General features: G+C 38.8%; 9 protein-coding genes across 15 annotated transcripts in view; 4 read left to right on the top strand and 5 right to left on the bottom strand.

Annotated features, from left to right (window-relative positions):
* LOC126380314 (uncharacterized) overlaps positions 1-8,115 on the bottom strand; it is a 10,742-nt gene extending 2,627 nt beyond the window's left edge. The window contains exons 1-9 of the mRNA XM_050029645.1: positions 7,966-8,115; positions 7,061-7,225; positions 6,142-6,309; positions 4,120-4,290; positions 2,933-3,112; positions 2,262-2,383; positions 1,766-1,852; positions 1,028-1,215; positions 196-309 (exon numbers count right to left, since the gene is read on the bottom strand). Of these exons, the coding sequence (XP_049885602.1) occupies positions 196-309; positions 1,028-1,215; positions 1,766-1,852; positions 2,262-2,383; positions 2,933-3,112; positions 4,120-4,290; positions 6,142-6,309; positions 7,061-7,225; positions 7,966-7,999 (1,229 nt within the window). The 5' untranslated portion in view covers positions 8,000-8,115. The remainder of the gene's footprint in view (positions 1-195; positions 310-1,027; positions 1,216-1,765; positions 1,853-2,261; positions 2,384-2,932; positions 3,113-4,119; positions 4,291-6,141; positions 6,310-7,060; positions 7,226-7,965) is intronic.
* Positions 8,116-28,716: 20,601 nt separating this feature from the next.
* Positions 28,717-34,951, bottom strand: LOC126380402 (uncharacterized). 6 transcript variants are annotated; one of them, XR_007568463.1, is made up of 4 exons: positions 34,778-34,951; positions 34,184-34,348; positions 33,041-33,527; positions 28,717-32,953 (listed from the first exon to the last, which is right to left on the bottom strand). XR_007568463.1 is itself a non-coding variant. In XM_050029795.1 (3 exons), the coding sequence occupies exons 1-3, from the start codon at positions 34,835-34,837 to the stop codon at positions 33,513-33,515; spliced, it is 240 nt and encodes a 79-aa protein (XP_049885752.1). In that variant the 5' UTR covers positions 34,838-34,951; the 3' UTR covers positions 28,717-33,512. The 6 variants fall into 6 exon arrangements, 1 of the variants encoding a protein (XP_049885752.1); XR_007568464.1 differs by having other exon boundaries at positions 28,717-32,910; XR_007568462.1 differs by having other exon boundaries at positions 28,717-33,083; positions 33,214-33,527.
* A 268-nt stretch (positions 34,952-35,219) lies between these two features.
* On the top strand, positions 35,220-38,432 carry LOC126380375 (ATP synthase subunit b, mitochondrial). The gene is made up of 5 exons (XM_050029759.1): positions 35,220-35,375; positions 35,931-36,072; positions 37,168-37,366; positions 37,645-37,833; positions 38,183-38,432. Exons 1-5 carry the CDS (start codon positions 35,348-35,350, stop codon positions 38,357-38,359), a joined length of 735 nt encoding a protein of 244 aa, XP_049885716.1. The 5' UTR covers positions 35,220-35,347; the 3' UTR covers positions 38,360-38,432.
* Positions 38,433-38,841: 409 nt separating this feature from the next.
* On the top strand, positions 38,842-40,025 carry LOC126380394 (protein lin-52 homolog). The gene is made up of 4 exons (XM_050029787.1): positions 38,842-38,910; positions 39,043-39,159; positions 39,367-39,465; positions 39,788-40,025. Exons 1-4 carry the CDS (start codon positions 38,877-38,879, stop codon positions 39,925-39,927), a joined length of 390 nt encoding a protein of 129 aa, XP_049885744.1. The 5' UTR covers positions 38,842-38,876; the 3' UTR covers positions 39,928-40,025.
* An 825-nt stretch (positions 40,026-40,850) lies between these two features.
* Positions 40,851-50,647, top strand: LOC126380353 (DNA-directed RNA polymerase III subunit RPC4-like). Of its 2 annotated transcripts, XM_050029728.1 has the most exons (9): positions 40,851-41,115; positions 41,287-41,414; positions 41,766-41,875; positions 42,439-42,571; positions 43,568-43,654; positions 45,493-45,617; positions 46,186-46,308; positions 48,477-48,584; positions 49,411-50,647. In XM_050029728.1, the coding sequence occupies exons 1-9, from the start codon at positions 40,946-40,948 to the stop codon at positions 49,573-49,575; spliced, it is 1,149 nt and encodes a 382-aa protein (XP_049885685.1). In that variant the 5' UTR covers positions 40,851-40,945; the 3' UTR covers positions 49,576-50,647. The 2 variants fall into 2 exon arrangements, with proteins under 2 accessions (XP_049885685.1, XP_049885686.1); XM_050029729.1 differs by lacking the exon at positions 43,568-43,654.
* On the bottom strand, positions 50,638-51,803 carry LOC126380385 (probable 28S ribosomal protein S26, mitochondrial). The gene is made up of 2 exons (XM_050029776.1): positions 51,245-51,803; positions 50,638-50,877 (listed from the first exon to the last, which is right to left on the bottom strand). Exons 1-2 carry the CDS (start codon positions 51,710-51,712, stop codon positions 50,701-50,703), a joined length of 645 nt encoding a protein of 214 aa, XP_049885733.1. The 5' UTR covers positions 51,713-51,803; the 3' UTR covers positions 50,638-50,700.
* A 330-nt stretch (positions 51,804-52,133) lies between these two features.
* Positions 52,134-58,631, top strand: LOC126380282 (calcineurin-binding protein cabin-1-like). The gene has a single exon (XM_050029570.1). It carries the CDS (start codon positions 52,259-52,261, stop codon positions 58,388-58,390), a length of 6,132 nt encoding a protein of 2,043 aa, XP_049885527.1. The 5' UTR covers positions 52,134-52,258; the 3' UTR covers positions 58,391-58,631.
* A 121-nt stretch (positions 58,632-58,752) lies between these two features.
* On the bottom strand, positions 58,753-77,479 carry LOC126380371 (protein unc-50 homolog). The gene is made up of 6 exons (XM_050029756.1): positions 77,049-77,479; positions 76,688-76,753; positions 72,409-72,529; positions 71,282-71,418; positions 66,807-66,908; positions 58,753-62,100 (listed from the first exon to the last, which is right to left on the bottom strand). Exons 1-6 carry the CDS (start codon positions 77,281-77,283, stop codon positions 61,964-61,966), a joined length of 798 nt encoding a protein of 265 aa, XP_049885713.1. The 5' UTR covers positions 77,284-77,479; the 3' UTR covers positions 58,753-61,963.
* Positions 77,480-77,940: 461 nt separating this feature from the next.
* On the bottom strand, positions 77,941-113,586 carry LOC126380317 (proclotting enzyme-like). The gene is made up of 8 exons (XM_050029649.1): positions 113,569-113,586; positions 91,233-91,286; positions 90,170-91,147; positions 89,009-89,201; positions 86,956-87,116; positions 85,009-85,120; positions 79,354-79,498; positions 77,941-78,684 (listed from the first exon to the last, which is right to left on the bottom strand). The coding sequence occupies exons 3-8, from the start codon at positions 91,137-91,139 to the stop codon at positions 78,529-78,531; spliced, it is 1,737 nt and encodes a 578-aa protein (XP_049885606.1). The 5' UTR covers positions 91,140-91,147; positions 91,233-91,286; positions 113,569-113,586; the 3' UTR covers positions 77,941-78,528.
* Between the last annotated feature and the right edge of the window lie 30,593 nt (positions 113,587-144,179).

The following is a 144,179-nucleotide window of genomic DNA, read 5'->3' as shown; positions in this document are numbered from 1 at the left end:
ATCCATCCATAGGGAAGGCCCGTGCCCCAGCAGTGGGGACGTTAATGGGCTGATGATGACGATGATGTACTACCTATATGCCTAGTTTTTACCATCCTAACGTGTAATTGGGATAGTTTCCTTTCAGCAGTAGTTGCTGTAAAAACGGGATATGTAGACGCTAGGGAGATGACGTCAGAACCTTATAATACTCACGTGACCCCAGCAATAGTGTCGATGCCCTCACAGCCTGCGTGACACGGAGACATGTATGTCGTGAGGTTGTCCAGCACACAGATGGGTTTGAACTCACTCCATGGAGACTGACAGCTGGAAACAAGGTTCCTCTCATGCTGAATGTGGCTAACAACATTAAGTTAACGCATCCTTTAAGGTGGCATACTAGCGATACGTTGAAATCTACATGTAGGTATCTAACTTTTGCTTTGTAACGTGACTTATTGTTGATTTGCCGCAATCACTACTTGGCGGCACAAATGGGGAGTGCTGGGGGCTCTCATCCGGTAAATAAATAAGGCAGGTCTGAGGGTGCCCAGTTGGACGCCAAGCTCTTAGTCTGAGAGGATTATGTCTATAAAAGAATTAATCGATCCTAGTGGGCCGCCAGCGATAACCGGTGGGGAAATATCGCAAAAATCACTTTTTGAGCCCTGGTTTTGTTAGGACATTGCAGACTGATCACTAGGATGTTAGAAAATAAAATCCGCGCTTCGAAAGGCACGTTAAGTCCCGATAAGGCAGGATGTAAGTACGTAATTGTAATGAGTCATAGGCCAGGCCAGAGGCCTTTGACGACTCAATAATACTCCAGGCACCAGGGTTGATGGGGTTAGTAATCCAGAGGTAATCCACCTCATAACCCACACGATAGAAGAATACTTATAGCGTGCAGTTCATTTAAAAAGCAATATTTCAATTTTACATTTGCGCATATAAAAGCAAGTGCAAACAAATGTCAAATAGCAATATTGCTTTTTGAGATGAATTGCTTTAACGTGGCCTTTTTAGGCCCCCAGTTCTTACTTACTTGCAGTGCCTGCTGCAATTCGGCTGCACGTAGTGACTGTCCAGACCCGCGACTTGCCCGCGGTCGCATGACACGGTCAGGGTGGCCAGGCAGTACGATATCACCAGCAAGATGGATGATAGTGTTGCCAGCTTAGCGCCAGACACCTTGTTGAACACCTCCGGTAGAGAGTAGACCAGCCCGTACAGCTGTTGGCGTGAAAATCATTGCCAGGTGTACCAATTAGTCAAATACGATACTTTTTATAAAACGTCAAAACGAACCTTTTTCAAAATAGTATTTGTATGAAATAACTATAGTACGAGAGTATTCTACACAAAACGCTCCAGGAGTAATGTAAAAAGGAGGTAACCCTATATTTTTAGAAGACCTTTTCAATCAGTGACAACTATAAACTGGTCCCATCGTGGTTGTCGATGACGTAGGGTTTGTTACTTTCCGCTCTCGTACCACTACTGCCATAAGAAAAAAAAATAGTTGAGAACTTTCTTCTTGATCCAGTCAACTACCAAAACTAGAAATTACTATTTACTTTGAAAACGCGACCTAGCGTACAAACCAGCAACGATCGTGTCGACGACGTCATCGTAATCAACGCACGTAGTTTGGTAGAATTTCCAAACTTCCACCTCCGTTTTAGGGAAGTGAGGGGATGGAAAGAGACAAAAAGTAGCCTTTGTCACATCATAGAAAGACGTGTAAAAATATCGAACTTTTTCTAGAAAGTTGTGTACTCACAGATACTGTTGTGAAGATGGCCAGCGTAGGCAACAGATACAGCTGACTCGCCAAAAAGTCGCCTGGCTCCAACACGAGATATTTCGCCTGCAACAATAATAGGATATATACCTTCATTTTGTAGACTATATTATATAGAAATGAATTTACTGTTCGTTAGTCAAATTCAAATTCAAAAATATCTTCATTCAGTAGGTAAAGTTACTCTTTGAATCGACAATATGTTACGTAACGAACGTCCCATCTGCCTAAAACTACTGCAGCTTCTCTCAGCCTGTATAGCCGGGAAAAATAAGCTGCAAGAAAAACCTTCGCACAGAGCCGACACGTTATCGAAAGTCGACAACGGGTTAAACGATTTGGCTAATTTTAGTCTAGAAATTTTCATGGAACTCCAGAAAAGGTTTAAACGTTGAGAAAATTATGGAAAACAATGTTCACGGGTCATCCAATAGTAAAGATATTCGTTTAAAAAACGAAATATTACTCATAATACCTTAACTATCTCGTCCTGATTCCATCCAAATCCCCAGATGGATCCGCAAAGAAGAGAAATACCAATAATCTGACCCATGATCATCTTCGACGTGAAGATGCGGTACGCACTCGATGATATACCTGCAAATTATCACTTATGTACCTACTTATTTATTATCTAAAGGGACTTGCTTGCTTGATATATATAAACAATACACTTATATTACTACTACTACACTTAGAATTCTGTCTAGCATCATCAACACTAATTTAAGAGCCACGCTCTTGTCGGTGCAGCATTCTCCATTCTTGTCTATCAAAGGCCAATTCCTTCACCTCCTTATAAGACACGACGTTTACCTTCTCTATGATCTGTTCCATGTAAGCTCTACTTGGTTTTCCCCTTCCTCTCTTTGCTAGCTTTCTAGCATATACGTACATATATGACACAAAAACAATCTCTTTTCTTTATAAATAACAGTCTGTAAATCACAGTTTTAAATTATTATGATAATTAAATACTAGTTTTAATAGTAGGGTTTCACGCGAACGAAGTCACGGGTTAGTTAGAAGCTGGTTAAATTATATTAGTAAGTACTTGTCAAAAAATTCACGAGTCCACAATTTCGGATTCAAATATTCTAGTGTCGTCCAAAACATTTCAATATTTCCTCATCATAATTAACTTACTCGTGTCACTTGGACATTTCTCAAGAGCCTGCGAAGACTCCGGCATCCTCCAGAACTGCAAAGCGTTGATAATCAGAGGAACCGCTATGGCCAAAACCGCCAGGATGCCAACCTCGAACTCACTACCCAGCAGCTTCGGTAAGAGAATGTACCCGATGACACGGATCATCACTATTACACCTGAAAAAAGAAAAACGTAACATAACACTCCAGTTTGTTCTCTCCACCTCTGTCTACCCTTTCGGGTATACAATACACCCACTCCAGCCCGCTATGTTTAAGTCCCATGTAATAAGGGGCCACAAATTCTGGTACCCACGTGATCCAAACATGAATTAAAACTCGTAAAGTTGAATTCAGTAGTGAATTGTCACGACATAGTATAAAACAAAGTCGCTTTTTCTTTTCGCTGTCCCTATATCCCTATGTACGCTTAAATCTTTAAAACTACGCAACGGCTTTTGATGCGGTTTTTTTAATAGATAGAGTGATTCAAGAGGAAAGTTTATGTGTATAATAACATCCATTAAACAGTGGAGAAATACTGTTATTGTTGAGGTTTTTAATGTGATGTCGTAAATAATTTCATTTTTCCTGAGCATTGCACCCGAGCGAAGCCGGGGCGGGTCGTAGTATATTATAATTATATTAAAAACTATACCACTAAAGAAGTCTGATTTTGATTTGACCGAAAAACATCTAAATACGGAGCTGCTAGGACTGGCCACCTTTGCCTACCCAGGATGGATGACAGAAAACATTATAATAGAATACGGTAGATATTCTACACGAGTGGCACGAATTCGTCAAACCGATATTTCTAGGAATTAAAATACATTAAAAACATGACGTCAAAAATAAATATCGTCTCCATATAGAATAGTCACTAACTACTAGCAATGAGTGTGATCTGTTATATACTTAATTAAGGCAATCGTATATTGTGCTAGTTAAATAATTAATGATTAATTTTAAATATGTATAAATAAGTCCCCAACTCTGTCGCATTAGGTTATCCTGTAAAGATAGTTGTTGTGAGTGAAATAAATAAATAAATAAATACTCTATATGCTTACCGGTCGCGGGAAGCCGCTGGATGCAGGCAGCGCAGGACCGATCGTCGTGGAGATCCTTGGGGGGGCCTATGCCCAGCAGTGGGCGTCGTACGGCTGATGATGATTGCTTACCGTAGTTCAAGGTGGAGTACTTGGGCTTGTGCTCATCGAACAGCAGGATGGAGTGACACCAGATGCCGGCGCGGCAGAAGGTGGTGGCCACTGCTACCATCACCAGCAGAAACAGCTGCAGCACCAGCTGCGAGCTATCGCCACGAACACCCGCGGTCGGCGAACAGTATTCTGTAGACATTTTTTTTGACGTGACTTATTGTAGGTTTGCCGCAAATGGCATTAACTATGTGGCCGGACAAATGGGGAGCGCTGAGGGCTCTCACCCAATGCAAAATTTGAGATAACACGCCTGAGGGTGCCAAGTAAACCTCGGGATTCTGTAGACAAAAACCAAAGAAAGTAAATACCTAAACATCCATTCTATGAGCTGTTGTCAAATGGCGATTGTTGGTGTGCGTCAAGCTAGCGGCCTCAAAAAAAAAATGGGCACGAAAAAATAATTTGACCATACCAAAAAATAGTACTCTTATTGAAAAAAATAGTACCTGTTGTAAAAAAATTAGTACCATCACGGTTCTGGATTTATAGCCATGTTTTATTGCACTTGCTAGCTTGACGGTGAGCGAAATTTGGCGAGAGTTAACGACAAGGTCTTTCGCTTTGATTTAAACGCCAAAAAATAGTATCGAAATAGTACTCACCCCCTGCAAAATACCGAAAGTAGTACTTCAACGGTTCCAAAGTTATAAAGGTAGTTCTTTGATCCCGCTAGCTTGACGTTTTGAAAATACCTATTATCTGGGGAATGCTTGCATACTTCAGTTTGTAACTAATGTCAATAAACTCGTATTAAATAGTACTCCCTACCATCATAATTTGGACCTGATTCTCTTTGTAGAAATATGTCAAAAAGTCATTATAACCTATGTCATACATTTATCAAGACGAGTACAGTCGCGAACAAAATTATTACACATGGTCAAGAATGTTGTCAGATTTCAGTATTTTTCCCCATTTTTGGGTAAAAATTGGTGAAGTGCCAGGGTTGTTAGATGAAAGTAATATCATTGTTGAAACTCTTTGAGTTATTCTACAAATACTGCAAATTGTTTATTAACAAACACTTCGATCCGTAACAAATTCAACATGAAGGTATAAATTATAAAATAAAACAGCAGATTAAAAATGTATTATGATGTATTAAAATCACAGATTGTTTTCGATAAGAACTAGACCCATGCAGCCATTTTCTATTAAAATTAGTGCATATGGGTGTATGCAATAGGAATTTTTTGTAATAGCAGCACTGAAGTGCAAAGAAATGGTAGGGTAGACCTCCAAAATGGCAATACTTACGAATAAATTGTGAGGTTATGTAATTGTCTACGTGACTGTATCAACAACAAATGTATGGCATAGGTTATGATGATTTTTTAACATTTCTACAAAGAGAATCGGATCAAAATTATGATGGTAGGGAGTACTATTTCATACGAGTTTATTGACATTAGTTACATACTGAAGTATGCAAGCGTTCCCCAGATAATAGGTATTTTCAAAACGTCAAGCTAGCGGGATCAAAGAACTGCCTTTATAACTTTGGAACCGTTGAAGTACTACTTTCGGTATTTTGCAGGGGGTGAGTACTATTTCGGTACTATTTTTTGGCGTTTAAATCAAAGCGAAAGGCCTTGTCGTTAACTCTCGCCAAATTTCGCTCACCGTCAAGCTAGCAAGTGCAATAAAACATGGCTATAAATCCAGAACCGTGATGGTACTAATTTTTTTACAACAGGTACTATTTTTTTCAATAAGAGTACTATTTTTTGGTATGGTCAAATTATTTTTTCGTGCCCATTTTTTTTTGAGGCCGCTAGCTTGACGCACACGATTGTTGGAAATAATAAATTGTACAAAACAATTTTATGCCAATGACATTCAACCAAATGAAACAAACGATTATAGCCTGGCCATAACACACACGCCTCATATACATAGATGCGTAAAGGCACAGCACTTTAAATATCGGCGTGTAAGCATTCATAATCCGCTATATGTTTAAAGGACTCCTGATCCCACCTGATCCAACCCCCTCGTCGACGCTAGGTATGAACATCAGCAGGAAGGCAGTGATCCCTGATACCAGGGTGCACAGCATGATCACGCGCCGTCTCCTGGTCGGCCACAGCAGCGCCCACATGGGTGTGATCACTGCCTCGAGGACCGCCAAAGATGCGATCAGGATATCTGTGAGAACATGTGTTTATTGATGAGAAAAATGTTCTGTTTTTATTTGGTTGCGTGAGTGCTTGATGGAGGATACAAGAATAAATAAAGGGCCTGTCCATACTAAACTGCCATTTTTTTAAAATGGCTGTGGAGTCCGATCCAGGAGCGACTGTATCGACCGCACAATTGGCATTTTAGTGAAGAGTAGTAGTGTAATGCCTCTTCTTCACAATCTGGAGTACAGACGAGCACATTCGATGGTTTACTAGGAGTTAGAATCTTACTGGCCCAGCTCGGTCTATAATCGCCGATATTAAAGGAGACATCATGTCGAAACCCACATTCCCAAGAAATGCATTTTCGGAGGTATGTGACCTAACCTGGCTGGTTTTTCCTTCCCGGGTCGGAAGGTCAGACAGGCAGTCGCTTCTGTAAAAAATCAGACCTGTCAAATCTTCTGGTTAGGTAAACGGACCCTGTTCCATTCTATATCTATTCTATTCTATTGTAATCCTATCACGGGCCCGGATTCAACGATTCATATTTGGATCATAAATGATGGTCACTCTGAGCGAAAAATGTGTTTCCTTAGTTACGATGTTTCCTTTTCCGTGAAAAACGGGATAATGCTAGGGAGATGATGAGTAGATAAGGCATGCCAGCTGGTAAATTGACAAGTGCGTAATTCCTAGGAGCATGTGCGAAACACGAGAGTAGAATTTCGTGATCTCTGCATCTGTGGAAAATTGTCGTGTTCTTCTGAACCTACCGGCAACGTACGGCGGCATCAAGCCAAGCCGGATGATCTGCCAGAGGATCCAGTAGGCACAGAAGTCGATCATCATGATTGTAAAGACTGCTGACGCGGTGACACCGCGCAGGTCCCCAGACTTGATCTTCCCGAGGAAGAAGCAGGAACGCATGCGCCGCGGTACTGTGGAGAAGGAACATTCTTTAAACAACAGCCTCCGTGGTTTAGCGGTTAGAGCGTTCGGCTCTCTATCTGAAGGTCCCAGGTTTGATTCCCGGTAGGGGAATATCACTAAAATCCCTGGTTTAGTCAGGACATTCGGGTTGATCTCAGGTTGTCCAGATAGCAATATTCATTACCTGAAAGTAAGATATTGCCGTGCATCAGAAGGCATGTTACGTCGTTGGTCCAGACTACTATTTACTTAAGTATAACATTACATAAACTGCCTATTCACGGCCCACTGCTGGGCTCAGACCTCCCCTCAATCAACTGGAGGGGGTATGGATGTCCATCACGCTGATCAATTGCGGGTTGGTGGGTGTTTTTACAGGCTAATAGCCGGGACCAACGGCTTATTTTATCAGACAATCATGTGATTCAAGCCTGTAAAGCCATTAACTAACAAAAGACAGTCTCACAAAATGATTTCGACAATGTCCCCATCGGGAATCGAACCCGGACCTCCAGATCGTGAACATAACGTTCTAACCACTAAAACACGGAGGTTGCTGTGTGTGAACAAAAAAACACAAACTCTTATTTAGTAGTTTAGTAGTAACATAAACATAAACTGCCTATATACGTCCCACTGCTGGGCACAGGCCTCCCCTCAATCAACCGGAGGGGGTATGGAGCATACTCCACCACGCTGCTCCAATGCGGGTTGGTGGAGAGTTTAGTAGTAGATAAAACTAACTCACATGTATTCCCCCTAATAAAACTTTGCGCCTCCATTTTTGCCCAAAAAAACACTACTTAATCACTTTTTCATGAACTTATTTCTACCGTGCTTTCGCTCCACAACTTTGCTATTTGAATGCTATCTATAAACTATAAGTTTCGTATTTCAAATTGCGTCCATAGTGATATCTATAAAATATTAGTCATAAGTACCTATTATCACAACACACTATATAGAGATAGTAAGTTTGTTTGTTTGTTTAAGAGTCCACTTTCACGATTAAGCGGCTGAACGGCCAGGGCTTTAGCTAACTCGCGACAACAAACACTTCAGGTTACCGACCCCGCGGGCGTGGTGGGCGATTTCCCCCATTCAGCGCTTATCACTCGCTAGGTTCAATCTTCTTCTATCGTGTTGTGAGGTGGATAACCAACTCCATCAACCTTGGTGTCAAGGTTACTATTGAACCGCCAAAGGCCCCTGACATGGCTCGTGTAACGACTACTAACTTGCATCAGTAAGTAGTTACCAGGACCAACGGCGTAACGTGTCTTCCGAAGCACGGACAATCAGGTGATCAGCCTGTAATGTCCTAACAATGATAAACGATGCATATTTATGTCTGTTATCTATGAAATTATAAGACAAGTATGTACAGCGCCATCTAAATTTTTATTTGGAACGTAGCCTAGAAAGTCTGTCATTGCAGGGACGGACTAAGTCGGTAGGCGGTTCACGGACCTACATATTTTTGTGCAGGCCGGTGAGATGTCGGTGAGTGGCTTCTCGTTTCCCCGGTGTCTAACAGGGGTGTACTCAATTTTATTTTTTTTATATTATACTTACCTCCTATTATCATTTCTAACATAGTGTGTAAGATTTTCTTTTGTACTAACCATCTATGGACTTTTTTGTCTGCAAATAAATGTTGTTTTTTTTTTAAGTGCGCGATATAACCGTAGTCTACAGACGACGTCACGTGCGAGTGTTAGCACAAAATAAAGAAACAACCATAATACATTGACTTTACAGTATTACTCATTGTTTGTAATCTCATTTCACAAAGTGTTTTGTCATGTTCTTATCCTTACATATATTAAAATTTAGGGTTCCTTAACCATAATAAGTATAAGAAAAACTTGGGTGTCATACACTGATAAACCATAACCAACAGACTCACATACGGTAAGGAGGTTTTTCTAAAAAAGACTCCATACCATGTTATAAATACGTATACATTAATTTACATAGACGCCATCTAATTTTATTTTAAGTTATACCTGTCATTTTCTTATCTGCTGAAAAAGAAAGGGACACGTAATCGACAGGCATAAAATTTATGGAACAATTGTCAATTTTAAACACATACCTATAATAAATACATTGGCTTATAACCCGACAGAATTAAATTGACAGCACACGTCAAACGGTTTGCATACCAACGAGATACCTTTTTTCATTAACTCATTCTTGCTAAAATTAAGAGCTTCGTTCCTTCAAATTAAGATGTTATGGCTGTACAAATAAAGTATAATGTCGGTTGTTCAGTGTCCTTACACGCTGTCGCTTGTGATTAGATGCACTTTTTTACATAGATTGGTTGTCTAAATGGTGTCCTAGCAATACCGTAAGAAAACGCACGCAGACCTTGGATGAACCCTAGTTTATCTTATCTGTCTTAGGACCATAGGGCGTCACAGGCCAATACCGTGCCCTCTAGATATGTTTCTAGTACAGACTTGTATCGTTTGAATTTTATTGATAATACATTAATTTTAAATAAACTAATTTTAATTTTTTTTTAAATTATAATAAACGTTTCTTTCTTTCTTTCTGTACTGGAAACTTCAAACCAAATCAAATCGCAAACTAAACCTCTATGACGGCAGCGTTTATTTTGGTCTTAGAGCGATTCTTTTCTTCTTCTATCGTGTAAGTTGTAAGATAGATTACCAACCTCAACCTGGTGTCAGGGTTATTATTCAACCGCCAAGACCCCTGACTCATGGCTCATGTAACGACTACTTACTTCTTTAAGTAGTAACCAGGAGCATCGGCTTAACGTGCTTTCCGTAGCACGTCACCTTACTTTCAGGTAATCTGGTAATCAGCCTGCATATTACTTTTTGTGTGATTCAGCCTGCAATGTCCTAGCCGATGTGCGTCGCTGGTATTGAATGTGAATAAAAACACATGCTTGAATATTTAGAATGGACTGTATTAATTAAATTTTACAAAAAGTGGAAAAATGCAACACCCATCGCCATGATTCCGTCTGGCAAAGTGATTTCTGTAATATCCGCATCAGGAATCGAAGCTGGACCTCCAGATCGTAAGCCCAATGCTCTAACCCTGGCCCATGGAGGATGTCAAGTGGTTTATAGAACATCAAAATAAAAAGTAAGAACCTACGGAACTCTATCTGCACAGTTCCGCGACGATCTTACTCGTATACTTTTTGCTTATCCTAATAATAGGAAATATATAAAGATATTAGACTTCATATTATTTCTTCATATTTTTTCTTTTTTTTAAAGTAGCATGGAAAATGCTGCATCGACAAGAGCGTGGCTCTTAAATTGATGATGATGATGATTATTTCTTATTACTAAATATTGTTTTTTTCTGATGAATACTCGGGAAATACTCTATTTGTCCATTCGCTTATTATCATACTGATTGGAACATATTAGCAATGATACAATATAGACTATTGCTAAACGTGTTTTGATACATAACACAACAAAGCATCACGCCTGTATCCCCAAAGAGGTAGGCAGAGGTGTGTACAGTCATGAACAATATCATGTACCCACTTTAGAACCCTGTCGCATTATCATATTTGTCATTAAATGAGACTTACAGTTCAATTTGTCAAAATAGTTAATGTGACATGGTTTCAAAGTGTATACATATTAGTAATAAGTACAGATTGTTTCCTTGCAATTATTAGGAAGAGGTGTGCATCGCTATTGAGGCGCTTACGTTCCAGCTCAAACGGCATTCTGAGCGTGTTGACTGATAGGTGGGACTCCCCACTGCTGGGCCACTGGATGCGCTTACATACTGAAGTGGACTTGCAGATACCGGTGACCAGGCGGTGGGAACCTGCTTATTAGTAATGTGTTGTGTTAATGTGTACGTTTTCTTGTTGTTTATAATTGTCGAGCCGTGTCGTGTGTAAATGTTATTTTATTTTTATCGTTCTATTACTAACACTAGATTAAGTTGTTTATTGCTTGTTACTAACCACTATGGAACATGTCCGAAATAAACTCTTTTTATTTTATTTTTTATTTTTTTATTAGTGCTCGTGACCGTACCTACATCAATGACTGAAATGAACAGTTTGATATTAAGATTCTCACTTACTAATCTTCTCTTCTTCTATCGTGTGGTGTCAGGGTTACTATTGAGCAGCCAAAGGCCCCTGACTCATGTAACGACTACGTAAGTATTAGTAAGTAGTACACGGGACCAACGGCTTAACGTGCCTTCCGAAGCACGGATCGTCTTACTTTTGGACAGTCAGTTGATCAGCCTGTAATGTCCTGACCAAACTAGGGTAAACCAGACTAAAGTGTTTTTTGTGATATGTCCCCACCGGGATTCGAACCCAAGACCTCCGGATCGTGAACCCAACGCTGGGCCACGGAGGCCGTTACTTACTAATGAAAACATATTCGAATTTTTGCTAACAAAACCTCGCAATAAACTCACTAGGGGCAGTTCAGGTAAAAAATTGTGGTCTCAAATTTTTACCCGAAATGAAAATAATTAATTAAATTAAGTTTTTAAACTTTCGCAAAGGCCGGTCATAGGATGGGTGACCACAAACAAAAAAAAAAGTTTTCATCTCGAGCTCCTCCGTGCTTCGGAAGGCACGTTAAGCCGTTGGTCCCGGCTGCATTAGCAGTCGTTAATAACCATCAATCCGCACTGGGCCCGCGTGATGGTTTAAGGCCCGTTCTCCCTATCCATCCATAGGGAAGGCCCGTGCCCCAGCAGTGGGGACGTTAATGGGCTGATGATGATGATGATGATGATGAAGATTTTAAATTAAATTCTCATTACAATGTGATTTTTCAATATATGCCGACGATATGTTCGTGGTCCGTTTGAAAGATGAAGATATATATTATAGAGGTAACTCCAATTCCACTACGAATTCAAAATTCGAAATTACCACTAGTGGGTCCGCACAAAGTAAGTAGGTCGGCGGTCCGGATTTGAAATTCGAACGTCCGCCATTTGGACCACAGATACAGAGTTATTTATGCCTTATCGGCAAGCATTTTTCCTAAATCCGGCATTCTAACATGTTAACTTGCTCGACAACTTAATACGTCACCAAAATAAAAATAGAATCAAAAAACCAGATGTGATTAAAATACAATGAATTATGTGTAGGAAAATGTTTCTAGAATAAGTATAATAAATTATTAAGTTCATATTATTATGTTGATTTCTCAAGTTTAGTTTGTTAGATGAATGGCAATTTTAAATTTGCATGCCAATTCTTGGCTGAATGTGCTGAGACCGATGACAACACTGTAATATCTTGTAACACGCAACATTCACAAATAAATATATTTGTATTTGTAAAACACATAATGCGCCTTTTCATCCTCTTTCTTCTATTCCGTGATCCTGACACATTCATTCAAGAGCTAGTATGAGCCATTGGACGATTGTTGGGAGACCTAGGTCAATGCGCAGATTTTCATTGCGAAGGAACCACGGAACTCCATGTAATGTTAACATTTACCCCCCAAATTTCGTTCGCGTTTTCTTGTCGCTTCCCAGCTCAGCTCTGTGTGCATAGCTAAGATCTTTAGATTTTAAAACGAAAGACAAGTGTAGGCAGTAGGCGGGCAATTGATATAAATAGCACAATTACCCGGACCCCTCTTGGAACGACTTCACCAGAAACGACGCGGGAACACTGCTCATGTCATGACCTCAACTTCCTAACGATTATCCAATGTACTTATTTAGACTTTTTTGAAGAGCTTCTGGTTTCGTGGTCTAGGTCAATAGTCATAGGTACTTACACGTAGGAACTGTCGAGCACCTAATGACCCTCGTTCGTTCATCATGTGTATTTAGGTTGTAAGTACAATAAAATTCCGAAGTCATTTACATGTATGAATATGAACAAATTCAGAGCAATTCATCAATAAGAAAGTAATGTTGCATTTGCGTATATAAAAGTAAGTGCGCAATGCAAACAAATGTCAAATAGCAATATTTATATATTTATTTACTTATATTGCTAATTATATTTCTTATTTATATTGCTTATATATCGCTTTCTTAGATGAATTGCTTCGATGTGGCTATTTTAACCCCCTCTTGCTTGCACAAAAAAGTTTTTATGACGTCAAAGAATTTTCGAATGAAAACAAATAATCATTTTATAGACCTATATATACTTATTCAATAGATTTTTGTTCTTTTTTCGCTCATTCTTCACTAAAAAGATCTCAGAATAAATTCTTAATTTTACTTTCATTATCGTAGATCATAAAAAAGTTATTATTACATTACTTGTACATTTAAAGTTATTTAATTGCCTGTGTGAAATGTGTATATAACTGCAAAGGGCAAATTTCTCTCTCTCTCTCTCTCTCTCTCTCTCTCTCTGTTTAAGAGCTGCGCTCTTGTCGGTGGAGTAACCGCCATTCCTCTCTTCTTCCCGCCAAAACCTCACCTTCACCTCTCGATACGACACGACCTGCACCTTCTCTTTTATTTGTTTCATAAATGTTATCCTAGGTCTACCCCTTCCTCTCTTCCCTTCAATTTTTCCTTCGTGTCGTATCAGGTGGCCAATCATATTTCCTCTCCGGTTCTCTATAGTCTTCAATATGGTTCTCTTTTCTTCAACTCTTTCCAGCACTTTTTCATTTGACACCATTTCAGTCCAGCTTATACCCTCCATCCTCCGCCAACACCACATCTCAAACGCTTCCAACCTCTCTCTGTCTCTCTGTGTCATAGTCCACGTTTCACTTCCATAGAGTGCAATGCTCCAAATATATGATTTAATAAACCGTAAAAAAAGGGCAAATTTAGTGAGACGGAATTTACATAGAACTTTAACTGCAACATTTATTTATAACTGCACTGTACCTAAATTTATACACAATTCAAATCTTTATCTTTTATCTTTCTTTAATGTTTAAAATAAGTGCATCAGTATCAGTGTTAGAAAGAAAATAGGTACTTACTAATAAAAAAGGAGTTACACTACGTCCCGTAACGTAATAACTTATTATTATTCTTAACCTCACTACTACAATTACTTATTACTTCTAATTACCCCATTGGGACAGCCTCCGTGGTCTAGTGGTAAGAGCGTTAGGCTCACGATCTGGAGGTCCGGGTTCGATTCCCGATGGGGACATTGTCGAAATCACTTTGTGAGACTGTCCTTTGTTTGGTAAGTGTCATATTTTACGTCATGCAACACTGACAGCTAATGTCATTGTCAAATGTCATTCCTCTCTCTCTCTATTGTCAACTGCACTAGGCATGGCACATTAATTTTCTATTGTTTTTTGCAATCAAAATAAATCCGTGTAATCATGTGAAATTGAGTATATAAACAATGTTAACAATGACAGGGATAAACAGTTTTTCATTACAGTGCATATGGACAGTAATCCCATACAAATGGAATTTGACAGCGGTTCTGCAGTTTCAATTGTTAATGAACAAACTTACAAAAAATATTTTAAAGCTTTGCCCTTATATACAAGTGATGTGAAATTGTGTACCTATTCTAATGATTTTCTAAATGTTTTAGGATTCTGCTACATAAAATCCATTATCATTGGAACTGAGGTCAAGAACAATTTGAAGCTTTACATAGTAACTGGGAACAAGACACCTCTCCTGGGCCGTGAGTGGATTAGAGTTTTCACATGGAGTAATTTATCTTCAGTCATACATAATGTCAATTATGTAACAGGTACCACCTCTAATATTTCTCACTCCTCCTTGAAATCTTTATTTACAAAGTATAGTTCATTGTTTGATGACAAAAATGTAGGAGAGATCAAGGGTGATCCCGTTGCACTTCATTTAAAACCAGATTCTAAGCCAATATTTTTCCGGGCTAGGCCTGTGCCTTTCGCTATAAAGGACAGGGTAGAACAGGAGATAGATAACCTAGTTAAAGATGGGGTTTTAGTTAAAGTAGATTACAGTGAATATGCTACTCCAGTTGTACCTGTAGTTAAGGCCAATGGGAAAATTAGGTTATGTGGGGACTACAAAATAACTGTCAACCAACAGTTAATAGTTGATGAACATCCTTTACCTACTTCTGAAGAATTATTCAATGGTTTAGCTGGAGGTAATACATTTACTAAGATTGACTTGCGCAATGCTTATTTAAATTGGAAAGTTAGAGAAGAGGATCAGCACCTCTTGACCTTGAATACTCATAAGGGACTTTATAAATGTACACGTCTTATGTTTGGATTAAATTGTGCTCCAGCTAAATGGCAAAGAAAGATCGAAAACATTTTAAAAGGAATACCTGGTGTTCATTGTTTTATTGACGACATTAGAGTGACTGCACCTACAGATGAGGAGCATTTGGAACGCCTAGATTTGGTTTTTGCTAGGTTGTCTGACTATGGCTTGAAAGTCAACTTAGAAAAAAGCGAATTTATGAAAAATGAGATTGAATACTGTGGGTATAAAATTAGTAAAAAAGGAATTCATAAAAGTGACTCTAAAATAAAGGCAGTTACAGACGCTCTTCAACCAACTAATGTCAGTGAGTTACAATCACTCTTAGGGATGGTTAACTATTACGGTAGGTTTTTCCCTAATCTTAGTGATACTCTAGAGCCATTACATGAGTTATTACGTACCGGTGCCAAATGGCAATGGTCTGTTAAATGTGAAAAAGCCTTACAAACAATTAAAAGGCAAATGGCTTCGGATACAATACTTACTCATTACTCACCTGACTTACCATTAGTTCTAGCAACCGATGCATCGCCGACTGGGGTTGGAGCAATCCTATCTCATGTCATGCCGGATGGTACTGAGAGACCCATACATTATGCATCTCAGACGTTGAATCTTACTCAACGTAAGTGGGCTCAAATTGACAAGGAGGCTTATGCTATAGTTTTCGGGGTCAAACGTTTTTTCCAGTATTTATATGGAAGGAAGTTTTTGCTTTTTACAGACCACAAGCCTCTTGTTCAGATTTTCTCTCCATCCAAGGCATTGCCTCAACTGTCAGCTGCACGTATGCAACATTACGCCATATTTTTACAAGGATTTAATTATAATATTATTAAATATAAGGATTCAAAGTCTAACGCGAATGCTGATGCACTGTCGCGTTTACCTCTTCAAGAAGAAGAACCTTGCCAACTGGAGGAAGCAGATGTTTTCCAGATCCAGCAGATGAGTACTTTGCCTGTGGGAGCTGAGCAGATAGCAGTGGCTACACAGCAAGATGAGACTTTGAAACCCTTATTGCTTGGTTTACGTGACGGTAAATATTTATCGCATGCTGACAGATTTGGCATTGACCAGTCAGAATTCTCTCTGCAAGATAATTGTATTATGAGGGGTTCCAGGGTGCTAATACCTACTAAATACAGAGAACAAATCTTAAATGATTTACATGATGCACATTTTGGTATTACTAGAATGTTATCTTTAGCTAGAAGCTATTGTTGGTGGCCAGGGATTGACAAACAAATTAAGAATTTAGTTTCTAATTGTGTTCAATGTAGTGTCAATCAGAGAAATCCTACTAGAGTTGCTCCACAGCACAGCTGGGAATATCCTTCAAAACCTTTTGAGCGGGTTCACATAGATTTTGCTGGTAAATTTATGGGGGTTTATTTTCTAATATTAGTTGATGCATTTTCAAAATGGCCAGAAATTCATATTCTTAACAGAATTGATACAGATAACACTATTGACTTACTAGAGAAAATATTTACTACATTTGGCTATCCACATGTGCTGGTTAGTGACAATGGTCCTCAATTTGTGAATCATAAATTTCAAAATTATTTACAACTACATAATATCAAACATAAACGTTCTGCGCCCTACAATCCTGCGACTAATGGTCAGGCAGAGAGGTATGTTCAAACTTTAAAAACTAAATTAAAGTGTTTACAGGGAAATAAGAAATCTCTACAAGAAAATCTTAATAACATTCTATTCCAATTTAGAATTACACCTCATTCAGTCACTGGGAAGGCTCCTACAGACTTAGTTTTCAATTATAAAGCTACATCTAAGTTTTCAAATTTATCTCCCAATACAAATGTTTCAAGGGACGGAGTGAGAGTGTTACAGGTGGGGGATAGAGTCATTGCTAGAAACTACATGGGCCAGGAGAAGTGGAAGTTTGGTACTGTTTCAAAGGTTTTGGGTTTATTACATTACGAGTTACAAATGGATAATGGTCTAGTTTGGCGTAGACATATTGATCAAATTAAACATGTAGGTGATAATATTGATGTTCAAATTGATGTTGATACTTTTGTTCACAGTGATATTCCTAAAGTTACTGGCGGTTCACAGGAGACTTCAGATTTAGTTCCTAACTTAGATAATTCCATTAATGTTGCTGCATCTCCTGAGAACCAAAGGCAAAGTATTTTAGTTAGTGATACTAATGTTAAGGATACAGGTGGTGATTATAACTCTAATACTGTTACTGTGCCTGATTCTAATGTAAGTTTAGATACTAGTGTTAATGTTCCTCTACGAAGAAGTGTTAGAGTAAGAAAACCTGTTGTTAAGTTAGATTTATAAGACTTATTGTTTTTGTTTATAGTTCCTCACTTTGCCTGTTTTGCTATATTACTGTATACTTACTTGTATTTCTTTAAAAGGGGGAGGAACTGTCATATTTTACGTCATGCAACACTGACAGCTAATGTCATTGTCAAATGTCATTCCTCTCTCTCTCTATTGTCAACTGCACTAGGCATGGCACATTAATTTTCTATTGTTTTTTGCAATCAAAATAAATCCGTGTAATCATGTGAAATTACGTTTCCATTATAACGCTCCCTCCCTGCGGCTTCACCGCCCTACACAACTACAACAATTGTAAGGACTTTTCAGGCTTGAATCACCTGATTGTCCGAAAAAGTAAGTTGATTCCGTGCTTCGGGGGGCACGTTAAGCCGTTGGTCCCGGCTATTAGCCGTAAAAACACATCCACCAACCCGCAGTGGAGCAGCGTGGTGGAGTATGCTCCATACCATCTCCGGTTGATTGAGAGGAGGCCTGTGCCCAGCAGTGGGACGTATATAGGCTATTTATGTTACCCCATTGGGATATACTCGTGAGCTTATATTATGCTACTTATTAACATAATATAAATGCGGAAAGTAAGTTTGTAAGCTTTTTTCACACATTTTGTGTGCTTAGGAATTGCAGGAACTGATTCCACCTGCATCTTTCCACCATCGGACGACGCGGAGAGGGATTCCATCCATAGGTGCTCAATGTTCCTCCTCCTTCCTCCTTTCATTATGCGCACTGCTATCATCATCATCAGGCCATAAACGTCCCCACTGCTGGGGCACGGGCCTTTCCTATGGATGGATAGGGAGATCGGGCCTTAAACCACCACGCGGGCCCAGTGCGGATTGGTGGTTATTAACGACTGCTAATGCAGCCGGGACCAACGGCTTAACGTGCCTTCCGAAGCACGGAGGAGCTCGAGATGAAAACTTTTTTTTTATGGTCACCCATCCTATGACCGACCTTTGCGAAAGTTGCTTAACTTCAACAATCGCAGACCGAGCGCGTTTACCGCTGCGCCACCGAGCTCCTCACACCTCCTGTGTCATTGTTCCCCGATTGTTACATAATTATGTATTGTATAATTTGGAGATTTTCAAGGCAAGAGTGACTAGCACTATTTGAGTTTGCGTGCTCCACCTAAGATCATCACATCGCTGCTAAGGACCAGCCTGGACCGTGATCAAACGCACTCAAATCTTTAAAAAGATACTTGTCACGAATTACTCTACGGATCATGACGAAAATTTTGCATAACTATGTACATGTTGGTAGGGGTACCAGGAGACGGGGGTTAAAATGGCCACATCGAAGCAATTCATCTAAGAAAGCAATGTTGCAATTTGACATTAGCGCATATAAAAGTAAGTGCGCAATGCACACAAATGTCAAATAGCAATATTGATTTCATAGATGAATTGCTTCGATGTTAGCACAGTCGACACGACATTTTTTGTCGCTGTACCCGGATCTGGGAGATTGATTCGGCTATTGAAACAAGTTCGTTTATTCATGCGAAATAAATGGATAATACAAAACAAATCGTGGCCCGGGAAACTGACTAAAAACAAGACAAGTATTGACCTCAACAAAAAAGTTATTTAATCTTCGCAGATTGTTATTTTTGTTATATCGTAGATTAAAATGATAGTAACCATTGCGCGTTAAAACTGCGATAACGTTGTACCGGCTGAGAGCCTTCAGTGCTCCCCATTTGTCCGGCCAAGTGGTTAATAATAATAATAATGCCATCTGCGGCAAATCTACAATAAGTTACGTCAAAAAAAAAGTTATATCACGGGTTCGAATCGCGGTTCGGGCTCTAAACCATTTAATTTGACTTACTTATTGAGTTTGAATTTACATTTGCATCATAGATTCAAATTCAAAAATATCTTTATTCAGTCATCCAAATTGGAGATGTCCTTAGAAAAGGTTTAACACGATCTACTCTGAACCGGCGTGCGTGTATGAAGCGATTGATGAATGTGGAGGAAGCAAGAGAAGTGTGTCAGGATCGAAGCAAATGGAATTCTATAGTCTCTGCTTACCCCGGTGGAAAATAGGCGTGAGTTTATGTATGTATATATGTATCTTTATTCAGTAGGTAACATAGTTACACTTTGAATCGTCAATTTTTCATAACGAACGTCTCATGCGCCTATAACTACTGCAGCTTCGCACAACACAGCACAGCACAGCGAAAAGAATCTGCAAGAAATACCTCGGCACAGGGCCCTAGACGTTCTTTTAAAAGAAAAATAAACATAAAATATTGTTATACAATTGAGTAATTTAGCTGCCTAATATCAGTTCTCAGACAGTTAATCCCATCCATTCATATCTTCTAAGTAATCACTAACCTTGATATTAATAATTGATATCACAACATGGTTTCCATAATTCGTACTCGGTTAAATGCGCAATGGGCTTAACCCCCTATTACCATGGACAGTAACATAGTTCACGGAGAGTGGTTGTTATACACGTCTGCGTACCCCTTTGCAGATACAGACGTTAAGCTGTATATATAAGCATGTGCAGTAACCGAAACATAATATCCGTGATGAGGTAACGCTGGACGCCGACTGGGAAATTTTAGAGGTCAATTTAACTGTTCTTTGAACCTTGACCGTTGAGTTTATTATCTGATCGCGTTATTATTATTAAGTCACTGTGGTCCAGTGGTGGTGGTACAGAGGATAGCTTCTCAAACGGAGAGCACCGGTTCCAATCCCAATATCGACTTGCACCGATCACCCCCTAGCATTATGCCGGTCACAAGGTCCGCTTAACCTGAAGATTTAACAAGTCCGAACTCGCAGTTTTGACTAACACAGTTAAATCGACCATTGTAGACGGGATATTATAAAAACTATACTTTCAAATCTTGAGGTTTTAAAAAAAAAAGAACGTCTAGGGCCCTGTGCCGAGGTTTTTCTTGCTGCTTCTTTTCCCCGGCTATACAGGTTGTGAGAAGCTGCAGTAGTTTTAGGCGGATGAGAAGTTCGTTATGTAAAATTGACGATTCAAAGTATAACTATGTTACCTTCTGAATAAAGATATTTTTGAATTAGAATTTGAGGATTTATAGCATTAAGTATCCCCTTTTTTCACAGGGTCCCGTTGTCCTGAGACCCAACTGGGTACCTCCTTGAGTTATACTTTTTTTTTACGCTGCTTTCCAAAGAAAACTTAGTTAAGTATTTAGTTAGTAATATTAAAGAATAAAGGTATATGTTTTCTGTCAAAAAATATTTTGTTTTAATTAACCTCACTATCACAAACAAACAGTTTTCATTGTTTTCAGCCATCCTAACTTTTCAGTTTTTTTATGAACTAGACGAGATCCCGAAAATTTCGGGATGTCGCGAGATTGATATTTCCAATCCCGCGGGATCTCGAATTTGCGATCTCGAGTCGGAATTGCATTCCCTAGTTGATAGTACACTAGTGGACAAGAAAATCGAATCTAATTATGTTACTGACTTTTTAATGACTAATTATAAGTACGGTATAAGGTATAAGTACGTATCATTTAAAGGGGAAGGTACCGTTTTCTTTTTAACTTATTGTAGATTTGCCGCAGATGGCATTAACTATTTGGCCGTATAAATGAGGAGCGCTGAAGGCTCTCACCCGGTACAACGTTTAAGACAACAGACCTGAGGGTGCCCACTTGGGAGGAAGGTATCCGGAGTCAGAAAATAATATGACAAGATTTGCGGAGAGCAGAGTATTTTTCGAAATGCTCGGTAACAAAATATGAGTCGAATATTTTGATACCGGGCATTTCGAAAAGTACTCTGTCTCCGCCAGTGTATTAGATTTAGTCACAGGACCTATTATCATATTGCGTAACCGCTTACCTTACACTATAAAACATAATTTTACATAATATTTTATACAAAAGGAAACAATAGACGTTTTCAAAACACGGCTTCCCTGAATTTCGAAAAGTGATACAAATTACGTCTCTGCTTTAAAAACGCACAACGCAGACCTAAATAGTTCCATGGAATACACGCCTGTAACGCCTGTAGGGGTAGACGAGAGAGAGCGAGGAAATGTGTTTTATATCACTATTGTCTTTTGTTTTTTCTTCTCCCCTAATTTTTCGGAAAATTGCGCTTAGTGTCGCGAACAGAATGAAAAATAATTTCTTGTTTTTCTACATAATTATAAGTAAGTGCCAACGTACGTAACAAAAAATGGCATGTTATCCTCTGTGTACCATCTCCCCCTTGGCCCGTTTATTATTAATTTTACGAAATATAACTCTGCTAATTCCTTAAAAACTTACATAAATAGGTCAAATCAAATCAAATCAAATATACTTTAATGCACAAAACTAAAAAAAATAGTACTAAAATAACTACTATAATTAACCACTAACCACTTTTTATTATACTACTATAATTATGCATAAAAATACTACTTATAAATAAAATAAATTCTTACTTGATTTTAAATTCACCATCGTACACAACACAGTTAAGGTAAAATTTTGACAAAAGAATACTCTTCGTCCTGATTCACGTCACTATTTTCAACGATAGTCCTTTTTTTAAATATAGAAAGTTCTTTTTTCTCACATTTATTTTTATTTTTTAAATTAGTATTTTCAGCGTACTCGTTGCAGGCTCCTCACGGTACGTTTATCGTGTTTATATTAGGTCCCAAGGATGATAACTGACTGAGCCTGACTTCGTTGGCATATACACACGCGACTGAATTCATAATAACTACGTAATGTCCTAACCTACCAGACGAGTCGTAGTGGTTTAGTGGTTAGAACGTTCACGATCCGAAAGTCCCAGGTTCGATTCCCGATGGGGATATGTCAAACAATGTCACTTTGTGAGAGTGCGTTTTATTCGGAAAATAAGATGATTCCGTGCTTCGGAAGGCACGTTAAACGGTTCATTTCGACTGAAGTAAGTACGTAGTGGTTCGACAAGTCACGTCAGGGGCCTTTGGCGGCTCATCATAAACTCACTACAAGATTGCCGAGATCGGTTACTTACAACCCTCACGAAAGAAGAAGACGTGTCTCGGCGCTCAACATTTGTCCGACCAAGTAGTTGCATAAACTTGTACTACATATAGAGGTGATACATTTGTACATATTATTTGTCGAATACCGATCATTGAAAATAAGTACAAAGGCCTTTCTTGGCAATCGTTGGCCACATGTGTTAGTGACGTCCCCGCCAATTGCTTCTAGAATAGAATAGAAATTGTTTATTATAAGAACACCACAACAAGAACAAGACAATAACATCATTTAAAATAGGCATGTATTTAACTCGATATCTGCATATTCCCTTTTTCGATCAAATTATTTGAACGTTCCACCAAAAATACTAACTTGCACACTAATTTTGCACACTAAATAATGCGAATTGCATATACTATTTAAAGTTTATTTACTTAGTTAGTTTATTTTGTTTATTTGCAAAACTGTTTTACTGAACGGATAACAATTATTAAAATAATTAAGTATCTAATAATTCCTGAATTCAACAAACACAGTACAACTTTCTAAAGGAAAACCATCATCTAATTTACTTTTAGGGACATCGTTTATTCTAAATAAAACCCAATTTAATCTGTCATGTTCAAAAAGTTAGGTGAAAAGTATGTTAGTTGCACGATAAGTCAATTTGTAGACGTTTGTTGATAATAGAAATTTATTTTATTGTGGTGCACTTTTTAGATATCGGTTTTAGAAATTATATTGTAAGATTGTACAATTTAGTGTGCAAGTTAGTATTTTTGATAAACAATCCGATTTTTTGTTTCACAAATAATATATCCGATGTACGAACAATATTTTTGGTGTGAATCCTGTTAAAAATATCATCTCGTTTTGTATGATGTTTAAGTTTTTTTTGTGTGACATGTTCAGTTAATCAATTGCTTTGTTTGCACAGCATTCAGTTTTCTGGTATGCATTCAGTTAAATAGTGGAATTACCCAGTGTGCTGAAAAGTTATACAGATGTGCATTTAATAATATCCCTTTAAAATATTCACAAAATGACAATGACGATGTAAATAAAACAAAAAATATAACATAACATGCTCACGACTATCGCAAATGGGGTAGTCAGAAGTACATCCACCGCAAGATTAACTAAGTACCCATAGCTCACCGAGCTTTAACAACAAGAACAAACCAGTTAAAACGCATGATACCGGGTTCTTACCGCGTTAATCAGGGATATGAGACTCCTGATATTTCAACACTGTTGCAAGTGCCATGATCACGGGACGACTGATGAGATTGGAGTGGAGTAAGTAGATCTTTATTTTTTTGGAACAAACCAGTTGTTCCTCGAAATGATCATGAGGTTGTGGTGGACGTCCTGAATAAAAGGGCCTCACTTAGCACAAGCCGCAGCTCGTGTCTCGGCCCTGGTATTCCGTGGACTCTGCTGCACACGGACTTTATATAGGTCTGGGGTAGACAAAAAACAAAGAAAGCATTCAGCTGCTTCTTCCCGACCAAGTCGTAAAATCCGTTATATCAGAAATCAGAAACATTTATTCAACTTAATTATCATGGAAAAAAATATTGAAGGTCAATGTAACATATTTGAATTTTGAATTTACGTCATTTCGCAAGGTGTTATGGCTGAGGAGATGAAATGACAAGAAACTGCAACAGCAACAGATCGTTTAAATCAATGTAGGTATACAAGTTATTTAATAACTAGAGGAACACATTTAATACCAGACAATTGTACATAGTTTAGGTAATCATTAATATTGTTAATAAGCTTTTTTACATAAAGTAAGCGTTACGAGTGCTGGGTTCAAACCTGCGACCTCTAAGTGAGAGGCAAGCGCTCTACCAACTTTTCTACCACGGCTCTTTAAGAATATTTATTTACTATTGTGCATTTGTACTTAGTTTGCACCCGAAATCTTTTAATTTTTACATATTTCCTCACGTTATAGCTGCCTGGAACAAATCGCTTTAAGCGATAAAGGCGCCATTTGTTATGTACCTAGTTAAGTCTCTTGTGAAACTATTCTTTTTTTATTTTGGTGCAATACAGTAGGTAAGTATTTGTAGTTGTAAAGACCATCATAATATTGGCAAGTTTGGAGGATACATAATTATGTGTCGATCGATACGCCCTTTTACGACCTGCCTAAAACATAAGGGCGTTTTTATGCACGTAAAATACACACATTACGAGTTACGAGAGATAATATTAATTAGTCATTACGACGTTACATGCTAAACTTATGATAAACAATGCGTATATTTGACGATTATACGGTTTTTTTTTGACGTGACTTATTGTAGATTTGCCACGGATGGCATTAACTACTTAGCCGGACAAATGGGGAGCGCTGAAAGCTTTCACCCGGTACAACGTTTAAGACATCAGGCCTGAGGGTGCCCAGTAGGGCGCGAATCTCGGCTCAGGGAGTTGTCTGAGAGGAATAATATTTGAAAGAATTAATGGACCCTAGTGGGTCGATAGCGATAAGCGCTGATTGAGGGAAATCGTCGACCATGCCGGCGGGGTCGGTATCGGGGTCCTGAAGTTTGGTGTCGCCAGCTGATTTGCTGGCTCTATGACTAGAGACGATTATACGACAGAGAAACAAAATGTAGGTATACGTACCTATATTTTGTTTCTGAACGTCTACCTAGATAGGTAGACATTCAAACTACCTCTCTATCTATAGGTTAGTATTCTATGAGACTATAAATCCGAAATCATTTAAACATAACATAAGCTCACGGCTATATCGCAATTGGGGTAGTCAGAGGAACGATGACAGAGCTAGAGTCCGTCGCAAGATGAACTAAGTACGGTCACGAGTACTAATATGTATACAATTTGAAACCATGTCACATTAACTTTTTTGACAAATTAAACCGTAAGTCTCATTAAAGGTCAAATATGATAGTGCGACAGGGTTCTAAAATGGGTACCTGATATTGCTCATGACTGTACCCACGCTTCACAGCGAGAGTCAAGCGTTCTTCCGCGCCAAAGTAGTGAGTGGAAAAGGAAACTACGATCATCATCGTCATCTTCCTAGCATTATCCCGTTTTTCACAAGGTCCGCCTACCTAACCTGAAGATTTGACAGGTCCGGTTTTTACAGAAGCGACTGCCTGTCTGACCATCCAACCCGCGAAGTGAAAACCAGCCCAATACAGGTTAGGTCGCATACCTCTAAAAATGCAATTCTCGGGAATGTCCTATTCCACAAGATATTTTCCATCACCGCTGAGCGTGTGATAATCATTGACGATCCAAATATGAATTCAAAAACAAATTCGATAATCATTGGTTAGGCCTGTTCTGGATTCGAAGCTGTGACCTCAAAGTGAGAGGCAAACGTTCTACCAACTGGGCAAACACGAAAGGAAACTGCGGTAAGTACTTAAAATTAGATGTACTACATAAATGTTGTCCGCTTTTAGTTTCTTGAGAAATAAAAATAAAACAGTTAGTGTGTCCAGCCATGCAATACATGTTTCAGCAAAAACAGCATCTTTGCATACAAAATGTATGTGTGTATGACGATGATTCGCTGATTTTTTAACACAATCTTCATACAACTACATGTTATATTTTTTGCTTATCACTAATACAGCACTAATGGCCTGTACTTGCAGGAAACTGACGTGAAGACACACTCATTACTTGGATAATAGTACCTCGAAATATGGTTGTGATTTTTTTAGAAAAAAAATACATTTTCGCTAATAGATTGTTTTTTTGTAATGTCGTCACTTATTTAAGAACCAAGCTCCTGTTGGTGCAGCATTCTCCATTCTTGTCTATCAAATGCCAATTCTTTCACTTGCTTATAAGAGATGACGTTTGTAATCTTCTTCTTCTATCTTGTGGGTTGTGAGGTGGAGTACCAACCTCATCAATCTTGGTGTCAGGGTTACTATTGAGCCGCCAAAGACGCCTGACATGACTCATGTAACGACTACGTACTAACATAAGTATAAGTGGTAACCGGGACCAACGGCTTAACGTACCTGGCTCATGTAACGACTACTTAACGTTCCTTCCGAAGCACGAATCATCTTAATTTTAGGGACCACAAAGTAATTTTTGTGATGTGTCCCCACCGGGAATCAAACCCGGGACCTCCGGATCCTGAATCCAGTGCTCAACCATTGTATCACGGGGGTCGTTGACGCTTGTAATGTAATAACCATTACAGAAGGCACGTTAAACTGTTGGTCCCGGACAGCTTACCCAAACAACTGCACCGACCCGCAGTGGAGTGGCGTGGTACCATGGAGTATGCTCCATATAATATGCCCCAACAGTGGGAATTATGTAGGCTATATAATGTATGTATGTAAATATGAAGAAATTTATATTCATATTAAAGTGTATGTGAATTGAATACATCTAAGTTCCGGCCGAAACGGAGAAGCCTCACCATCGCTGCTGCTTATCAGCCATCCCAATTAGGTGTGTGTCCTAGTGGCAAATAAAAAACAAGACGCGTTCAGCTAGGTAACATAATTATATGGTAATTCCATCGGATAAAAATCCGCCTTCGAATTTCGAACGGTTTCAAAAGTGGCTGAAAGTGGAGTTGGTCACAACTCATGAGTGCATTGGTGGATCGGTACGACTCGCCGCTGCTGAACCGCTGGGTGCGATTACACGCTGTAACATAGCTGCCCGCGGCTTCGGTGATTCGAGCCGGCCTCATGTACTTAGTTTATTTTCATATTGTCGTCTTTCGAATCTGTTACAAATACTAGGTTAAGCTTTTTGTTACTAACTAAATATGGACTAGTTTCCGAAATAAATATTTTGAATTTGAATTTTGTCTTCAGATAAGGTTATGGCTAAGGTTAAGGATATGCCTACCCCATTATGGGTGTGAGATAAATGTAAGAACAGGCGGCCAGCGTTTATATGCTTATTTAAGTAAGTTAGTATTACCCCCGCTCCGGCGGGTCTTACTTGGCTCAGAGGTTGTCCGTGGCAATCCAGCGCGGTAACGCTGCTGTGTCATGGGCACTTTTGGGCCGAGTTTGACACGGAGTGGGTTCTAGGTTAAGTAATTTTAAGTTAGATTATTTGACCACTTTTGATGAGTTAGTATTAGGTATACTTACATTTTGTTCATGTTTACAAAACTTCCGTCTTTGTTTAGGTTTTATTATGTTGTTTTTATATCAATTAGCATTCAATGTAGATACAATTACTAACAATAGATGGTACATACTGACTTTGACTTTGCCATTTTAAGATTTCCCACGAGGCTAATCATTTTGCTTTGTAAACAACACTGTTCATACAAACTTAAAGCAAAAATCATGCAAGCGCCTTTGTGAAAAATCAAGTGCGGACATGAGTTTTGTTACAAAAACATCACAACATACAAGCTACTTTCTCCAAAAACAATATAGATGGCGTTCTACAGATTTGAATTATTCAAAAATAGTTGAGCTTTGGACTCACGATCCGGACGCCCCGGGTTCGAATCCCGGTGGGGACATATCGCAAAAATCACTTTGTGATCCCTAATTTGGTTAGGGCATTACAGGCTCATCACCTGATTGTCCGAAAGTAAGATGATCCGTGCTTCGGAAGGCACGTTAAGCCGTTGGTCCTGGTTACTGTTTACTGATGTAAGTGAGTAATCGTTACATGAGCCATGTCAGGGGCCTTTGGCGGCTCAATCATAACCCTGACACCAGGGTTGATGAGGCTGGTATTCCACCTCACAACCCACACGATAAGAAGAAGCCAAACACAGCTGGCCCGACCATTATAGACGTCGATAAGACCCAACTATTCTCAGTAGTTCCTACCACCCATCACCTTGGCCTAACATAAAGATCGGTGATGTGTGGATACTTGATTCATCTTGCGATGGATCTATCTGGCTAACACATTAGGATATAGTCGCTTATATTGTGTTGTTGAAAATAATACAAAAAATCACATTCCTTGGAAAACATATATTTATAATTATAATACGTTTACAAATACAAAAATCACTTACCTACCTATTCAGTGCCAAATTCAGTGCAACCGTGATATTTTATAGTATTATTTATTTACTTAATCATACAATACGGGCGTACTCTAGAAGCCGCGCAGATCCGACCAACTTATGCTGGATAAATCAACAAACCCCCTTTGTGGATGATATTAATAAACTAATCTCAGCTGAGACTGCCCTCAAGATCATGCTCAAGTCCCTGTTTTATATAAGAACTGTCACAATGACATGATCTTGAGGGCAGTCTCGAAGCTGAGATTAGTAAACTACCCTATGTGGGAAGACCTTAAGGCTACCTGTTTGAAGCGGAGCGAAGCAACGGAACGGAGATAAATTAATCCATACTTCGTGCTGATCAAGAGAAGTGCGACCTGCCCTTCAACCTCGATTGCTCGCAGAGGCCTAAGCTCCGCTAGTATATGAACTTAAGCTCTACGGAGCATAATTATATAGAGTCGCGTAATCTATGCATCAAAAAATATTAGGACCTTCGTAGGAAGAAAATAAGTGCTTGTTCCATGATCCATTTTAAACCAACTTAGAAAATAATTGATCTGTTAAATTCGAGTTGCGAACTAGTTTACGCAATCCTATCTGTTAATATTCTCCTGTTTCTCCGCTCTGCTGCCGGTGAACAGGCAGCCTTATCTAAGATATAATGTTATTAAGGGGAAATGAAGGACTTCCTAGGCCACGTTCCTTAAAAACAACATAGATTGGTGAAACAACAACGTTGTACAGATTTAACCTAATAATTACCTATTTTCTCTTTGCGCGGGTACATATTATAGGCAGAGGCATGTTTTTCTTGCAGCTTCTTTTCCCCGGCTATACAGGTTGTGAGAAACTGCAGTAGTTTTAAGGCTGATAAGACGTTCATTATGTAAAAAAATACGATTAAAAGTGTAACTATGTTACCTACTGAATAAATATATTTTTGAATTTCAATTTCAATTTGAATATAAAAATAATTGTTGCTTTATATTTGGATCAGATATGATATAGAATTATGTTGCTACCTACAGCTTCTCTTTATTGTGATCAGAATAATTAGGGTTGCCATCTCTAAAATTTGGAAAACAGGACAACACGCGTGAAACCCCGGATTTTAGAGTCCGAAAACCGGACATGTCAACAAGATCTTTTAAACATATTCAATGTAATAAAAAACATTTTTTTATTCATTCATTATTTTAACAAAACAGAATCATATTACAATTTGTTACAAATTGTTTATATAATTTAGCTTTTTAATTTTAGAAATAATAAAACAAAACATTATTAAAATATTAAACAAAAACATATAAATATACTTTATTTTTATTTATTAATTTTTTAAAACCCGGTTTACAAATGAAACCTTCCCCGGACGTTCCCCGGATGCCCTCTAAACTAGGACAAATCCGGGGAAACCCGGACGGATGGCAACCCTAAGAATAATAATGGGTGGAAGATGTGTTGTGCTTGGGTGTAACAAGGGTCATCACTTATATCCAAAAACAAAGATAAAAGATGCATAAGTCTGTTATTCATGAAATTAGAAGATTATAAGAAGCGAACTCTGTACAGCGCCATCTATTTTTTCGGGGAACGTTGCCTGGAAAGTTTCTAAAGTAATTATTCCCTTTAACAGTACTTAATTAAGGTAGTGTGTTCCCTTATACAGCTTTCAAGGCAATATATTTGGTTAAAACATATATATTTATACTCGTAAATACCTCATAAAAATTGTTTATTTCTGAATATTTTTTTACATAGCTTACAACAATTTGTTAGTGTTTATTTTTGTGAATAATGATCCAATGAGACTGTTACTTATTTATTTTGAAGATGTTTTAGCTGTACATCATTTATAAAGTAATTTCGGTGAAGCTACAGAGCGCCTAGCCAAGTTGCAAATGTTTCTTTTTCTACAGTCGCTAACGTTTAAACTCGTGCGAATCATCAACCACCGTGGTCCAGTGGATGAGCGTTGGGCTCACGATCCGAAGGTCCCGGGTTAGAATCCCGGTGGGGACATATCACAAAAATTACTTTCTGGACCATGGTTTAGTTACGATAATACCTCCTAGTAAGTAAGATTATCTGTTCTTCGGAAGGCACGCTAAGCCGCTGGTCCCGGTTACTACTTACTGGTTAATACTAACATTTTATTTTCTGTACGGTGTCAGTAACACCCTGTATACATATACACACACGCAACTTGGCTAAGCCAGCGAGGGTCCTAAGCCCGCTTTAGTATATAAATACCCACTGTTCTGTTAGTAAAATAAATTTTAAATAATTAACATTAAGTCGGACAGTCTTTTAAATCGATGACTTGTTATTTATTACATAATATGATATGGAATTATTATTAAAAATATATATACCATCATGTATATGCCAAGGTGTTGGTTGACATACGCATGCAAATATAAATTGGTATTCAATCGGTTTAAAATAATATAAGGGTCTGCGCAGACCAAGAGCATCGAAGAGGCGATCACTTACTGTTGGCACTGAACAAAATAACTTTATTACCATTCTGATGAAATGCAATATTATCCGACAAAGACAAGTAGCTTGCGCCAGCTCAAGGTGTCTCGACGTGATATTTGGTAGAGAGAACAGAGTACTTAATGACAATGTTAATAAAGTTATTATTCAATATTTTCAGAAAGTGCTTGCCTCCCCGCTGCTATTGGTATACAATAACCCGAAATAAATATCCAATTAACGTGTAACGTGCTTGAAATTATCAAAAAAGACAAATGCCATGCTATCTCAAATCCATCCAGAGTATTAAATGACAATTATTTTATGCGACTTAAAATTAAGATAACAAATGTACTAAATATTCTTTATAATTTTGTCACTCCTCTTACCCAGACGTTGAATAAAGGTACGCGTCCACTTACCCAGGAGCCTCAGCTAAGTTGCAAACGATTATGACAGACAGTGATAAAGACATACATGACAGATAGAATAGAAATAAGAGTGAAAATGATTAACACTTTCAAGGACAGAACGTCTAAAGACGTTATGATTCCAAGGTGTCATATTACCTATTATAAACAATCAAACACTAAGTAGTGTTTCAGAGTCAGTGATAGATGGGATTGACAACCATCTGGTGGGATGGGGTTGCAACGAATCATAATAACGCGTAGTTCTTCTCACGTCTGGGTATGGGAAGCCCTTTAACAAATTTTATTGATATTCTGCAACAAATTATTAGAGATTGAGGAACGCTTCAACCGACGTTACCCAAACACGATAGATGGTGTTGTTAAGTTTACAAGAACACCGGGGGCCTTAATTTGAATCGCTCGCCTTCAACTAGCGTGCTTAAATGTATACCTGTATCATACGAACGTGAGATGAAAGCAAGCGATTCAAAAATAAGGCTCCAGTAAGGAAGAAATACGCCAGTGGCGTTGTGAAGACGAAAAGAAGACGTGCATAGGATATAAATAAGAGTCAAAATTATTAACATTTTCAAGGACAGAACGTCTAATGACGTTCCGATTCCAAGGTGTCATATTACCTATTATGAACCGTCAATGACCCATGGTCTCTGTCCGTGAAAGGGTTAATTATTATTCTTTGCACGGTGTAAGGTGTGTGATACACCACGAAAACTTAGTTTTAGGGTTGGGTAGGGTTTGTCAAAGAGGAACGGGCGCAAAGTTGAATTCGTTTAGCGCAACTGTCAAAATATATACAGATAGTAGAAAAAAATCTAAATGTTACAAAACAGTCTCACAGTATCTATTGTTGATTTATATTTTATTAGACCTCAGTCTTGACTTGGCAATTTTATCTAGCCATATGACTCAATCACCATATGTAAAAATGATACAAATCACTATTATTAATGTCGTTATTACTTGCCAAAGTGACCTTAAACAACGCACATTACATCTAAGTAGTATAAGAGCACAATTTGGTTTATTCTTTATAAAATGTTGTGACCACTCCGCAGTTGTTTACATGCATTATAGGCAATCAGCATGTAACCTGTTATTGCTTCACATTAAAGGACCTAGGCTTAGTATTCGAACATGCGCGAACTATTATCGATAAGAAAAGCAGATTAGGAAATAGTTCCCATTCTTAGTTCTCGAATGGTATAAGTGGTTATTATACTATACCATTCGAGAACTAAGAATGGTATAAGTGGTTATTATACTATACCATTCCAGAACTAAGAATGGTATAGGTGGTTATTATACTATACCATTCCAGAACTAAGAATGATATAGGTGGTTATTATACTTATACCATTCGAGAACTAAGAATGGTATAAGTGGTTATTATACTATACCATTCGAGAACTAAGAATGGTATAAGTGGTTATTATACTATACCATTCCAGAACTAAGAATGGTATAGGTGGTTATTATACTATACCATTCGAGAACTAAGAATGGTATAAGTGGTTATTATACTTATACCATTCGAGAACTAAGAATGGTGTAAGTGGTTATTATACTTATACTATTCGAGAACTAAGTAAGTAGCCGATTGGCAGTTTAATTATCAAAATTTTAAGTAAAAAGGTTTGTAATTATATAGCTCTATATTATTGTCACTTGCTGCCAAGTCATTACTATGAAACAAAGCCTAAGTTGTTACTTGATAAGTGACCGTGTGATATGAAAATATTGCATTTTGTCGATGCATGTGACTTGCGTTTATCTCATGTCTCACCCATGATTATTTGGGGTTTTCCAAGCAGGCCAGCACTTCAGTTTGATGTCCACTGTAAAATAGAATATCTACATTAGATTTATAATATATCTACCTTTTTATAACTACATACACATGCTTCTCAGACTAGAGTAAAGAAGACACATAGAATATGATCAACTGAGCATATTCTATGTTTATGCTTTTTAAACATACTCTTATTCAAACTCTACATTCTACACAGTGAATCATTGATTAATACATTTTTGGTGGATGTCTCATCTGCCTAAAAGCACTGCAGCTTCTCAACTTGAACAGCCGAGGATAAATAGCTGCAAGAAAAACCTCAGCACAGGGTCTTAGACATTTCAATTCATTTCAATCAATTTCAATTAGTGGTTATTCCTTAGCATATTCACTAACATAAAATCTATTTGTGCCCATATTAAAAAAGGCTGCAATACAAATCATTACAGGAAAGGCAAAATTCCATAAGTGACAAATTATCCTAATATACAGTCCATGTTGTGTATAATATCTATTGCCAGACATAGAAAACTAAAAAACAATGTAATCTTATGTTGACATCATCTAGTTGAAATAAATGGGCAAAAAGTTATGATAAAAAACGAAAAAATATTAAATGCCCTTTTGGCGCTTATTTAACTTTTTGCCTTTGTGTGTGTGTATGTAACTTTTTGCCTTTTTAGTGACAAAAAAGAAACCCACCCTGAGTGCAGCCCCGCCTTCCTTCTCCAGTTGTTTCTCCCGTTTCTCCATTTCTTCACTGCGCGCCATCATGCGCTTGACTTTGGTGGGATCTTTTACTCCACGAGCCTCTTCTTCCAACCGCCTCTTCTCAGCTGCTTCTACCAGTTGCCGCCGTCTGGTCTCCTGGTGGGATAACATTTAACAAATTAAGTATAGTTATTAAATAAAAGGTATTTTCCTCATTAACCTCATTTTATGAAACTTAAGTTACCACTGCAATTTACAAAAGTCGAAAGGAGGTAGGAACCAAATTCAATACTAACACAACTGTAAGTTGCCTAACAAGTATTTTACTTAAGGGAAAGTGTATTTGCTGTACTGAGTTGCTATGTTTTCCTTGTAACTATTTACGTCTAATAAACATTTAAAATGTTACACAAATTGGTCATGGCTTGGTAAACATAGTATTTTGTTTTCTTGATGCTTCAAATTATTTACAAATAAGTTTTGACATATCCCAGATATTTTATATCGTTTTGGGCTGGTAATTGAGGAAATATAAAAACAAAGGCGAGTTCTTTGTACAATTTTATAAGTTTTTCAGCTACTTACTGCATCAGGAGTCATCACATCGGAGGCCGAAGGTCTACAACAAGACGTAATCAACCCCATTTTGTAACCAGTGCAGTTTTTTGATAGCCTCTCGCATAAATAACTTTCAATTAAATTGTTTGTAAAAGGCTGAACTTGCAGAAATTCTATTATCCTACGTCCTTATCAATTACGTCAACAAATGTGACAGTTGAGTAAACGTTCAGAAATTCATTATCAATTTTTAAACATGCAAAGGTATTAAATATCAAACCACCACATACGAAGCAATACAAAAATCCATTATATTTTTGATAAGTAAAAACTAATCTTTATATATTCAAGGAAAAGTAAACATGCAATGCACACTTTATTATGTCATCTTAAAAATTCATTGAAAATCGAAACGAAAGTAATTACTACTATTAATCAATAAAAAATCGTATCGTGCATGCCGCGCCTAAGAACCGGTATTTCCTATAGAGACATAGAGTAGAAATAACTGTCGTATGGGTCGGAGCATCACTAACGCAAAGGCGATTTTTAGGGGACTGTCGAAAATTCTAAAATAAAATATAATTCCGCTAAAATATGCTATCACGCGTAGCTTTGCGTTCAGGTAAGTGTACTGTACATGTAATTCTGTTTTATTCTTGTAATTGTTTCCAGAAAAAATAACATAACCTTTGTGTCGTAGGTAGAGGTTTATGTAATCACCTTGACAAGACTGGAAAAATTATGAACCGCATTTTTTTTGAAGAATTATTTGCGTTTAACTACGATAATTGCTTTTGAATCTTATAATTTACATAATTAGGTTAAACATAATGCTCAAAATAAGATTCCTAACTTATCATTTGATCACACCCATTCATATAACCCTGTTGGATATTGATAAGAATCTTTAGGTCAGGACGATTTCTTGTACTGTTTCATTTATTAATAAAAAATTGTATAGCTTATTCATGTACAAATGTCACCATGGAACACTGTTTGGCTCTTAGACTTCCAAGGACATTGAAGTTAAGGATGTTACACTCATTATTCGAAAGGAACAGCTTGTGTTTGGTATTGGTACCTTCTATTTACTGTAATATAATTCTTATAACCTATTTTTAGGGCCAATCAGCCATTATTATTTGCAAATTCAGCCAAATTTCTATTATATTCCCAGCTGCGGCCCGACAGTCCGCCACTACAGCCTTGGTGGCGCGGGGCTCCGCCACCGACTCCGGCTTGAGGGATGAGACAAACTTCCCACGTCCTGTCCGAGGTGAACCTGGCAAGGTCCGCCTTGGCTTCATCCCTGAAGAATGGTATGATGCCCTAATATGATAAGCTGAAGCGAATTCTTGAACTATATTATAAGATAATGCAAATTAATGTGAAAGATATATTATTTCTATGTTGTATTGTTTTTGAATCGATAAAAAACTAGAATAAGTTATAGGATAGTACTAAAGTACAGTCTTGACTAAAAGACTAATAAAAAATGTAGGAATTCACTGATATTTCTACATATTTTTTATTACTTGGTTCTCTAATGTTCTTAAATAGGGAATGAAAGATTTTTAATATGGTTTTATAATATATTTACAAAAGTATAATTTATGATCCACCCACACTGCAAAATTCTGCCCTCTGATTGCTATTTCTTATTTCCTCTTTTTCTGCTATGTTTATAGTTTTTAAACAAAATCAAATACTTTCTCTTCTTATAAAAGTGTTACTGTGTATATGGTTGTAAGGCCCAAAGTCCTTTTAAAATCCAAATCCCATTGTTTAACTATTGTGTCTGGAAATCCGGGCCTTACAAGGATATGCCTACCTGGAGTCTAATATGATATCTGCTAAAGTTTATAAAGTACCTGTAAGATAGGACATTTTCATGAAAACATTTGTGAACTAGTTGATGTATGTACTTCTCTAATCACCTACATCTTTAAACAAATTATTACAGAATTTTAATCATAATACATTAAATAAATGCCCCCTATTCCTGCAGACACCTAATTTTATTTTACGTTACACCTGTCATTTTCTTATCTGCTGAAAAGGAGAGGGATGGGTAATTTACAGGCATAAAATTTATAGAATACACAACAATTTTTAAATAAAATTACATGGTGTGTACTGGAATCAAAACCACTGTACATAAAATGAAAACTTACACAATCAGCAAGTTATAATTGGGAATTGTCCATTCAATTCATGTGGCATTTTAGTGTGATCTTAAACAAACAACATTGGCAGTAATAGTTATCTCTATGGCGACCGGTTGCCATACAACCATAAAGTTGAAGTTAAATCAAAGCACTATTTACTCATAGCTCAAAGTCCAGCTGTTGAATTTATTGTTTAAGGCATAATTTAAGTCTAGTTGTTTAGTTCTAGTTTTAACTCTTCTCCAGGTTCCAAATGTTCCACTCCAAGACGGGTGTGACCGGCCCGTACGCATTTGGTGTTGGTTTGACCACATATCTCTTCAGCAAGGAGATATATGTATTGGAGCACGAATACTACACTGGTCTGTCTCTGCTCATCATGTGTGTATTTGCCACCAAGAAGTTTGGCCCCGCTATTGCCAAGTGGCTGGACAAGGAAGTTGATGTAAGTCATCACATTGATGTTATTAGATTATAGGTAATTAGAGCACACTGTTGGAAGGGATTAACCATTCACAACCATATTTTAAGCAGCAATGCACAACTTTAGAACATGCTACAAAATAATTTATTACTTTGACAACATTTAGTACTAGAAACATTACATAACATATAACATATATATAATAATATTTAAGACTTGTATAGAAACAGAAAGAATAATGAGAAAGTGTATGTATAAATTGTGTTATTTAACTAACTCAATACAATTTTCTTTCCTAGGCCGTAGAAGAAAGCTGGAACGAAGGTCGCAAGCAGACCATCCAGACCCTGGAAGAATCCATCAAGGAGGAGAAGACCTCGCAGTGGCGCGCCCAGGGCCAGGAGCTGCTCATCGAAGCCAAGAAGGAGAACATCATGCTCCAACTCGAGGCCGCTTACAGAGAGCGTCTCATGAATGTTTACAGTGAGGTGAGGAGAACATGTGAAATAACTGAAGTTAAGCTCAGTTATTGAATTTTCTGTTCCAACTGCAATAATGCAATGAATACCCTCGACTAATAGACGCGAAGTTAGTCGCAAGTCCGGTTTAGTTATCGCATCACTGTGCACTAGATAGCATGCACTGTGCAACACGCGATAAAACAACTAGCGCTGCGAGTGCAAGTTGTTTTGTACAAAGTCACAATAAGTAAACTTTTAATATGAAGTCTGTTTGCTTATTGGTGTTTTGTTCAAAACTTTTGGAGACACCTCTCAAGTGGTGATAGATTGTAGTAGGAAAGGATGATAATCATTTTTGTATCTTTGTGGTCTTTAGGTGAAACGTCGTTTGGACTACCAGTTGGAGAAGTCGAAGGTGGAGCGCCGGCTCGCACAGAAGGCGCTGGTGGACTGGGTGGTGCTCAATGTGACCAAGGCCATCACCCCCGACCAGCAGAAGAAGCACCTGAACGCGTGCATCGCCGATCTGGCTGCTCTCGCCGCCAGGAAGTGAACGTAGACGCTTCTAGTAGTTATTTATATCCGTATCTGTTATTATGTAATAAAGTGAATCAGTGATATGATAACCGGACTTTTCTTTTACTTCTTTGTTGAATGGTTCCGTGGTTTCGTAAGTACAGGCACCAAATGGTCAGTAAGAATACAAAGTAGGTACTGTACACTACTACTCAATGCCCTATGTCCTAGGATGCCACATGATAAGATATATGGCTCTCGTGTAATGAATGGGTTTAGTAATGAGCAAAATCAATATAAATGTTTTTGTTTGTCTTTGAGGAATGTAGCCGGAAAGTCCCTCGTTAAATAATTAAATTACATAAAATAGATTAAATATGTTTGTGTTCGAAATCGAGAACAACATTATCACCATAGAGAACCTATTGAACTGGTTCATTGAATCGCGATCACGTTTTTCTTATGCTGTATGGCTGTGCTTCTTTGCCTGTCCCATCTCTGGACAAAAATATAAAAAGTCTGTGGTCACTCAGTTGTCAATCGATAATTGGAAAATGGCCGCGAAACAAAATTCTACTGTTCAAGAAGGTAATACTTTTCAATCACATGCAAATTACCTACCTGTTGCCAATAATTCATGTGTAAAACAATGCAAATAATGCGTGAATTGAAGTAAATATGAGTAAAATGCGTTGCTTTAATAAGAATTTGATGTTGTAGCCCAACCTAGTACAAGTACTAGTACGTCGGATGATATTCCGATGACATCCTTGGAAGAAAGTCTTCTCAGCTTGGAGAAACTAGATCGTGCTTCTCCGGAAATATGGCCCGAATCGAGTGAGCTTGAATTTATTTTATAACATCGTAACCTCAAAATTTTCGTTTTTTATTACGTAGGTATTCAAAAAATCGCGGGACTTGCGTTCCATTTCATATTGTCAAAATTAAATAGGTCGATAATTAGGATTTGATTTTCCATTTATGTAGTTAACCGTTTTTATTGATATAGTTATTAAACCCCTGATAAGCCGACTTCCTTCGCAGTTCCAGGATTGTCGGAGTACGCGCCGCTACCCAATGCAAAGCAATCACCACCTCCATGGAACAGAGGACTTACTAGAGAGGACATCAATTATGTGCACCGTAAGTACCCATAGAGATAAGCATAGGATTACCACATTACTTGACTGTTTCCATCATTCAATACCACATAGGTACCTACCACTGTTTTTTTTTATCATTGAGTACAAACCACTTGACTGTTTTCATAGTTTATAAGATCCTCTATAATTTTTGTTGGTAAGTAATTTGGTATATTATAATATTCACGCCAGTATACCTATCGGGGTAGACATAACCAGTAGCCATCAATAAAACAACCTGCAGGGGCCGGAGGATGCAGTTGGTTTACTCATGTTTCTTATTCCAAAATAGATTTTTGTTAAACCCTAATAATTTGTTACAGAACTAGGACTCCTATCAGCAAGTGGATTAATATTAGAAGTGAAGAAACTCCATGATCTCGCTTACCAACTGGGGCTTGAGGAAGCTAAAGAAATGACCAGGGGCAAATACCTCAACATATTCTCAAAAAGGCAACGGTAGATTGTTATGATACCTATATCTTGCCTTTATGTATATTTTTGTTTTTAAGTTTTGCATTGTAGTAAGTACTTAGATATTAAAATAAAAATTAAATTATATTGGTGTTCTTTAGTTCTTTTCAGCACACCCCTTTTTCCTACCCAAAGAAGCAATAAATATTTGACATTTATTAGTATTTCGTTTGATTTTTAGCAGCGTGTGTAGTACGCTACGAGAGCCCGCCCCTAAATTAACAGTATCAGTACACTATCCTATTTTATTACCCTGACTTGTATTAAAAGTATATGTCGATTGCTTGAGAATAAACGCATTTTCGGCCTTTACGTACCCATAGTGCCTTTTGTATTGTTATAAAAAAAGTTTTAAGTAACTGTTTTTATTTATCTTGTAATTTCGTAAAGATATAAAATTAATTTTACACAAAAATACCAGATATTTTAAATTTGTCAGAAAATAAATTTAAAGCTCATGTGAAGCTCACTTTATGTAAAAAAGCTTATTATAAGATTAATGACTACCTAAATGATAAAAATGTCTGGTATTGAATGTGTTCCTCTAGTTATTAAATAACTTGTAACTCTAGTTATTAAATACCCTCATTGGTTTTTAAAAGATGTGTTGCTGTTGCAGTTTCTTGTCATTTCTCCTCAGCCATAACACCATGCGAAATAACGTAAATTAAAAAATGTTACATTGACCTTCAACAAGTTTATCAATGATAATTACGTTGAATAAATGATTCTGATTTCTAATAATTTATGACTATTAAGTATTAAGATTATATTTTAACACGATTTATTTTTGTTTTTAGTGTCGATATATCATATCGATTCTTATTCTGGATTGTTTATGGTTAAGAATTCATTATGCTTACTTCTAGCTGAATCGATAACTGTCATGAGTTAAAAAAAACACCACACACATTTTGAGGTCGTTAGTCTACTTGGTCTGTGGTCGTGGTGTTTACATTTTACAACTTAAGGCAATGTGCATGTGAAGAATTTCGTCTTTATTAAAAATGTCGAATTCAGAAGAAAAGAAAATGCCTAAAACAAATGGCGCAGGGATCGACATGTCGGAACGCCTCGCTACTTTCAAACCCCCGCGTGATTACACTTTAGGTGGTGTAAAAACGAACAGAAAAGTATTTACGCCGAATCTTAACGTATCTAGAAACAAAACTAAAGGGTAAGGACATTAATTAGCAAAATTTAATTTAATTACTTTTGACTCATAAATGTACAGAGAAATCGCAGTTTTTCACTAGCGGCTTCTTGATTCTTTATAGGTAATTAATTATGTTGAAACATAAGATGTATTTGGGATGAGTTTTACATTCGCTCCAAACCCTGTTTCCAGGCCGTCAGCTGGAAATAAAGAGCAGAAGAAAGAAGAAAAAGGCAAACGGGACCGTAACAAAAACGAACGAAATAAGAACTTTAGAAATGGAGCCAACATTATTAAGTCCGGTGGAGTATTTTCTGAAGGTACATCGTCTTTATATGCTCGTTTGTCTTTCTATATTACATGAACAGGGTATGTATGTCCCTCTGCTGGGCCCAGACTTCTCATTGTATCCTTATGCCTTGAAGGGGGTACAGCACAGAACATACTCCATTATGCTGCTCCACTTTGGCTGTGCCCAGCTAAAACATATACATGGGTACTCATGCTTGTATCCATATTTGATATTTGTGCCAAGGTACAAACATACCCTAATTTTATTTTAAATAAACCATTTCTGCCATAGTAACCAATTTACCATTCTCTTGAAGGTAAAGCAGCTACAATTAAAAACAAGATTAATGTATGATGTGCTTATTATGTTTCGATTTAAGGTTTGGGAGGTGGACAGCGGCAAGCATCTCGTGGCTCATACAACAGGGACAGTGAGTCGACTACTCCAGTACTGCAGCGACCTACAATCCGAGTCAAGGATGTTGTTAAGGTCAGTACCGTCTATACATATATGTGTAGTTGTAGTGGTAGCAAGAAAATTATAATTGGGAAAGATAGACAACAAACTATGCTTTCTCAGTCATAGACCATCTAAATATAGTGACAGACCATGGTCATCCGTAGTCATACTATAAGTTTTTTTCTGATTTTTGCAACATAATATGCTATCGGTTAAGAGACCATAAACAGCTAATATGACTTTGATTTTAGATGGTGTGGCTGGCCCCCTCTTTACTGGGTTGCCTTCATTGAGGTGACACGTCTGACACTTACAAATTATTCTTTTAATAATGTTATTATATATTATATATTTTTTTATATATAAATTAGGCATTAGATATAGATATTATCCCATGTGTATTTTCTTTTTGAGGCATAAGGCAGGCATAAGAAGTAGCACCTTTACAAAATGCAACTAACGAATTATGACAGCCCACATGTATTTGTCCGTCTAATAAACACATCTTTTGAGAAATCAATACAAGGCAGGAAATTCTTAACACTAATTTGTGACGCGCGAGACCGAATATAACCAAACTTATTTTATAACAGATTGATAAAGAACTGGAGGAACAGAAAATAAAAGCAGTTATGTCTCGGGGAACCTTCAGTGACGACGACAGTGAAGACTTCAAAGACGTTGTTAACAAGAACGCTCCAATCAAATTGCCCATGGATGATGGAGGTAAAATAAACAGGCGGTTTGCATAGGATAACAGACATTTTTTCTTAAATTTAATCAGTATTAAAAAAGTATTATAAAATAGATAATCCACTAACTTGCACTTGCGACATGGCTAGCGCGACGCGACATAAATCGCGAGCTTCTAGTCTTTAACCGATAGACGCAGCGCATGCTTTCCACGTAGATAACGTCGGATCTATATTGATGATAGCACAGTATTTGTAGCGTCGTGTGTGTGACAGTTATACTATATAGGTATATTCGAGTTTTTTTAAACCGTACGCGCCCCGAATGAAGATCCGCGGAATGTAATCGAACTAATTGATAAATCATAATATTAAATGCAGATACAATGCCACTAGTGCCGTGGTCGCAAGACTTGTAAATTAATATCTAGTCATATCTCCCATTAAAGGTACCCTCATGATTATATCTACAGATATCAAACTTTCTTTCCATTCATTACTCACCAATGACGTACTTTCCAGGCCATATTCCCCAAAAAAAATACAGATGGCGCTACTCCAACGATTATTAACTATTTTATATAACTATACAAAAAAATAATAATATTATTTTTTTGTATAGTTATATAAAATAGTTAATAAATAGCAGAGGCTATACTGCTTGTCTTTATTTTGATCAGAATAAGGTTGGAAGATATGTTGTACCTGGGTGTAATAAACATTTGTCATCATTTTACACCCAAAAAGAAAGGTAATGCAAATGTCTGAAATCCATGAAATTAGAAGGTTACATGTAGACAGCATCGGACAGAGCCATCTATACTTTTATTAAGGAACGTGGCCCGTAGGCTCTGCACGACAACAGCGCCGCGCGCGGCGCGAATTATATCGAAGCCTTCGACCAATACGACCAATACGACGTTCATCTTCGTAGATAGCATTTGTATCGTTTATTGGTCGAAGCGCCGCGCGCGCGATTTATCATTTTCTTTGCCAGTTTGACGAATGAATGGTAAACGTCAATTTCTAGGCCAGTCGGTTAAACAAGCCAAGAAGCAGATTCAGGTGAAGAAGGAGGTGATTGTGAAGATTGAACCTGAGGACCCGGACGCTCGTTGTAAGACTAATGCTATTCTTTTCTCAGCAGCCAAGGATTCGCCTGGTGGACTGTTCCACCACGGCTACCAACCGGCTTCTACATCCGTAACTCTTTAAGCCCGTCATAAACAATGAATATACTTAACAACACGGAATAGGAGAAAAAGGTTGGGAGGGCCAAGTGAACGCGAAACGCGCGCCATACATATCATACAACAAACAAATATATGAACAAATAGTTCATACTTTAATCAATCATTCTTTATTGTACAAAGACATAAGTATAGGACTAGTACAAACGAATAAAATAAGCACAAAAGCATACTTTTACTATACACTCCAGTCGTCCGCAAACTATACGACGCACGGAGCTCCGCGATAGTATATTAAACGGTTGTCTTATGCACTATCAGCAAAGCAAAAAATCAAATATGGAAAGCTAAAATACTTAGTACGATCTGGTTATTTATCAAAAAAATATCCTGTAATCTTTTGTCTTTATGCAAATATCCTTTTTTTATTTTTTTTTTATTAACTTATGTATGTTGCCAACTTATGTATTTTCTAATTGGATATTTGCACCAGACGTGTTCGAACCACCAATTTGTCGATTTAGCATGTTCACTGTTTGTGATGGGTATCACTTTGGTTTCACTAATTGTGTCACCGAGTGATTTTTTTATTGGTATTTTGTATGTTATTTAAATTGTCACTACGGTCAATGACAATGTCATTCTCAGATTGCGGTGACATTGAAATTTACTCCTCCGTAGGTACCTTCTCGGGTGTGTGAGGTCAGTGACCGACTTCACCTACTACCACCAGGGTTACATAGCTTACGTACTTAAGTATTAGTACCTTTATTGCGTCCCCGAACTATGCTTTAATTACCCCGTACCTAGCGACATAAAGTTAATGTACAGCTCTGACAGCTGTCAATTTAGTCCAACTATAATGAATGGAGCATAAATATTTTTTTCTAAGCTTCTTAGTATATCGTTACCTTTTAGATAAAAGTCTTATACACGTATTTTTTAAAATCATATTACAATGTGATTTTCTTCAACAAAACCTCGATTTCATTCAACTAATTGGATCGTGTACTAGGTTCAAGATAAATTATCAAATTCTGGTTACTAAATAAAGATAGATCTAAAACTAATAAAAAACATTTTCTTTTTTTATTTAATTTATTTATGAATTTTAATCAATACAAACGTTATAATCAGTCCGACATTTTATCACGTTTTCCTATGAGGTAACTGCGTTTTTTTATGCAAATTCCATAGTATTTTCGTGTTTTAAGGTTTAGTAATCTCAGACGACGCTTTGAGCAGAGGTTCGCGCCCAACTGGGCACCCTCAAACCTGTTGTCTTAAACGTTGTAAAAGGCTCTCACCCGAGCCTTCAGCGCTCCCCATTTGTCCGGCCAAGTACGGTCACGAGCATTAATATGTATACACTTTGGTACCATGTCACATTAACTTTTTTGACAAATTGAACTGTAAGTCTCACTAAATGTCAAATATGTTAGTGCGACAGAGTCCCAAAGTAGGTACATTATATTGCTCATGACTGTACCTAGTTAATGCCATCTGCGGTAAATCTACAATAAGTCACGTCAAAAAAAAGGTATAGTAAAAAGTAATGGATTTGACTAATTGAAAACTAGCCTATTTCATTCTGGTTGAAAATTGAGATTACAAATTTTTGAAAAAGGTTTTGTTCACGATAATTATATTTCGAATGTGATTTTTCAAAAAGGCGCTTATAAGGTTTTCATTATGGTGACGATATGTACCCGTGGCATGATAGTTACTCCTCCATTTCTCAGCCTGATGTCGGTTTTATCTACAGCGCCACCAGACACCAAGCCGGTAGTGGAGATGAAGCCAAAAGTGACTGTGAAGAAGGAAGTGCTGGATAACTCGGACCTGGTGGACCTACTCAGGAGCGACCAGTCCACACTGATGCTGGTGAAGGTATAGTTTGTTTTTTAGTCCCCTTGTAAGCTTGAGGACTATCATGTCGGAGAAATAAAAGATGATACCGGTCTTGACTATTGTATTTATTGTCTAAGTAACAGCCTCCGTGGTCTAGTGGTTATAGCGTTGGGTTCACGAATCTAGAAGTCCGCGTTCGATTTCGTTCGACTTTCGGACAATCAGGTGATCAGCCTGTAATGTCCTAACGAAACTAATACCCAGTTTATGGGATTTTTGTGATAGCTTCCCAGCGGGAATCGAACCCAGGACTTCCGGATCGTGAGCCCAACGCTCAACCACAATTGAAGATGAAGATTGGTGATGATGATCGCCTACGTCGCCGCTTCTTATTGTTATCATTTTTATGATTTTGGTTTGTTTTTCTTTATTTTTGTTAATGAGTTTTGATCTTGGTTTTCTTTTTGTTTTGTTTTTTGTTTCTTTTTTTTCTGTGTATTGATTTCCGTGTGGTTTCTGTCTGTCTGTGTCTGTGGTGTCCGGAAGTAAAAAATGTTTTTTTCTTCGAGACTGAAGAGCGAAAAAAAAAAAAAAATTGTCGTTTTAGTTACCAGACACCCTGCCGGGTCGCGGCCCCGGCGGGGACGACAGTCCTCCACATCGCAAATCCAGGGATCAGCTGACTACCACGCCCGCCGCACCTTCCGACCCGGATGATGAGTCTATACCAGTAAGTAGCTAACACACCCATACATACACACATAAAGCCTATTTCCCACCCAGCTTTCTGTTAGACCAGTGGTTCCTAACCTGGGGGTAATTACCCCCTCAGGGGTAAAACGGAGATTCTACGGGGATAACACGGGATGGCACGAAATAGTATTAAAATAGCAATAAACAAAATAATAGCGAATGCAAAGCAATTTCAAACTCCGAGATTTATATATTACTTTACTAGTTCCCTAAACGTGCATTTTCTTACTTACATAATAAACATACACTTCTCATCAAAAAAATCGAAACACTTCCGTTTTCATTGTTTCTGTCCGAATTTAACACAAAAAAGAATTCATACGATGAAAAAAAAATACATAAATGTATAGCTGGCAGTTTGGCCATTACAGTAATAAGCGAAAATTCTAAATTCAAAATTAGAATTTCATTTGTTTATCTTATAAACGAAATGAATCACTGTTTTGAGACAAATGTGTGTTTAGGGTTGGAGTACATTTAGCGTTTAAAAACTAAAAATTGGCGCCTATCCTTAAACTTTTTGTTTTTTATTTCAATACTGTGACTTTGGGACGTCTGAAAAAAGGTTTTTTTTCTAAAACGTATGGATACTTCGCCCACAGAAGCCGCCCAAGTTGTGGCATTGCTGGATTCTGGCCTTAGTCAGCGTGTTGTGGCTGCAAGACTGCATCTAAGCCTGTCATCTGTTCATAGAGTCTATAAACGTTATCGGGAGACTGGTTTGTTCACGCGCCGTTCAGGATCAGGCAGGAATCGGGTCACTTCTGAGCGAGATGATCGATTTATTGTATGTAACAACTTCTTTAAGAAATCGACGCCTTAACGCTTTTCAACTGCAGCAGCGGCTTCGTGTTGTACGAAGGGTGGCTGTAAGTGACTCTACAATTAGAAGAAGGTTGAAGGATCGTGGACTGGTACCGCATAAGCCAGCAAATGGGCCGAAATTAACTGCAGACCATCGAAGAGCGCGCCTTAACTTTGCACGTGAGCACCTAAATTGGTCATACCTTACAGTGGAGCAAAGTTCTTTTTTCTGATGAGTGTAAAATTATGCTGTATGGTAACGACTGAAGGAACAAGGTCTACAGAAGAGACGGAGAACGCTATGCACAATGCTGCATTGAAGAAAAGGTCAGCTATGGTGGCGGTTCGTGGACGGTTTGGGGAGGAATCAGCGCCGACGGTAAGACAGAGCTTGCTTTCGTGTCTGGGCCACGTCTGCCTGCACTAAACTGTCATCGGTACGTCGAAGAGTGTCTCGAGCCTCATGTGATGCCCTATGCACATTTTATTGGCAACGGCTTCATATTCATGCACGACAATGCTAGGGCTCACACCGCGGGCGTCGTACGAGATTATCTTAACGAAGTCGATATCTCTATTATGGAATGGCCAGCAAGAAGCCCGGACATGAATCCCATTGAACATCTGTGGGATGAATTAAAGAGACGAATTCGAGCAAGAGATCCTGCCCCAGAAACACTTAGCCAGCTGCAAGATGCAATCCAAGAGGAATGGGACAATATACCACAGCATGTGATCGTGACTCTCATCCGATCGATGAAGAACCGTATGGAAGCAGTAATTAGAGGTCGGGGAGGGAATACAAGTTATTAAATAAACGTTTTTTAGCTTTTTTTTTCATTTACGTGTGTTGTTTTATCCATTTCCTTTATACTCCATACGGAATAAAAATGACTCATTTAACAAAATACGAAACCTATGAAAAATTCATTTAAATTTAGAACATTAACATTAAGATTTGATAAGCTCATATTACTCACTATTAAACGACATTTAACATTTATTGCTAAATGTACACATTTTTCTGATAATCCTGACAAAACGTAAACTTGCAAGGTGTTTCGATTTTTTTGATGAGAAGTGTATATTCGTTCGAATTTGTGTGGTTTTAATTATTTTAAATTAAGGGTAAACTCATTTTCCATATTTGTTCACAGGGGTAGTGACATTAAAAAGGTTAGGAACCACTGCGTTAGACCAATGTGAGTGAGTGACTGGTGAGCCGTATCGCCGGCTATAATGGTCGAGACAACTTGTGTTAGTGAAAAATGCACTTAGAACAAAATAAATTAGTAACTTGCGGCAAGTCAAGGGCAAGTAATTATTATATATTATTTACAGGCGGACATCAGGTGTAGGTTGAAGGATTTGGAGGAAGGCCAGATCGGCAAGTTGCGGATACACCACTCCGGGCGTGTCACCATGGCACTTGGCAAAACCATCTTTGAGGTAACTTTTTTTTCTTTTATTCTACTAACATGCGATCGGTCCCTCGACCATAAGCAGCTATGTTGTATTGCCAGTGGGCAACTACTGAGGTAACTACAGAAATAAAAACACTTTTCTAAACTGGGGGCTTCGCGATCCTTATTACCCGAAATTCAATGGTATACAGATGGAAGTATACATAAATACTAATAAATAGCCTATTATACGTCCCACTGCTGGGCACAGGCCTCCCCTCAATCAACCGGAGGGGGTATGGAGCATACTCCACCACGCTGCCCCACGGCGGGTTGGTGGAGGGAAGACAGATGGAAGTAGGTATTGCTTTTAGTATACAGCACATTTAGTCATATTGTGACATACAATAAGGGTACTCCAGGGTATTCCAGGTTACGTTTTTGAGGACAAATACAATATAGTTGACGCTGTAGAGATTTTCCTTCGTTCAACCTTCTAATTTCATTAATAACAGACATGCATATTTTATAACCCTTTTTATTACACCCAGCCACAATTACATCTTCTACCCATTATGATTCAGATCAAAATAAAGCCAAGCTTTATAGGTAGCAACAATTCTATATAAAGATCAAACAACAAATATTTTTATATACTTCTGCCATTACATTTGCTTCTATAAAGACATTAGACAGATCTTAATTATGTACCCGAATGTCAACACGTTAAATGGCTAACGTAACCTGGAGTGTCCCCAAGAATAATTAGATTAGGTACTAATAAATAATTACTCTTTGAATTAATTGAATGTTAGAATTTCTTGTCTTTCAAAATAGTGTTAAATAGACGAATGTGATTTATTGTTGTCCAGGTGAGCCTTGGCACGAAGTCGGCGTTCCACCAGGAGGTGGTGTCCATGGCGGTGGACGAGGCCAGCAGGTCTGCGACCCTCGTATCCCTGGGCGCGGTGCAGCACAAACTGAACATTGTCCCGGACTGGGAGGCACTGTTCCAGGAAGCAGGAGGACGATTGTGAGGGCGTGGAGGACCTGAAGAGCTGAGGACTTCAGGCGAGTTAAAAGGGCCACTTCATAGTAATTCATCTACAAAAGCAATATTGCTATTTGACATTTGTTTGCATTGCCTTACTTTAATATGCGCAAATGTCAAATTGCAATATTGGTTTTTAGAAGAGTTGTTTCGATTGGGCCTTTTTAACCCCCCTTTGACTAGCGCAACGTGTGATGAAATTGGATCAACAATATATTTTTCTGATGAGTCTTTGGTAGGCTGTACATTAGTGTTGCCTATCGACAGAGCACTGATGATGGTTGAAAAAAATCTATAGTATCAATAGTAAAAATAACGAGTTTGATACTCCTTGTAATATTCAGAAGCAATGCTATCAATAGTTCTCGCTGTATGATGATTGTATTGATCTAAATAAGCTTATATTTACTGTCCTAACGATAGATGATTTTCAACGTTAACTATCTATAGTCAAACTATGGATGGTTCGGCAACACTACTTTTCATGACTGTACTGTACATCCTTGTGTGAGTGTACCACTGCCAAATTCGAATGTAACAACATGAGACAGAACAAATATTTTGTATGTCGTCCTTTTCTTTATGTGAGGTTTGTTGAAATAAAAAGTATTTCAACAAGTAGAAAATAAGTAAGTTAATTGTGTGTTACTTAGTCAGAAGATGTATTTCCGAAGTATGCTGCCAATGGCCAGGAAAGCATTATTGTACTTTTGTATAATACCATTTCAGAAATCTATTAATATAATGTAGATTTTGTATTCTTGTATAATCTGATAGGTGCCAATTCCGGCAGACAACTCCGTAGTCATAATGGTCATTTTCTTATCCATTAAGAAAGGGATGGATGATGCCAGTTGTTAATTTTATCTGGTTTCTAAATCACTTCTGTGAAAACCTATATTTCCTAGCTATTGCTGGCAGCAAAGACTAACATGACATGATGGTGAGAGCAAATGCTGGATCATTTGTTATTAAGCATAAGTAAAACATAGTGAGACTGTTATATTCGCAATATTCTCATGTGATTATGAATGTGTAATTAAACAGCTTGTGATTAACAGACGTTTTTTATTTATAACTACAATTTTATTTACACATACATTTATTAGAACTAAGATTGGGCTGTGGCTGGTTTCGGCTCATCCTTTGGTGCTGTGATCGGGGTTTCTCGTCCAGGGTATTGTGTGCCCTTCAAGTCAATAGCAAAGTTGAAGTCTAAGGGGTTGGCGAGTGCATGGTCAATAGCTTCATCTAATGTCTCAGGGGTAATGAATGTTGCACTCAGCTCCTGTAATAAGTAAAAAGTAAAATTAGTATTAATAAAAAATACATTTCAAAATTGAAATTAGTGGATATACCTTTACGTCAACAACAAACAAACATAAACAACCTATAGTATAATGTCCCACTGTGGCACAGGCGTCTTACTCAGCTGGAGGGTGTAAAGAGCAAGTATGCTCCACCGTGTCTGGAGCACCACCAAGCTACTCCACTGTGGGTCACATAGGTTTCAATAATTTTATTTGTTCAAAAACCTTTCATCAAGCAGGGACTAGCATGTGTTGACCAACACACTATGTATTTTTATTATTTTCATAATGATTTTACTAATCATTTTCAGTACTAAACCTTGTATAATAGATAATTGCACATACCTTCTGCAACTTAATCTCAGCGGAAGCCTTAGCGGCCCTAGCCGATTGTTCTGCGTCCTTGGCATCCATGCGCTTCAGGGCGTACTTCTCCAATGCAGCCAGCTCTTGCACGCGCCGCTGCTCGCGCTCCGCTGCCACCTGCTCGTTCCAACGCGCGTTCACCGCCACGCACCGCTCCCACTCCTCGGCCTCAATCCGCTGTGACATCTCAGAACTTGTGCTCTCCAGCGTAGACTTCTCCTTAATCATCTCCTCGTGAAAGAACCGTCGGATCGCCCGCATCTGTGTCTTATAGTTATTGTTTATCCGTAACAACTCCAACCGTTCCTCTTCGGAGACTTCAGGCCGTTTTGGAATACGATAAATCTTGGTCCTCGCCACTGGCAACCAACGTGGCTTCCTGTGAGCTTGCGCGCTTTGTACCACCATTGGACTTGTGCGTTTTAGTAATGATTTGAAGGACATCATATTTTAGAGATTATAAGTAAACGGCTACAATAGATATTATTTTTTAGGTTCGACTTCGATCGAACCACATAACCTTTAAATTTGTTTTGACAGTGGCAGAAAGAGAAGGCAATATTTTTTCCTTTTGCCCATTTATGGGACAGGCTAAAATCGTAAAACCATGCTGCCTAAGAGAAGGCTTCGACTTAATTAAATGTTTGAGAATCTTAAAGGAAAAAAATATTTATCTGATTTTTACTAGAAAAGATATATTTTTGTAAGTATATATAACCCAGGTACAGCAGATAAAGTAAGTAAATTACTTTTTGATTATTCGATACAACTCGAGCATAACAAAACATCGATTCGTCCTAAATCTAAATTAGCATTGCAGAATTAGCGACTGTTGCGAATATAAAAAAAAAATATTTTTCGTTTATGGATTGGTGGCATATTAGTGTAGAGATAAGGTAATTTACTAAAGAAAAATGATTGACCGGCGGCTCTCTAGAGAATTTCTTTTCGTTAATTTATGACTATCATTTACGAAATCAGAGCGGATTTTTTATGACAATGATCAAACTCGCGGCTTTGAACAAGGAGTCTGAAGATGAAAGTCGCTCTGAAGAGGAAGTCACTAAGGAAGCGTTGGAGCAGATTGCCTTACAGCAGTACTCAAAGGCCCTCGAGTTACAAAGAAAAGAAAACCTTGCGGACGCTACCAAACTTCTCAGAGATTTGTTGGATACCGAACTACTAGATGGAGTCAAAAAGCCGGCGCCTGGCGAGAAAACTTCCGGGCCTTTATTCAATTTGAAGTATTTATGTTACAAAAATCTTGCGTCGATGCTGAACGCAGCTAATGACATCGATGCCGCCATAGAAGCGTATGCTGCCGCCGCCGATTTAGATGACAGCGACATCACCCTGTGGCACAGGTTTGGGCTCACATGTTTGCGCGGTTCCCGATACGAAATGGCTCTCCATGCCTTTCAACGGGGAGTCGAGCGAAACCCTAATCATTGGCCTTGCCTGGACAAAATTGTCACTTTGTTGATGGGTTTAGATTTCAAAGAAGAATGTATTTCTACCATCTATGATGCACTGCTACTTGATCCAGGATATATGAGAGGTCTTGTGTACCGTCAGCATATTTACACCAAATACCCATACATTCGTTGTTTTATGGAATACATGAACCCAATATACAAATGGGATGAGAAAGATGAAGATCCAGTGGATGAAGAGAAAGCAGAGAAACTACTTAAGGAGGCTGCACAAATACAAGAGGATTATTTACGACAACAAGCTGCAGGTCGGTTTAAATATGTTCTACCTAAATTGAAACTGATAAAACCGGTATCAAGACTGACTTGGAAAGCTGTTGGGGATTCACTTGTGCATATGCATAGCTATATGGCCGAGAATTATTATAGTCATGCCTGTCAATTACAAATGGTATTTGAGATAGAAGAAAAGGACCCTTCTACAGATGATAGCAAAGGAGTGAATGAAGTACAAATGACAGAAAGCAAGCTAGAAGAAAATTCAGTAATAGATGAAGATAAAGATAAAACTACAGAAACAACATCAGAGGATAAAACAAGTGAAAATAATGATTTGTCAGATAAAGGGACCACTGAAGTAGAAAAAGTCGAAAGTGATACTGAAATAACACCTCCCGATTCTGAGAAAGCTGAAAATAATCCACCAGAGCCTAAGAAAAAAGCTCCAACACGACGACGAGGCAGTGCTTTAAGTTTTTTGGAACAATGGGAGTGGTGTAATAAAAGAAGATCTAGACGCAGGACAACAGTGAACAAACAAGATCGCCTTGATAACAATATCTATGACACTCTTCGAAGGATGATACCCAATTATTTAAATCCAGATACTGTCCACACAGAACAAAATGGTGTAAGTAATGGTGAAGAAGCGAATGTAACTCTGAATGAAAAAGGCGACAGAGAAACAAAGGAAACGGAAAATTATTTTGGGTCAGAAAATGAACAAAATGATGTAAAACAGTTCATTGAAAGATATAGTGAAGGCAAAGGAGATATTATCGAAATTTTGCAGGAATATTTGGTGTTCTTAGCTAAAAAGTGGAAAGTGCAATGGCCAGAAGGTCTGTCTAATGTTTTTATAGAGGCAAATAAATGTTACAACTCGCACATAAGCCCTCCATCGACTTTCGATAATGATATATTACAATATGTCGCAATTAACTTGTTGGTTGAAGAATTTTCTGTTAATTCTAAATTAGCATTGTCAACTGAAGAAAAAGAAAATCAAATTTATGATTTGAGTGTGATTGAATCTATAGGAAGACTGCTGAATTTAAAACCACACATTTTCTGTAGTACAGATATCCTTGAGTACATGTTGAGACAGCTTTGGGTTAAACTACATATTCACATGGTGAACAAATGTCAAGAACTCGCCCTTGATTGCTTATATCAACTCACACATCAATTTGAAGCACTGGTGGATGAGGATGGAGTGAATTCGTACAGTCTGTCACTTGTGAATTTTTCATATCAACCTGTCATAAATCAGAATATGATATCAACATACATCAAATATTTTGAAAGAAATAACAAACTTTCAACTGTTGTGGATCTCTATGAAAGAAGTGAGTATGATAAAGTTTTGGAAATCCTAACAGATTCATTTACACATTGTAAAGACATGGATAGGAAGCAAGAGGAAGAAATGCCCTTAGATTTTGCTGTTCAACTGTCTTTAATATTGGATTCTTATTGGGCACTGGATAACACTAGTGAATGTTTCCTGTGGGCTTTGAAATGCCTACACGAGGCATTGAAACACTACTTTCGTTTAACCTCAGGAGCATCAGATTATGAGAAATGGACTTTAACTGTTGTCAAAATTCTCAGTTCAATGGAACATATTCTGACAACTGAAGGGTTATCATGTTTGGAGTCGGTTCCAGGTAAAATAAAAAGTCAAGGACTAGAAGATCTCATTAGAATTATAGGCCACCAAGTAGAGACTAATGCTGCTGAAATGCCATTTGGAACAGTAGCCCCTTGGATCATAATGCATTTTATTTTACAAAGGGAAGAAGATTCGCTTATTACTTTGCCATCAACTGAAGGAGGAGAAGAAGTGCCTAACCCATTAATGGTTCTCTTTATTGCTCATGAGCAATTGGGAAATAGGGGCTGGTGCTGTAAAAATGAAGGTAAACTCCTTTACTTCATATTAGATACAGTGGTACCACGTTTGTGGTCACCTGCATTATCTAAATATTCTGAGCAAGTGTTCCAGTATATGGAACAGTGTGTTTACTGTCTGTTTGGTCATCCTGCCAGGAAAAACAAAGTTAAGTACTTGTCTGATCACAATGTCTCTCCTCATACTCTAGACTGGAAAAGAGCTCAACAATTGTACGAGATATTTAGACCGCCTACATTACCAGCTTTGGAAGGAAAAATATCTGGTTTGACAGCAGACACAGAGAATCTTTTTCACCGTATTCTTGCTCTGTTGCCTGCTGACTGTGACCCACAAAAGTATGTTCCTGAAGTGGAAAAGTATATAAAAGGGGTAGAAACCAAATTACCAACGATACCTCCATTGATGCCTTACAAAATGAAAGATATTTACTTTCTTTTGGGTGACTATTATTTTAAAAAAGAAGAGGGAAAAATGGCCATAAAATATAACTTATTAGACGTCATCGTTAATAGAGATCGATTAGAGTCGTGGGCAGAAATATCTTTAGCTAAAGCTGTGAATTTAGAAAGAATATTGAATTCTTGTAAGAACTTGAACAACGAAAGAGAATATTTAAATCCAGCTAAAGCAACAATAAGGTGTTTCAAAAGAGCTTTAGAACTGGACCCCACGCATTGCAACATATGGATTGAGTATGGAATGTTTGTGTACACAGTTCACTCATTTTGTTCAAGACTATTAAAGCAAGCAAGTGAATCATTGAGTATGGAAGATTTTGAGGCCTTAGAAAAGCAAAAAGAAGATATGTTAGATACTACTCTTAAATGTTTTACAAGTGTTTTGAATGATTTAAACAGTAGTAATGATTCTGAGAAAGCCAATGAGGATTTGTGGCTCCATTACTACATGTTAGGAAAAGTTGCCGAGAAGCGTAACAGACCTCCATCGGAGTACTTAAATTATTACTTGCAAGGCGTAAAAAGCTTGCAAGAAACAGATGCCACATATCCCCTTAAAATTAATTATAATTCTCCGACGCATCTGTGTATTGAAGTGTTGGAGTTACATTATAGAATTCATGCATCGATACTTAAATTCATAGAGCAGCATGAAAATAAACCTATACCAACATCAGTGGGAAAAGTATTTGCAACTTGCATAGAAGAGTGGAGAAATGGTCCGTTTGCCAAAAAATCAAAGAAAGATTGCAACGATGTGGAAGTTGACCAGAAAGCGATTGAACCTGTTCATGCTGCCAATATCCTCAAACGCTCAATTAGTGACGCGGGCGAGGAAGTAACTTATGAAGCTAAAAGACTGAAGATGGAATCTGCCGCAGCAAAAGTTAAAAGATCGGCCTCGTATGACACCGAGAGAGTTAATAAAGATGCTCAAGCGCCAAAGTCTATGAAGCCTGTAGAAAAAACAAGTAACGGTGAGGTGACTGTACAGTCAAAGAAAGTAGAAGATTCAATTCAAGAAGTAGAAACAGATACTAGTATTAACAACACTGTACAAAATAACGTCAAGACTATACAAAATAATGTCAACAGTATAGAAAATAATGGTATTAAAGAAATAAGGGATGGAGAACAACCTATGGAAGGTGTAGAGGATAAGACGAAGGAGCCTGTAGTAGAGAGTAAGAAAGAGAGCTCTAGTAGCAGTTCATCATCTTCGTCGTCGGGATCCAGTTCCAGCGAAGATACTACAGACAGCAGCAGCAGTGACAGTAAAGATAGCAACAATTCTGCGAATCCTGCAAATGATAAACCGCTACCAGATGAGGAAATAATGAAAATTGTTTCAGCGTGTCTTGATGCCCTTGAAGACTGTGCAAGTAGATTCCCTCCACATTACAAAGCTATTTACCGTTTGGCTCACTATCATTTTTATTACAAACGGGGAAAAGACATTGAAAGATGTAGAGACCTTATGCTATCAAACTTTATGTCAAGATCGGGACAGAAACTGGCAGGTCTCTTCAATGAAAGAAAACATTCGAATTTCTTTAACAATATCTGGAAAATTCCGTTGAACGAAGTAGATCGGGCGGGCGGTTTCCCTTTCCATATGAGTCGCTCCGTATTGCTTACCATGGAGATCTTAAAAGAAATAGATGATCACAAAACATTGTTGGATTTAAGTTTACACCTTCAAAGAATCCCAGAACCGGACAAGAAGTACTTAAGAGACTCGGACCGCGAAGAACTTGCTCAACAAGCGTTCTCTCTCTGTGTACAGTCACTTAAAGGGCAGCTGTTAAAGTTCAGCCAGCAAGCAGACTTGAAGAGCAATGATGTAGAAAGACAAGCGCTAAAGAGTTTGATGTTGGATATTTACAGGGCCTATCAAAGGGCTCAAAAGCAACCGAATTCGAAACAATTTACTAATTTATTGATAGACGCTTATAAACTTGTAAGCACGGTGCCAATTCCTGAAAACACGAATTTAGTGGATGCTAGTATGAAGTTCTGCCAGTCACTAATTCAAACGTTAAAGCAGCAGGCTACACAAGCTAGCCTTGATAGGAGTCAAAACTCACACAAACGACAAACGGCGCGGACAGCGGTGGAAACTACAAAAGTGGCTACCACTGCAAGTCAGACCAAGAATGACGTCAAAGCGCCGATGGCATCCACGTCGACTCCTGCCTCCAGTCTTCCAAAGATGTCTGCCCACGAGATAGCTTCAGCTTTTCTTCCACCACTAACCGATCCAGTATTAACACAACAAACTGCCGTTGCACTTTCTTATTTGAACAATATCAGTGCGCTAGCGGGGTACCCGGCTGTTCAAAACATGATACATTCATCGCTAAATTCTTTTCAAGCTGAATTCTATCGTCAATTTATATCGAAAAACTTAGCACCGTATAATATATCGCCGCCGAAAAGCAAGCAGAAAAGAGGACCTAAACCGGGGAACCCATCACGAGCAAATACAACTGTGAACTCGCATCCGAAAACGTCGAAATTAAGTAATAATAATCCGCCAACTACGTCTATCAACAAGCCAACATCGAGCTCCGGTGTGACTGGCCTTCAAAAATCGGTGTCTGCGCCTTTGGCTCCTAGTATGGGGACTGTGCTACCATCGTTACCTGCATCGATGGCTGCGAACTTGTCTTCGTTCGGGGCGCCTCCGGGTATTTCACACACCAGTAGTCATAACGGTCCGAGTCAGGCACATACTAATATGGTAAATAACTCAATACTCAACAGCGCCATTCACAATAAGCCGCCACTGCCCCATGTGCCATCTACCTCGGGAAAAACGCTGCAGGAGAAGTTGGCTGAGCGCTTGAAGAGTTTGCCGTCATTAGCACTGAGCAAGCTACCGTCTTCCATAACTGTAACCAAGAGTTCCGTACCAAAGCAACCTCTGGCTTTACACAAGAAGTCTGATGGCAAGAAGATCACATCGTCCGGTGACAGCGGAACTCGACCAAAACCCATTTCGTCTGACGAGGTCATTGTTCTCGACGACGATTGATTAAAGCAATTTCAGTTGTGATATTATAAGAACATAGAAATAGAACAGACTGCCTTATAGTGTTTTGGTTTGTGGGATTTGTAATACACGAAATACATACAATTAGTGGCGGCTTTTATAGGTCTATATAATATTTATGTACTCAGAAGTTTTCAAGATGTAGAGATAATCAAATAGCAATAATTTTTTACACGCCTTTTGTAAGATGTGACAGTAAGTTAATAAACATGATTACAATCAATTTGAGGTGGTTTTATTACGAAAACAAAGTATTCTTCTATCTAAAATTTATTTATATTAAAAATAATAAAGTTACAATTATTTCATATATTACAATATACCTTATTATTGTGCAACTAGAAAAAAAGCGAAATTTTATTGCTTGTGTTTATTTCGAGTTAAATTTATAAGGATTGGTGTAAAATACCAAATAATAACCTATATACCTTCTAAGCGAGGGTATTTATATAATAACAATGTCGTTGTTAGCAAAGGCAACATTTAATTCTAAAAACGGTTACCTACTGTATGAGATAACCAGTAACATTCTGATATTTTACACCATTCCCTGAACACCTTATCTGATCTTATTTTCATATTGTCACTTAGAAATACGAATTATAATATACATTATCCGCATTTAATGTTAATCTTTTGACGCCACACTACAAAAAACGTTAGAGAAAAAGCAAGTTGGTAATATATTTTAGAAAATGAGCATCATATTTACATTTTTTTTTAAGTAACAATGAATGTGGCATTCAAAAGGATTAATTTATTTTCAACAAAAATATTGCATTTTTGAACTGATTTTCAAATAGTTTACAATAAGGAAGGCAGGCTGGTAGCCTTAGAGAGGTAGCTTACCAATAATAATATAATTATTACAAATAATTTAAAAGTACTTAGTAGATCCATGACCGTGCACAAGGTCATCATCGTTTCGTGTGAGTCATTGACCTTCCCCATTGGTCCGGCCAAGTAGTCAATGCCAGTTGAGGCAAATCTACAATAAGTCAAGTCAAAGCAAGGTAGTTGGCAGACCTTAGCAGCATTAACTAGTGTAATGTCCGTAAGCTCAATGAAAAGTTAAAACGCGTTATTGATTATGACTTAGAATCCAACCATAAACCATTCATTATGCAAGTCAAATAGTTTTTATATCTCTAATGGAATTTTGTTTAATTTCCCAAGCCTTCTGCACTTCCATGGAAATAACTAATAGTAAAATTACATTTAGCAGTCGAATAGCAGTTCACTTACGGTTTCCTAAGATGGCGGAGTCTCTGTTGACGTGAAATGGCCGACCTTAAACGCTTATGCGCTATGTTCAGTGGCGTCCATAGCAAAATATTTTAGGTGGTGCAAGACTTGAAAAGACAGTTTTTTCGATTAGTTTACGGCCACCGAAATATACTTAATTAATTCTTTTAAAAATGTCGTTTACGTCGCCATCCATTAAATGTACGAGTTTTATGTGGCCGCTAAGAGGTATAATGCACAGGGCAGGTGTGCCCAATCCAGTTACTCCCTGGTGGATCCGGGGCTGCCGGCCAGAGTGGTCCCGTCTTGGTTGATTTTAACGCCCCCTCTAAAACGGCGCCCTAGGACTGCCACTGGCTATGTCATCACCAATGGTCACCTATTTACTCTTTATTCTATGGTTTAAGTAACCATGTTACTTATTAAATAAAGATAGTTTTGGCTTTGCGACCTAAGGTGGCACATAACCTAGCAATCGTGTCATCTACCTAATTCTCTCTAGCCTTAAAATAATTTCAAGACCAATAAAACTTATCAGTGGGCTAAAAAGCCACAACTAAAAAGCAATGTTGCTATTTGACAATTGGGTAGTTTCCTGGGTCAAAGGTAAATTATGAAAACCTGGTGGGTTAAAATGGCCACATCGAAGCAATTCATCTAAGAAAGCAATATTGCAATTTGACATTTGCGCATATAAAAGTGCGCAATGCAAACAAATGTCAAATTTCAATATTGCTTTCTTAGATGAATTGTTTCGATGTGGCCATTTGAACCCCCCTGGTTGCTAAATAAAGACAGATCTAAAGGTGAAAAAAAACTTTTCTTTTTTTTATATGACGTCACGTGAGGAGCTCGGTGGCGCAGCGGTAAACGCGCACGGTCTGCGATTGTTGAAGTTAAGCAACTTTCGCAAAGGCCGGTCATAGGATGGGTGACCACAATAAAAAAAGTTTTCATCTCGAGCTCCTCCGTGCTTCGGAAGGCACGTTAAGCCGTTGGTCCCGGCTGCATTAGCAGTCGTTAATAACCACCAATCCGTATTGGGCCCGCGTGGTGGTTTAAGGCCCGTTCTCCCTATCCATCCATAGGGAAGGCCCGTGCCCCAGCAGTGGGGACGTTAATGGGCTGATGATGATATGACGTCACAGGTTGCTTTTCTTATAAATGCCATAGTATTGTTTTAAGTTTACGCGGTTATTATCATAATTAAAGCATATAATAACGGGTTCTTACCGCGTTTAAATGGGGATATGAGACTCCCGATATTTCGACACTGTTGCAAGTGCCATGATCACGGGATGACTGATGAGATTGGAGTAGAGTAGGTAGATCCATAATCCAATATCGGGAGTCTCATATCCCCATTTAAACGCGGTAAGAACCCGTTATTATGTGCTTTAATAATGCCATAGTAGTTTAGTGTTTTGACTATTAGTAAAAAGTAACTGATTTGACTAGTTGGAAACTACCCTATTGTTGACATTGGCGCCGATTCCTGCAGATACCTAATTTTATTTCATACCTGTCATTTTCTTTTCCGCTGGAAAGGAAAGGGACGGATGATTGATCACATTGCATACGCATCTGGCTGGTATGCAATCTGTTTGACATGTAATGTCGCCTTTATTTTGTGTCTTAATTTCCATAAATTGTATACCTGTCGGTTACCTGTCCTTTTCCTTTTCGACGGATACGAAAATGACAGGGGGGAGGGGGTTGGTTAATAAGGCCACATGGAAGCAATTCATCTAAAAAAAGCAATATTGCAATTTGACGTTTGTTTGCAATGGGCACTTACTTTTATATACGCAAATGTCAAATTGCAATATTGCTTTTTTTAGATGAATTGCTTCCATGTGGCTTTTTTAACCCCCCTGGTGTGACTTATAGCGATATTGTTTTTCACATGAATGAGAGTTTTTCCAATCGACGTTCCCCAAACACACGATAGATGGCGTTGTTCACTATTAACGTGATAGTTACCTATTTTCTCATTGTTGGGGTACACAATTAGCAATTAGGATGTTGCTACTTACATTGCTTATCTTTTTTTATGACCAGAATAATAACGGGTGGAAGTTGTAATTGTACCTTGGTGTAATAAAAAGGGTCATCATTTATACCCAAAAACAAAGATAAAAGATGCATAAGTATGTCTGTTATCCATGAAATTAGAAGTTTAAATGAAGGGAGAACTTAACACCGCCATCTATCGTGTTTTTGGGGAACGTCGATTGGGAAAGTCCCTAGTTGCTTCGATGTGGTGTTTTTAGCCTCCGAGATGTAGATCAAGGTGAGTTATTGTTGTAGCTATAGCACCCGGTAGTGGTAGAAGTTGATGAGCATGTGGCTCAGGTTCCACCCGGCGCCCAGGGTGGCCAGGTAGACCAGGAACAGGGCAGGCAGAGGCAGCAGGAACACCCGCGTATTGCGCAGTACTGGCAAATCTGAAACCAGAAATAACGTAACAAACTCTTTATTGGCCCCGATTCCTGCAGACACCTCCTAATTTTACTTTAAGTTATACATGTCATTTTCTTATCCGCCGAAAAGGTAAGGGACGGATGATTGACGGTTCTTAATTTTAGGAAGAATGAGTAAATTAATCGATTACCCGGGCGAATCAAAAAGGTGTCTCGCTGGTATGCAAACCATTTCACGTGTGCTGTCAACATAACTATTATTACTAAAATCTGACAACATTCTTGAGCATGTGTAATAATTTTGTTCGCGACTGTACTTGTCTTGATAAATGTATGGCATAGGTTATGATGATTTTTTAACATATTTCTACAAAAGAATCGGATCAAAATTATGATGGTAGGGAGTACTATTTCATACGAGTTTATTGACATTAGTTACATACTGAAGTATGCAAGCGTTCCCCAGATAATAGGTATTTTCAAAACGTCAAGCCAGCGGGATCAAAGAACTGCCTTTATAACCGTTGAAGTACTAATTTCGGTATTTTGCAGGGGGTGAGTACTATTTCGGTACTATTTTTTGGCGTTTAAATCAAAGCGAAAGACCTTGTCGTTAACTCTCGCCAAATTTCGCTCACCGTCAAGCTAGCAAGTGCAATAAAACATGGCTATAAATCCAGAACCGTGATGGTACTAATTTTTTTACAACAGGTACTATTTTTTTCAATAAGAGTACTAATTTTTGGTATGGTCAAATTATTTTTTCGTGCCCATTTTTTTTGAGGCCGCTAGCTTGACGCACACATGGAACTTAAATATAGCTGACGAGGAGTGTGTGTGCGTTTAGCGTCATCCCTGCCTACCCCTTCGGGGATACAGGCATGATGCTATGTTATGTTATCGTATGTAACCTTAACAATCAAAAGTCTTATCAATAAAACATTGTGACACTAACTTAATTTTAAGTTTTAGCAGTCAGATCAACTCCAGTCTCATCAAGGATATGGGCTATTGAACGGAGGGGGTATGGAACATACTCCACAATGTTGCTCTAAAGCGGATTAGAGGAAGTAAACGGAAAAGAAACTTTGATCTAGAAAGAGGTTGGAAAGGCCCTAACGCGCATTTTGTATAAGAACCGCTGTCGCCGGTTCTACCCCACACTCTTTTACTACTCCTGCAAACAGATAAATACGATAGCTCTACTGCTTCTCAAATTCCATAGCCACTTTACCAGCTGTATTTTTATGCTAAAAAAACCGGTCATATTAAAGTGTTAGCTTTCCTGTGATTAGGAGGGATCTTTTTGCTTGATATTTGATTTTTTGCACTGCAGGTTATAATGCAGAGCTCCGTGCGTCGCAGATTTTGCGGACGAGTGGAGTGCAAAGTTGAAGTATGAACTATTTGCTCATACTTGTATGGCGCGCGTTTCGGGCTCACTTGGACCCCCCAATCTAAAAAAAAATACAGACCCTAGCAATCAAAACGACTGACTTTAGTGACTGGAGATCTCAACCAACAAAAATAGAACACTAGAAAGAACTACTGTGCCCAAAAAAATGCCCAAATTGTTTATAAGTATATTGGCCCCGATTCCTGCAGACACCGCCTAATTTTATTTTAAGTTATATCCGTCATTTTCATATCCGTCGAAAAGGAAAGGGACGGATGATTCACAGCTCTTAATATTAGGAAGAATGAGTAAATGAATAAATAACCCGGGCGAATCAAAAAGATACGTCGCTGGTATGCAATCCGTTTGACGTACTGTCTACTTAGCTGTGTCGGGTTATTGACTGATGTAAAATTTTTAGACGGTTGGTTTAGATATGTGCTTAAAATTGACGTGTGTTCCATAAATTTTATGCTTGTCGATTACCCGTCCCTTTCCTTTTCGGCGGATAAGAAAATGACAGATATAACTTCAAATAAAATTAGATGGTATTTACAGGAATTAGCACCATTGTTCGTATTGTTACTTACCTAATCCATAAATAAAATTCTGTGCCCACTGATAGTTGAAAGAAAACTAATAGTATCGATAGGCAGGGATAGATAGATGCTATCGATAGTTCAAAACTATAGATCAGAAGAATTTATTAATAACGCAATGTAAATATTTCAAGAACATGTTAGAGACAATCTGAAGCTGAAAATAGGCGCAGTGGTTCCCAATTTGTAGTACGCGTATTCCTGAAGGGTAAGTAACGTTGCATGAAGGGGTACGTGGAATTTAAAATGCCTACCCTGCGGTAAGGACCGATGTTTTGATGCGTTTCTTAGAATGTGATTATTATCGATATACCTACGCGAATTTGAACTAATTATTTGAACGATATATTTAGAAATCCAATTGGCAACCACTGAAGAAACACCCTGCTATAATAGAGTTATGAATATATAAAGATACCGGTTATTATAATCTACAATACCCCACAATTCTACGGAATAATAAAACTTACCACTTTCTATCACTTTTCCATAATCTGAAAGTTAATAGATCTGTTCAATTTTATTTAGGTAAAACCTTTTTGTTGTGCAAGGCTGGAGCCTGAGATTCTTTAGCCCGTGAAATTAAAAAAAAAAAACAGATCAAGTGCAGGTCTGACTCGCACATCGAGGGTTCCATCCAAAATGTCGTAAATTACCAAAGTTACTAAGGGAACCTTTGACTTTGCCGTTATAAAAACTATTGTCTCCATCTCCATACATCGACATATGTCGCGATTAATTTACCAACTGAAAATAAACTTGTAATCCCAATTATTTTTGTGATAGAACAAGAAAGTATCGATATTCGGATTTTTCCTTTTACTTGTGCTGTAAGACCTTCTTCGACAAACATGATTTTAGGTCTATGGGAACTACCCCATAGGTTTTGATTCCCCACGAATATGTTTTCGGGGTACCGAACAGAGCATAGTACCCCGCTAGCCACAAGTTAGTGTGACTAGGGATCGACGATCCAACGGTGTTATGTTGGAAGTTGTATATATGCGTGTTGCTGTGTAAACTTCAATATCGCGTTTCACGACTGCTTTAAGACTGCATTATTGAATGTGGCGCCATCTGTTGCATGTGGGCGAAACCAGCTGGCCAACTAGTTGGGTCCGCCACATAAGTATTAGATGTTAATTTCAACTTGATACCTCCACGCGTTCCTGAGAGAAAGAGTCCTTACAGTCAGACGGACGAACAACAACATACCTACAAGGGTTCTAATTTTCCTTTCGAGGTTCGCAACTTCAAATTCAAAAGTATCTTTATTCAATAGGTAACATAGTTACACTTTGAATCGTCAATTTTACATAACGAACGTCTCATCCGCCTAAAACTACTGCAGCTTCTCACAACCTGTATAGCCGGGGAAAAGAAGCTGCAAGAAAAACCTCGGCACAGGGCCCTAGACGTTCCTTTAAAAAAAAAATATTGGTATACAATTGAGTAATTTAGCTGCCTAATATCAGTTCTCAGATAGTTAATCCCATGCATTCATATCTTCTAAATAATCACTAACTTTATAATAACCTTTTTTGTTTAACTACTGTCTTAAAACAGTTGAAAGGCAAATTCTGAATGTCAATGGGAATCTTATTGTAAAAACGTATACATTGCCCCATAAAAGATTTAGTAATCTTATGTAATCGACTGACTTGTAAAGCAAGTTTATTTTTATTCCGGGTATTAACAATGTGCCGATCGCTATTTTTTGCAAATAATCCTATATCCAACCCTAATAATATTATCTTCTACATTTAATGGATGCTTTTGCTTCATAACTAAGACCAATGAACCCTGCAGCGGAATATGCTCCATACACCCACTGGGTAATTTAAAAAACGCAATGAGGATAAAAAAGCTCAAATGTAGGTGGCAGCACTGTTGAGTGTTCCTAAATTTTGACAGTTCTCCATACTGTCTAGTTGAAATTCGTGATAAACTGTTACGAAATGTGGAGCAACTTGGCGTGTATCCCGTCTGAAGGATGAGTTATAAAAAAGGAGAGCAGCCAGTAGGAAAAGGCAGTTTTGATTGAAAGTAAACTTTTCTAAGTTTTCTTCTCTCCAATCTTTAGGGTATAAATACGTATAAGATGATTTTGCATTTAATCGCTGCGCAAAGGGTTGTAGTGTAAAAATATAACCAAAACAATATGTTTGTTTACTCAAATAGTACAGTCATGACTAGTCATGAGCAATATAATGTACCCACTTTAAGACTCTGTCGCACTAACATATTTGACATTTATTGAGACTGACAGTTCAATTTGTCAAAAAAGTTAATGTGACATGGTACCAAAGTGTATACATATTAGTGCTCGTGACCGTACGAGGAACTGTAAGATTCATTTGATTACTATATAAAAATAGCTCTAAAACTGACGAAAAAGATTTTCTTTTTTCTATTTAAGTTATTTATATAGTCAAGAAAAAATTAATAATAAGAACGACATTTTATCACGTTTTTCTATGACATCGTAGTGTGTAGGTGAATATTTTACTAAAGGTTCAGAATTGCTTGCAAAATAAATTAAAAACATTAGTCGTGGGTAATTTACGTTTTACAAAATGGCATCGGAGGGTGAGGTGACGTCAGCGCGGCCTTGAAATGTTAGCTGTCACTTTTGAGCATACCTTGTTTTATTATACCATGCTGGTACATGGGTACCAATATGGAATCCCCTTAGGAGGACCGCATCCCCTTGGTCCAAATGGAAACATACTCACTGCTGTATCCAAGAAAGGTGATGTACAGGTAATAGACTACTGACGCCAGCCAAAACGTGTTGGACACGAAGCATGACAGGAAGCCCTTGTGGATCAGCAGGTCTGAAACACGTATAGCACCATGATTACTACAAGTTGATGATACAGCAGTGCAGTCTGATGGCGGGAAGCTTGGTGACACCGAGATGTCTGCTAATTTATGTTGTTAAATCAAAATAAAATCATTTTTGTCAAACAGCGGGCCTAGCACCGTAAGCACGCGACTCTTTCTCGCCGCGACAGAGATCGTCTGTCTCTTTCTATGCAGTACTGTGAGAGAGTGACGGGTGACGTATGTCGGGGAGAGGACTCGCGCGCTTACGGTGTTGCCCGCAGTTGGTAGGTTTTGTAGCAGAGTACAAACTCTGCACATACTGGCCTTTCCTTCTTACCGTCAATCATTTTAAATTTCGAAATTCTCATTCCATTTCAGAATTCCTTTTATTCGGTGACTCATTGCATCCCCGACCTTGATAAGAGCAACATCTATACTGCTTAGCTCTGGCCGTGCCCACTAACTTTAATTGTGATCATAAATACTTGTGAACCCTACTTTAAGAGGCTGAACCTGTTAACTCTACCTAGTTTATATATTCTAGAAGTTTCTATATTTGTAAAAACTAACCTTGACATGTTCGAAAAAGTCAGAAGTAAACGTTATGAAGGTAAAATCCATATTTCACATCTTAGCAAAAGTGCTCTATTCAGTAAAAGTATATTAAATATGTGTGCTAAGATTTATAATCATCTGCCTTTAAGTATACATAAAATTGATAATATAATACTTTTAAAACGGAAATTGTATGAACATTTGGTAAATAAATGTTATTATAGCATTAATTCATATTTAGATGACAGATACTGAATTGGAGATTGAATATATTTCTACTATTGTTATTCTAATCTTTGACATTATTATTATTGACTTATTACTACTTTGTTGACGTTGCTTTGTTTAATATTAATATTTTATAAATGTGTTTCCGATTTATTTTAATGTATTTTATTATTATTGATATTTTTTATAAGCATCTAAATAGACAATTTTGTGTTAAATATTTGTATGCCAACCAGGCTGGACATGTTGAAACTCAAAATATAAATTGTAAGATCATTGTTATGTTACACATGTTTCACAAATTAATGATTATGATTATGAAATTCTTCATCGTATTTTATATAGCATCTAATTTCGTTAAGTTCTTGTTTGTGAAGTGCTAATTAATAAACTGTGTATTCCTGTTGGTGTTTACTGTTTCCTTCGCTATTACTACTCCTCCTACTCCCCTGCTACTACTCAGCACGTCGGGACTCCATCGCCACCCATCGTGCTGCTGTTTTATGGTCTAATTATCACACGATCCGCTAGATATAAGCATGCGAAGATTTAGGTGGTAAATAGGTACTTAATTAAGTAATTTATAAATCTACTTACTAACTTAACTAACCTAATATAAATCTAATAAAAAATAACAAACTTACAATAATTAACAAAAATAAATATACAATCTCAAAACTCTCGAATTCTAAACATTATTAAGTATGTATCAATAATTATTTAAGTAAATATTTTCTACTTCTAAACTATATCGCAAGGCCATGACTTGAAGCCCATATTTGAGTCACATTTTTATTAGTCAGCTGGTAGCAGTCTTGTAAGTGAGCTACTCAGCCTGCTGGCTTACCCACTGCTGGGTATAGGCCTCCTCTCTTTCACACCATCCTTTCCGATCCTGAGCAAGTCCCATCCATTGCTTTCCGAAATACCTCACAATGTCAACCGACCATTGGGTTGGTGGTTTGCCTCGATATCGCATACCATACCTTAGCCACCATTGAATAACAGCTTTTGACCATTGTTGCCTTCCCGTCCTGGCTATCTCCATTCAACCCTAGCCTCTCGTCTACTTACAACTTCGACTTTATACCATTACGTATACCATTTACAAGAACACCAGAGAACGCTTGCCTCTCACTCTGAGGTCGCAGGTTCGAATACAGCACAGGCCTAAACCAATGATTGTCGAATTTGTTTTCGAATTTGTATTTGGATCATAAATGATTATCACGTGCTCAGCGGTGAAGGAAAACATCGTGAGGAAACCCACATTCCCGAGAAATGCATTCTCGGAGGTATGTGACCTAACCTGTACTGGGTTGGTTTTCCTTTCGCGGGTTGGAAGGTTAGACAGGCAGTCGGTTCTGTAAAAAACCGGACCTGTCCAATCTTCAGGTTAGGTAAGCGGACCTTGTGAAAACGGGATAATGCTAGGGAGATGATGATGGTGGTATACGATCCACCACGTGGATGCTTAACATGACGCGCTCTAGAGCCTGTTGTGCCACTCTAATTGTATGTGCTCTTTCGGCCATGTTTCATAAGATAACGACCATAAGATCGACCTTTGTATGAATTGACACTTTAATATTTTAAATTTTATAAATTTTGCATGATTATATAATTTAAATGCACGGTAAACTCTATTTTTTTGTAACATCTGTCACACTGCATTTATGGAAAATAAAGAACCTTATCTTATCTTCAGCGCCATAAGTGTGTATGGGCAGCACACATTGGTGCTAATTCCTGTAAATACCATCCAATTTTATTTTAAGTTATATCTGTCATTTTCTTATCCGCCGAAAAGGAAAGGGACGGGTAATCGACAAGCATAAAATTTATGGAACACACGTCAATTTTAAGCACAAATCTAAACCAACCGTCTAAAAATTTTACATCAGTCAATAACCCGACACGTTCATTTACTCATTCTTCCTAAAATTAAGAGCTGTGAATCATCCGTCCCTATCCTTTTCGACGGATATGAAAATGACAGATATAACTTAAAATAAAATTAGACGGTCTCTCCAGGAATCGGGGCCATTGGTTGACACGCTGTTGAGGAGCAGGATAGTGTTGAAACCTTCTAATGAGGAGCTTGTCTGCGCGCCACTTAAAACCAAGTCACAATAACTGCTTATGGTCAGGCGAATATAACGACTATGGTCAAGTCTGTCATATGTCAAATTGGTAATTCTTCAAATAGATGTATTGATTTGTTTGAAACAGCTGTGTTGGGTATGAATATAAATGTAAAGGTTAATTGCTTAAAGTTTTAAAAAATAAAATATTTATTTATCTTTATTGATTGTGCATACAATATTTACTTTTTATTTTTTTTTTATTTATTTTCTTTATATCCTTAATATAAATACATAGTTTGAATGATGCCGTTAAACCACAGAGGTTTGTCTCGGCACCTATTCGTCGCATTAAAACAGTGCACTATCGTACCGAGTAGGCATAAATGCCAATCAATGCGGCGTACCTCGTATACGAGATTCCCTCTAAAACCAGTTTGTCGCTTACTCGATGCTTCCTATACATCATGTTCTATTAATTGATTGCCTATTGTAACGTGGCATCACGCCCACTTTATCTAGCGGGGTAGGCAGTAGTGACTATGTTATTTGTCTTATATACATATACACACATATGTACCTAAATATATACAGGGTGTTAGTGACATCGTAACGAAAACTTTGAGGGGTGATTGAGGCCATGATTCTGAAATGATATCAAGTGGAATTTTCCGTCGCAAAAGTATGGAACTGAAAATAATTAAAAAAAACACAAAAATTTTCATGACTATGCAGACTGCAAATTCCACTTGATATCAACTCAGAATCATGATCTGAACCATCCCCCTCAGTATTTGTTACGGTGTCACTAACACCCATACCTACTTGTATGGCTACCGTATGTACTTGTGCGGGGTGTAAGTGACATCGTAACGAATACTGAGGGGGATGATTCAGCTGATTATGCTGAGTTAATATCAAGTGGAATTTTCCATCGCAAAAGTATAGAATTGAAAATAATTTTAAAAAACTAAAAAAAAATCATGAATTTTGCGACGAAAAATTCCACCTGATATTAACTCAGAATCATGGTCCGAATCATCCCCCTGAGTATTCGTTACGATGTCACTAACACCCTGTATAAAAGAAGCACATAAATAGTTATACTACACTACATATTTTAATTTATAATACAGTAATGTTATAATACATAGCATTACATACATATTATATAATTATATCAGTATATTATACGTTAGGCATTTTGCTTATATTTAAGAAATAATGTTTTAATATCTTTTTTATGTTTTTGGAATGTATTTTATTTATTAATTCAATTGGCAAACTATTATTTTACGCATGTAAAGACAATAAACTAGTGTACTTCTATTGTTAATGAATGACCGTACTTGATTAAGTTGACGACGTTAGCGTGTTTGGCAAATACCATAACTTGTCGAAAAAAAGACTTGACGAATTACCAATTTGACATATGACAGACTTGACCATAGTCGTGAAATTCGGTCAGGCAACCGATCGTATGTTTGGGTCCAGAAGGGAAAAAGGAAACTTACTGTTGAACAGCAGTATCTGGAAGCAGTGCAGCAGCGACAGCGGGGGGAAGAACGCGTTGATGTGCACGTCGAAGGCGTAGCCCCACTCCACATCACCCGCCTCGCTGTCGCGTTGCAAGTACTTGTTGCAGATGTACCTGCAATAACCAGTGTTACGTCACATCACCTTGTAACGGCCTCTTGCTCCAGTTGTTGACCGTTGTGCTCAGGATCCACAGGACGATTGGTTACGACATTACAGGCTGATCACCTGACTGTCTAAAGGTAAGACGATCCGCACGTGAAGCCACTGGTCCTGTTTACTACTTACTGATATAAGTAAGAGCAAAAACTCGCGCTGAGCTATGACCGATTTGCGCTGCTGCAGCACACATACATACCTGGCGTGTTTAATACAGAGCTTCGTCTCTGTTGATTGCTTGTCTGTATCTAATCTTTTTCTGTTTGTATGCATGTGTGTTTGTAGACCAAATAAATGTTTTTATCTATCTATCTTTATCTAGGTAAGTAGTCGTTACACGAGTCATGTCAGAGGCCTTTGGCGGCTCAATATTAGCCCTGACACCAGGGCTGGTGAGGTTGGTAATCTACCTGACGACCCATACGATAGAAGATCATCTTATATAACAAAGAACTAGTACATCATAATATTATGAAACTAATCATCAATTAATTACCAGTGGAATGATTAAAAAATATGCAGGGAGTTAATGACAGCGTACCGAATACTCATGATTCTGAGTTACATATGTAAAGTGGAATTTTACGTCGCAAAATTTACATCTGTTTTATTTTTATTTTGGTTGTTTTCAATTCCATACTTTTGTGATGGAAAATGCCACTTGATATTAAGTCAGAATCATGAGCGGAATCATCCCCCTCATTCGTTACGATGTCACTTACACCCCGTACAAGTACGTACAGGTAGCCGTACAAGTACTTATACGGTAGGTAACACCGTACCGAAAAAATCCACTTGATACTAACTCAGAATCAAGGTTTGCATCCCCCTCAGTATTCGTTACGGTGTCACTAACACACTGTATTTGTAAACATTCTGTATTGTATGACCATGTTCTAGTAATTAAACGTATTGGGCATGAATTTGCCACAGTGACCACGCGTACCAGAAGAATGTGGACACGAGGATGGCCATGCCGATGAAGTCCACGAACACCACGAAGAGCACGAACAGCAACACCTTCTGCCAGCCCAGCCCCATCGCCAGCGCGAAGCATATCGACGACACTGGAAATGACCACGTTCACAGTCTCTAAATATAGAATAGATTTACCTATTTTCGCAACATTATAGAATGAAAGACCTTCATTCTATAACAATATAGATGGCGCTGTACAGTTGTCCCTTTCTAATTTCATGGATAACAGATCTTTTATCTTTGTTTTCGGGTGTAAATGATCACCGTTTTTATTACACCCAGCCACAATTACATTTTCCATTAAATGATCAAAATAACGAGAAGCAATAATACAGTATAATTCTATACGTAATATGAGCCAAATATCAAGCAACAATTATTTTTATATATGCTTCTGCAAGTCAGTGTTAGCAGTCGTTAATAACCATCAATCCGCACTCGGCCCGCGTGATGGTTTAAGGCCCGATCTCCCTATCCATCCATAGGGAAGGCCCGTGCCCCAGAAGTGGGGTCGTTAATGGGCTGATGATGATGATGATGCTTCTGCTATTGCACTGTATTTTGCAATAATTATGTACTCGAGTGATGAGAAAATAGGTAATTATCACGTTTAAGCTGTACAACGCCATCTATATTGTTTTTTGTGAACGTAGCCTGGAAAATCCTTCATTGCCGAAATCGTTAGTTACAGATGGCGCCACTGGCATCATGCCATGCTCCTTCAATTGTAAAAATATCGGACACAATTTTATTTGTAATTAGTCGACCCGGCAGACGTCCTTTAACCTCGTATAACTGAGATTTCCAGACACAATAGTAATATAACGGGGTTTGGAGGTTAAATGAACATTCGGTCTTACGACTATAATTTGTCCTACCCACAGATATTAGAACTCCTACTCGGTCACAAATCTTGGTCCGATTGAGAAGGTAATAGGCTAATATCTAACTAGTCAAATCAGGGGGGTTAAAATGCCCACATCGAAGCAATTCATCTAAGAAAGCAATATGGCTATTTGAAATTGGTTTGCATTGCGCACTTACTTTTATATGCGCAAATGTCAAATTGCAATGTTGATTTCTTAGATGAATTGCTTCGATGTGCCTATTTTAACCCACAGTTACTTTTTACTAATCGACAAAACACGAAATTACTAAGGAATTTGTATGAAAACGCACACTGCGACGTCATAGAAAAAGAGGACCTTGAGGTCGTCTCAATTGAGGACGGAGGAAGGAAGGCTCATGAACATCTTAGAATACAAGGGTAAGTTCCACAAAAAAGTCACAATCGCGTAGCGCAATTTTCACATCACGGCATAAAATAAGGAATACGTAATCACGGCAAAATTCACTAGAGCTGCCTGGCTGCTAGCCATTAATGCGTTCGAGGATGATGATATACATATTTACAATGATTACCAATCAGCAAGAGTAATGGTACTATTACACTACACGATTTCAAGGGCCCTAATTAGTGCAGCAATTACAGTATGACTCAATCTGGTGATAGGTGATCTCATATCCTTCGTTTATTAATTAATAATTCGTTTTATACGATTTGCCCGGGAAGATAAGCAATTAAATGTATTCTGTTTTATTCGCACAGCAAAAAATACACAACCAATGAGACCACATGCTCTTCAACGATATAATATACTGTAAAACGTATTTATTTAATATTTGGGAGACCAACAGCTCTTAACAACTATAGCAAAAATATCATACTTAAAAACTAAGCCAATAACAGCACCTATATAACAAATATATTATACGTATACGTATTAACATGTAAGTACGTTTACACCACTGCTGGGCACACGCTTCCCTTCAATCAACAGGAGGTATACTCCACCACGCTGCTCCACTGTGGGTTAGTGTTCGTGACTTCTGAAGCACGGAATCATCATAGAAATCATAATCATATCATTTATTGCGTTCCACATGGTAGGAGGTTGGTAATATAAGGTATGTAACACATATGGACCCGGATTGGGCACAGCAATTTAAAAGAGAGTTAAAGCATATTTTTTAGGCTTAAACAAAATAAATAATAACAAGTATACATAATTGAGACGTAAAACTAAAGTACTTAAACAACTAATCATTAAAAAAAACTCATTAAAAAAAACTAATCATTAAAAAACTCCTGCAGAGTATAAAAACTTTCACGAGTATAATCACTTTTTGATACCGTCCTTTGGTAAGGACATTGCAGGCTTGAATCACCTGATTGTCCGAAAAAGTAAAACATATTATGTTTACGATTTATTTTACTAAAATCTCAATTCGCAAAGAACATTGCAAATAAACACAATATTATACAAGAGCCCCTTGCTAATTTAAACACTTCTTTCGTGCACTAACCATTCCTTCGCCTGTTTCAGACATTTGTATATGATTCTTCGGTCCATTTCTTGTACATCGTATGCAAAAGCAGTAGAGAAATTATATAAATAGATTAAAAAAAAAATAACTTCAGCTTATTGTGCATAGAATAAAGAATAATAACGCATATAGAACGGTAACTTTCCGCCCCGCACTAATTCGTATCGAGCGCCGAGCTAGGTTTACCTCACCCCCTCTGGGTCTTTACTTTAAATGGCTATAAACCACTAAAGAGTAAGGGGGAGCGCGCGCGCATTTTCTGCCTCGCTCGCACTTACGCTGGCCCTATTTTCCGTAAAGCAGCACACAAGAATGAGAATTTTAATATGGAGTGTCTGAGGTGTCCTATAACCTAAAAGTCAAGGGTAGCATTTTACAGCACTATTATTCCTTAATGTTACACCAAAATTTTTACTTAATGTTAAGTATAATTGGTGCTGTAACAATCAAATGGGCACCTAATATACAGGGCCTTTGTAACAAAATCTTTGGGGGAAGATTCAGCCCACAATTAAAAATATTTATTTACTCTCACAAAAAAAGTAATGCCATTGTAATATAACAATACATAAGTACATAAACTGCCTATATACGTCCCACTGCTGGGCACAGGCCTCCCCTCAATCAACCGGAGGGGGTATGGAGCATACTCCACCACGCTGCTCCACTGGGGGTTGGTGGAGGTCTTTTTACGGCTAATAGCCGGGACCAACGGCTTAACGTGCCCTCCGAAGTACGGAATCATCTTACTTTTTCGGACGATCAGGTGATTCAAGCCTGAAAAGTCCTTACCAAACAAAAGAAAAGTCTCACAAAATGATTTCGACAATGTCCCCATCGGGAATCGAACCCGGACCTCCAGATCGTGAGCCTAACGCTCTAACCACTAGACCACGAAGGCTGTTATATAATATAACAATACATTTTGTGAGAATCTGGTGCCTGAGCTATGTATGACCCTGTGTTCTCGGTCACCAGGTTTTCACTCCTGGTGGTCACATATACATGAAATTGGCAAAGAGTATAAGAAAAAGAAGACTTATACAATTATTGAAAAATCGGTGTGATTCCCAGTACAGTGTCACTAACACCCTGTTTCAAACAGTATACTTCAATAATTCAGGACCCAATTACAGATTAGCAGAACAATAAAAATAATATAATTAAAAATGTTTACATTTCATTTCGCATTGGCACTTGTTGTTTTTATTTTTGGTTATTTTGTCCATAGGACAGGCAAAGGGATCATAGCCCATACAGCCAAGTCATGTGTTATATTTATTTGTTTATTTTTAGTTATAAAATTCATAGATGGCCTAAACCACATCTGGCGTAATTTAAGGCACTTGTTGTTGAATGAAAATGTATAAAGCCTAAGAAATTACTGTTTTAGTTAAAGTTCTATATCTTGTGTTCTACTAGGAGTTCTAATTTCAAATTCATTTCTTACTGAAGCTTAAATAAAAACGGTATATTCATTTGTTTTTCCAGTTTATTTTTAGGAACATCAATGAGGCAATTTTTAACCCCTTAAAAAGTTTTACAGGTTCTTTTCCTGATTCTATAGCATTAATGAACTCCCAATAAAACAACAAAACCATAAAAATATAATGGCTAGTACATGGTTAAGAAAATAAAAAGTTTTCATATGAATACTTTCTTATCTATCAGTAAAAAACAGCAGTTTCATAGGTAAAGATCTAATAAAACCTGGATTCATACATTGTGTATTGTTCAAAGTAAATGAATTGGAAAGCTGAATGACGGGAATGAAACCAAATCCATCATCTTATGTGTGTTACTTTTAAAAGCTGTAGTTTAATTAAAAGATCACTAACTATATATCAAAGAATACTTACAAAATAACCAAATACACAGCAACACTAGAAATGCTGGGTCATCCCTCGCAAACTGTGATTTTGTATCTGCAATGTAAGAATTTTATTTTGTTTAACATAGAATATTATATTTTTGTTTTGATTTCATTAGTTTTAGACCTGTAAAGGGGACTATATTGAATTAAGGTTGACACCACATAGCTTATAAACAGCGTACAATCAAGGCACTTCTAGTAACACCTCATTTGTTATATTCTGTTAAGTGATTTGGAAATTAGGAGAGAACAGACATATAACCATACATACATAGCAGACAATCACATAACTCTCCTTTTGCTTGGCTATAGTCGGCAAAAAAATAAAAATCCTCTATAACACTTACGTTTTCTATAATTAAAATTCCGGAAGACTTTTTGTGGTGCAACGAACAAGTAAACCATTTGCCAGGCCGCAAACTCGAAGTCCATTTGATTGAATTTGAAGAGCCTCCTGAGATATTTGTACCGCTTGACGGCCGCGCTGGCGACTGTGGGCTGGTAATTAGCTGGTGCGGGCAGCGGGCTGGTGCTGCGAGGGTAATTATTCAGACTTGGAGTCGGCGAAGTCGAATACTTCATCTTTGTATCAACTTTTCAACAACTACTGTGCCTATGATATCCACAATTTCGATGCAGCCTAACAGTAAAGACTTCAACAATCTCTGTATTTGTAAATACTATAGTTTGAACACAAAATTATTTATTTAATTAAAGTATAAACTCAAGTAGGAATGACGAATTTCTCCAATCGTGACGTATTCTCGAGCGATCAAGGGAGGGCGGTCGTTTTGACATTGACATGTGTCAAGTGAACGTCAAAATGTTTTTTTGTTGTTGCTAGCAATGGATTCTAAATAATTAAGCCTTCTACATTCATTATGTAAGTTCTTTGAGTAACGCAGAAAAAGCAGGATTTCGTAATCGTAGATTCTGTCTTCTTACAGAATAGTATAACTGGTTCGGTTCACCCATTTATAAGAGAAACAAAGTGATACAACTGCTGCCACCTATCATCCACAGTTGTACAACAATGGTTTATCCACAATACGCTAGAGGGCGGCGCGCGGGTAAAAAGGGAGGCAAAATATTTTTATTGAAATAATACACTCGTATAATACTCAGGTATTTATTTTATTTACATGCAGCTATACTTATGTGTAAATACCATTTAACTTTAAAATCTAATTAAAATCTTATTTTTTATCACATTATTTAATAAATTACATCCAGTCCCTTGAGCGTGAGTTAATAAATAAGCAATTAAATAATATCATGCTTATATACCATAGAATAGGTAAGTCATTTAATGCCACAAATTATGAATTTGTTACAATTTTAAAATGAATATATTATGGCAGTCAATCTTAATACTAGTTTATTAGATAAGTCTATTTTTATTATTGATACGATTTATTTTGGTAACTGGAAAATTATTAACTTAACTTATTGTTATGTTAACCATAACGGGCCTGTTTTTCTTTGGATAAAAAATATGTTTTGCCAAAATTATTAAAATAATTGTATTGTCTTATTTTTATAAGTAGGTACCTTGTAAACTCAGACATATAATTTTAAGTAAATATCAGACTTACTTTTATACCTACTTCATTTCACAGAAAACTTATGGTATAGCCTGGTATAGCAATATCACTGGTTTCTAAGGAAAAAATATGTTTTTAATTTACCTAGTTAGCGTCGGTATTTATTATTCCGCAAAAAGTTTTGATTAAATATTCAAAGTCATTTTTCTATAGCCTCTGCAGATTATTTTATAAATTCGTGTTCTTTTTAAAGTATTTTTCTGGCCAGTTCGATTCGATTATTTTAGACCATGTTTTGTTGGAGCCACGTAAGATAATGCGTGACGCGGGTGTAGACCCCAGGGTATCCGGGCTCCCCACATTTGTTGCCGAAGGATACGACGCCAATCTGTGTCCAGCGCCCGTTCGCTTGTAGCATGAGAGGTCCTCCACTGTCACCCTGTTGACAAATTAATGGACAGAATAAACTAATAAGTAAGTACTTTAGAATTGACAATCTCTGCGCCGCACCGGTACAAACAAGCTTGATTTACTTCACCGACCCGATGGGAGTCCTCTCTTAAGGAGTAAGGGAGCGCGCACGGTTATCTATCTCGCTCGCAAGAGCGGCGGCGCAAGGCGGCACACAGTACTTAATTTATTATTCTTTTATTCTCGTATCTTCTGCGGTTGATTAACGTGAGATCTGTATCCAATATTGGCACGGTGTTATTCCTTATTCTAGAACGGCGTAGTAGGCTATTTATGTTTTCATTAATGTACCTCAATAGACGGCGATTCGGTTTATCCCTATCACACTGGTCTAACAGAATTACAGAAAGCTCGGTGAGCTAGGGTAATTAGTTCATCTTGCGATGGATGTGCCTCTCTACCCCAATTGGGATACAGTCGAGAGCTTATTGCTGGCAACCTCAACATTAAATTTATATTTTTATTACTATGACAACATTTATTTGTCTCTTCACTTCCGATTTCCTTGTACTCCATTGAACTAATTTATCCTACTGTTTGTACGAATTTAAATTAATTTCAGTGAGTTTTTGCACTCTGGAGGTTTTAGCCTCATCCTAAGAAAACCAGCCAATCCTAACACTCATAATTATGTTACCTGACAAGCGTCGACGCCACCGCGTGCGTACCCGGCGCACAGGAAGGTATCGGTGATGGGCTGGAAGTAGGCGCGGTCGCAGTCTTCGTTCCTCCATACTGGCAGCTTGGCTTCCAGCTGCCGTGAGCTCTCGCCGCCGCCATATCTGTACCAGGGAAATAATACACTATTAACACCACTAAGTATGTTTGTGTTTTTCTTTTTGGCGCGAAGGTGGATTCGGATTTGTCGTTATGGCGGATTGGCGCGATAAGCGAGAGTAATAAAGTATTATGTGTTTTCCTAAAACACACAGCGTTTAGGTGAAGAAGCAGTCTGTGAATAGCCTTGAAACCATAAATAATTTAAGAAAACATACCTGAATCTCTATGGTTTACCGTAAGTTTCTTTCTACTGTCACCAGAGGGCGCCAGTTTCTATGCGATTGGGACGTCATCTATGACGTACTTCATAGCGTTTGTGAATTTTGCCGGTAACAGAACGTCAAAAGTTTTCTCGTAAGAAAAAGGCAAAATTAAAGTTTATTCTCATAGATTTTTATGTTAAAAAACGTAAAAGTGAGTGATAGTATCACGTAAAAGTGGTTACGAATGTAATATGGATCAACCAGTGGATAATTCGGATCCGGAGCATTATGGCGATGCAAACCAGGCGGGTCCTTCTGCTGCTCCTGAGGGAGAGCAGAATAGGACCTCGAGCGATACTGATAGCAGTTCTTCGTCTTCGGAAGATGAGGAAAGTATCGTATCGCCGCCGCCTAATAAGAGACCAAAACGTAAGTCCAAACATGTTACGACGTGTTCCGACCCTCGTGTCGAAACTTTAATTAATCATGTAAGTTGTTTATCTGAGTATGTGTCACAAATACCGCAATATTTGCAATCTTTAAACACTAATACAAATGTAGATAACATTGCTCAGCCAGGCCCATCAACTTTTTTACAAAATCCGTGTCTGCCGGTTTCTAACTGTGTCAGTTTAGGTGAGTTAGGTTTGGAATTTGACCAAAGAAACATTGTGCCATTAGCGGACAAGGACAGACTAGAAGAATTAAAAAGACTGCAACAGTTTGATAGTCCAGCTTGGAAAAATATCCGCTATAAAAAAGCACTGCAAACTCTTTCAGCAACACCTGGTTTTGTGGGGTTGAAAGTTAATGAGGAATTTTGTCATTTTAACAAGAACAAGGATTATTTGGCATCAACAGAGAATCTGTTAGCTGGTTTGTCAAATGCTGTTTTACAACAAAGGGAACTTTTAAAGACAGGTTTACAAAACTTGGTAGATTGGGCATCGGCCAACCCCAAAGACTTGAACCCTAATTCTTTATTTGAAAAGGTTTCATCTACATTTGGTCCCGGTTCCCCAAGCTATAACATGTCTGAAACAACGATGCAAATAATCTGTGGTAAGAGATCAGAATGCATCGAGGTACGTCGGGACCGTATCCTTAAGGAAATAAAGAACCCGAATGTTAAGACAACCTTAATGAATATTCCTCCAAGTGCAGAGCACCTGTTTAGCCGAGGTAGTTTGCTGCCACTTATTAACTCTCTGGGGGGAGTGCAGTCTTGGCTGAACACACCTAATTATTTAAAAGAAAAAAGGTTTTCAGAGCAACATACAAATAAAAAAGTCCAGAAGCAACCAAGCAAATTTAATAAGACAGAACAGAAAAAACAGACTCATAATAACAAGAAAAACCACACCTTTCGCCGAAACAGTGGAACAGACTCCAATACTAAGTCAAAATGACTATCTGTTGAGGGCATTCAGAGGGGGTTGCCTGAGGGAACATTTAGCAGACTGGGAACAATTAGGTGCCCAACAATACATCCTGACAACCATTGCGCGGTGTCGGATACCTTTCAAAGACGAGCCCCCTCTACATTACCCTCACAGAAAAATTATAAAAAATTTTTCAACAAAAATATCCCCGGAGATGACATCAATGATAAACGATCTGAAGGAGAAGGGGGTATTAGAACAACCACCCATTCTAAATTCCGGGTTTCATTCGAGGATGTTTTTAGTCAAAAAGTCAGATGGAGGCACTCGGCCAATATTCGACCTCAGGGGTCTCAATGCCCACATATATACAAAACATTTCCACCTAATAATGCAAACAGATGTGAGAGACTTTTTACAGACCGGAGACTGGTTAACAAAGATAGACCTTCAAAATGCATATTTTCATATACCAATCTCGGAATCGCACAGGCGCTTCCTACGAGTCATTTACAACCAGGAAGTACTCCAATTAACTTCTCTACCGTTTGGCCTGTCATCGGCCCCCCGCACTTTTGCGGCCGTTACAAATTGGGTTGCGGAGATTCTTCGTGCCCGTGGCATCCGTCTGTTGGTGTATCTAGACGACTTCCTGTTAGTACACCAAGACCGCTCCAAATTAGTCTGTCAGGTTGCGGAAACACTGAAGACTTTGCAAGCACTGGGCTGGCATGTCAATTACCAAAAATCTGTTCTCGAACCCACCCAGGAGTTAGAGTACCTGGGGCTCTTATGGAACACCCAATTAAATACCCTGTCACTACCCTCAAAGAAAGTTACGAAGCTAAGGGAGTGCATCTCGATGCTCCTAAGCAGAAGAAGGTGTTCTCTGCGGGAAGCTCAATGCCTTTTGGGATTACTAAATTTCGCAAATTATGCCATTCCCAAGGGACGCCTACGTTGTCGCAAAACCCAAATTTTCTTGAGAAAATTCAACAAGAACAGACCCAGACAAAAAAGAGAATTGCCCCCTCATGTACTCCAAGATTTAAGTTGGTGGCTAGCTGCAATCAATCACAGCTCAACGCTACTGCACAAGCCAAAAGTAACCCACTTTCTAACCACCGACGCAGCGGATGCGGGGTGGGGAGCACATTTAAACGAACTCTTCCTGACGGGGAAGTGGACTTCAGATCAAATAAAATGGCACTCCAACATGAAGGAAATGTACGCAGTGTATGGTGCCATAGAACACCAACGTGCAATCCTTCAGAATGCTCATGTCCTGATTCAATCGGACAATCGGACGTTAGTAGCCTACATAAGAAACGAGGGGGGCACGCACTCACAGGGGATGCTGGATCTAACTACCAGGCTCCTGGAGCTAACCGAGCAGCTGAATCTGACGCTGTCGGCTTCCTACCTCCCGGGGAGGTTAAACGGAATAGCGGACCGCCTGTCAAGGGGTCGACCATTACCGGAATGGCACCTACTACGCCCGGCCGCGGAGGCCATATTCAAAAAGTGGGGCGTCCCAGACGTCGACTTCTTCGCGTCCAGAGAAACCGCCGTAGTAAAAAAATATGTGTCCCTAGACTCGAGAGATGGCTCGGCAATTTTTTGCGATGCCTTCAGTCAAGAATGGGTCGTCCAGCTGGGCTGGCTGTTTCCACCACCCAATCTCATACCGCGGGTGCTAGCTCATCTCAACAATGCGAGCGGGACGTTCATCCTGATAGCCCCGAATTGGAATCAATGCTTTTGGCTACCGGACCTTCAGGCGAGAGCCCTAGAAGAGCCAATTCCTATACCGAACCTGCGGAAGGTTCTGATAGACTGGACTACAAAAACTGTTCCACCACAAATAGACAAGTTATGTCTGCAGGCGTGGAAAATTGGGGGTGGGCTGATTGGATCGCGCATTGGAGCCACGAAGAACAACAGCTCTTGAGAAGTAGTTGGCGGACATCTACTCTTACTACTTACAGCGCTCCTATTAAGAGATGGATTTCGTGGTGTGAATCTAATAGCATTAATCACAGGATTCCACATGGAAATGACATTGCAAGATTCTTAGCCAACCTTTACATAAAGGAAAACTTGGCTTATAGTACCATATTGCTACATAAATCTGCAATTTTGACATATTGTGCATCATCCGGAGAACATCTGACAAAAAATTTTCTAGTTCACCAAGTGTTAAAAGCCATATCACAAGCGAAACCAAGACCCCAAAAACCACCAATATGGGATACAAAATTGTTATTTGATTGGTTAAGAACAACTCCGAGTACAGGTTCATTTTTTGACATTTCCAGAAGAACAGCATTGATTCTTCTATTAGCATCAGGACGTAGATTACATGATTTGACACTTCTTCAAGTCACTGATGAGAGTTGTATTCAACAAGATGATGAAATCATTTTGTGGCCAATGTTTGGTTCCAAAACAGATTCAGCTTCTCATCGTCAGTCAGGTTGGCGACTATATGCACACACTGATGTGAAGGTTTGTCCTGTAAGACATATTAAACAACTTATCCAAGCCTCTAACTCTAGACGTTCAAAAGGAGGAAATCCTTTAAGTCTATTTATCTCGGTTACTGGTGTAGTAAAACCAGCTACTAGGACCATAATAGCAGGATGGATACGGACCATTTTTAGAGAGGCTCATATAGATGCTTCACCTGGAAGTATAAGATCAGCTGTAGCTTCAAGAGGCTGGTTAGAGAATAGACCCGTAGAAGAAATTCTCCGCAGAGGGAATTGGAAGAGTATTGAAACTTTCAGTAAATATTATTGTAGGCAGATTGAAAAAACTGAAGTTAAAAGTGCTGATTTGTTGGTTTCTAATTTTACAAATGCCTAAGAATTTTTTGATTTAATTTTTAAATAACTTAGGAAGAATTTTAGTTACTTTTCGTTTTTTATTTGTTTAATATTGATTGTTTATTTTGAATATTTTTAAGACATGCTTCTTAAATGTTTATTTTCATACATTTTCATGATATGTAAATGTTTATTTTCTTAACATAAAGTTTCTGATTATGTTAAAGTGTATTTTCTTATAGATCACATAGCGTTTGTTTTAATCACCAGCAGATAACAAACAGGTCTTCACCTAAACGCTGTGTGTTTTAGGAAAACACATAATATAAATGTTTTGCATTACAACAAAACAGTTATTATGTGTTGAATAAAACACACAGCGTTGCATCAAGGTACTTGCTGGTGGCGAAGACACTATGAAGTACGTCATAGATGACGTCCCAATCGCATAGAAACTGGCACCCTCTGGTGACAGTAGAAAGAAACTTACGGTAAACCATAGAGATTCAGGTATGTTTTCTTAAATTATTTATGGTTTCAAGGCTATTCACAGACTGCTTCTTCACCTAAACGCTGTGTGTTTTATTCAACACATAATAACTGTTTTGTTGTAATGCAAAACATTTATATTTTATAGTTGGTACAGGGGTGTGCCGATTTGTCAATACCACATGAAAAATATAGAATTAGAAATTTAGCTTTTGTTCGGAATAACTGGAATATTATACCACTCTTCACATTGTGTGTCCTTACCTTTATATTTGTTTATGATTAATAAATTAGGGTTGTTAAAATAAACATATAAATTGATTTTATAATGAAATAATAAATAGTAAGATTAGAATATACACATAGTTTTTATATACCTAATTATACAGAATAGAACGACGCCCAAGACAGGGAGAGTTGGAAAGAGAAGGGGAGGCCTTTGCCCAGCAGAGGGACATGAATTAGGCTACAGAAATAAAGTAGAATTAACTAATATTATTGTGAAATTGCAAAGAATAATTATTTGGCTATGTACAAAATCAGTTTACAAACGGTCTGTTTCTTTCAGAATGATTGAAGAACTTTACCTATTAATTAATACGATAATTACCTGGTTGTTCCCCAACCCACGACAGTTGCCACGGCCCCGTCAAACTGCTGCCGTGCCAGCTCGCCACTTGGCAGGCAAATGGGGATCACGTACTTAGATTTCTGGACGTTCTCTGAAATAATACGATGTTATGATGTCATCATCATCATCAGCCCATTAACGTCCCCACTGCTGGGGCACGGGCCTTCCCTATGGATGGATAGGGAGATCGGGCCTTAAACCACCACGCGGGCCCAATACGTATTGATGGTTATTAACGACTGCTAATGCAGCCGGGACCAACGGCTTAACGTGCCTTCCGAAGCACGGAGGAGCTCGAGATGAAAACTTTTTGTTTTTTAATTTTGTGGTCACCCATCCTATGACCGGCCTTTGCGAAAGTTGCTTAACTTCAACAATCACAGACCGAGCGCGTTTACCGCTGTGCCACCGAGCTCCTCAGTACTCATTATGATGTACGTAGGTACTAAACTAGAAACGTCATATTATGTATGAGTTTCATCACAATCGTAATGTCAACTTCTGATGTTCGTTCTAAGATGGACACATGTCATGATGTACCACAGCCTTAGAGGAAGACCACAGCACTATCACTTAAATGGATATACAGGGTGTTAGTGACATCGTATCAAATACTGAGGGGGATGATTCAGATCATGATTCTGAGTTGATATAAAGTGGATTTTTTTCATGTTTTTAAAATTATTTTCAATTAAATAATATACTTACTTTTGCGATGGAAAATTCCACTTGATATTAACTCAGAAAAATAAGCTGAATCACCCCCTTCAGTATTCGTTACGATGTCACTTACACCCCGTAGTACTTACAGGTAGACATACAAGTGCGTATGGGTATTAATGCGTATGGGGATGATTCAGACCATGATTCTGAGTTGATATCAAGTGGAATTTTCTGTCTGATAATTCTCCAAAATTTTAGTGTCTTTTAACTAGTTTCAGTTCCATACTTTAGCGATGGAAAAAAAATATTAACTCATAATCATGGTCTAAATCACCCAGCAAAGTTTTCGTTACGATGTCACTAACACACTATACAGGGTGTTAGTGACATCGTAACGAATACTGAGGGGGATGATTCAGACCATGATTCTGAGTTGATATCAAGTGGAATTTTCAGTCGGAAAATTCATGAAAATTTTTGTTTTTCTTTTTATTATTTTCTGTTCCATACTTTTGCGACGGAAAATTCCACTTCATATCATCTCAGAATCATGGTCTCAATCATCCCTCAAAGTTTTCGTTACGACGTCACTAACACCCTGTATGTGGAAACCTGGATAATTGAGATCTTAAGGGACCAAATAGTTTGTCTTACCTTAGAACAATAACATATTATACATCGATGCCATAAAATAACGACTAAGTTACGTTTATATAACAGACAGTTTCATTCGTTAGTAACAATATAAAAAATAAATAGTAACAATCACGTTACAACTCAGTAGGGTTGTTATATTTCTAGTGAACGAAAGCCAATGAACTTAAAATGTAAGATTTGTTTATTTAAAGTCTCCGAGATATTATTTTCCCTATTCCTATCATTAGTAGTTCAATAAACTGAAAGATAAATAGGACTTAGTTGTAGTAACTTTGTAAAAAAAAGGTGACCTAATCGTACAGTCAACAAAAAAGTTATTCAAGTGTGTCAAAAGCATTGCTTAAAAGAGATACACACAAGTAACACCTATTCCGAAAGTTGTTTTTTACGTTGGCATTTTGGATTGACGTGTAGTAGTAACATACTATACAACAAAGTGTAAAATTCTTCGTCACATTGCCGGCACGCCACGCTCAATGTCAAGCGCCCGCAGTGTGACATTTCACGCGGAATCACGCCGGCTGTGTGACGAGTCGTCGTTTCTCGAGCAATAACACGCCGGATGTATGTCGAGAGCTGCACGTTAAGGAGATAGCGTGTATTTACCAGCGAGAACCAGAATAGCGATGTCATTGTAGAAGCCCACGCGTGAGAACTGGTCGTGAGCGCGGACTGCTGTCACCCGCAGTGTGACGGGGCGGGAGGGCTCGTCGTCTCGGGCTAGGTCCACGTCGCCAAGACGGACGCTGAACTGACGGGCTGGGAACCTGTCGACAACGTAAAAGGAATAAATTTAAAAACCTTTTTTTCTTAGGACTTTCCTGATCAAATCTCCTTGTACTTTTGTTGTATCAGCATTTGTATTATGATCTGTATAGCAAATTGTTGTGACTCGTAATATGAGTAGTTTTCTTTGTCGTGACTTATTGTACTTATTTGACGCGTATGGCCGGATTTGCCGCATATAGAATTAACTTACGAATTGGTAGATGTCTATGAAAAGGCGTAAAATGGCGTACCGTAGGCGTTTTTGAGGTACCTACCTACGCAACCGTCGCAGTACTGCGTCTGTGTGTGTGGATAGCCTAGTCTTAATTGATTTTTATAAGCAGGTTTTCTGTTATTTTTAACATTTTCAAACCAAATATCTACAGGTAGAACATAATAAGAGATAAGTTGTGAGCACTGTCTCAACAAGTCCTTGAAAATTGTTTTAGTCTGTCTAAGTACCTAGCCGTACTTATTTCAATAAAATAAGTGTTGTTCATATATTTTGTAATAAGCTTTAATTAAATAGTACCTATCTACTTCAGTATACTAGTAGCTACATTTTTGTAAACAGTACTTCAGTGTTTACTTTAGATGAATTACAGAATAATAGGAATTTTACTGGGAGATACCCTTAGGTGAGGGAAATTCATTGTAGTTACCTACTTATTAAACACAGCTAAATACTCAACTCATCGGCTAAAGTCAGTGAACCTTTCATTCATTGCATAGACATTATTTTTCCCTCGCTAATTATTACGGGAAGTAGAAACTCTATCATCAACTACTAATATATAAGTGAAACTCTGTCTGTTACGCTTTCATGCAAAACTACTTACTTACTTACATTTTACATTACATTATGTGTTATTATGTTAGTGACACCGTAACGAAAACATTGGAAGGACATCCAGACCATGATTCTGAGTTGATATCAAGCGGAATTTCCTGTCGGGAAATTCATGTTTTTTTTTAGGATTTTAATTTATTTTCAATCCTATATTGTGCTTTAAGCTGCATAGAACTCAAAATAAAATAAAGATGATACATTAGGTACTAAAAACCATAAATGTACATTGCGGCGCAGCAAGAACTTAAAATCCAATAAGAAAAGCAATTAGTACAATCAAGTACTTAGACGTTCTAATTTTTTTTCATAGCGGTGTCACTAACACCCTGTAGGTATGTATACATTTTTACATCGGTAAAGTATGAGTAGTAAATGCCAACACTCCGCTCCCCACCAGCGGCTGAGCTAGGTTTACCTCACCCCCTCGGTCTTACTTTAGTCTTCAAATCGAATCGGTGTCAGACGTCTAAGGGCTAAAACTGTAGACTTATATTGAAGTGTTCTCGATGGCAGCGGCGCGGGGGGCGGGGTACGAGCGGTGCGCTTTAGTCGAGCGGTGTCTCTGCGTTTGAAACTCGCCTTTTTGTTTCCTTTGTACATTATAGGGATTCAGATCTTCTTTTGTCCATAATAAATCGTACGAAACAAAAGAACTACAATCGAAAATGCGTTGTTGCTGTTTCAATATCGCGTTCATTTGACACACAACTCTATACCGCCGCAACACAGATGTGGCATTTCGCTATTGTTCTAGTTAAATAATAATAATTGTTATGTCTTATATGTGTTTGTTTCAGTCGAATTGGTTTTTACTGTAATGGCTGAATGTAAAACTGTAAAAATAAATAAATAAATAAAAACACCGCGCGATCTGGCCGCTGGCATCGAGAACGGAGCAGCGGCCGCCGCGCCGCTTCCCGCGCCGCTATCGCCGCCGCGCCGCTGCCGCTGTCATCCAGTTTGAGGCTTAACGCACTGATGCGCGTGTACGATATTCTTTTTCGAGTCCGTCTGGTTCATTAAATAGCAAATCAAACATACGGTCTCTGCTTGGAGTCCCTGGTGCAGTGAGCGGCGGTGAGCACGTGCCGGCGGCCGACCAGCGTGCCCCCGCACCAGAACTCGCGGCGCTTGCTGCCGTGCAGGTAGATGGCAGCCATCCACGGCCACGCGCCGGGCGCCGCTTCCGTACCTCCGACAATGCGCCCACCCTCGTCTTCTCTTTGACCACACTCTGGAAATACAAACGGTGTAAGTATGCACGTTTCAAAGAAAACTTCTTAACTTCTTTGGGAGGTGGCCGACCGACCGACCTATTAGTATTACCGTGCTATTACCGACCTATAATCGACCTATTACTGAACCTATTATCGGTCCTCGCGGTGCAGTGGCTGAGCGTTAGGCTCACCATACGGAGGTCCCGGGTTCGGATCCCGGTGGAGAAATATCACAAAAATCAGTTTCTGAGGTCTGGATTATTGCCTAATGTAAAATATTTCCCCTCGTTCTATTAGATTTCTGCTCAAAATGAACGTCCCTTTCCTTTTCGGCGCATAAGAAAATGACAGGTAAGTATACCAAACTATTTAAAAATATAATAATAAGATGTTGTAAACTAACGTGAAAAATAAATATACACTACACTACCTGAACGTATCAATTTGTTATTTTCACGTGGGTATGAAATGCAGTGGATTTATGTGCTGGGTTGCGTGTTAGCAAACACTGGCCGGGTCAGGAATGTTACTAAGTGATCATTTTCATTGAATTTCCCTTGAAACTGTTCAAGCTATGTATTTACCTACACCGTTTAATATCGGTAATAACGGCCTCCGTGGTCCAGTGGATGAGCGGTGGGGTCTCCGGAGGTCCTGGGTTCGAATCCCGGTGGGGACATAAGACAAAAATCACTTTGTGATTCCTAGTTTGGTTAGGACATTACAGGCTGATCACTGATTGTCCGAAAGTAAGACGATCTGTGCTTCGAACGGCACTTTAAGCCGTTGGTCCATGTTACTACGTATTTACTGATGTGAGCACCTACGTAGTCGTTACATGAGTCATGTCAGGGGCCTTTGGCAGCTGAATAGTAACCTTGGCACCAGAGTTGATGAGGTTGGTAGTCCACCTCACAACCCACACGATGGAAGAAGAAGATATCGGTAGTTTATTTAGAAAGATGAATAGTAAAATGAATGTTACCGTTCACATCAACGATGTTAGAGTAATTCCCGATGATTGGTGGAGGGACGGTAAAGAATGTGGAGGTTTGTGTGGGGCGCGACGTGGTGGTGGGTGGTGTGGTCACAGGCCTGGACGACGTCACCGCCGGCTTCGGTCGCTTCGTAGTCAGTACCAAGATCGCTGATGGCTTCTTCGTCGTCGCCGGCTTCTGAACAGGCTTCTGAGAAGTCACAGGAACTAAATACGTCGGCTTAGTCGTCGTCGTTATCACTGGCTTCTCCTCAGCTGGCGTTGACAGCACAATAGCGTTCTTCGGACAGCACACTCCAGGCACAAACAAATCTTTGAAGCAAAGAGACTCTCTTAGGTTGACTAGATTCAGCAACAACTGTGGACAGTTGCTCAGGTCTTCGCAAATTCCTTCTTCTCCTTCGGGAGTGGTGCAAGCCTTGGCATCTTCTGGGTCACCACCGGTCGCTATCTTCGTGATTGGTGCATCAGGAAGGACCTTGGGCAACGCTTTTTTGACTATAGGAGCTATTTTGTCAGTGACGTTTCTGCCGAGTACGTTTTTGCTGATTGTGTACAGAGCTTGCGGCAGTTGCTGCAGGTTCGGGTCTGATTCGTTTCTTTCGTTCTCGTTGACCATGTCCACGAGGAGGTGCCCCACTGTGTTTATGGCTCCGAGTGTCTCGGATATCTTCGTGAAGGCTGAGTCAGAAAGCAGCCTTCCATCGTTAGGACTGTCTCTTGTTTCTGAATGAACGAGGTCGAAGGACGATCTGCTGTCGTAGTGGGGCATGGATTGGTAATTCGGCAATCCTGAGTGGATGAAGGGTTGATTGTAGGAGAACGGTTGGTTGTGTTGAGGGGCATTGTAGTAAGTGATTTGCATTGAATCGGGGGATCTTTTCCTCGGAGCTGAGAACTGCCAGGGCGGGTTTCTGGGCTGGCCGTGAGGACTGGGCCAGTTACCCGGCGTCTGCATGAAGCCGACTGTAACAGAAACACGGTTTATGTCTATTGTACTACAATAGGATAGCTAAAGAATCTGTGGTGAGAAGAATTGATGCATACCTACCCGGGTGGTGAGCTGGCAGTTGACATTTTATTTGTGACGTCACAAGGAGAAGACCTGGAAAAATACATTGGTTTTATAGCAGCAGCAGGAAATTCTAGATACGCAGTGCAATTAAAAGTAATAAAATAAAAACCAACCAACTGTTTACCTACCCATGCAGCCTTAAATTCATGCATAAAAATGTCTACAGCTTTCGATTCGGCTAATAAGCACAAGTTTAAGGAGTTATTTACATTTTGTGTTGATGTCATTTATAGTAAGTAGGTTTGCTTAAGTATTTGGCCGTATATCTACTCGTAAGGAGTGAAATCTACACAAATTAGAGAGAAACTTGGGTTATTTTTGTTTCATCCACTTGTCCAATAAGGACATGGATATTGGCACTACTACAAAAAATACGAAATTAAGTACATTCTCTACAATTTTATTCATTAGATGACAAATTACGTTTACTTGATCAGTTTTTGTTTGAAATCTATCTGTATAAATATAAGAAAGAAAGAAAGAAAGTTTATTCAGCACTTACAACAAATAAGTAACAATTATAAATAAGGCCCTGCCTCCTAAACTAGTATAACTGTATTTCAGGAGTCAGTGTCTTCCCAAATTGACATACTTCATTATTATTTGAGGTACAATAATATTGTAGACAGAAGACATATTAAGTAGGCGTCAGAAAATACTTAAATTTACTTGGCCTCACGAGTTTCGTTAGTACCTACAACTTACCATGATTACGATTACTTAGAGTACGATTTTTGTGCCATGTGCGTGCCCTCCATATCAGAACTTTGCGGTTCTGAGTGCATCAAGTTAAAGTTCTCAAACCAACGTAAATCCATCCTAAAATTTTGTAAGAGTCGACATTTAAAAGGTTGTCCCTCACACGAGTATGCTAAACGGTATACGGAATCGATTTTTAGGTAGAAAATACAATCTCAAACGTCAATAAATCGATTAAATACGAATATAAATTAACAAAACACGTCAAATGAAATTCGCTTATATAATGCCCCAAGGAAGTATCCATAGGGTTCATTCCCTTAAGTGTGATGAATATAAATACGTATAGAGACCGAGTGTTAGCCTTACAGAACTATCGATATGACCTCGAATACTATTAACTATCGATATGACCTAAAATAGATACGGTATTTCTTACTATTCGATATTACCGCGACGTGATACTCGTAATACGCATATTATTACACATGAAACTATCGATAGTATTGTCATTATCATTTCAAGAATACACTGTAAGAGAGTGATTTTATCGACAATTTATTAATTTCCATCGTAATTCTTTCTACAACCAACATCTCCTAGAAAAGTCGGGGAACAAGTCAAACCCCGTTCTTCATTTGTTTCGTTCACCGCGTAATTCTCACTTCCGTTCCCGCCTTTTCTGTTTACTTACTTTTTAAATTAATTAATCATCAGTACAAATACACAACAGTTAATATAACTTTTTATAGGCTAGTGCTGGTGTTTGCACCAATACGTATACAGACGTGCCCAACTTGTTTAATTAAAATGCATGTAGAATTTGGAATAGGTAGTTAAAGAACAAAAAAGGACTAACAAAATGAATTAAAAGTTACAGCCAGGCAACACAACAACAAAAAATAGATACAAGATTTTTTTAATGGGAGCCAGGGAAATTATCAAATCAAATTAACAAAGGTAAGTTAATTAATTCTATCTATTTATTTATTTTTTATTTGTTATTTATTCTATCTATCTATCTATCTATCTATCTATCTATCTATTATCGATAGCGGGTTGTTACTATCAATAAACAACACTAGTACTAGGTAAATATTGGATGTATACAGAACATAAAAGGAAATACGCGCCGGTCGAGTGTGGTGTGTGGTGTGAGGCAACCGAGTGACCAGTGAGTCACCGCGAAAGTGGAGTGAACGTTGCATAACCTCATAACTTAATGCTTTTAATATTTTTGTAAGACGTTTGTTTGAGGATATCAAATAACTTTTACTGTACGGAATAGTAAATGGCTGCTCGTACTCTTGAGTTCGTTTGGTATTCTTCTTCTCTCGTGCGGGTTGTAATTTAGAGCCGCACCACCCAAATCCCGTGGTAGTTGCGGCTTCCGAATACATCCCGCTTAGGGACGGTACTGAAAAGTATCAGCGTCCAAAGGACGTAATATACGATCCCAACGAGCCTATTACTCTAGCCATAGAGGAAGCCAATCAGCTCGCGACACCAAACACTTCAGGACCCCGATACCGACCCCGCCGGCGTGGTCGACGATTTCCCTCAATCAGCGCTTATCCCTATCGACCCACTAGGGTCGACTAATTCGTTCAAATATTTTTCCTCTCAGACAACGCCCTGAGCCGACACCTGAGCCCAACTGGGCAACCTCAGGCCTGTTGTCTTAAACGTTGTACCGGGTGAGAGCCGTCAGCGCTCCCCATTTGTCTGGCCAAGTAGTCATTGCCATCTGCGGCAAATCTACAATAAGTCACGTCTAAAAAAAGAATAAAAAAAAAATGGTTCTTTTGGCATTATTCTTCTCCCGTGCGGGTTGTAATCTATAGCTGACCTCATCAACCTTCAGGGTTATAATTTAGCCGCTAATAGCCCCTGACATGGACAAGTAACGACTAAAATACTTACCCGGGACCGACAGTTTAACATGCGCAATTTTTTTGACATGTGCCCTTTTACTGCCAACCCTGGTATAGAGTCTAAGATCTTCTTTAGACTAGAGAAAGAGATTTATAAATTTCCTACTTGACCGTGAAGTAATTGAGATTTTATTTATTATTTTCCTTCAGTACTTATCTTCTTTATAGTTTTCTTTTCAACAAAAGGGCTTTGATGCACAGAGCCGCATTTAGGGTATGTGGACCATAGACTAAATCTGTGGAGGCCCCGTTTATTGGTCGTAAATAATAATTTAACTTTTATACATTTAACTATTTTTAAACGAAGAATCTAGAGTAATACGGCAAACATACATACATAAAACTCATGTCTGTTTCCCACCGGGGTAAGCAGAAATTATGGAATTCTATTTGCTTCGATTCTGATACACTTCACCTCCACATTCATCAATCGTTTCATACACGCACGCTGGTTCAGACTAGATCGTACCAAACCTTTTCTAATGACATCTCCAATTTGGTCAATGTACATTATTCTAGGTCTTCTGCTGCCAGGCCTATCAACAACATTCGTCTTATATATTAATGCTTTTAGCCCACATTGGTACAAAACTAAGTTGTCACTTTTCCATCTACCTACCTACAAAATTTTATTACCAATTGTAGCTATTAGTGGCGGAGCCCGGAGGCCCACGCCCTATGCAGCCTATATAACTGGACACAGACCTGTTGTCTTAAATTGTGTACCCTCTGCGCTCCTCGCTAGTCCGGCCAAGTAGTCTAAGCAAAAAATCAAGTCTCGTTAAAAACTGTAAAAATAAATATGTGGCCGATTGTGGCTTACGCCTAAATGCGGAGCTGTTAGTTAAAGAGCTTACGATATATCCGCCTTCGGGGAAAAAAAATAAGTTAGATAATCGTTCTAGAAATTTCCACATACAGGTCTGTACAATAAAGGTCTAGGTTCAAGGTTGAGTTCTAGGTAAGTAGTCCTCGATATTATTTTCTGTTCCGCGTAACGGATATTTTTCTTGTTAATATTCTTTATATTTCATTTTCTTTTTAAGAGACCACGGTGCGGAAATGAAATGGAAAGGTTATACGGCTTTATCTCACTAGGACACCGTGCAGCAGTGGTGGCGCCACCAACCCATAAGCCAAACTGACTAAGCCAATATGACTTATGCAGTTGTATAAAGGGTACCTCACCCTTACCCAAAGAGCAACACAGGAGGGCGGGAGTAAACCAGGGGGGTTAAAATGGCCATATCAAAGCAATATTGCAATTTGACATTTGCGCATATGAAAGTAAGTGCGCAATGCGAACAAATGTCAAATAGCAATATTGCTTTCTTAGATGAATTGCTTCGATGTAGTTCTATAAAAACTACTTGCAGTCGGCCTGCGCACTAGACTGAATGTAGGTCGCTTTACAGCTGCGCAGCTGTAACGACGTCATTCAAAAATGCCTAATTCTTTGGTATTTTGTTACTGAATTTATAATAAAGATGCCGTTGGCTCCATATTTTATTAATGTTATAGCACATTATTAAGTACCATTTAATTTTCATAAAACTTAAAAATATAGATTATAATCGTTCTTTTGTTTACGGATTTGTTGACCAATATGCGTCATACATTATGCGGATCAGTCAAGCGACTATAAGCGATTGTTTTCTAATTGTCATGGAGATCATAGTTGTCACTTTTATAGAAGGATAGTTATTTACCGGTTTCTAGATAGTTAAAACACATAATAACGGGTTCTTACCGCGTTTAAATGGGGATATGAGACTCCCGATATTTCGACACTGTTGCAAGTGCCATGATCACGGGATGACTGATGAGATTGGAGTGGAGTAGGTAGACGGTAGGTAGGTGGTAGGTCCACCTACCTACCGTCCTACCTAGAGGGTATATTATGATAATAACCGCGTAAACTTAAAACAATGTTCTAGATAGTTATCGATAGAAATATCAAAGACAAAGGAATCTATATATCATCGCCTCATTAAAACCACGAAAGCGCTTTTTAATAAAATCATATATAAGTATGATTCTTGTTAATAAAACCTCGCAAGAGACAAGATCGTTTCAATCTAGATAATAAGTGGTCCCAATTTTTACATGGATTATGTATGCCAATTTCAATTGCTTCCTTCCACTGGGGTCGAAAGATGTAGTTGCCCATGGCGACTTTGAATTTAGAGTCGTAGCTAAAAGTTAATGCAAAATATCGTAGTCCTGGCGAATATTTGTATTATCGATAAGTAATCCTTTTATCGACAATTGGTACAACCGTGACGTGTCACACCTTTTGTTGTATTGACAACTAAACGCTATGGGTACTCCACTCCGGTCCGCATAGGTCCGTGTTACTCTATGCCCTTACCTGATTGAAGAGAAAGAAAAAATATATTCTGCAAAACATCAATTAACCTTACTTAGATTATGGTTGCGCAACCAATTTGTTGCCGACAACCAAATCTCAAATAATTTTTAGCTGGTGGCGCAACCATGGTGTCCTAGTGAGCAACCTATCATACCTATTTCCGAATAAGAGATTTCGGTTTTTCAATATTCTTTAAACGATTCCGTACATTTAGTAATTTCCTTATGTATACGTTTGTGATTGTTACTTTCCTTGTGTTTTTTGTGCAATAACAGCCTTCGTGGTCAAGTGAGCGTTAGGCTTACGATCTGGAGGTCCGGGTTCGATTCCCGATGAGGATATTGTCGAAATCACTTTGTGAGTCTGTCCTTTGTTTGGTAAGGACTTTGCAGGCTTGAATATCTAAATGTCTGAAAAAGTAAGATGATTCCCTGCTTCGGTTTCGGAGGGCGCACGTTATTAATTTATTAGCATATTTTTTTGACGTGACTTATTGTAGATTTGCCGCAGATGGCGTTAACTACTTGGCCGGATAAATGGGGAGCGCTGAAGGCTCTCACCCGGTACAACGTTTAAGACAACAGGCCCGAGGGTGCCAAGTTGGGCGCGAACCTCGGCTCAGGGCGTCGTCTGAGAGGAAAAATATTTGAAAGAATTAATCGACCCTAGCGGGTCGATAGCGATAAGCGCTGATTGAGGGAAGTCGTCGACCACGCCGGCGGGGTCGGTATCGGGGTCCTGAAGTGTTTGGTGTCGCGAGCTGATTGGCTGCCTCTATGGTTAGAGTAATCGGGTCGTCGGGATCGTATATTACGTCCTTCGGATACATAGCAAGAAGGTATCTATTGCATACTAAATAGGGTCGTTGTGGCGTCGACACCTACACCCGATGAATCGCGTAAATAGGGCCTTATACTCTTTGGAAAAGACTCATTAAATAACCAACTTCACTTAATAATAGTCGATCACGTTAACCTGAACAACGTGAAAAAAATCTAAAGCTCCGTGTCGAATGGTGACGTAAATCGCGCAAAACATTTTTATTTTTAAGTTTAAACCTCTCTTGCGCGGCGGCGCAGCGCGGCGCGAGAAAATATTCTTTTTCCGGTTTTTCTTATGAAATGAAATACACTACGCGGCGCACTGGGACCAAATTGCTCCCCTATAGAATATTTAACTTGGTTGCCCCGCATCGCGCCGCGCAAGTGTGGTTCGAGTTTTACCCTTTTGCAAAACAAATCGCTCAATATAAGTCACGTGGGAAATCGTATAAATGCGACAAACACATAATTATTTTCAAACGCAGGCACTTTCCGAATTGCGACAATGACGCCTACCAAAACTTTGTGCTTTTCTACCTTATTGTTTCTAAGTTATTATTAATTTAAGCGACACGCGCCTGCTTCATGGCGGAATATCTTCTTCAACATGATTTACATGATGTAGTAGTTATGGGTGATGGATTTGAATTTTTCACAGTCTCACATTAAAGTTCTTCTGTCGTGCTGGTTGTGAGGTGGAATACCAACCCCAACAACGCCAAAGGCCTGACATGGCTCATATAACGACTACTTACATCAGTAAGTAGTAACCGGGACAAACGGCTTAACGTGCCTCCCGAAGCACGGATCATCTTACTTTCGGACAATCAGGTGATCAGCCTGTAATGTCCTAACCAAACTAGGGTTCACAAAATGATTTTTGTGATATGTCCCCATCGGGATATGAACCCGGGACCTCCGGATCGTGAGCTGAACACTCAAACCACTGGACTACGGAGGCCGGTAGTCACATGAAAGTCGAAACACGGGCGCATAAGCGGTAAATTAGGCTTTAGGAGTAAAGCGTTTAGCGTAACCACGGGAAGTCGCACCATTACCTACATAAATTGGGTTTAAAGGACGCGCCATGCTCACTGGTAAGTGGAGGCGAGATCTGGGGTGTTAAAATGGCCACATCGAAGCAATTCATCTAAGAAAGCAATATTGCAATTTGACATTTGCGCATATAAAAGTAAGTGCGCAATGCAAACAAATGTCAGATAGCAATATTGCTTTCTTAGATGAATTGCTTCGATGTGGCCATTTTAACCCGACTGTATGTAAGTACGAAACGAAATGACATAACACCCTTGTCGCGACTCCGCCGCGGTGGTACCGCTGCGACTGTTGATCATGTGAGCGACGCGCCTTATTCAATGTTAAGTTCTAACTTTACAAATACAGAAAATATAAAAAAAAACCAAAGCTGTTATGGGTTTGAGCCATCCCTGTTTCTCTCTAAATTCTTTCGGCTATTTAATATGTTACTAACACCATATTATTGTCGATCCAAAGTATCTGTAACAAACTATTGGAATTGAATTCATTCTTGAATAAAAAAACCAGTAAGTATTTAGTACTTACGTTACGACTATTTAAAGTCGTAAGACCGAATGTTCTTTTAAAATCCAAAACCCATTGTTTAACTATTGTGTCTGGAAATCTCGGCGTTAAGAAGTTAAAGATATTTTCAGTTCCGCTCAAACATTTTATTACTACAAAGGGGAAGTTGTTTCAGTAGATGGTCTGTTTTCAGCAGTCAACGGGCCATGACCTGCCCAGACGCGGCCAGGTGTAAAATTCGTGGGATTTACGCAATTATATAGAACATCTAGTAATTTACATTCCTTACTGTTTGTAATGTAACACAAGCTATGATGCGTTACATAGTGAAAACATAACATTGTTGAATTAGCCGATCCACCAGGCATATCCCTATCCCCACGCAAACGCCACACCTCGGACACTTCGTACAAAAAACCTCGTTTTACACAGACACTACACATTAAAGTTATCGTACACAGATTGAAGACTGAAAACCCCCGATGGGGAAGGGGGGGAGATAAATCTAGCTTGTGGTGGGGAGCGGAGAGTTGCCTTTCTATACGTAGTATTATTCCTTATTCTATGCCTACGCAACAGTTCTTTATTAGAAAATACATATTATATAAAAATACAGTTATTATTACTTGTTGTACTCGTAGTGCTTCTATGCTGTTCTGGGAGCATATAAAAACATAGAACACGTTCAGCTGCTTCTCTTCCCGGGCATGTCGTAAAAACCGACAGAGGGATTGTGTCCTCTAACATGATGGACTAATGTTATGGGCGATAGGCTGATCCCTTATCACCATAAGGTTCATCATATCCATCTTTGGACTTCGTATCAACAGTGGCTGCAAGTTGTCTTTGATTACTTGTGGCTCTGCCCACCCCATTAGGGATTACGGGCGTGAGTTTATGTATGTATGTATGTATGTACTCGTAGTTTTTTTTTGACGTGACTTATTTTAGATTTGCCGCAGATGGCATTAACTACTTGGCCGGACAAATGGGGAGCGCTGAAGGCTCTCACCCGGTACAACGTTTAAGACAACAGGCCTGAGGGTGCCCAGTTGGGTGCGAACCTCGGGTCAGGGCGTCGTCTGAGAGGAAAAATATTTGAAAGAATTAATCGACCCTAGTGGGTCGATAGCAATAAGCGCTGAATGAGGGAAATCGTCGACCACGCCGGCGGGGTCGGTATGTACTCGTAGTCTTCACTGCCTGATATAATAAATTTATTTATTTTCATAAACTGCCACAATTATAACTGTTGATACATTGTTGTTATTGGAATGAATTGATTCTCTGGCCCCCGAACTATGTATACCTGTGTCTTGGGGGTCAGTCATATCTCTCATGTTCATGCCATTTTTTTTTATCTTTCAGACGGTACCTAAGGAAAGGTGTGTCCTACATTAGTTCACGTTTACCTAGTTTGGGGAAGCAGTGGGGCGCTGTACGTTATCGGGCCAGTATCGAGTGCTGTGGTCGGCACAGCACAGCTACAAGTAATCAGACGAAAACTTGCAGCCATTTTTTTAGCTGCAGCATGCTAGAGACTGGCACTGCCCATGTCAAAACGGCTTACGGGCGTGATTTTACCAGCTTGTTGCTCCTGTGCCGCTATTTCTGAACGCAGGGGTTGTTGAGACCTCTTGAGTATGGCTCGCTCTTGAATGGAGGACTTTTCAAACGGCTTTTTATAGTCAAGGCTTTTAATGAAGTTTCCTGTAATACTCGACAGCATAGGTACTACGTACAAACTCAAGTCTATGAACGCTAATTGGGTGGACAGGGCTCTGTATACTGGGTCTTTGTGGATTATCTCAAATAATCCATATTTCTTAACTTCTCTCATGTAGGTCTTCTACCCTGGTGTCACAATTACTATTGAGTAGCCAAAGGACCTGACATGGCTCATGTACTTACATTATTAGTAAGTAGTAACTGGTACCAACGGCGGCTACGGATCATCTTACTTTCGGGTATTCAGGTGATCAGCCTGTAATGTCCGAGCCAAAACTAAAGACAACTAGTGATTTTTGACATATATTCCTACAGGGATTCGAACTTGGGACCTCCTCGTGAGCCCAACGCTCGACCACTGGACCACGGAGGTGTTTTCTCTACTAATACTTAAGCTTGTTGCATACATAGTACTCGTAATCGGAAAACTTCCGGTTTCCTTCGTGCGTGTGAGCCTTTTTAAATAAATAACAACATAAGATTTCATTTTTCTTTTTCACACAGAAATCCGCCACGAAGCAACGTGGTTTCCTACTTACAAAAAAATCTCTGGGTTACTATTACTAGGTATTCAGAGCACAAAAAATGTTCACATAAGTATTTCTGTATATAGATACTTCGTTCCTTCGGCGTAAATATCAATAGTTCGTTAACTAGGTAAGTAGTTCCACTTCAGGAAGATAATTTCAAACCCCAGGTCTCCTTAGGTATTTGATTACATCCAATTTGCTTTCATCCCCGCAATTTCAACCAGAATTTCAATAACATCTACTTATATACTTAAATTAAAATTACCTTCATAGAAAAGGTTTCCAATGTTACATTTTCCTCTTCTTGTAAAATGAGTAAGACTATTTATTACAAGTGCCTACGCGAGTTTCTATACGAATGATTATTATTTATGTATTTGCATGAAAATTGCTCTCGGCACGTGTATTGATTTTTGTTATGTATTGACCTGACTTGCAGGTTTGCCTCAGATGACATTACTCACTTGGTCGGACAAAAATAGGAGCGGGTGGGGGACATCGCACTAAGGGACTGGGGAGGATGGGTCGAAACATCATCAAAGTAATTTATGAACGGCCCTTGTAATTATTTGCGGGTCTGCTATATTTTTAATAATCCTGCCAAACGTCCTTGATTTATTTTTTGTTTTGGTTTTCCCCGAAGGGTAAGGCAAAGGGAACTATGCCCATACAGCCATGTCATACGTATTTTTTTTCTTGATGATTGATGAAATGATGAAAGATGATGATGATGAAACCTAAGCCCCCACCCTCTGAGCAGACTCCTACTCCGAACCCCAAACGAATTAATTCAAAAGTCCGCATAAACTTTTGAGTTATGAAGCGGCTTCCTGACACGAAGCGAAAATAGGCAGAAACACTTTGTTTATTGAATACTCCGATATAATAACACTCGCGAATGTCTTCCGACTAACTTAATGCGATCATTAACCACAAAACACCACTTCGTATTAATTATTTAGATTATTCAATGAAGAAAGCAACTGTCCCGTTCCCGTTTCCCGCCAAAAAGCCCAAACGTCCTTGAAACCACGCCGAAAATTTCAAAAAAGAAAACTGTCATCACAGCTGTCACAGTGACATTTGACATTCCCGCGTAAGTGAACACAATGGCGGATCCGTGTTACGTAAAGGCACGCGTGCAATGACATCACCGGACTTTCACTAGCGGCGCGCGAACAAAAGAAAGAGGATTAGTGTTCCAAGCTGTGAGCCAGTTGTTTCTTTTGTTGACGTTTTAAGACTTGTTTAATATTTGTTAATCGTTGAGCGTTGGGCAAACGATTCGGAGATCCTGCGTTCGATTCCCGGTGGGGACACGTCTAACAAAAAAAACACTTTGTGGTTCTGTCTTGGTTTGCTCAGGACATTCCAGACTGAAATCAGCTGATTGTTCGAAAACATAAAACTACGACAGACCTTTAGCAGTAGGTATTTCGTTTGTATTAACTTGTTAAAAAAATGAAGACAAATTATTCACATATATAAACAACACATTGAGATTTTTTATAACAAAAACAAAAAGATTTCCGGCCAAGTAGTTAATGCCATCTGCGGCAAATTTACAATAAGTCACGTCAAAAAAAAGGCGAAAAGTATATAGGTAATCGCTACATTATATTACAAATTAACCGATTTGACGTTTCGAATTATTATCTTTGATTATATTTGTTGCCTATTCCCGTGTCGTTTCTACGTTCCTAGTGATTACATTCTCTTTGCGTGTTCTACGACATACACGGGAATTAAGCAACTTCTATGTTTTTCGTTCGCTCCCGTCCAGTATTTAGAAGAAAAGCTAAAAGAAACAGTCAGTTGCCAAGTCATTCCTAGCATATTTCACATGATTCCTTGCACGTAAGCAGATTACAACGTGTAAGAAAGTGCTATTAGAGTATCAGAGAAGCGTTGCAGAATGTTGCCAACTACTTAAATAATTTAACATTTTTCAGATGCCATTTCTTAGAAAGGGAAAATATTGATTTGGGCATAAATATAGCAGCTCTATACAGGCGTCGTCGATACCCTGGAAGGGGTACAGCCAGAGGTGTATCCCCTAACTCGTCCCTGGGCCCAGTTTAAGACTGGGACGAGATGTCCCCTAAGCCTATATTACATATACACCCACTCCTCGCCAGCTATGTTTAAGTTCCGTGTAATAGCAGACGAATCTAATGCCATTAACCGGGCACAAATAATGGAATCCATGTGAAACAAATTATTCGTAATCTACACGAATTCAAAGTCATAAAGTCGAATTCGGTTTAGTGCCATACCGACCCCGACGGCGTAGTCGAGGATTTCCCTCAATCAGCGCTTATCGCTATCGACCCACTAGGGTCGATAAAGTCTTTCAAATATTTTTCCTCTCAGGGGACGCACTGAGCCGAGGTTCGCGCTAAAACTGTTGTCTTAAACGTTGTATCGGGTGAGAGCCTTCAGCGCTCCCCAGTCCGGCCAAGTAGTTAATGCCATCTGCGGCAAATATACAAAAAGTCACGTCGAAAAAAAAGGTTTAGTTCCTGAGCCGGTATTCGATCCCACGACACTACGATGTAGCTAAGTCATGCGTTCTCTAAACACGGATTTATAATAAATTATACTTTTTTAGCCCCCTGTCTGTAGCCTTTTTTTTACCCCCTCCGGTTGATTGAGGGGAGGCCTGTGCCCAGCAGTGGGACGTATATAGGCTGTTTATGTTATGTGTGTTGTGTGTTATACTTTTTTAGAAAAGACCGTTTCCAAAATTGACTCGACAGGGAATCTATCCCGGGAATTTTTGTTTTACGGTCTGGGAGGTTAGCCATTGCGCCACAAAGGTTGTATAATGTGTAGAAAACCCCGACGGCCGTAGTGTCCTTAAAGTATTACAAAACAGTATTGGGTACATACGGATGTCGTGTGATGTTGTAATGTAATGACGAATGTTAAAAATGTTATATTACTGGCCATGTTAGGCCTGTTATATAACGTTTAGTGAACAATGTTATATAACAGGTGATTGTGCATTATAAACTGCAGACCAAAAAACATATATCTACCATCACATGCAAGAAAATCCCTCCTTATCACAGGAACTCATTTCCTTAGTATAATCGGCTATTTATCAAAAACAAACTATCTCACGAAAAGTAATGATAAAATTGCAGCCTATCACATACACAAAATATACATTGCCGATAAAAATGCTATGGAATTTGAGAAGCAGTAGAGCTATCCTAGTTATCTGGGGGGTTAAAATGGCCACATCAAAGAAATTCATCTAAGAAATCAATATTGCAATTTGACATTTGCGCATATGAAAGTAAGTGTGCAATGCAAATAACTGTCAAAATGCAATATTGTTTTTTTTTAATGAATGCTTCGATGTGGTCATTTTAACCCCTGTTTGCAGGAGTAATAAATAGTAAAAGAGAGTGTGGTGAACAGGCGACAGCGGTTCCCATACAAAATGCGCGTTAGGGCATTTCCAACCTCTCTCTTCTATTCCGTGTCCAAAACCAATCAGTTCAAAGAAAACAATGTATACTTATTTAAAACTTTGTCGTCGCTATCAAATTGGACATAAATTAAAATAAATGAATATGACTGTTTCAAAAACGAGCACAGCATGCAGTGCTTTAGTCGGTCGGAAACATGTTTTTAAAACGCGAGGTGCATTTAATTTATTAAATACACTAAAACAAAAAACATGCTGAATACGACATTTTTTAATTAAAAAAAATCAACTTTATTTATTTTTCAAAATTGGCTTACAAAGTTAGTACGTCACAAATTAAATTACATATTGGTGCTAATTCCTGTAAATACCATCTAATTTTATTTTAAGTTATATCTGTCATTTTCTTATCCGCCGAAAAAGAAAGGGACGGGTAATCGACAAGCATAAAATTTATGGAACACACGTCAATTTTAAGCACAAATCTAAACCAACCGTCTAAAAATTTTACATCCGTCAATAACCCGACACAGTTAAGTAGACAGCACGTCAAACGGATTGCATACCAGCGACGTACCTTTTGATTCGCCCGGGTTATTCATTCATTTAATCATTCTTCCTAAAATTAAGAGCTGTGAATCAGCCCATTAACGTCCCCACTGCTGGGGCACGGGCCTTCCCTATGGATGGATAGGGAGATCGGGCCTTAAACCATCACGCGGGCCCAGTGCGGATTGATGGTTATTAACGACTGCTAATGCAGCCGGGACCAACAGCTTAACGTACCTTCCGAAGCACGGAGAAGCTCGAGATGAAAACTTTTTTTTTGTGGTCACCCATCCTATGACCGGCCTTTGCGAAAGTTGCTTTACTTCAACTATCGCAGACCGAGCGCGTTTACCGCTGTGCCACCGAGCTCCTCAGTTTCAATCATAATGAACGCCTAATAACCACTCGTTCACTTTAGGCAAACATCATAAAGGATAAAATGACTACGTTCTTAAACTGATTCTTAGATTAATACTAGCGGCCGCCCGCGACTTCGTCCGCGTGGATTTCGGTTTCCGCGGTAAGAATATCTTATTTTTTAAAATTGTTAAAGCCTGTGTGTTATCTACATTATTGTAAATCCATTTAGTAGTTTTTGCGTGAAAGAGTAACAAACATCCAAACATCCATACTCACAAACTTTTACATGTAATAAGATTTGAATAAGATATGAAATGCCAATATTAAAACGAGCCGTGGCGTCAGCGGGTGTGCCATGCGTTCTGGAGCCGCCAGGGTTGTCCCATTCTGACGGTAAGCAGCCGGACGGTCTCACGTTGATTCCATGGAAAAAAGGGCGATGTCTTGTGTGGGACGCCACATGCGTTAGCACGTATGCGGCTTCTCATATAAGAGGAACCAAACGTGTTGCTGGCTCAGCAGCCGAGGCAGCGGCCGGTCTCAAGCACGGTAAGTACGCCAACCTGGAATCGACGTATGACTTTATGCCATTTGCCGTCGAAACGGCGGGGACTTGGGGTTCTGAAGCGAAGCGCTTTATCAGAGAGGTGGGTAAGTGGCTAAGGGAGCAAGGTGGCGACTCCCGGTCCGGGCATTACTTAGCGCAACATATTTCTCTCGCACATTCGGTCGAGAGGTGATAAAAGGAAGCATCTTTAATTGAGCTTTTTAATTTAGTTTTAGTAGTATAGTTTTAATTATTTGTATTTTTTATGCCTAAAGTAAGTTATTTTAAGTTATGTAGAGATAAGATAAGATTTTTTGTTGTGAAGTTTCCACTAGTAGTTCTGTGTTTGCAATCACTTTGCGAGTGATCAGTTCAGTACATAAGGCGTTACTAACTAGTAGCGGCGTATGCTAGCTTGTATGGAGAGCGGTGACGGAAAAGAAACTATATGACTTGAGTTAGTCTTAACTAGTTTCTTTTGAGTTTCTCCGTGTGGGACGGGGTTAACTTTATTAAAAAAAACCTCGACAACGGAATGCTCCCGCTGTAATATTTTAAGCTTTGGTTGCTTCGATTTAGTTGTCATATTGTAATATAACTGAGCCGTTAAAAAAACACAATCCGACATTGTTTCTGCGAAAGTAAAATCATAATAAAACATTAGCGATTACGCGTCACGCCATCTTTGGCACTCGCCTCTTGGTCATTTAAATCATATGATATTTTATTTCGTTTTTTAAAAGTTACTGCGGTAAAACTAATGTAACATACGGTCGAGTATTACGTGCTACTTTATGTAAGTATATTATTTAAGGTATAAAAAATTCGCACAGCAAATAATAGCGCTTAGCACATGATAATAAAGGAAAGCATTCACTTGCGGTTTTTTAAAGTACTAGCATAGAGTAAAGAATAAGTAGGCAATTACTACATAGTGTATACTCGCATTGGTCTGTGAGTGATTGCTGAAACTCACCCCCGTAATGCCTACAGGAGCAGGTAGAAACATAAGAGCTTTGCAACCATGGTCCTTTGCCAAGTTGCAAACAATTGGGACAATCGAGACAGTGGTAAAAATATGCCTTATATCAATCTCATACATTTTTATTACAGACTGTAATAATCGTTTGCAACTTGGCTATTCCTATAACTAGTATTCACGATCACATTATCATCTTGGGTGTAGTAAAGTCAATGACCGACTTTACCAAACTGCTGTCAAACCAAAGGCCCCTAATGGAAGTCTTGGAAGCAAGAACAGGATGGTTTCATCTGTTTATCAAGAGTTATTAAATACACATTTATATATATTTATTATATATACATATAATATTATTGTGAGTGTGTTATACAGAACAAGTAGTTGCGCTGGTACAAGTCCACTCTCTCCTCCACAACCTCCTCATATAGTATAGTGTAGTGTAGTGTAGTATAGTGTGTATAGTGTAAGAAGGGATTAAACACACAGTATACTACACTATACTCACGCCTATTTCCCACCGGGGTAAGCAGAAACTATGGAATTCCATTTCTTTTGCAGGAGATATTATCCTCCACAGCATCATAAACTACTATTTCTTGGTTAATCACGATAACTTAGGCTTTCTTTTTTCGTGTGGGTTGTGAAATGAATGCCCAACCTTGTCAGTCCTGTATGCAACAGGAAAAGCGTTTGCGAATTACAAGATTTTACAGTAACGCGCGTTTGTTCTGAGGTGAAGATATGTTCCAAACAGCTGCGTTCGCGCTGCCGACAGTGGATTGATGGCGGTTCAGTGAAACTTATGTATAATTAGACAGTGTAGTTTCTAAATAGCACTCTTGTTTTCCATCCAACTTACTGTTTCTTTAGTGAGACAAACAATGGGACGAACCGTGGCTTTTGTAGTGACTTATTGTACCTAGATTTCCCGCAATCGACGTTAACTATTTGGATTTAAGGCAAGTAAGTACTTTTCTTCTTTCGTGTGGGTTGTGAGGCGGATTTCCAACCCCATCAACCCTGGTGTCAGGGTTACTATTGAGCCGCCAAAGGCCCCTAACATGACTCATGCAACGACTATTAACTTACATCAGTAAGTAGTAACCGGGACCAACGGCTTAACGTGCCTTTCGAAGCACGGATCATCTTTCTTTCGGACAGTCAGGTGATCAGCCTGTAATGTCCTAACTAAACTAGGGATCACAAAATTATTTTTTGTGATATTTTCCCTCCGGAGTTCGAACCCGGGACCTCCGGGTCGTGAGCCTAACGCTCTACCACTGGACCACGGAGGTCGTTGTTAATGCCTAAGGCCACAATTAAAACAATAAGTTACTTATGCCAAAAACTAGGCTAAATACCTACAGTACAACTTAGTCGTTACATGAGCCATAAAACTGTGGTTAACCTTGAAATCAGGGTTGAGGAGGTAGGCCATTGACCTTACAACCCACACAAGAAGAGAAGTCGGGTCAACATCCTCGTCAAACTCAAAATTTAAAACTTATGCGCTCGCGCATCGCATGATCGGTTATGAGCATTAACAAAACGCACCTAACTATGTAACATGCGTAAATCGATTACTGTAATAGCTTAATTGTGATGCGTTTCGTTTCGTGTTTGTGTGGAATAACACACAATCACAATCTTATCTTTTGTTAAACGATGATGCGGCTTAAGGCGAAACACGCTAACTTAGTATAATTCAGATCACTCTAGCTTACAGGCAGGGGGTGGGTGTAGTGGGGTGAATCCCAAATAAGATAGGCAGTAGACAATTTACGGCACTTTTGATTCGAAATCCTAAGAAGAATATGATGACGAAATGTCAATGAAAAGATGAAAAATGCCACATTGCTTTGGCCTACAAAGCATTTTGACATTTGCGGGTATTTTTTTTTATTAAAGGATTTCAGTGCGTTTAACAACGGCCTCCGTGGTGCAGTGATTTGAGCGTTGGGCTCACGATCCGGAGGTCCCGGGTTCGCATCCCGGTGGGGACACAACACGAAAATCATTTTGTGATCCCTAGTTTGGTTATAGGACATTAGAGGCTGATCACCTGATTTTCCGAAAGAAAGATGATCTGTGCTTCGGAAGGCATGTTAAGCCGTTGGTCCTGGTTACTACTTACTGATGTAAGTTAGTAGTCGTTACATGAACCATGGCTAGGGCCTTTGGCGGCTCAATAGTAACCCTGACACCAGGGTTGATGGGGTTGGTAATCCACCTCACAACCCACACGATAGAAGAAGAATGGAAATATGAGCTTGGATTACAGTCTTTTAGCTTAAATTGAAGTGGATTTGACGAAGGATTCAACGCGAAAAGTATGCGTGTTGACAAATAAAAAAGATGTTTTTTTTTTTACAAAATATAAACGTGACGGTAATTTCATTGAGCGTGACACGTATTTAAGAAAATGACAAAATTATCGATTTCGACCAAACTTATCGACTCGATCGATAATTTTATCACGTTGCGCGTGATGGAAGGGCAAGATAGCATAGATATTAACAGGTTGTATCGATGAATCTACTCCATTTCCACGTCGGTAAAAGTGGTGTATTCAGTGCCCTACATTTGTGTTTACCACATTTAAACTGTCGCCCCATTGTCTCTTTCTTACTTAATTGTTCGTCGTTACTTTCACTGGACGTTTTTATTTTTAGAAAGAACCAGTTGCGCTTGCGCTGATAGCGCGGAATTAAGGCGGTTCTCACACGACACCGCGCGTCGACGCGGTTGGCGGTGAAGCGGTTTATAGGTCTTGTGTGTAGTCTGTTGATTCTTGACACACGAATATTTCACGACAAACTGTACTGTACTTATACAGGGTGTGAGTGACAACGTTCCGGCCAAGTAGGTAATACCAACTGCGGCAAATCTACAATAATACACGTCAAAAATTTTTTGTGACAACGTAGCGAAAACTTTGAGCCATGCTTCCGACCGTGTTTCTGAGCTGATATCAAGCGGAATTCGAATTTTTCGTCGCAACAGATTTGAACGGATAATAATATAAAAACAAAAGAAAATTGTCATGATTTTGCCGACAGGAAATTTCACTTGATATCAACTCAGAATCATGGTCTTAATAATCTCCCCAGCGCTATCCCGTTTCTAACGGGGTCCGCTTACCTAATCTGCGGATTTGACAGATCCGGTTTTTTTACAGACGCAACTGCCTGTCTGACCTTCCAACTCGCGAACTTCGAAACACAGTTTCGAAACGGAGATTCGAACCTGCAACCTCACAGTGAGAGCCAAGCGGTCTTCGAACTGGGCTACCACGGCTCTCGGTATGCATAAAGTATACTCTCTTATCGTGTGGGTTTGAGGTGAATTACCAACCTCATCAACCCTGGTGTCAGGGTTATTATTGAGCCGTCATAGGCCCCTGACATGGCTCATGTAATGACTACTTACTTACATCAGAAAGTAGTAACCGGGACCAACGGTTTAACGTGCCTGCCTAAGCAACCAGGTGATCAGCCTGTAATGTCCTAACCAGACTAGGGATCACAAAACTATTTTTGTGATAAGTCTCCACCGGGATTTGAACCCGGGACCTCCGGATCGGGAGCTCAACGCTCAAACCACTGGACCACGGAGGACGTATATAATATAAAGTATACTGATTGATGATCATCCGCGCGATACGCGGTAACCCGCTTCACCGCGTCCTTACCGCGCCGGTTCGCGGCATCGTGTGTCCACTGCCTAATCGAGATCATACCAATACAGCCAACACTGGATAGAAAAACTTTACTACTTACTCGTAATCTGTATCTCTGATTGTCTAAGCTTTCTTTTTATCGACGTTTTTGACATTAATCTTGTGTCAGAGACAAATAGAGATTACTGACTGAACTCTAGAACTACTAAATACTATAAAGTGATTTTGCATGTTTAAATTGTTCTTTGTACCTCTCCTGTGTAAAGGCTATAGGCGCCTAGCTACCAAACCGCTCCACAGTCGATTCCCGGTTAGGTTAACTTCACTTTTTGGTACTTTAATGTGTTCATGAAGTTTTTTATTAAATTAGAAGCAATTGTGATCCGTGTTTCGGAGGACACGAAGTACTACATAAGCCATGTCAGGATCAATAGCAACCACGACGTCAGAGTTGATGAAGCTGGTCATGGAACCCAGACCAGAAAAAAAATGAAGTGATGTGATAATAGAATTTGAACCGTATGGGTATCCTGCTACAGTTGCCATGTGAAGATGGCCAGCTGCATCGTCAACACGACAACATAACATAGCAACACGCCTCTATCCCCCAAACGGGTTGGCAGAGGTGTATAGTAAACTCTCATCACCATGTATTTCAGTCCCATGCTATTACATACTGGGGCCTCCGTGGTCCAGTGGTTTGAGCGTTGGGCTCACGATCCGGAGGTCCCGGGTTCAAATCCCGATGGGAACACATCACGAAAATCACTTTGTAATCCTAGTTTGTTATAGGACATCTCCTGATCCAAGGCTGATCCCCTGATTGTCCGAATGAAAGATGATCCGTGCTTCGGAAGGCACGTTAAGCCGATGGTCCCGGTTACTACTTAGTGATGTAAGTTAGTAGTCGTTACACGAGCCATGTCAGGGATCTTTGGCGGTTCAATAGTAAATAAAACCCCATCAACCCTGACACCAGGGTTGATGGGGTTGGTTACCCACCTCACAACCCACACGATAGAAGATGAAGAACATATATTGGGGGTGACCTGGGCACAAATCCCAAATACCACGTGATATCAATTATGTATGATTCAAACAGGAATTCAAACTCATTATACTGTTTTACAAAAGGAAGACTAAAATAAACTAAATCCTGACATGGCTTATGTAACGATTACCTACTTACATCAGTAAGTAGTAACCGGGACGAAGTGCTTAACGTGCCTTCCGAAGCACAAATCATCTTTCTTTCGGACAATCTGGTGATCAGACAGTGATATCCTAAACGAACTAGAGACCACGAAGTGATTTTCGTGATATGTCCCCACCGGGAATCGAACCCGGGACCTCCGGATCGTGAGCCCGCTCAACCACTGGACCACGGAGATCGTTACCGCTTACCACTTACCGCTGTTCAAAATACAATAACATACGAGTAGGTAAGACAAACATGTCGTCTCGTCAGTCATCACCGTTATCTGTTATCCCGTTTTCACAGACTTACCTAACCTGAACATTTGACAGGTACTGTTTTTATATGCGGCTGCCTGTCTGACCTTCCAACTTGCGACGGGAAACCCAGCCCAATACAGGTTAGATCACAAAGATCAGATAGGCATTTACGGAATGTGGGTTTCCTCACGATGTTATCCTTCACCGCCGAGCACGTGTTAATCATTTATGGTCCAAGTGGAATTCAAAAAAGCGAAACTCATTGGCCCGTGGCTGGTGATTCGAACCTGTGACCTCACAGTGAGAGTCAAGTGTACTTCCAACTGGGCTACCTCGGGTAGTCGTCGCGTCGGTCACATTATCATAATTACCAAGTTAAATACCACTAAACGCTCTCGGAATGCCGGAACGAGCCGGTGGTGGCCCGGCGGCGCGTGCGTCGGTCCGTGAACTGTACTGTAAGTACTGTAACACAACATCCGGCATCCGGGACAACGGACCGGCTGGAGGCTCCAAGATACCTGATGTCTTAGCTAGCCAAGATGCTTTTACGCTACCGGGTAGGAGCCCTCAGCGCTTCCCATTTATCCGGCCAAGTAGTGAATGCCATATGTCACTTTAACTTTAATGCCATATGACTACTAACCTATTATTATATTTGTACAAAATTTCCTGTACCCAAAGGTAGCCCGGAAGAAATTGCTGCATGAGCAATAAGGCCGCCTGTTGTGCTTTTCTGTATATGTTGTCCTTATCTCTGTATTTTGTGTCCATTGTGCTCAATAAAGTATTTTATCTATCTATCACCTTTTAACTAATTAGCCGGATGAATGGGAATTTTAAGATTTATGGCCTCAGCGGCTCAGGGCGTCGTCTGGGAGGATTATATTTGAAAGAATTTATCGACACTAGTGGGCCGATAGCGATAAGCACTGAATGAGGGACAGCGTCCACCATCACAACATAAAAAAAAAATATTTTGCTGTTTAATACTTACATATAAGTACAGTCATGAGCAATATAATGTACCCACTTTAGGACTCTGTCGCACTAACATTTATTTGACATTTAGTGAGACTTACAGTTCAATTTGTCAAAAAAGTTAATGTGACATGGTACCAAAGTGTATACATATTAATGCTCGTGACCGTACCTAATATTACGCGCGGAAGAACACTTTATGTCTCAGGATATTACGCCTTTATTTAGATTTTGTTAATGAGAAATGTCTTTTTTATTATAGCTAATAAAAAATATTTCAATGATGTGCGTATTTTAAGTAAGTAGCTATCTAATTAAGTTGAAATTGAGTATCTAATAGACCTTATAAACTACTCAAGGTGTACTCGACTACAGTTACTGTTACTGGTACAAAAATACATAAATATTACTTAATTTGCGCTCAGCGTTAATAAATTAAAGCAAACAATAAAAAAGGGGAAAAGAAAGTGCCTTTAATAAGTAATTTTAATGGCGCAACTATTTTGTAACTACAAATATACATAGGGCGACTGTAATTGTCCATTAGGATACCTTTTTGTCGATCGAAAATATCTATAAGACCCTTTAGTAGAGACAATTTAGAAAATGTAAAAAATACGCCACAAAAATTACCTATAGGCACTTACTTTCAAAAATTAGTGCTAATAACTCACCAAGAACAGTAAGGCACTGCTTCCCTAAGCGGCTGATTTCCGACATAATATCTGAACTCTAATGTAACGCTTACGTCACTGCACTTTCACTACTCAACGTTTAATAACATGCTATAACCACTTATGAAACGAACGCTGGCCGAACGCTCCCGATTCGATCGACTGGGATCCAAAAATTTAAAAATAATAATAAAAAAAGAAATTAATAAAAAAGTAGAAAAGGATTTGGGAGTCTGAGACGTTCGAAAAAAGAACGCACGTAGCGCGCGCTCACTTTCGTGGCGGGCAGTGAGGTGCGCGCGCGCACCGAAGTGCTTTTACTTTCCTGCGAGCCAGTGGGGAGGCGCAGAGGCGGATCTGTCATCATCGCCGACCTGGGGACGGCAGAAGAGTCATCCATACCATGTTCTGATACTTTTTGAAAGTTTTAACAGTCAAATAAAGGCAAACTACTCAAGGATGCGAATGTTTTTGGAAATTATGGCATTATAGCATTTTTATCCTCTACAACTTATAACACCGAAAAGTACACCTACGTTTTCACTTTCTCCAACAAAGGATCCATATGTTTTTGTTAGCCGCTGTCGAGTAACTGCGGTACTTTGTATTAGAGTATTATATAAGATCGTACATCTTGGGACTTTGTATCATAAGTGGCTGCAAGTAGTAAATAACCCACAGGACTAGGGAATACAAGGTGTGTGATCCCTAATAAAACTATGTATTGTTATACAGAAAAGAATCGATCGACCTAATATCGACTGATACATAACAATGCTCATAAACGTCACAACACTAGCTTTACGTACTTTGACAGATCTAGTTACGACCGCGAATTTCGACAATTGTAAAATGTTATCTTTTGGGGGAGGCCCATGCCCAGCAGTGGGCGTCGTACGGCTGATGATGATGATTGAAATACTCGTATAATCACTAATTGTACTGAAGTGGTCGTTCTGTTTGAATTCTGTTTAATAGTATATATGTATAAGAAAAAAAACATGATAATTAATATCACGTACTTATACTCCATACCCCCTCCTTTTACTTGTGCCTAGCAGTGGGACGTAAGTATATAGGCTATTTATGTTTATATATACGTATTGATATCACGTAGTTTGCAGGATTTGCCCCGTTAATGGCAATAGTTTCGCCCCCTAATTCATAGGACTTGGACATAGCTGGCGAGGAGAGATGTATGAGTGTATAATACTTAGTGTACTAGTGATGCTTTGTTATGAATACAGTTCGTTTAAATGTTATTATGTGGGTTCAAAATACAGTGTGTAGTTTTTCGGACCCGACAAACTTTAAGGGTGGATTTTACGAGTAATTTCATCGAGAAAACGCCCCCATACGGTCAAATCTCAATAAGATTTTTGCTTTTTTTTACAAAAAATATAAGATTCGGTGCTTTTAACTATTTTATGTACCTTTTTAGCAGTTGTGGATATTTTTATTCGATAGAGACGACTTTTTGCAGATAAAAGCATTTTATTTCATGTCCATAAATCCTTTAAATTCCGAGATATGATTTTTTATGAAGAGGAAGAAAATCTAAAATCTAAAATTTTAAAATGGCCGCCATTTCTAGAATATTGAGATTGGACCCTACATATGGGGGTGTTTTCTCGATGAAATTACTAGTAGAATCCACCCTTAAAGTTTGTCGGGTCCGAAAAACTACACACTGCATAAATCTGTGAGTTAAATAGAGCGTTCTTTGCACTTACGACGCTTAATCTCACAAATTTCCCGGGAGAATGCCCATTTCTTAATTATTTCTTTGCTCCGGAGGTTGGCCAATATGCAAACTTCACAAGAAAACACTCGTGAAGCAATAGTGCGGGTTTTACGTCCCGCTCACAAAACACGGCTCAACTATGACTCAGTGTGTCATAATCATAATACTTTATTTTTTTCCCCTAAAGCTCCGTTTACATGCATGTGCTAACAGTTATTTTTTTAAAAATCTAGCACTTTGTCAACAGATTGTCCATAGATTACAAGTAACTTAAAAAAAATACTATATTAGTAATTAATGCATAAAAGAGTTATAATTATTTTTTGCATCTTTTTCGAGCTGGTAGCGAGTCCCGTATTGCATGATAGCAAATGTCCGCCTCCAGTCTCGCCGTTACTGGTGGATGACCAACCTCAGCAACCCTGGTCTGTCACCAGCCTATAGCAGCTCAATTGAGCCGCCACAGGCCACAGACTGCATACTTAAGTAAATAGTAGCCGGGATCCACTGCTTAACGTGCCCGACGAAGCACGAATCATCTTACTTTCGGACAATTGGGTGATCAACGAATGCCCTAACCAAACTAGGTCATCACGAAGTGATTTTTTGTGATATGTCCCAACCGGGATTCGAACCCGGATCCTCCGGTAGGGATATTACAGGCACGTTAAGCCGTCTTACTAGTGTAATGACGTAGTTGTTACCTAAGCCGAGTCAAAAGTCTTTGGCGGCTCAATAGTCCTGACACCAGGGTTGTTGAGGTTGGTAATCCACCTCACAGCTCACACGATAGATTAAGTCGCGATTAAGTTGATCGATTCTTTTTCTATCTAACAGTACCTATGGTACAAGAAAACCAGGTATGCTCAAAAGTGACAGCTAACATTTCAAGGTTAGCCTAGCTAACGTCATCGCACCCTGTGTTGCCATTTCGTAAAAAAAAACATTACCCACGACCAATGTTTTTTAATTTACTTTGTGATGATTTTGTGTTATTAAATACATTAGTCAGTAATTCGCTTAATTTACAATAATAATCACAATAAAGCTTTATTTACGTCCTTGGAATGTGAAAAACACTTACGACATCAATGGGTTAGCAATAGCGGCTTCTTAGCGGAAAACCAGCCGGATCTGCATGACAACTGTGCCGCGCGCGGCACGAATTATATCGAGCGCTTCGACCAATAGCCGTTTGACGTCCATCTACGTAGATAGCATTCGTATCGTTTAATAGTCGCGGCGCGGTTGTCATGGATACCAGGCTGGTTTTCTTATACCATGACAGTACCTATCTCAATAATTAAAGCACATAATAACGGGTTCTTACCGCGTTTAAATGGGGATATGAGACTCCCGATATTTCGACACTGTTGCAAGTGCCATGATCACGGGATGACAAAATGTCATTGTTTAAACTCAAACCATAGAATAAGGAATAATGCTACGTATAGAACGGCAATTCTCCGCTCCCCACCAGCGTCTTATATAGGTTTACCTCACCCCCCCTCGAACATAGTTTAGACTTGAACTGTATGGCGTCAGACGACACACACACAGACGCGCGTGTACGATAATTCAATGTGTAGTGTCTGTGTAAAACGAGGTTGTTTGTATGAAGTGTCCGGGGTGTGTTCAAACTTTAAGGAATAATATTCTCAAACTCAGAAATATCTTTACTCGTATCATGTGCGAACTACCTTAGACTGATCTTGTGATGGTACATAAAAAGCTGACCCACCACAGTAACAAATATAAAACAAAACATGGGCAACACATCATCATCATGCCGTTTTTCACAGGGTCCGCTTACTAAACCTGAAAATTGACAGCACCAGTTAATGGGCATAGGTCTCCGCTTAATCAAACGAAGGGGGTATGGAACATACTCCACCACGCTACTCACTGCAGATTGGTGTTTTACGGCTAATAGCCGTAGGCAGCGGCTTTACGTGCTCTCCGAAGCACGGAATCGTCTTACTTTTTCAGACAATCAGGTGATTCAAGCCTGCAATGTACTTACCAAACTTTCCGACAATGTCCCCATCGGGAATCGAACCCGGACCTGACCTGAGTCCAACGATCTAACCACTAGACAATGGAGGCTGTTTTAAATAATATTTCATTGGTCATATCAATATGCTCGGCAGATGCTTAGAATGCAAAATCTAGTGTAGGCGTTCGATAGTGCAGTACATTGGTACTGTACTATCGGTATGTCGATAGCATCGATACATTCGATAGCATATCGATGCTATCGACATTCTTAATGCATATAAGCAATACTCTCGATAGTCGTTAGCTTATCAATAGTTTTCTCTATTGCAATTCCTAAAATGTATCATCCTAATTTTCATTACCCTAACATTTAAAGTCTTAAGTATCGATTGCCCTAATGATTCTTTATCGTAATGTTTGAGATATGACTTCTTTATTAACCGACTTCAAAAAGAAGGAGGTTGTCAATTTGACCCGTAAGGTATAGTATTGTTAGAATTGAATAATGTTCGTATAACGTGAGATCTCTAAACACGTGTGCCTTTCATAAGTGTATGTCGACTTCTCAATTTAGATTCTAACATCGTATTCAACAAAATACAGGGTGTTAGTGACATCGTAAGGAAAACTTGCCTGGGTGATTCAAACCAGGAATCTGACTCGCAAAAGTATAGAACTGAAAATAATTAAAAAAGACACAAAATTTTCAAAAATTTACCGCGTAAAATTCCGCTTGTTGTCAACTCAGAATCATGATCTGAATCGGAACGAATACTGAGGGAGGTGATTCAGCTCATTATTCTGAGTTAATATGAAGTAAGTAGACTTTTTCATCGCAAAAGTATATAATTAAAAGTGTGATAGTTACTTAGTTTAGCAGACCACTGTTGTAGATGCAACCACTCTTAATACGGAGTCTTAAGATGGATATGATGAACAATACTATGTTGACGACGATGTTTGTCGTTTACGTCATTTTTGGATCAGTAATATTAACAGCAGTGTTTCTTCGTCGGAATCCATTTTCATACTAATTGTACGCGACAGGAGCCGCATCGACATCGCGTAGACGTCACGCAGACGCCGGCATGACGACGACACTCGAAAGACGCTATTGTGGGGGGTTTCTTAATGTGACATGGTACCATCATCATCAGCCGTATGACGCCCACTGCTGGGCATAGGCCTCCCCCAAGGATCTCCACGACGATCGGTCCTGCGCTGCCCGCATCCAGCGGCTTCCCGCGACCTTCACCAGATCGTCGGTCCACCTTGTAGCGGGCCTACCCACTGAGCGTCGTCCGACACGTGGTCGCCACTCCAGAACCTTTCCGCCCCATCGGCCATCGGTTCTCCTCGCTATGTGTCCTGCCCACTGCCACTTCAGCTTTGCAATTCTCCGAGCTATGTCGGTGACTTTAGTTCTCCTGCGGATCTCCTCATTTCTGATTCGATCCAGCAGGGAAATACCGAGCATAGCTCTCTCCATTGCCCGCTGAGCGACACCGAGCCTCCTCACGAGACCCATAGTAAGCGGCCACGTCTCACTGCCGTAGGTCATCACTGGCAACACGCACTGGTCAAAGACTTTCGTCTTGAGACACTGAGGTATTCTGGACGAGAAGATATTCCGCAGCTTCCCGAACGCTGCCCATCCGAGTTGGATCCGACGAGAGATCTCTTTCTCGAAGTTGGACTTACCTAACTGGATTATTTGTCCTAGGTAAATGTACTGGTCTACAACTTCGAGTGTAACGTTCCCAACCTGAACTGGAGTGGGTGCGACATGGTCGTTGGACATAATTTTTGTCTTTGCCATGTTCATGCTAAGACCCACTCGTTGGGATGCGTTACTGAGATGCTCGAGCATGGTGTTCAGGTCTTCCAGGGTCTCAGCCATTAGGACTATATCATCGGCAAATCGAAGGTGCGTCAGGTACTCGCCGTTGATGTTGATGCCAAATCCTTTCCAGTCCAGAAGCTTAAAAATATCCTCCAATGCAGCAGTGAACAGTTTCGGAGAGATGACATCTCCCTGTCTCACTCCTCGCTGCAGTTGGATCGGATTAGAGCTCTGGTTCTGTACTCGAACTGACATAGTGGCATTTTGGTAGAGGTCCCTTAGCACTTCGATGTACCTATGGTCCACTTGGCACCTCTGAAGAGACTGCAACACAGCCCAGGTCTCGATCGAATCAAAGGCTTTCTCATAGTCCACAAACGCCAAGCAAAGTGGCAAATTATACTCTTCGGTCTTCTGTATAACCTGCCGCAGCGTATGGATGTGGTCTATGGTGCTAAAGCCTTTTCGGAAACCGGCTTGTTCGGGAGGCTGGAAGTCGTCAAACCTGCAAGCGAGACGATTCGTAATGACCCTCGAAAACAACTTGTAGACATGGCTCAGAAGCGAGATAGGTCTGTAGTTCTTCAGTAGGGCTTTATCCCCTTTCTTGAAGAACAAGATCACCTCGCTTCCGCTCCATGCCCTCGGCGTTTTGCCCTGAAATATGACGGAATTGAAGAGCCTCTGGAGGACTTTAAGTATTGGCGTTCCGCCCGCTCTCAGAAGTTCTGCTGTGATTCCGTCATCTCCTGCCGCTTTGTTGTTTTTGAGTTGTTTGAGGGCCATCCTAATCTCGTACAGGCTGACGTCCGGGATATCTTCAGTGTAGTGTCGGGTAAGCTTGGCTCGAGGGTCTCGAGCCATGCTTTCGCCTGATGTTTTCGTGGAATATAGCTGTCTATAGAAACTCTCAATCTCTCTCAGGATTTCGGGAGTCGACGAAATGATTCTGCCGTCCTCAGTTTTCAGTCTCGCTAGTTGACTTTGCCCAATAGACAGATCTTTTGCGAACACCTTGGAGCCCTTGTTCCGCTCAATAGCCTCTTTAATACGTTTAGTATTAAATTGGCGAAGGTCGCTCGTCAAAGACTTCGAGATCTGTCTATTAAGTTGTCTATAACGTACGACATCCGCTGAGTCCTGCAGCCTCATTTCGTGTCTCTTATCCATGAGTTCGAGTGTGTGTGCGGAGAGTTTCTGCGTTTTGGTACGGCGGGTTCTAAAGTGTTTAGAACCTACCGTACGGACAGCATCCACCATCAGGTCGTTTATATCGTCCACGTCTGCGCAGTTCTCAAGGTACTCGAAGCGGTTTTGAAGCTCGAGCTGAAAGCGCTCGGGGTTTTGGATCTGGGCTGGCGCCGGTCGGAGCGTGGATTTTATCAGTCGCGATCTTTCTAGCTTGATATTGATATTCAATGTGCCTCTTACCATGCGGTGATCGCTTCCCGTCTTAACGGCATTGATCACAGAGACATCATTGAATATGTGCTTTTTCGTCGACATGATAAAATCGATCTCATTTTTATACCTGCCATTGGGACTTATCCAGGTCCATTTGCGGGTCGCGGGCTTCCTGAAGAAGGAGTTCATCATATAGAGGTTCTCCTTCTCCATAAAGTCCGCAAGCATCCCGCCTCTGGTGTTCCGGACCCCAAATCCAAATTGCCCCACTCTCAGCTCGTTACCGCAACGTTTCCCCAACTGTGCATTAAAGTCCCCCATCACAATCGTGTAGTGGCTTTTATGGCTATGCATGGCTTTAGAAATCTCCTCATACATAGTCTCCACTTCGTCATCATGGTGTCCCGAGGTCGGAGCGTATACCTGGATGACAGTCAGCGAATATCGCGATGATATTCTGAGTACCAGGTACGCTACCCTGCTCGAAACACTACCGATGGTCAACACGTTGTTGACTAGGGACTTGTGGACGATAAACCCGACACCACCCATGGACAGTTGTTCGCCCTCCCGGAAGTACAGCAAGTTACCGGAGCCCAGAGTTATCGTGTCCTCGCCCTTTCTTCGGACTTCAGACAACCCGATGACATCCCAGTGTAACCTGCTGATAGATTCTTCCAACTCGGTAAGCTTCTCGTCGGTCCTCAGTGTGCACGTGTTGTATGTTGCCAGGTACAGTCGTCGTTGGTGGTAGCCGAATCCAGCCCGGAGATTCTTCGCACCCCCTGCCCCGCCGTTACCGTAGCCGCTACCGTAGCCACGGACAACGGGGCTGCCGGGGACTGGGGGCCGTTTTTTATGTGTTGAGGTCATATTGGGGGGGGGTTTGGACCATAAGCCCACCGCGCTGGTCCAGTGCGTGTTGGTGGGTCGCCAGAGCCTCTTTCGTTGAATAGCAGGATGTACCGCGTGCAGGCGAGGTTGGCTTGGGCTCCGAAAGGTGTCGTTTGGAGCCCCTTACATCCCCAACGACATGGTACCAAAGAGTATATAAATGCTCATGACTAAGAACAATGATGACAGTTGACAAGACTACCCCTAACTTAGAAAAGGAATACCATCCCCAAGTTCATCGTTACAGTTATAATGGTAGTAAATTCAAAATACAATATGAAAATGCCCACCTCTACGCCTTTTCATGAAGGTTACACGACGCCCGTTCCTATAGATTTTATTCAAACGCCTGCCATTTTCATGCGAGCAATGTGCACGTACTGCGTGATGGCGCATTTCAACCTTTTCAATTGATTATTCTATAGTGTTCTAGAGCCTGGATTAAAATTCGCTGCCGCGCATAAACGCTTCAGTAAAAATAGAACTATTGATTATGAATTTTATTGCTTACTATCGGCTTCTCCTGGATACAATTGTATTTAGTTCATCTTACAACGGATGTACCTCTGACATAGGCACTAATATAGGCATTTTCTGCCATTATTTGTCATTGATTTAAAATGTCTATGTATGTGTTATAAGTACATGGTGTAAGTGAAATCGTAACTAATAATAAGGGGGATGATTCAGTTCATGATTCTGTCTGACTATCGGTTTAATATCAAGTGGGATTTGCCATCGCAAGTAAATAGAATTAAAAAAAAACACAAAAAGTAATGAATTTTGGGACGGAAAATTCCAATTGATATTAACTCAGAATTATGGTCTGAATCGTCTCCCTCAGTATTCGTTGCGATGTCACTAACACCCCGAATATTCTTGTAAATCAATATCACACCCCGGACACTTCATACAAAACACTTTTGTCTGTTGGCAAACCTAATAAATAAATAAACACCTCATTTACAAAGACACTACACATTGACGTCATCATACATGCGCATCTGTGTGTGTGAAGTCTGACGCCATTCGATTGAAGACTAAAGTAAGACTGAGGGGGTGCGGTAAACCTAGCTCAACCGCTGGAGGGGAGCGGAGAGTTGCCGTTCTATACGGAGTATTATTTACCATTAATTAATACCATTTCTGCAAAAGTAGTATTTGTAAGTGTGGTAAATACTCAATAATATTGTAACAGTTATCTGTAACTTCAATATCACAGTAAGAAATGTCATATCGTTTAGAAAGATAGAAAATAAATAAAAATGATAACGTAAACACAACAAAGATACAAAACACGACAGTTCAATTCATTTTAAAACTCACCCATGTAAAAGGTATACAACATGACTACTCCGACCTTGCACACAGCTGGCAATACCTAGAATAAGTTTAAAATAGGTTTATCCAATCCGCTTAGCGTCTTGTTCGGCGCAGGACAACTGACACTCTGATTTGGCGAGTCCACCTATTTAATTATATATTTATTTAATTAAAAAATATAAATATGGATGTTTAGGGTTTCTTATCGCCAAGCACACGTCCCACTGCTGGGCACAGGCTTCCCCTCAATCAACTGGAGGGGGTATGGAGCATACTCCACCACGCAGTTCCAATGCGGGTTGGTGGAGATGTTTTTACGGCTAATAGCCGGGACCAACGGCTTAACGTGCTCTCCAAAGCACGGAATCATCTCACTTTTTCAGACGATCAGGTGATTCAAACCTGAAAGTCCTTACCAAACAAAGGACGGTCTCACAAAGTGATTTCGACAATGTCCCCATCGGGAATCAAACCCGGACCTCCAGATCGTGAGCCATACGCTCTAACCACTAGACCACGGAGGCTGTGATCATTAATTTACTCGAGCACATACACAAACCTCCACCCTCTCTAACACATACACAAACACACCCCACACACTCGCAGCTTCTCGTTATGTTTTTTTTTTAATAAGGATGGGTTTGCTCTTGACTTCATCCTTCCACGAGGAGAAGAAGAGACCGACGGTGGAACCAGCCTACCCACAAAATGCCTATTCACCCGTGATTTAAAGGACCCCAGGTTATAAGATACAGGAAACGCCGACGCCGGCAGCCCATTCCATTCCTTGGCTGCGCGCATTATGTACCCTTTTAGACGGAATTTGCAGAGAACTTCAACATTTATTTATAACTGTACCTTAATTTACACTATATGTGTCTTTATGTGTCTCGGTTTAAAAATTCGCTTCTTTTAAATATGTTATATGGTGTTACTGAAGTTAGTAAAAGCCGTTCAAGGTCATTTCGACGTTATCCCTAGTCTAGTCGAATAAAAAGCTCGTAGGAAATAAACCTTTTTCCAGTAAGTAGACTATCTTCACGGATTTCTCTCAATACTTCATATTTGTGGATATTTACGTTCAATTGTCCAGCAGGAGTATTATGTTACAGAGTTACAATTGATTTTTTCCATTGCTGTGGAGATCAAAGGACATTTCATGAAAATACCCTTTTGAAGTTTCTGTTTTTAACGACAAATGCGTCGGATAAGAAGCATTTTTTTTCCTTCTGCCCATTTGAGGGTCAGGCTAAGATCGAAAGACCCTGCTGCTTAGTCTTCAGTACCAGATAAGAAGCAGGAAGTAATTTTGTTTTTTCTCTACCACATAATAATATATTATGAATTCGGATCACGGTTCAGGTTTAACAGATTGGAAGGGGCGGCCATTCGGATGGTCAGCTTGCAATTTCCTAACGAAGCCAGGGAGCAGGGCGATTTTTGTGATATGTGCCCACTGGGATTCGACCCTGAGACCTCAGGATCGTGGGCCCAACACTGGAACCACAGAGGTCGTTACGGCTTTCGATCCCGCCCCGCTTATAAGATATAAAAATAAAATTTGTCTTAGGTAGGTATATTCATTTTATTAAAATACTGAAATTCTGGCATTTTACCTTATTACGACAGCTATGCGGCCACTACTAGTATAAGTAAGTAAGTACATAAATATTTTAAATAAACCTAATAGACTAGTCAGTTGTAACATATCCATGGTGTGATGCATTTTCCTCAAGATTTCTGACAGAGCAGCATTTTTTCTGCTTCATTCTGAAATAGAAGAAAAGTTGATTTAGGAGATTTCAGGATAAAACAAGGATAAGTTTATCCTTCTGGCTAGCTAGCCAGGGTACATTGTATGCGGTGTGCAGTGTGCATGGCCTCTCGTTAAGCGTTGGGCTTGCGATCCGGAGGTCCCGGGTTCGACTCCCGATGATGACATGTCATAAAAATGAAACGTGGGAAGTCGCCGGGCCACGACCACCTCAGTTTAGAACATGTATGGAATGCCGGTCCCATACTTTTTGAAAAAATGTCTGTTTTATTTAACGCGTGTCTGGCGCACTGTCACCTGCCTGGTGCTCTAATGAGGACTACAGTCGTGCCACTTGTAAAGAACAGGACCGGCGACGTCTCCAATTCATCTAACTACCGCCCCATATCGCTCGCCACTGTTTTTTCTAAAGTCTTGGAAAGGCTCTTATTACCTAACTTGTCATCAAATATACATCTGAACGATGCACAATTTGGTTTCCGTGCCGGTCATTCCACGGACATGGCTATATTCGCTCTAAAGAACACTGTCAAAAGCTATTTGCAACAGAAAACTACAGTTTATTCATGTTTTCTCGACTTAAGCAGAGCTTTTGACACTATAAATTACAATTTACTGTGGAACAAATTAAGAGCAACTGGTGTTGCAAAAAGCGTTACATGTCTGATGGAGTACTGGTACGCAAACCAAACCAACGTTGTGAGATGGGGTAATGTTGATTCTGAAAGCTACAAGCTAGAATGTGGGGTTAGACAGGGTGGGTTGACCTCGCCGATCCTGTTCAACTTATATGTCAACGCCCTTATAGAGGGGCTGAGCCACACCAAGGTCGGCTGTTACGTTAACGGTATGTTGATAAATAACTTAAGCTATGCGGACGATATGGTGTTGCTCAGCCCCTCTGTAAGGGGTCTGAGGCAACTTATATCTGTCTGCGAAAAGTATGCCCTAGCCCATGGATTGAAGTACAACGTAAGGAAGACGGAAGTCATGGTGTTTAGGTATAACAAAAGCCCTGAGAACCCTCTTCCCGTCTATCTTTGCGGCACTCAACTTAGACTTGTATCTAAGTTTAAATACTTGGGTCATATTGTCACTGAGACCCTTGAAGACGATGACGACCTAGAGCGGCAGCGACGTGCGCTGGCCATGCGAAGCAACATGCTGGCGAGGAGGTTTGCTCGCTGCTCGAACGATGCGAAGGTTACCCTGTTCAAGGCGTACTGCCAGGCGTTCTACACCAGCCACCTATGGTACTCATTTACAAAGCACTCATATAACACCCTGAGAGTGCAATATAATAATGCTTTTAGAGGCATGATGCGATTACCGTGGCGGTGTAGCGCGTCTGGCATGTTTGCTGAGCATAGGGTCAACGATTTTTTCGCAGTATTAAGAAATCTGAGGGCCTCCTTCGAACAGAGAGCACGTGCATCCCCGAACAAGATAGTAGTATCTATATACTACGGCTTTTATATACATGACACGAATTTTAACAAGATTATTTATATGTGACATAATGTATATCCTGTTGACATGTTTAACCATTTAATTTAATTTATTTTATTGCATGGCATTTTATTTTATTTTGTTTTATTGTATTTTTTTTTTATTGTATTGAAATGTAATTTGTAATGCTATGGGACTAGTACCTGAAATAAACGATAAATAAATAAATAAATAAATAAAAATCACTTTATCATCTCTAGTTTGGATAGGACATGACAGGCTGATCACTCGTTTCATCAAAAGTAGGATGATACGTTATTCGGACGTTTGGTCACACTACTGTTTACCTAAGTAAGTATGGCTTGTCAGCCTTTGGCCATCAGGGTTGGTGATGTCTTCTACAAGAGAAGAGCTGAAATGTGGATGTTATGCCGTGGTAACTTGCTCTGCTTAGTCGAACAAATATTTAAGGAGGTGAAAAGCTACTGTGGCTCCACTGGCTAAGTCATAGAAGGGACAATCTCTCTGTCAGTTGTTCCGGTATGATCGGGGAGATAGAAAAGTGAAGGCGTCTTATATACTTTTACGCGCTCCCATTTTAGCATAGATTAAATAAAATTGTTTCTCGATTTTCACGAAACTTCAAGGCATATAATTTTGGCTGGTAGGCGAGTTATTTTTTTATAATTAAGGTTTTAATGATTTCCAACGAATCGTATCGAATGTATTTAGACGGCTTATGCTGAAGTGTTTAGTGTCGCGAGCTGATTAGTCGCCTCTATGGCTAGAGAAATCGGATCGTCGGGATCGTATAAGCAGGATGTATTCGGAAGCCGCAACTACCAGGGGATTTGGGTGGTGCGGAGCAGAATCGAAAAAAACGTTTTGAAGCTAATTTGAGCCATAGGGCAATGGTTGGCAGAAAAAGTGCGACGCAGTAGTGCCTACAATAAAAAAAAGGAATAGGTACCTACTAATCTCCTGGAAAGTTTTTATAATAATCCAATTTCACAGTGGCAATTAAAGTACTTATATTTTAAAACCACTTTGATTCTGACAAAGAAAACTAGATAAATAAACGAATTTTGCTATCAAAGTACCTGAATCGCTCTGAAGATGTTAGTAATGGCTTCATCATTTCGGCAGTTTAGGGGAGCAGACAGAGCCCCGGATCTCTTCCCTTGTCCCCAATCTGGTGTGAACGTGAGCTGGGCTTCGATGAGCACGATGCACGCCACCAAAAGAAACGCGAGACATATTTTGTACATTTTAAAAAATCTGTTTTTTTTTAATTTATTTTAAATTTTAAAAGTAGAATATTGCTCTTCGAAGCAAGGCGAGTGTGTGATGAATGAAGTTGAGAAGACTGGTCTTTTATACGGGAAATGTTTGTATAGGACAAATTGAAATGAAGTCTTACAGTTATCAATTTGTTTTTGCTTTGACGTGGGCTTGATGTCGTGGAGAGTTTTGCTTGTGATAGATAAAGTACAATACTTAAGCACACGACTTTATTCCCAATGAAATATTGCGTTGACAGCGACTCCCCGAACGCCGATTCCCGTTACGGCGAGTGGGTATAAAAATGCAGATACATCTCAAGATGAACTAAGTAATACACACTACACACTAATTAAAAAAAAACCCAACAAGCGTGTTTAATTATTTGACATCGCTTTTTTATTTGGTAAGGCGGAGTACATATAACATCACGCCAATTTCCCATAGAAAACGCATACAACACAACGAGACAATACATTTTATTACTCATTTAAACAATTCGTCTATAAAGTAATATGCAAGTTGATCTTTGCGCTGTTTGCACATAAAAAGTAATTGCGCAATATCAACACTTGACAGTTTTCGGATAAGTATTTTAAAAATTGCAAACGCTTATTTTATACCTCTTAAAACATTTTATTTTCTCGAAAAAGCTTTATACATATAATAGAAAAAGAAACGTATTGTTCTTCGTTAATTTCAAATTTCGCGCGAAAACGTTTGGTCACGTGACATTTATTTCAATTTTTTTGTTACAACTGTCAAGCAGCCAATTGACAAAACGGCTTTTTGGCGGGAAACGGGAACGGGACAGTTGCTTTCTTCATTGAGTAATCTAAATAATTAATACGAAGTGGTGTTTTGTGGTTAATGATCGCATTAAGTTAGTCGGAAGACATTCGCGAGTGTTATTATATCGGAGTATTCAATGAACAAAGTGTATCTGCCTATTTTCGCTTCGTGCCAAGAAGCCGCTTCATAAGTTTATGCGGACTTTTGAGTTAATTCGTTTGGGGTTCGGAGTAGGAGTCTACTCCGAGGGTGAGGGCTTAGGTTTCATCATCATCATCTTTCATCATTTCATTAATCATTAAGAAAAAAAATACGTAAGACATGGCTGTATGGGCATAGTTCCCTTTGCCTTACCCTTCGGGGAAAACCAAAACAAAAAATAAATCAAGGACGTTTGGCAGGATTATTAAAAATATAGCAGACCCGCAAATAATTACAAGGGCCGTTCATAAATTACTTTGCTGATGTTTTGCGACAGAAAATTCCAGTTGATATCAATTATCGACTCAGAATCATGGTCTGAATCATCCTTCAGTTTTCGTTAGGAGTCACTAACATCATTTGTATATATTAGTCGCCAGAGTATATACAGGGCGTTAGCAAGAAACTATTTTCTTGCTTGTTTCGTGTTTCAGAGGTATCAGCTTTATCACTATGTACTACCAAAATGTTACTTTAGTATGATTTTTATTGGTTTACGCCGAAAAAGCATAAACTGTCGCCTTATCCAACGCTTTCCTAACTCAACATTCATTCATTCGTTCATTTTTCGAAGAAATATAAATAGTTTTTACAGAAGTATTTATTAATAAAAATAATTGCTTAATCAAAACTTCACGACGGCAGATTCCATGTAAGAAAAATAAAACAAACAACATCCTCATTATCATTTCGTGGGGTTTCATTTTATTTGTTTCGTGGAAACCTCAGCAGTTACGCAATTATGGATGACCGGTGTATAAAACGGGGGTTTGTTATTGCCCTTGTCACTCTGGGGCTGGTGTCTGGGCAGCTTTGACGTCGTCTTCGGAAACTGGTACTCTCGCCATGGGTCGCGCGTACATTGTAGCGTTCGTCATTTCCTTGGCCATTGCGCTATCAGCAGCCCAGCTGACGTTCTCCTCAGGTTGGAAGCGGTCAATGAACTCTCCCGGCGAAGCCTGCAAACCTGACCAGGCGCTGATCACCATCTACGAGCTGATTAAGGTAAGATTTTTTGTTCTTTGTGAGTTCGTATCAAAAATGGCTGCACGTTCTATTCTATTCTATTCTATTCACGTCATTTTCTGATTGCTTGCCGCCTGCTCACCCCATTAAGGATTATGGGCGTAAGTATATATGTATAAGGCTTTTTTTGACAGATGCGGTCCGGATAATTCAAAAAAATAAGGGCCGTATCTCACAGGGACATAAATTGGTTGTAAAACCAGATTCGCCCTTCATACAACATCATACATTTTGTTGGTGGCGCAACTGTGGTGGCGCCCTAAGACTGACCCTAAGACTGTTTAGAAGCGCAGTAACGCAATTCGCGTGTGAATTTACTTTATTAACTCGTCAAACTATGCGAAAGTGTGTTAAGGTTTTATACATAGCTTAGTTTTTTTACCTTAAAATAACTACAAATTATAAATGCGAAAGTACCTAACTCTGTCTGAATGTCTGTTAGGTTACGCTATCACGCCAAAATTAGTAAAGCAATTTATATGAAATTTGGTACAAGGTAAAATTTGCCCTCCGGAAGAATATACAATAGTTTTAATCCGCAATCCATGCGGATGGAGTAGCGGGGTAAGTAAGCTAGTCAAGCGTTCTTTATTTATAACGAGGAACTTTCCAGGCTACGTTCACCAAAAACAATATAGATGGCGCTGTACACCTTTAACGTGATAATTACCTACATACATAAACTCACGCCTATTTCCCACCGAGGTAAGCAGAGACTATAGAATTCCATTTGCTTCGATCCTGACACACTTCTCTTGCTTCCTCCACATTCATCAATCGCTTCATACACGCACGCCGGTTCAAAGTAGATCGTATTGAACCTTTTCTAATGACATCTCCAATTTGATCATCGTAAGTTCTTCTCGGTCTTCCTCTGCCAGCCCTACCATCAACTTCCGCTTTATATACCGCTTTTGCAATTCTATTATCCTTCATCCGCTCAACGTGTCCAAACCAACCTAACATTCCCTTCTCAATCCTAGTCACTATATCGTCTTTTACACCACATCTCTGTCTTATCATCATCACCAGCCCATTAACGTCCCCACTGCTGGGGCACGGGCCTTCCCTATGGATGGATAGGGAGATCGGGCCTTAAACCACCACGCGGGCCCAGTGCGGATTGGTGGTTATTAACGACTGCTAAAGCAGCCGGGACCAACGGCTTAACGTGCTTTCCGAAGCACGGAGGAACTCGAGATGAAAACTTTTTTTTTTGTGGTCACCCATCCTAATCCCATCCTAATCCCATCCCATCCTGTATTATCACACTATCTCATATATATTACCTATTATCTCGTTACTCGGGTATATAAAAAATACAATGTAATAACAGAAGCGTATATAAAAATAACTGTTGCTTGATATTTGGATCACATTATGTATATATAATTATGTTGCTACCTATATTACTTCTCTTTATTCTGATCAGAATAATAATGCGTGGATGACGTAATTGTTCCTGGGTGTAATAAAAAGGGTCATCATTTATACTTAAAAACAAAGATAAAAAATTCAAAATTCAAATTCAAATTCAAAAATATCTTTATTCAGTAGGTAACATAGTTACACTTTGAATCGTCAATTTTTACATAACGAACGTCTCATCCGCCTAAAACTACTGCAGCTTCTCACAACCTGTATAGCCGGGGAAAAGAAGCTGCAAGAAAAACCTCGGCACAGGGCCCTAGACGTTCTTTAAAAAAAAAAAACATAAAATATTGATATACAATTGAGTAATTTAGCTGCCTAATATCAAATATAAATGCAGTACGTTATCCATGAAATTAGAAGCTTAAGCGAAGAAAAATCTATACAGCGCCATCTATATTATTTTTGAAGAACGTAGCCTGGAAAGTCCTTCGTTACGTGTTTAATAACCCAACAACTTTCTCAGGTACGATAAGGTGCAAAAGTCCAATCAGTTCCTTGCAAAGTAATAAATTAACTGGTTGCACTTAAAACCTGGTTACATGTCATTTCTGTAATAGACCAAAAACACCTATAAAACATAAATTTTATAATTATGACAACTAATGGTTTGTAATTTCACCATTGTTTACAAATAATTCGCCGGGCTCAGTGACTGCACTTTTGCTCTTTGATTGTATCTACCTATGGGTCTCCTCACGATGTTTTCCGTCACCGTTGAGACGAGATAATAATTGAAGATACATTAGAACAAATTCGAAAATCATTAGTTTAGGCTGTTTAGGCCCGTGACAGATTATTTAATAGAGTCAAGCGATCTTTCAAATAGGCTGAAAGGAGGTTTTTTTTTTTGCAGAGTGAAGCAGAGCGGTTGGTTTCCTGTCAGAAATAAGGACCTCAAGATCTACGGACAATGGCGACCACACCGGAGCGATTATCACAAATACTTAGCAATGGATTCTCGATACTAGTTATCATGATTACACTCTCTATTATGTAACTGTTTTACTTGTTAAAGTTCTACTTAAGTACATAACTATTATGTCTTATTCGTGTGCAATGAGCTTTACTTCCAGACTTAAGCTTGGTCCCCATTAGAAGATATTCCCCAGGAGGGTTAAAATGGCCACATCGAAGCAATTCATCTAAGAAAGCAATATTGCAATTTGACATTTTCGCTTATAAAAGTAAGTGCGCAATGCAAACTAATGTCAAATATAAATATTGCTTTAGTGTGTGCCGTTTTCGTAAAAAGGCCCAAAATACTTAACCTTTAGTCAGATAAAATCGGAGTATAAGAAAGGACAATTTGAAAAAGAAAATCAACCGCTGTCTTCACTGGTAAAGAGTTTTTACAACGGAAACATTCCCACTTCGTGAACAAGTATTTGTGAAACCAACACCGATAACCAAAACCAAAGAGATTTCTTCCGATATTGGCTGGAAAACCCTATTTTAAAAATAGGTATTTTTTTCAACGTTGTAAATTATAATGCATAAACTCACGCCTATTTCCCAAAGAAAGCAGAGAGGATAAAAACTGCCTATTCCTCTCATAAGGTGTCGCTACTGTTGAGTGTTAAAATTTTAACAGTTCCCCATACTATTTGAGTAAACAAACATATTTGTTTTGGTTAAGTATATTTTTATATTTATTCCCTAAAGATCGGAACGAAAAACTTAGAAAAACTTATTTTCAGTCAGAACTACATTTTTCCAACTGGCGGCTTTTCTTTTTCGAAATTCATTATTCAGACGGGATACAACACGTTGCTCCACATTTTATAGCAATTTTTCACGAATTTTAGCTGGACAGTATGGAGAAATGTCAACATTTAGGAACACTCAATATTTCTGGTTTTTATTCTCCATCAAAATATAAACTTTTTCGTAAAGAATATTAGAATTTTTCTAGATATTAATAAATTCAAGTAATATTAGGAATTAAAAATAAATGTTCTTTGTTATAATATTTTTAATTCTTTATTCTAATGTTCCAAATTCAAATTTAAAAGTAATGAAATTTGTGTGTTCCATTTGATTGATGAGAAGTACCTAATAATATTACTGAAATTAATATTAATATTCTTCGATGCCTTGCAGGAGTTTGGTGGGGTGCGCACCCTTATTCGCTTAAGTTATTATATAATGCATTAATCAGGAGCATAATAGACTATGGTACCTTCATTCTTGTGCCAGGTAGCGTAGAATCTTTTCAGAACCTGGATTCCATTCAGTACAAATCTCTGAGATTGATTTGTGGTGCCATGAGATCCAGCCCAACTAACTGCTTACAAATAGAATGTTCCGACCCTCCTTTGCATTTAAGGCGTCAATACTTATGTGATAAGTTTATATTTCGGTCTTTTCAACTTATCGACCACCCTCTTTACCAGAAACTTCAGTTACTGTTTGATCTTACACTTTCTTCCCCTTATTGGTCCCACAAACCTATCCCATGTCTTGTTAAAAGTTTTCAAAAGTTTATATATCTTCAAGCCCCCACTCACAGACAGCCTGCACATCCTTTGTTTTGTGACGAATTTGAACCTTTAGTTCTATCCCCTGATGTATCCCTAAATTTGGGCTTTATTAGAAGTGATCCTAGTGTAAGTGCCATGTTCTGTCTTACAAAAGATTTACAATGGCCTCATGCTCATCATATATACACGGATGCATCAAAGCTCTCGTCATCAGGAAATGTTGGTGTGGGAGTGTACCATGCTCAGTATAATATAATTCAGAAAATTAAAATGCCACCAGAAACGTCTGTTTTTACTGGGGAATGCTTAGGTCTTTTTAAAGCAATAGATTACATTATAACCATGAAACTTAAGAACACGGTAGTTTTTTCAGATGCTAGAAGCAGTCTTCAGGCTTTATTAAAATTTCCATTCAGAACTAAAATAATATTTCCGATTATTATAGATATACGAAGGTCACTGTATAAATGTATTCGCCTAGGGTATTCAGTTTCTTTTTGTTGGATCCCTGGACACAGCAAAATACCTGGCAATATCAAAGCCGACCTTCTTGCTAAAGAGGCTGTGGATAGTGGTGACTTATTTACATATAAAAACTACACCCATGATTTAGTTAATTTACCTAGCTTATATCTTCATGAATATTGGGGGGATGAATGGGCAGTGAGTTCTCAGACCAAAGGTAAATTTTATTCATCAATTCAACCAATTATTTTAAGCAAGCCTTGGTTCTTCCGGGTTAAAGTTGGCAAGAGAGCAACGTCCTGCCTCATACGTATGAGGCTCGGTCATACATGCTGTGCCTCTTTCCTTGCAAAGATTGGCGTTATATCAAGTGGCGACTGTGAATGTGGTTTGGATACTGGTCATGTTAACCACATTTTTCTGGCTTGCCCTCTACATGACAACTCCCTTCTTTTTAAAAATCTTTTATTACAAAAAGTCCCTCTTCCTACATCTATTTCGGTCCTACTTGCTTCTAATGATCCTCAAATATATAAGTTGTTAGCCACATTTATTCAAGTAAATAATATAAAATTATAGTTAAATATATGTTTATTTTATACCTATTTATATGTGTAAGTATATTGATATTCCTTACCTTACCTTATGATCCTTTATTTCAAAATTTCGTTCCTATCCAAATTCCTATCTCCATAAACGTTTCCTAAGTCTTTATCCTCTACATTCAAATCTACATTTAATGGCAAATATGCAAGTCGCATGACGCCAAAGAGAAAAAAAAAAAAAAATATTCAGATTTAAAAAGTAAGTAACTACTGAGAACATTTTTATATAGGTACTCGTATTGTAATGTAATGTATACTCCGACTCCCCACTTCTCTTTAAAAATAGAGAGCACACTCCACGAGGCTGCCCCACTGCCAGTTGGTGGAGAATCACCTGCCTTTCTAAGTTAAATATACTTTTCTCTGCAGCCTTATTAGAAAATCATCATTTCATCAGATAAGTTTTCATTATAATTATTAGTAGTATATTTACAGAAACTCTAATACATACCTACCATGTTTATTGTATACTTAGTTCTTCTGCGTGTGTATATCCAACAACGGCCACCTCTGTTTCTCCACTCCACACCAACACCACAGCATGTGTCCACAACTCCACGACACGTCATCGTAACGCGTAGCTTACTTCGAACACCGGAAATCAAAATCATTGGTGTAAACGCGAACAATTCTTAGAATCTTTTTTCAAATATCCAATTAGTTCTAACAGATCGACTATTCTCTCCATTTTTGCATTAACGGTAATGCTATTGACTTGCGGTGATCGAAAATATACTCAGATATGGTGCTGTGACGTATACATTATATGAACACGTCCAAAGCAAACTTTAATTTGAACATCCAGTCGACCAGTAGTAATGTGTCCTTCCCGTAATGTTCCCATAGTAAAAACTGTAATAGTAAGGCTAAGGACACTGGTTGTTTTTCTCTTTCAAATTGTTCTTTCTTGTACTCTAGTGGTATCTACCTAAAAGTTAGGTAATAAATCTCTGTTTACATGTTTTGCCCCTTTTTCTGGAGTGGCACATCACTGGATATGGTGCCGTGATGTGTGTGTGTTTGGACACGCCAAAATCCGAACTTTGATTTGAACACCCATTTGACACACGTTCAGTGTATCGTAAAGGTGTTTGGTTTCGTTTCACGTAGTTTATTTTTATGTAATTATGTTTAATAATAAAGTATGTAAAGATGTCTCGCAAAAGTGTTACGTGACACTAGTAGCAGTGAGGGATTTTCCAGGCTACTTTCCCCAAAAACAATATAGATGGCGCTCTCCAAATTTGCCTTCGTTTAACCTTCTAATTCAAATTCAAAATTCAAATTCAAAAATATTTTTATTCAGTAGATAACATAGTTACACTTTGAATCGTCAATTTTACATAACGAACGTCTCATCCGCCTAAAACTACTGCAGCTTCTCACAACCTGTATAGCCGGGTTTCATGGATAACACACATATGCATTTTTTATGTTTGTTTTTGAGCATAAATAATGACCCATATTCCATCCATTATTAGTCTGATCAAAATAAAGAGCAGCAATATGAATAGCAACATAATTCTATACATATCTGATCCAAATATCAAGCAATTATGTACTTTCGAATAATTATGAAAATCAAATCAAAAATCATTTATTTCAGACATGATGGTCCATATTACATTAATTAATTACACACTATGTACCCGAGCAGTGAGAATATAAGAAATTGAGGACCGTAGCTGGAAAGTCCTTCATTGATTTCCAAATTCCCAAAATAAATATCTTAAACTTTGATTATTTTTATTGAGTGTTTGTAGGTACTTTAAGTTATTTGTATTTAAATGACTATACTGTTTAATCTGTTCTGCTACAAATTATGTTCCTTTTATGTAAAGATATTGGCAGAATCGGAATTCTAAATATAAAATAAGATTTTAAAGCGAATAGTTAAAATGCAAAACTATTTTCTCCGTGTCCTTTGATTTATATTCCAAATTCTAATTTAGTATAAGGTACTCGTAATTATATATAATAAAAACTCATTTTGTTTTATATGTTTATTTACGATCATATTACATCCCTTATATATATAACTTATATCTATATTTACAATACTCGTAGGGATTACATATACTTAAGGTTTCTTTAAAAATCTTAAATCAAAAGACTTCAACACTTTGTTTGGTTACACCACAAATAAAATTAGAAAGTGTATACTTAACAACTTTTTTATAGATGTAAATAAAACAGTTGAACATACGAATATAACAATTTAACCAATTAAACACTGAACTTAGACATACAACAATCCAAAACACAAATCGTATATCACACGGAAAAATAATCACAAATTACTAAAACATTTCTAAAAGAATAAAGTATTTGTTTACGGAACAGTAATTAACATTTTTTTAAACTTAAGCCAAGGGTATTCTGGTAATAAACGTAATTTTCTTAAAAGTAACGAAGCTAAGAATGAAGTCTATTGCTTTTAGTTGTTAAAACGCCTATATAATTGATCTATTATAATATTAAACTATTCATTAAAAGTTATTCTTCGCTCATCTTAAAAAAAAATGAGAATCTAAATATTTTGGAACGAATATCTAAACGAAAATGAACTAAAATCTGAACATTATTTTAATTTGGAGTAAGAACACAATCCTAAAGTATATTAAACTTGATATAAACAAAAAATAAAAAAAAAATTTTTTTCAACAATAACAAAGATGAGCGCAGATTATCTGGCTAATCGATACGATTAATATTCCCTGTCATTAAGGCACAGGATGCTCCAAAAGTTTAAAAGAAAGAGTGGATTTAATGGACGTTATACCTATGCCAATGGTAAACTATTACTTTTTAATTAATAGTAAAATATATTTAATAGATTAAAGTAAGTAAGTAAATGTAAGTTCCTGAAAAATCAAATAGGGCGGTAAAAAATATAACGTGAAAAATATTACCAGTAAATAAAGTAAACAAATATCATAAATAAATACTTTCGGAACATCCTGTGCGGAGACCACCATTACGTCTGTCTCATAATATAAAATATTTTCATCTCTATATTACTTAAATGCTATTTACATAGTATTTGCGGTTTCATAGGTCAATTGGGAGGGATTAGTGGAGACAGTGTCGTGGACCTGATGTTATGATCCTATCGCGAATACGCGTGTGCGCGCGGTCATTTTGTAAAGAGCCAAATTTGAGATGGTGAATTCTCGCACAGTTTACTTGTCTTGATGTTAATATCTCACGCAAATTTGGCATTTTTATTTTAGAAAGTGAGTTTTTCATATTCGCAACCATCCGCAAATATTATTTCTTAATTGTGCATTATTTTGTCACTAATCCCTTCATCAACGTTGTCGTGCACAATTTCAATCATAACTCTTGTAAAAAGAGCATGTAGTGGGCGTTACAGCCATCACAGGATTTAATTTCCTAAAAAGGAAACCCGTGCAAAGTTGTGGGCTTTGCACAGTAAAACGACAATGCTAAGGATGTCAATAAGCAGTTGTCGTGGTAGTTCCCGACGAGTTTGAGTTTGTGTTTGTTTCATAGACTTGTTTCGTTTCTTACTTTTGTTTCTTTCTTATTTCGTAGCTCTTACTTAGTTCCCTTAAATTGTTACTAATAAAATAATAGGACGACATCGAAATAAATGAAAGTGGGCGCATCCGCATCTCCCACGTCACGGCGTGTCGACGTGGGAATTCACGGTGCTATTAACGTGGACCCGTGAGTATCGCGACGTTTCCCGACATACTCAACGTGAATTTCCACGTTACGATGCCACGACGTGGAGATGTAGATACGCCGTATCTAACAACTAATTGGCATTGAAGCCGTCACAGGATGGAATTTCCTATAAAGGAAACCCATGCAAAGTTGTGGGCTTTGCACAGTAAAACGACAATACTACGGGCACCAGATGCCGCGGTAGTAATTGTCGTAGTTGTTCAGCAGTACATCAGACAGGTTGTGCTTGAGTTTGTTTCATTGACTTATTTTGTTACCTTAGTTTTGTTTCCTTCTTAATTTCTAATAAAATAATAGAACGATAGCAAATAGATGTTACAAGCTAACGCAGCAAAATCACGCCCACGACAGTTACTAAGAACCGGTGCTGCTTTTTTTTAACTAATACAACGCACCCCGGAGGAGCACCTACTCACTACCCTGACCGCGACGCGGCGGTCAGGACGCAATGACACATTCCAAATGCGAACAGCAGACGAACAAAAATGGCGGTTAACGCTCCCACAAGCTCACAAAACTTCGGCTGGCCCTGTCACGCAAATACATAAAACACATATTTTATTTTTACAATTACAGTCACTTTTAAAAAGATACAAATGCCAATAAACACCGGCTATGCCCATAGCGATCGACGAATTCGACTACGTCCATATCGATGAATCAGCATTGTTACCTTTTTAATGACAACTATTAAAACAGCGAAAAATAAATATTTATCAAGTTTCCTAAAGTTTGAAATAATAGAAATACACAAAGATCCTTCCTTAATTTTGGAAAATGACTGTGTACGTCAAAGGTTTGGCCTCCCTTTCACGAAGATACCTTCCAAAATTAAAAAGATACAGTGTGCGTAACAGTTTGGATTACAGAACAAACAAAATAACACAATTTTCAATTTGAACTCATAACATTTTATAATTTTGGAAAATCCTTAAAAACTGTTTAAAATTTAGAAAAAAAGGCTGACTTGTTTTAAACTCTGTTTTTGGGAAAGCGCATAGGTGTAGCTCTGTCGAGTCAGTAGGCGAGCAGAATGCGTCAAGACACCTCGTCTGTGCCTGTTCGCTATTTGGATAACAGATCCTTAAAATATCATGACGACATCTCAGGGTCTGCGATTACAATTATATTTAAAGACAGTATAAATTGATGACAAAGATAATGCTCATTATATGGTTGTTTAATCTAAAACTTAATAAGTTCAACACGAATAGGAATCTATAATGAATAAAATTCAAGCCAATATAATAAAAAAAGAAAAATAAAGAATTGATTTTTAAATCATCGAAAATAATTCTTGACTTGAGTAAAAACAGGAAACAGGTTAAAAAAAATCCGCTATGCATAGATGATAAGTACATCTTACGTAAACGACACATACCTATAACTAATGGGTTTTAATTTTATTCCGGACCGAAGAAAATCAACATTACTTCGACGTATTAAACCAAGTAGGCATATGTTGTTTGTAATACATTTGAATATGAAATATAACATATCACTATAGTAGATGCGTTTGCTCACTTCAGCGCCTAAATCCATTTTTACATTCTAGTACAAGATTTAAAAGGACAAATTAACAGATTAATAACAAATAAAAGAAACGGCGAAAACAACAGACGTTTTATCGATTATATAAGGCATTTTTACTTTTCATGGGATTCACAAAGCAGGAAAAGTAAAGTTCCATTATCAATCGTTATCGTCAAATTTTCTTCGCTTTTAATATATAGCAGGTACAACTGAAGTGATGAATTAACGGTAACGGATAAAAAGAGTTAGTCATTTGTTTCGATGTTTATCAAGTGGTTTACTTTTCATATTGTGCAAGATGAAAAATAAAATCTACTTGTCAACGTGAAAGTGTTTAAGTCTTCGCAGCTTTTATTTATATCTACAGGGCTGTGGAAATAGAAACACGTCGAAAAAAAGAAGTAACATATTCCATCCGTTACGGATCAATTTCTTTTTTGCCCTTGATAAGACGTAAAACTATATTCAAAAATCCGTAAAGGTCACCTCTTCGTCTCATTCGGGAAATAACTTCTGAATCATTTTCGACGATCCAACTTAATGGTACTTTTCAGATTACTCGTGGATGAACCAGAGTTGATCTTACTTCCGAAGAAAACATCAAAAGTTTATATCTCGATTGATGCAAAATGACCTCAGGTGAAGAAACCTCAACATTAAATGCAAAAAAACTGTATTTATATTCTCACAGTGTGCGTTTTTCATTACACAATGGATATAAGATACATGCATCATCATCACCCGCTTGTCACAGGGTCCGCTTACCTGATCTGCAGGTTTAATAGGTCCGGTTTTTTAAAGAAGCGATTGTCTGTCTGACTTCCCAACCCAATAAGGGAAAACCGTCTAATTACTCGTACAGATTAGGTCACTCTGTTGTTTATTTAGAGCGAAGAAACTCCAAAGTCCTATAAGGATTTCTTTCGCCTTAAAAAGAGTGGTGAATTATTAAGTATAAACAGAAAAAAAAGTTAGTTATTTGTTTCAAGCAAATGTTTCAGTTCTCACAACTTAATTTCATATATTTTACAGGTTTGTGAAAAAAGAAACATATTGAAAAAAAGAAGTAACATTTTTCTTCTGTTTTGGAATAATTCACTCATACGACATATTCCCGCTTGAGGTAGAGATGCGATGGATGAAACTCTGGCTGCCATAATTGAGCCGTAGAGCCGAAAAACTGATAAAAATTAGTTGTAAGCCTTCAAAGGTTACTTGGTTACAGTTGGACAATAACTTTTGATTCATTTTCGACGGCTCAACGCTGTGGTGCTTTACGAGATTACTCGTGGAAACACCAGAGTTGATCGTACTTAGAAAAACATCACAAATTTATAGTTCGACTGCTGCAAAGTGACCCATTTGTATCTTTGGCTAGAATGCAGAATAACTATACACGCTGAGTGCGACATACGTATCTACGATAGTGATAGTACATTCAATAGAAATATTGTTCAAAGCTTAATCAGAAAGTGTGCCAAAACAGTAGTTTTTTTTTATAAATAGATTAAAATTTCGAGGAAGTTGAATTTGGCTATAGGAGACATGTTACCGATAAACACACAAATATTTTACTTTACCTACTGCCATAGATAAAATCTTATAGCTTAAAACGTTCCAGGGAGCTTATAGTTAATTAGTAAGTCTTACATGGCTGAAAGAACAGAACATTTTAAATGGTAATTAAATACGATATAACCTGGAGGTTACAGTGGTTGGGGACACTAACTTACTCTATATTTATGCCAAAAGACCGCAGCTATTCTTAAAACGAGATGATAGGTACTCACAACAGCATTACGATGTTACATAAGTACTTACTAAAAAGCTTATTTTTAGGTGATATTGATTATTTTAAAAATACGTATATTAATCCTAATATCTTAATCCTAAGCCACTATACGTGTCCTACACTGAAGGTTATCAGACGAGATTTTTAAGCCTAATCAATTAATTTATCAGGACGTGTCCCGTGTAATAATATTAACCTAACTCGAACTTACCTACGCAAATAAAAAGCCGTATGAGAACGGCAAGAGAGAGAATAAAAAGTTTGGAGGATAGACTTTAATATACGAATATGAGCAAAAATAATACAAGAATCTTTAGTGATCGCCGATGCGCACCGTGCTCGTGTCCACTGGAAGCTGCTGACGATGTTGTTAAAACAAAAAAAGTGAAATGACCGAATCTCGTGCTTGATTTGATTTCTAAAATCGAACAATTTTTGTTCTCACAGTTTCGAGCTTGTTACGTTTTCGAGCGGTGAAGAAAAATGCGTAAGTACTTAATTTTTAATTCGGAGTCAGTTTTTGCCTTTGGCAATTTTTTTCCAATTTGTGTCACACAAAATGAAAGTGAAAGACGCGAATTCGACCCAAAAAAATCGCTTGTCATTGAAACAGGTTTAGCGAACCCACGACATTAGTCGTGTAAGTCACACTCTTTTTATTAATTTATAGTTAAGAGGTGGGGTTCGAATTCGACTAAAATAGAACACAAGTTCTTTTTTATCGAAAGGACAAGATTTTATCAAAAAAGTCGCAATTCGCATAAATGTGGGCATCAAGTGGATCATAATTACATACTCCTTAACACCGATGTCGACTTTATCCGTGTAAGTATGTACGTATCTATGTCCATCAGCAGTTTTTGCGGGGATGGTAAGTGATGCCAGTTATGTAGTACTCCGAAGACAATACTTATTGCTCGTCATAAAATTAGCGAGAAGTTTTATAAGATAATAGAGCGGTGTTAAAAGTGTAGAAAAAGAAATCGAACATATTTAAGTCCTTTTTCATCGAAACGATTTTGGAGCAAAACAACAAGATTTCAGTCACGTACCTATTTGCGCACAACAGTCTAGAGATGAACAAGTTCAACATTGAATTTAACTGATCTTTAAATGGATCGTATATACTCCTTAACACGGATGTCGACTTCATCCAAGAAAGTATGTATGTACGCCCATTCGATTTTTTTAAGGAACATCAGTTGTCTTCAGCACACGGAGATGGTAATTGGTAATGTTGTCACATTTATAGTGTTCTGAAGACGATAGTAACTGATCGTCACAAAATTACCCAGAAGTTGATTGATGGCAGTGCGCAAGGTGATTAAAGTTTTGGGATATAGTAGTGAAAAGGTGGAAATCAAATTAAAATGAAATAGCAACGACGATCTCGAGCGAAGAATGATAATAAAAGTCTGAGGATAAAATAATAGGCAATGGGTTCCAAGTTAGCCCATCGCCTGTACGATGGTCCATCGTGTTGTAAAGGACCCGATCCCTCTGTCGCCTTTTACGACATGCCCGGGAAGACATGCAGCTGAACGTGTTCTATGTTTTTCTTTCGCTCCCAGTTCAGCATAGAAGCAACACCAAAGCAGGATTTGCATAGAGCAACATACCGTTGCTTTGGTAGGAATTGTCGCACTCTTTAGTGCGCAGGGATGTTGGATTGTAGATGGAATTTTAATTCGTCTGCAATAGATCATCTAATGGCCTTAGATGTCTATTTCACGACGATTTAATTATTGTCTTGTAGAAGACGTAACTGTGCAGGTCAACTCTAGAGAGCCGTAGATCGAGATGTGTGGAGAGAGTGTGTGCCAGGGGCGTAAATGTCACGACAACATCTGGTTTCAAACGCTGGCGAGTAGGAGAGCGAAACGTTTACCAAGCTGGCGATATTCCACTGGTCGGAAACTTCTCCTGCAGAGACTGCGGTACGAATGGATCATACATACTCCTCAACGTGGATGTCGACTTCTATCCAAGAGAGTGTGTATATATGCCCATTATACAAGGATTTCAAGATAATCGCCTTGGATGCATAGAATGTTGGTGTTGTCAGTTTTGTCGCGCTAATGGTGATAGCGGTTGTCAGTGTAATGCCCCGAAGACGACAGTTGCCGATTGTCACAATTTTCTCAGATGCTAAAATAAAGTGCGAAGTTGTGAAAAGTCTGAAGCTAAAGAAATTGTCAAGGAAGGGATTTTTAACCCATCACCCCATCGCCTGTATGATGATCCATCGTGTAGTAAAGGACCCGATCCCTCTGTCGCCTTTTACGACATGCCCGGGAAGACATGCAGCTGAACGTGTTCTATGTTTTTCTTTCGCTCCCAGTTCAGCATAGAAGCAACACCAAAGCAGGATTGCACAGAGCAACATACCGTCACTTTAGTCAGTCCAATGATGGAATGGAATTCCACCAAAAAACCATTTTATTTGCAACGATTTTGGAGAAAAGTAGCCCCTTTTGCACACCAGTCGCTGGTCAAAGTAATTGAGAGGGGAGAGATTCGGATTGGACTGAAAAAAAAACTTAGAATTTGTGCAACACAAATTAATAGTGTTCTGAAGTTGGACCAAGATGTGGGGACCAACACGATGGGGAGGTGGAACTTGCATTCGGCCAAATTAAACATACATACTTACTCCTTTTATATGTATGCCAATAGATATTTTGAAACCTGGTGATTTATAGTCATGTTGTGAGCTGGTTGTAACAACCGGCTACAGTCAGTGCTTACAATATGACACAGACAATTCACACACAGACATAAACGTCCTACTCACTACCACAGTCACTGGATACAGCTATTAGTCTAGCTAATAGATCTGCGTGATCATAACCACATCGT

The sequence above is a fragment of the Pectinophora gossypiella genome, chromosome Z, assembly GCF_024362695.1.
Source record: "Pectinophora gossypiella chromosome Z, ilPecGoss1.1, whole genome shotgun sequence".
Classification (NCBI taxonomy): Eukaryota; Metazoa; Arthropoda; class Insecta; order Lepidoptera; family Gelechiidae; genus Pectinophora; species Pectinophora gossypiella.
Note: the sequence above shows the minus strand (reverse complement) of the source record. Positions and strands in the feature narration are given on the sequence as shown.

Coding starts and splice junctions, on each gene's coding strand:
- LOC126380402 (XM_050029795.1), bottom strand. CDS start 34,837: ATGGGGTTGATTACGTCTTGTTGTAGACCTTCGGCCTCCGATGTGATG. Junction 34,349..34,777: donor ATGTGATGACTCCTGATGCA/GTAAGTAGCTGA, acceptor TTATCCCACCAG/GAGACCAGACGGCGGCAACT.
- LOC126380282 (XM_050029570.1), top strand. CDS start 52,259: ATGACAATGATCAAACTCGCGGCTTTGAACAAGGAGTCTGAAGATGAA.
- LOC126380394 (XM_050029787.1), top strand. CDS start 38,877: ATGGCCGCGAAACAAAATTCTACTGTTCAAGAAG. Junction 39,160..39,366: donor GGAAATATGGCCCGAATCGA/GTGAGCTTGAAT, acceptor CTTCCTTCGCAG/TTCCAGGATTGTCGGAGTAC. Junction 39,466..39,787: donor GGACATCAATTATGTGCACC/GTAAGTACCCAT, acceptor AATTTGTTACAG/AACTAGGACTCCTATCAGCA.
- LOC126380317 (XM_050029649.1), bottom strand. CDS start 91,139: ATGCAGACGCCGGGTAACTGGCCCAGTCCTCACGGCCAGCCCAGAAAC. Junction 79,499..85,008: donor GTGGGTTGGGGAACAACCAG/GTAATTATCGTA, acceptor TCCCTGGTACAG/ATATGGCGGCGGCGAGAGCT. Junction 78,685..79,353: donor GTGGCGTCGACGCTTGTCAG/GTAACATAATTA, acceptor ATTTGTCAACAG/GGTGACAGTGGAGGACCTCT.
- LOC126380375 (XM_050029759.1), top strand. CDS start 35,348: ATGCTATCACGCGTAGCTTTGCGTTCAG. Junction 37,367..37,644: donor GGCTGGACAAGGAAGTTGAT/GTAAGTCATCAC, acceptor TTTCTTTCCTAG/GCCGTAGAAGAAAGCTGGAA. Junction 37,834..38,182: donor TCATGAATGTTTACAGTGAG/GTGAGGAGAACA, acceptor TGTGGTCTTTAG/GTGAAACGTCGTTTGGACTA.
- LOC126380371 (XM_050029756.1), bottom strand. CDS start 77,283: ATGAAGTATTCGACTTCGCCGACTCCAAGTCTGAATAATTACCCTCGC. Junction 66,909..71,281: donor CCAGATACTGCTGTTCAACA/GTAAGTTTCCTT, acceptor TACGTGTTTCAG/ACCTGCTGATCCACAAGGGC. Junction 62,101..66,806: donor CACCTTTCTTGGATACAGCA/GTGAGTATGTTT, acceptor TTCTGGTTTCAG/ATTTGCCAGTACTGCGCAAT.
- LOC126380385 (XM_050029776.1), bottom strand. CDS start 51,712: ATGATGTCCTTCAAATCATTACTAAAACGCACAAGTCCAATGGTGGTA. Junction 50,878..51,244: donor CTGAGATTAAGTTGCAGAAG/GTATGTGCAATT, acceptor TACTTATTACAG/GAGCTGAGTGCAACATTCAT.
- LOC126380353 (XM_050029728.1), top strand. CDS start 40,946: ATGTCGAATTCAGAAGAAAAGAAAATGCCTAAAACAAATGGCGCAGGG. Junction 41,116..41,286: donor TCTAGAAACAAAACTAAAGG/GTAAGGACATTA, acceptor CCCTGTTTCCAG/GCCGTCAGCTGGAAATAAAG. Junction 41,415..41,765: donor CGGTGGAGTATTTTCTGAAG/GTACATCGTCTT, acceptor TTTCGATTTAAG/GTTTGGGAGGTGGACAGCGG.